This window comes from Dermacentor silvarum, chromosome 10 (genome assembly GCF_013339745.2).
Source record: "Dermacentor silvarum isolate Dsil-2018 chromosome 10, BIME_Dsil_1.4, whole genome shotgun sequence".
NCBI classification, from domain to species: Eukaryota; Metazoa; Arthropoda; class Arachnida; order Ixodida; family Ixodidae; genus Dermacentor; species Dermacentor silvarum.
Window position 1 is genome coordinate 36,109,163 of NC_051163.1, and position 144,179 is coordinate 36,253,341.

General features: G+C 45.3%; 2 protein-coding genes and 1 pseudogene across 2 annotated transcripts; 1 reads left to right on the forward strand and 2 right to left on the reverse strand.

Annotated features, from left to right (window-relative positions):
• The first annotated feature begins 33,906 nt into the window (after positions 1-33,906).
• On the forward strand, positions 33,907-96,769 carry LOC119431339 (calcium/calmodulin-dependent protein kinase type 1-like). The gene is made up of 10 exons (XM_037698825.2): positions 33,907-34,373; positions 55,612-55,746; positions 62,486-62,560; positions 65,682-65,820; positions 67,650-67,773; positions 71,249-71,324; positions 72,502-72,614; positions 76,978-77,056; positions 80,805-80,892; positions 83,047-96,769. Exons 1-10 carry the CDS (start codon positions 34,279-34,281, stop codon positions 83,206-83,208), a joined length of 1,086 nt encoding a protein of 361 aa, XP_037554753.1. The 5' UTR covers positions 33,907-34,278; the 3' UTR covers positions 83,209-96,769.
• A 14,798-nt stretch (positions 96,770-111,567) lies between these two features.
• LOC125940999 (uncharacterized) lies at positions 111,568-114,770 on the reverse strand. The gene is made up of 2 exons (XM_049657868.1): positions 114,412-114,770; positions 111,568-112,164 (listed from the first exon to the last, which is right to left on the reverse strand). Exons 1-2 carry the CDS (start codon positions 114,768-114,770, stop codon positions 111,744-111,746), a joined length of 780 nt encoding a protein of 259 aa, XP_049513825.1. The 3' UTR covers positions 111,568-111,743.
• A 17,490-nt stretch (positions 114,771-132,260) lies between these two features.
• Positions 132,261-138,254, reverse strand: LOC119431458 (DEAD-box helicase Dbp80-like; annotated as a pseudogene).
• Between the last annotated feature and the right edge of the window lie 5,925 nt (positions 138,255-144,179).

Here is a 144,179-nt window from a genome sequence, read left to right on the forward strand (position 1 = left end):
GTGCAGTGCTTCTAACTTACACACGTGTTCACCAAATTTTAGGTTACGATCAAAATTAACACCTAAATTTTTAGCTACATACTTTTCGTTCAACAGTGTGCACTCCAACGTGTATGAGAAAACGATATGGCTGTGTTTCTTTTAGAAAAATACATTGAAACGCTTTTTTTTTAATTTATAAGTACGCCGTTAGAACGGCACCACTTCACCACTGACCACTTCACCACTTCACCGCTTTGTAAAGCCTGGCGGTCTTTAATCTCTTTAAGAAGAGAGAACTTTTTTATATCGTCAGCATGCAGAAGTAGTTTGGCATTTGTATTGTAAGGATTGAGATCATTTATTAACACGTAAAAAAAAATACGCCCAAGAATTGAACCCTGGGGTACACCATGGCTCGCGATATACGAATGGTTCTGATAAACTTCCTTACACGAACAAAATTATTGCGCTCACGAAAATAGTTCTTAAGGAGCAACCAAATATAATCACTCACGCCATACAAGTTTAACTTATGTACTAAAATGTTATGAATTACTTGAAAAATCAAGAGAGAGAGAGAGAGAGCAAAGAGAGGAAGGGCAGGGATGTCAACCAGACGAGCGCCCCGTTTGCTAGTCAAACTGGTCGCTCAGTCAAAATAAACACAGGCCAACCGGTCTTCAACAAACGGTGCGACATCATTTAGAAAAGACACAAGGTTGATTTCTGTAGATTGCCCAGGCATGAAGTCATGTTATTGCAGTGAAATTTTCTGTTTGGAATGAAAGGACAAATGCCTGCTTAAAACAACTTAAAAAAAAAAACTTCGCGAATGGAGCAAGCACCGACACCGGTCTGCAGTTTTCTACTTCCCCACTCTCACGAGACTTATGCGTAGGAACGATAAGAAAAATCTTTCATATATTTGGATGCAATTTTACTCTAAAGTTCGAAATGTATGCAAGAGGCTCCATAAACAAACACGCACAGTCTTTTCCCTTTAAAAGCTGGGACGCCATCGAATGCTAAAAAAAGATTCAGACTTCAGTGACCGCATAGCAGCCATTACGTCCGATGATGTCACCGTATACTGACGAATAAGTTTTCCCGGAAAAGCTGTATCATCCCTCATGTCCGTCACGCCTGGTGTCGATAACGAATGTATTTCCTGTATTGATAGCTTTCACGTGACGTCACGCACCCACCTTATCACCGTTTTGGGGCACCAACATGGCGACTACGAGCACTTCAGTCCAATCCATCTTATTGAAAGCTTTCACGTGACGTTACGGACCCAGCTTATCATCGTGTCTGTGCACCAACATGGCGGCTACAATGACGTTAGTGCAAGCCATCTATTCTTCTCACGCTCTTGCACTATTTATAACATTTACTATGGCGTAACAAGAGGCCCAAATTGTCACATGGAGAAGTAAAATGTATGGCGACAGCATGAGGAGAGGCAGACCCCATTCAGCGGGACTGATGACGTCACCGATAAGCACATAGGCTGATTTATATTCCTTCGCAGGTTTCAAAAATTCTTCTGGCCGCCTTGACAGAATTAATTCCACATAATGCAACTACTTATCTTTATAGCCGACAGTAAAGATATTTGCACTGCGCTCTAAGTTCAATGAAATGCTGACACAATTCCTGGTCACGCGATTATTTGTAACAACGATGGAACTTCAGCATTTTTACGGAGCATGCGCTGTAATTCAAATGGAAACCAGAAAGCACGTTGCTGCGTTTTCCTCGCCGATCTTGGAATGTACAGATCAATGCCATTCTTTACCGCACAAATCAAAAGTTCCGTAGCGACATTTAAATCTGTCACATGGTAAAATTGAGATCAGTCATAACTTTCAAACTGTTTAAACATGCCGAAGTAGTCACCCATTGAAAACAAATAAAACATGGCGTCACACACCTCTGGTCAGGCGCAGACAGCGCTAAAACGGCCTGAAATGTCGGATGCCACACATTCTGTTTAACAAGGGAATCACTAATCGGAACAATACCGTCAGTGACAAAATTAACAGGAGCAAAGTCTAAAATGTCGTCAGCCGCATTAACAAAATTGCTTATTTGCACTAAGCAAGAACGAAGCAAATGAGGCTAGGGAATCTGCCTTTGAGTTAACGTGTTCCATTGCAGTCACAGGAAATATGTTACTACAATTAACATCGGGGACACTAAAATCACGAAGATATAGCAATCGGTGTTTCGCGGTAATTAGAACCGTTGCGAGTAAATCCGTCTGGTCAGCAAAAGTGTGAGAAGGTATGCTAGGAGCAAAGTAACAGCATCCAACCACATTATTCTATTTTTCGCTTGAATAGATTTCAACCAAGATGCTTCCAGTACACACTTCAAGGTATATCATCTGCGCCTTGTTTTGAGACTATCTTTCACAGCTGTTAGTACACCACCACCAAAAGCTACACCCAAAATGGAGTAGTTTCGATCTGTACGAAAAATGGCATAGTTTCCCGGAAAGTATTCCCTTGTACTGAAACATTCGTTAAGCCAAGTTTCCGCAAAACATATGACGTCCCAATCACTTGGGGCTGCATTTGAATGGAACTCATTTCATTTTGTTCGAAGGCCACGCTCATTTTGATAGTAAACACTGTAAATCATTTGTCTGAGGCCGGTGGTTCCTTAACTTCCTTTGCCTTCTGCGTGCCCAAATATGGAAGAAAGATCGACCCTCGGGGCCCATACATTGACATCATTCAATTCCTCAGAAACTTGCTTCCAAACCTGATAAATGAAAACAGCCGCAACTATTGTGTTTTGTCGGAAGATGTGTGCATCTCAGGGAGTCACACAAAAGCAAGATGACTCAGCGGTAGTTCTACGACTTAACGGAGACACAAAAAGCGCCTTACGCTTACGGGGGCCGTCGTCCGACGCTGTCAGTTTGCTGCTCGGACTTGGACCATTCGCAGGAAGGATGCGTCTGTCGTTGATAAGCAATGAAGCCTTCATCCTGAATGGCAGCAAGGTCATGCAAGGCATCACTTACCCCCAGCATTTGAAGGCGTCCTGGTCCACCGACGTTTGCAAGAACTGTTGCAGACGGCACCGAACGTGCGACCTTTGTACCACAGAACCTGTTCAAGCCAGCCAAGTTTAAGATAACTGTCGACTTGGCTTGCCGAGTGGCAGAAATCACGTCCGCATAGAAACCACCCGGACGTCGTCGATGAAGACGCCTCTGTCGTGTTTTTTTTTTTCCGCGCCAAAATAAAAGTTCGCAACAAGTTGGTGATGTGCTCGAGGTGCCTTTGAAGCACTCTGTCCTCACTTCACACACTTAGACGTAGGAGCCTGCACCATCACGAGAAGCTCGTTTAGAAGGGTTTGCCGTAGATGCGCAGTTCTTGCACGAACCACAACAAGCATATGTCGATGCCTGCCGCAGTATTTTCCACGAAGGGCGTAGCCGCCACTGAATCTTGTCCCCTTTCGCCGCAAGTGATTCTGACACTTGAAAAGTGCTGGTGCCGGAAGAAGCATTATATTCATAGTCGTCGTCTACAGTATTCGTGCACTTGCGATATCTTCATGCGCGAGGGCAGCATCAGCTTAAAAACCGCTGCCTGCGGACGATGGCCTCGGAGCAGCTCGGACGTATGCGTCTTACCCTGCGCGCGCGCCATCCTGCGCAGAATGAGGAAAGGTTTTCAGAAAAGCCATCCGGGCTGAAACAGCCTAAGAATGTTCTTGAATGTGCGTTTATCTAAAATGAACTAAATTCTGTCATTTCACGTGCCAAAACCATGATCTGGTTCTTAGGCACGCCGTAGTGGGGAACTCCGGATTAATTTTGAACATCTAGGATTTGATTGGTAGTAGAATCTAGGATTGGCTTTGAGCAGCAGCCACGTCTGGGATGGAACCCGCGGGCTTAGAGCCGGTATTTTGTAGCGATGCCTTTCCGATGCTAATGCCTTTTCGCGCTTGGTCAGTGGTCAGAGCGACGGTCCGCTCACGTTATCAAAGGTATCAGCCGGCCATGAGCGGTGGATGATAAGACTAGTATAGAATAAAGCATAACGCATCACTACAAAATACCGGCGCAGCAGCGCAACTCCATAGCCGCTGATCTGCCCCAGCGTGTTTGAATATGTGATGAAGTGATTTCGCATAGATTGGTAAAGATTGCTGCCCGTTCTGTTAAATTTCTTGTCAGTATGGTTTGAAAGATGAGTTATTCCAGACGAAGCCGTGATGACACATTTCGATCAGAAATATACTGGCGCGTGTACTTGTTTATCTTTCAACAGTGAACGCTTTTCATCGGCTTAGAATGAATGAATGAATAAACTTTTATTTACCTTTTTAAGAAAGGGGAGGGGCCGGGAGGGGGGGGAGAGGGAAACGTTATCGCTCGGCGCAGGACGCGCCTGCATGTATCGGAAATTTCTCGAACGTTATCGATGCTTCTATCTGTTGTCTATTGTCACCGACGCGTATGTAATCTGATTGTATGAGAGACGCGAATTGTGTAGTACTTACTGGAAGACACGCGGGAACCAGGGATTACTCTGGAACCTTCGACGACTCATGTATAAAAGCCGACGTGTCTCGCAGCTGACCAGTTTTTATCGACGACCGACGATTGTGCTCGCCGCTCTTGTTGTAAAGTGAGTTACTTTCTTTGCTGGGCAAAGGATCGCCCAATAAAGAATCAGTTTCGTCATTCACAGTTGTAGCAGTTTTCGTCACTGTCACTACTACGTGACAATACGACAGATATCTCAGCCATCACAAGGGACCATAACATAACATTTCAATGGATTCCAGGACGTTGCAACATCAGCGGGAATGACCACGCCGACAAGCCGCCCGATCTGCGAGTGGTGAATGTGTCGTTTCGAGAAAGCGGAAGCTTTCGCGAACAGACGCTGCGGCTGGGCTGCAATTGATGCCCCGTGAATGTACTTTGCCCCTGTGGGACTCGAACATCTTGACCACGTTTCGTTTGCGTTCGTTGTCTCCGGATATCCAGATGCATCTACCGCCTGGGTTACTACGACGTGAACAGACCACGCTGTACCGTCTCTGGCTAGGCATATCATTTACGAACTCTTATGCCTTCCTCATTGGAATGGCCAACAGCCCCACGTGCGACACATTCAGCAGCGATGAGACGCTCGCACACGTTATCGGTGTCTGCCCGCGCTTTAGTGCCGAGATACAAGTTCTGTGCAGAGCGCTGGACCAATTGGACAATCGTCCGCTGTCAGAACTAAAAGCTTTAGGCCAGTGCTCCCAAAGAACATCCGCGCTGAAGGCCTTACTCGCGTTACTAACGCTCCTGTGGTCTACGGGCCTTCACGATAGACCTTAAGAACGCCGCCTCCTACCGCTCTATAGGCTCCGTGCAGTCGAATTTCCGGCTGCTCTGGCGCCACCTGCCGCAGCGACGCGACAGTATTGGGAAGGTGGCTCCGCAGCTCGGCCGGCTCGATGCGTATTCTTTCCCGCGCGCTACACTTCGTCTTGGCCACGGTTGAAGCCGTTTTACTTTGTTCACCAGCCTCCCTTACTTTTTTGGATACGTCTTGCGACGGTGCAATGGCATGCGCTTCATCGGCAAGCGTCGAAATTGACGGAGGTGAAAAAAAAAAAAGGGCAAGTGGAACCGGCGATACTGCTGCGTAAAGGACTGTCAGAACCACGAAGGCCAGCCCGGGGTAAAGTTGTAGAGGTTTCCTGGCAAGTCTTACGAAATCGAACGGCGGAAGAAATGGATCGCAGCTGTGAGGAGAGTAAAGTAAGTCAGCTTCTTTCATATTTGTGACAAGGGTTTGTTTTGTACGTCGTGCTACACATGCGCGTTTCACAGCTCGTTGTGCGACGCCAGCGGCCATATCTCAGCTGCTGAACATTTAAAAGAAATTTGTCACGACTATGCTGATTTGACGACTGCTTGCTGTCGCCTTAGCATTCTTTATGATCAGCATTGCACTGGCATATGCGATGAGCAATATTTTGTGCCAAGGAAGCCTATTTTGTGCTAGTGAGCGCTAATTCATAGACGATCCTCGTTTCGGCCGCTGGCGCTTAAGAGGCGCGGTTTCACCAGGTGCGATTTTTCTTCTGATTTACATTTGCGATATAGCGCTGCAAAAGCCCCCAAAGCGCGTATGCAAGCAAAGGAACCCATACTGTAGGCTTCCCCATGCATTTTCTATGAAGGCCTAGAGAGAGAGAGAGATAATTTATTTGAAGGAAGGCAGAGGAGGTCGGCCTTAGCTAGCATGCTCTAGCCTGCTACTCTGCACAGGAGGAGGGGGGAACGGGGACATAAAGGCTGGATGAGGGGTGATGATGACATAGAAGAAGGATGTACAACGGTAAAGGCAAGTTCAGCATCCTCATGGCTATCAACAAAGTTCAAAAAGGTCATTCAAAAGTGTCATCTACCTTCTAGAGCATGGACGGAGTCACGAATACAATTGAAAGTTCTCAAAAACTCGCCGCGAAGAAGCTTGTGTATGGGCTTCTCCTGTGTGAGCAGCACAGGTGCCAAGCAAGGTAATTAAAAATATGTAAAGAGAATATGAAGGCCTATGTATCCGTATGGGTATGCATAAACCTGATCATATGGATATTCTCCCTGATCAATTTTTAAATGGTTCATTATCACTTATAAAGCTGCCAATGATTTCATTTACACTACTATAACGATTAAATATCTTCGCAAATTACGCATTTCTTGAGCAGATACAAGGCATTACACTTTTCGCGTGACGGACAGATTGTGCTGGGCTACTCGCCAAAGAATGCTTACGCATTAAAAAGACCGGATAAATAAGGGCTCGCTTGTCTCACTTGCCGTGCAAAGCAACTCGTAGTTGCGCGGATTACGTCGGCAAGTAAGTCCCGGTTTCGTGTTCAGCAGTGAGCCATATGACAGAACGCTTACAACTGCTTTAGAACAGCAAAAAGTTTTTGTTTGGCGGCATGCCAGACGACGACGAAGTACACAACGTTAGAGCACCGCAGTGTCACACAGTCAATGTCAATCAAGATAGCGCCCGATCCGGATCACATTTCTCAATTTCGATCAAGCATGGTCACTGCCACACGGTCCAAAAATCCGAATCTAGTTAGTTTAGCTCACTCGACATGACTGTGCTGACGACAGCCTACGAGTGTGCGTGTAGCTGCACGCGGTCCAGATCGAGCTGTATGACAATCTATAAAGTAACGAAAGACGACGAAGTGCCTGTTTGATAGAACGCTTCTATCTCTGTTCCTTGCATTTTGATCAAGTTTTCCACGTTTTTCGGGGACGCTGCTCCCTGCCTCGTGGCAACGGACGCGGAGCCTTCCACAGGCCCGCCCTGCCTGAGGTCTGCTATGGCAAGCTCCCCGGGGAATCAACGCGCCTGGTCCAGCACCAGCGAGGTCATCAGCGAGGCTCGCTGCCTTGTGGCTATGGACGCGGAGTCAACTGCGGTGACACCCGGCCAAAGGTCAACCATGGCGAGCTCGTCGAGGAAACGAGGTTCCTGGTCTACCACCAGTGAGGACACCGAACTGTACTCGGTCGCCGGCGACGACTCGTCGGATGACAGCTTTGAGTCTGTGATGAGCAGGAAAGCCAAAAGAAGGTTTCTCAAGGTGTCTTCACCAGCGAGGACCTTAACAATGAAGACAAAAATTGAACGCTGGCCGCACTCAGTCCTCTTCGTACCCGAGGACTCCTCCGTCAGCCTCCGAACGCTTAACAGGCAAGCTCTCTCCATGTTCCTCGAGGGGGTGGCGCCGAATGACATAAGGGAAGTTCGAATAAACACGCGAAAGAATATCCTCGCTGTGGACGCGACAAATTGTAGCGCGTTGGACAAGCTTCGGAAAATAACCGATTTGAGAGGCATCAAAGTCCGACCGCGTGTACCATTGGACGAATCCAGCATGGCGGGCGTCATTTACGACATTGATTTGGCCATAGCGAACTCGGATCTGCCAATCCTCATCAAACCAGTGACCGAAGGAGTTATCATCACACATGTGCTCCGCCTTGGCAACTCCCGCTGCGTGAAGTTGATATTCAAGGGCGATTCCATTCCTTCGCATGTCAAGGTTGGCCACTTCCGACATGCTGTTCGCCCATTCGTGCCCAAGCCACTTCAGTGCCATAACTGTATGAAGATCGGCCATGTCAAGGGCGTCTGTACAAAGAGTACGGTTTGTCCACGCTGCGCTGAGTCGCACACTGTGGACGCTTGCCGCGCAACACATTTAAAGTGCAATAACTGCGATGGATCCCATGATGCCTCATCCAAAGAGTGCCCGAAAATCCGGAGAGAAATTGCCGTGCTTAAACAAATGGTCCGAGACAGCTCATCCCATAGGGAAGCTGCTGAGACTGTACGACGCCGGCGTAATCGTCGACGCAAGCGTACAAGACGTGGTGTTAATCATACGCAAGACGCACCCAACCCACTACCTTCGAGTGCAAGTAAACATACCAGCACGAAGAGGATTGAGACTGACAAATCTAAAGCCGCGGAAGACTGGCCTGCGCTTCCGCGCACACAGCCTGCCAAGGAGCCTCCCCGCCTGATGTCTACTTCCACGCACACTTCGGTGGATGAAGTACCAAGGGTTGACCGACAGATCATACCGATGCTGCGGTCCCTAATGAATGTCATTAAAGAGCTACTGACAAGTATTGCAACCCCAGCCGCTCGAAGTGGCCTGCAAGTGCTGGACGCGCTGAGCCCAGTCCTAGCAGCCCTCGAGTAGAACCATGGATGACAATCACCAATCGTTCCGCCAAGAGGTCAGAGAGGCATCTATTATCCAGTGGAACGCCAGAGGACTTAGATGTCGGATGCCTGATTTTCGTCAGTTTGTACATTCTAACCGTTTCCCAATCATCGTAATCTGTGAACCGAAATTATCAAACCCAATCCGTCTATCCGGCTACGAATCAATCATGTCCTCAACTTGCAGCGAAAGCAGCAAGGTCGTTGTATTTATTCGTCGGGAGCTTACCTACGTCGTTCAGCAAGTGCCACCTCATGATGAGAATCAGTATGTTTGCCTGACTGTTAAGAATAAAAAGGTAGCCTTTACACTGGTGGGTACCTACTTATCCCCTTCAACCCGGTTTGATAGCAAGAGACTTGAAGACATCTTGACAGCAACCCCTGGTCCATGGATTATCACAGGAGACTTTAACGCCCACCATCCTATCTGGGGAAGCTCTAAAATTAACGCAACCGGCCGACGATTGGCTTCATTCGCATCTGACCATGGACTGTCCCTTCTTAATGATGGGAGCCCTACCTTCTTACGAGGCTCATCATACAGCAGTTGCTTAGACTTGGCTTTTGTGTCACGTCGCTTGGCTACTCGTGTAAAGTGGTTTTTAGACATTGAGACACATGGGAGTGATCATATCCCCAGTTACCTTAAGATCAAGGGTTTGGCCAGCTGCCATTCGCCAAACACAATCCGGCGAATTGACTGGTCTACATTCGAAACCAGCATGGAAGAAGCTTGTCGCAACGGTCTCCCTTCTGGCCTTCAGCAAGCTATCAAGGAGGCAACACAGAATGCGATGTGCACGCTGAAATGCAATCCAAGGTTCTCCGAATCCGACGTGGAGTTAGAGCGACTCCGTGCGATTCGTCGGCGGGCCGAGCGAAGATACCGACGCACTAAGTCCATCCATGATCTCAGAATAGCCAGACGCACGCAAAAGAAAATCCAGCGCCGAATGGCCAAACTGGAATCTCAACGGTGGGCAAAATTTTGTGAATCCCTAGACCCCCGAAAATCTCTTTCTCACATATGGAGAACCGTGCGAGGCCTACGTACGTCTCCCGAACAACGCGTGCCATTCAAAGCCTTGGCACTTTTCCAACGTCGAGAGGACATCGAGGTAGCGGAAGATTTCTGCAGAAAGATTGCAGGTCAATCAACCTACACAGGCCCCCTTGGTACGGATAGCATTGAGCCGCATACACGGGACTCACGCATGGACTTGCCTTTCACCACCGAGGAGCTTGATGCGGCTCTTGCTTTGTGTAATCGGCCGTCGTCTCCTGGACCAGATGGCATATCGTACCGCATCTTGTGCCACCTGGGTGAGCGAGCGCGAAATGCCTTGCTGGATATATTCAATGAATCCTGGCAGGATGGAAACGTTCCTCAAGAATGGAAGACAAGCCGCCTGGTGCCACTCCTCAAACCTGGCAAGTCACCACTCGAGCTCGCGTCATACCGCCCAATCGCGCTGGCAAGTTGCGTAGGGAAGGTGATGGAACGCATGATCCTTGCCAGATTAGAGTGGTACCTGGAACGCTACCAAGTTTATCCAAATGCTATGGCCGGCTTTCGACGTCTCCGCTCCTCCATCGATAACGTCATCGATCTGGTCACTTACGTCCAACATCAAAAGAGATGTAAACGATTATCGGTCGCTATGTTTCTGGACGTAAAAGGAGCTTATGACAATGTTGCTCATGATGCCATACTTGATGCTCTGGAATCGGTTGGCCTTGGTGGCCGCGTGTACCGGTGGACCCGCAACTACTTACACATGAGGTCATTCTTTGTGCAGACCGAGTACGGTCCGACGTCTCTACACTGCACATACCGTGGTGTTCCTCAAGGTGGCGTCTTGAGTCCCACACTATTCAACCTTGTTCTTGTCGGTCTCGTGGAACGCATACCAAATGCTGTCCATATATCAATGTATGCCGATGACATCTGCGTGTGGACGTCAGGTGTAACACGTCCTCAGGTGCGCGCGAGACTTCAAAAATCTGCGACATCAATATCGGCGTATCTCAGCGAACAAGGCCTCCAGATTTCACCTGAGAAATGTGCGCTGGTCGCGTTTACGCGGAGGTCAATGACGCCTTACGCCATATCCATCAATGGGCAAAACATCTGTTACACCAGGACGCATAGATTCTTAGGGGTGATCATTGATCGAGACCTCAACTGGAGTCCCCATGTGACCTACCTGAAGAAGCGCCTAATGGCCATTTCACACGTTTTCAAGTTTCTTGGAGGGAAAACGTGGGGAGCGTCAGTACACGCAATGTTACAACTATACAGGGCACTGTTTCTCGGATATCTGAGATACAGCTTACCTGTACTGAGCAATACCTGCAGAAGCAACATCCGCACAATCGAAAGTGCTCAGGCGCAGGCACTAAGGGTTTGTCTTGGATTGCCACGATGCACATCGACAACGGAAACAATTGCAATAGCTCAAGATTACCCAGTGACAACTCATATGACATTGGAAGTGCTCAGAGCACACATCAGGCACATTGCCCGCTCCCCTTTCCATCACCTCGCCACTCTGCCGAATGACCGACCCAATGCCTCCTTTTGCCAGGCGATATCGGCGTACCGTGACTGCCTCCCTCGAGATTATACGCCTGCCGAGAGACTGCTATCACCTCCTTGGTGTTTGGCTCGTCCGCAAGTTCGACTCTCGGTACCAGGGATTCGAACGAAAGCAGGACTCTCGTCCCCAGCTCTCAAGCAGCTATCTCTCCTCATGCTGCACGAGACATACAAGGACCATTTTCACATTTACACTGATGGCTCGACAACTCTTGACGGATCTACAGGGGCTGTAATCTTCCCCGCAAAAGCTGTGACCCTTCAGTTTCAAACTTCTCACCAGACAACGTCGACTGCGGCGGAGCTTGCTGCACTTCGCTGCGCACTTCACATAATTCACGAAGACTTACCACGAAGATGGAGCATATTTACAGATTCAAAGGCCGCCCTGCATTGTCTGCTATCCGCTCTACGTCGTGGACAGCAAGACCAACTTGTGCTGGAAATAAGGCACCTTTGTCACCAACTGGCAGAAAAAGGACATGACATCACTTTTCAGTGGCTCCCAGGCCACTGCGGCATCATGGGCAACGAACAGGCCGATGAAGTTGCGAGGAGGGCTCACGAAAATGCTGTGAAAGAACCCATCCCGCTATCAAGAGCCGATGCAGTAACAAAGCTTCGCATAATCGCGCGTGATTCCACACGAGCCATGTGGAACACACCTGGTTTCCAACATACTCGACTGCACCGCCTGGACCCATCCCTCCGACTACGCATTCCATCTGGACTTCCTCGAATCGAGACAACTGCTCTCTGCCGACTGTGGCTTGGAGTATCCTTTACGAATGCTTTTGCTTGTCGCATCGGAATGGCCGACAGTGCTGCCTGTGATACTTGCGGCAGCGAGGAAACACTCCAACATATCCTGTGTCATTGTCCCCGCTACAGCTCCCAGAGACAGTCGCTCGTAACGGAGTTGGCACGCCTCGACGACCGGCCGCTTTCTGAGCAGACGATTTTAGAATGCCGACTGATACGGTCTTCACAGCAGAAGGCGACGAGGGCGCTACTGAAGTTCCTCCGGTCAAGCGACCTGTTTGAACGACTGTGACGCTCCTGAGTTCCTTTGTGTGTGTGTGTATGTGTTTTTTTTTCTTTTCTTTATCTCCCTCTCTAGGTGTGTGCATTTTTCTTTATCTTTCTGTCTCCCCTTACCCCTTCCCCAGTGTAGGGTAGCAAACTGGATATTTACCTTCCGGTTAACCTCCCTGCCTTTCGCATCTCATTTATCTCTCTCTCTATAAAGTAACAGTGTGACATCAAATGATAGGCCGCGGCGTACAACGCGCCGGAGCGAAATGAGGCATCGATTAAAAATCGATCAGCTACAACTTTTTGAGGGTTCCAGTTTAGTGACTTCAATTTTATTGTAACAGTAGGCTTTACTCACGTGAAGGATGATTTCGTATAGTTGCTTTCCCTGCTGCGAACGGCACTTCGCATGAGCGTACGCTTCTTTCACAGAGGTAACATGCGAAGCAGCGCAGAGCTTGTCTCCACTGGTTAATGCGGCACCATGAAAGTACTCGTCTATTCCTTTAATAGGCCTGATCAAACCCCGCAAAAACTATTTGTGACATCACAGCGGGCCACACTTGCACTTTCACGTACACACACGCAGAAAAAAAAAAAAAGACGGCGGATACACGTGCGGCTTTCGGAGACGTGTATACGTAGTTTCGAAACTTCCCACCTTCCCAGTGTCGCGCCGCCCGCCACAGGCGGCGCTGAGCATCGCGGCACCGCTGCTGAGCAGCAGCGCCGCCTGGTCACTGTACGGAGCCTATAGTGTACGCGGTTTGTTTGTGCTCGTCTCTCTTTCTCTCTCCCCCCTCACCTTCCACTCTCTTTCTCTTTTTATCTCCCTACTCCTTCCCCCCGTACAGGGTAGCCAACCGGAACTACGTCTGGTTAACCTCCCTGCCTTTCTATGCATCCATTCTCTCTCTCTCTCTCGATACTTAGACAAGATTCTAGTTATTTGGTTCGCGACAAGATATTTTATTGCTGTACTGTAATTTTACCTAGCCAGATGGCTCTACGTCGAAACCTTGACTACATCAGAATACAGAGTTAATTGCGCAGCTCTATGGCTAATCGTGGGCATTCTTCTGCGACTCCAAGGCAGCCCTACCGTGTATTTTGTCAGCTATTCGCCGCGGGTCCTGCCAACAACTAGTGCGCGACATACGAGAAACGCGCTACCACCTGACCGCAAAAGAACACAACGTCGTGTTTCTACACAACATCGTGTTTAATTTCAGGGGCTGCCGGGTCATTGCGGTGTGTTCGAAAACGATTTCGCCGACGAAGCTGTTCGGAAAGGACACGAAGGAACAAATTTTTGTTTTTGTGCCCTGCCTTAATCGAGAACTGAAGCACCCCAAAGCACATAAGCACGCTATAGCGCATGATTTGACATCACAGAAGTGACCCACACCTAACATTACTCACCACCGGTTGCTTTCACTCGACCCTTCTGTGGACCTTTACCAGACCTTGGCCCCATGGGCTCGCTTAACACAGCTTGCAAAAGGCCACAAAAACACTGATGCGATTTCTGAATTCATGCAACCGGACTGAGCTGCGACCTATGGTACATCGGTCAGAGTTTTCTGTACCCCAGTGACATGAACACTGTTTTCTCTTTTTCTCTTGATATTTTGCTCCCCTTTCCCCTTCTTGCATGCAGGGTAGCCAACTGGGCTGAGTCCTGGTTAACCTCCATGCCTTTCATATATCCTTCTCCCTCTAAGTGCACGCCATAACAAATCCAGATTACTGGGCAGTGAAGCAGCATTGCATGTTAAAAATTTATTGAGTCGTCAACCCTCTTTTCCGAAGCTGCCGACATCGGCCCACAATGAGGGTTGCTTCCTTACTGTCAAAATACATTTTCCTTGAGCGTGTAAGGCCGAGGTAATTCGTTCTATCACTTCCTATATCGCGTCTGACGCGACATAGGAAGATGCGTCACCGATATTGGTTAGCACCCTAAGCTTTGAAAAGCAATGATCTCGTTTATAAACACGCCAAACAACGCTTCCTTTCAGCACGAGTCGCGAAAGAGTCCAAGTTACGCCTTTCATTACGTTTTATCGAAAAACGGGATAATGGAGTTGCGATCCTCCCGATACGCCAGCAATTTATCACGAGCGATTGATAATAAAACAAAGGCCCCGGTTATAAGAGCTAAGAAAAAGAAAAAGAGGTCCATTGTATTGTGGTACACTGAAAATAAAAAAAAGAGAACGCTTGTGCGGCTGGTTTAAAAAAAAAAAACAGTTAATCAAAATAATGAGATAACGAAAAGCAAAGCGACGCTGGCGGCGATATGGGCGCAGATAATTTATGGCAGCGAAATACCTGTCACCGAGGGGAGGGCGAGAACAGACGCGAGAAAGGACGAGAGCCAGACGACACAAAGGAAGACAGAAATGAAAGAAAAGAAAGAAAAAAAAGGGGGGGAAAGCGACGAATCGATTGTGGCCGCTGGGGGCTTATAGTACCTTAGCCGCTAAACAACGAGACAAAGAATGACAACTAGAGCAGAAAAAAAAAAAAAAAGCGGTACATCTGACTCACGCTGCAGTGCTTCTGGCCACTGCGAGTCGGAAACACAGTAGGCAGGCAAGTTTCCCCAGGGCGTGGGGAAAGAGAGAGAGAGAGAAATATACATAAAAAGGGCGGCTATAAAGAGAGACGGTGGGAGAGAGAGAGAGAGAGAGGAGGGTGATTAACTCTTGCGGTGTTTCGGTGCTTCCGCGAAACAAAGCGTGAACGAGAGAAGCAGTACGTCCGTGTCTAAAGCACGACCAGGGCTGGCGCGTTGATAACGGCATCTGGGCGGGTTCGGGGAGGGGGGGGGGGGGGGTACACATATATATATACTCCCGACCGCTGAACGAGGTACAGGTACTACGGTGCGCTAAATCGTCGGGGAGGCGGGCGCATTTCGTTTCTGACGCAACAGCCCCCATCGTCATCGCCACTATCGTCGCATTCGCGAACTTGCGGCGGTGCATTCCGCGGTTACGGCCTCGGCCTTTCCGCTGCAAAACTGCCGTATCTGTTAAAGTGACGCGACAGCTAACTAGTGGAAAGAAGGAACAAGTGAGAACAAAAGTGGAGTCTTGTGAAACGCACGCGAACTCACAGAACGATAGATGATCGTGGGCTTTCGTCGTGAACTGCTTTTATGCGCGTGTTCAGTCATTATTGCTTTGAGCTTGGCGCGTTCTCTCGAGCGACATGGACATTTTGCGTGACGCCTTAATAACAACAACAAGTCTCACGTGCAATTCGTTCTCACTCTCTTCTTCTTTTACTATTTCTACTTCCCTTTCCCTTACACCCAGTGTAGGGTAGCAAACCGGTTGCTCGTCTGGTTGACCTGCAGCCTTTTCTCTTCTTGCTTTCTCTCTCTCTCCTTCAGCGTCGGTGCCAGACTTTCGCGATCACAGAAGTGTCTAGAATTCGAAAAGTATATGGAACCATCAGTCGGGAGGCCGGGACATTATAGACTCAGCTACATGTGGCACAGTCATGATAGGGAACTTTAAAAATGTTGAAACTTTAACTGTGACTGAGGGACCGGCAAGTGAAGATCTCTCAAGGCGGAAATTCCAATGCGAAGACATGAACAAATGTACTAAACCATATTTCAGAATAGTCAGCGTTGCAGCATCCACGTCATCTACATGCTCATACGTAATACAGAAGCCTTTCGCTGTCCCCCTCTTCAATTCGATCCCCGAGCATCTGCTGCCGCTCGCTGATATATACTGTGCACGAATAAAAATGAGCTGCGGCTCTTTAAGAACATTAACTGCAGCTGCTTTGCATAACAAGGCCACTTGATGCAATAGCATTTAGGTTTCTCATTGTTTTCTGTGAACAGCGCTATTCCTTTGTCTGTTGGCCGATGGTGCGCGCTTTAGCCCGCGTTCCCTGTACACGCATTTAGTGTACTTAAAGACATCTACACTCAATGATTTACGCGATGCCCACCCCTTCAATTCATTTACGCACCACAGCACAAAAACAGCGCCTCTAGTCGCCAGTCTGCCAATATTGTCGTCCCATCACTCTGCTTGCGAAGTCTCACACACACAGATTGGCTAAGCCAGTTTAACGGATGCATACTGACGTTAAACTAGTTAAAACAGCTAGTTAAACAGGTTGATTTCTTAAGCGAGGGCATATTCTTTATACGTTGCTGAGGCATGTAGCCTAACTTTCATGGACCAAAACTTTCCTTGACCGTAGGGTCGCAGCTTCGCTGAGAGGTACATCGCGAGGAGAATATGGCAGTGATCACTCGAATAATTTCCAAGTTTAATCTTATTATCATCTTAATTGCTAATTTTAGTGCATATATCGCGAAGTGGAGAATCGTTATGCTCTGACACTAACTGCTCAACTTGCGAAAGTTGCTAAGCGGGTTATTCAATGCGCCTATGTTTAACGCCGCAATCCGCCCGGCCTACGCCTGCACGTCGAAAAGCAAGCAGAGCATTGCCCACGCTCTTCCTCGATTTAATCGATGCGGAGGGCTGGGCCGCAGGCGCTTCACCCGGCGTTATTTTCATCTAGCAGCGGCGCGGTGGGACATGCCGACGCACGCCACAGTTGTCACAGTGGGCCCAAGTATGTCACGCTTCCGTCCGTTAGTTGGACACGCCTGTTTGCGGAACACAGCAAGTAATGACGAAAGCAACTAACGAAACTAGGTAATGTTGCGACGGATATACCGAGGCGCAATAGAAACGGAAAGAGCTCAGATTAACGTGAATGCATGCGTTGTGCAACCGATGTGCTATAGAGACGTTGTCTCAGGAGCGCTGGGATGAGGATGTTGCTTCATTGGCGAATAAAGGTTTGCCTTATTTTTATATCGTGATGTGAAGCTATAATGAAAGCCTCCGGGTCGCCGTAATTTCGTGTGGGTGACCTCGTGTGCAGTAAACACATGGACAAAAAAACGCAGACAGGGCCACCATCTCTCACAAATCAGGTAGCGGAAATTTAATGCAAGCATAGGCTATCACATCAAGTGACCCTGTTATGCATATGGAGCTATATTTTGCCATGCCTCCATCCAAGTGTTCAACACCCCTTTTTTTTCAGAATGAAGCAAACAAAGAGCTGTTTTTATTACGCATAAGTATACTGACGCCACGTTGTGAGAGTTCAGCTTAACGTAAATGTAAGCGTTAAGCTATAGTTAAACCAATCAGGAAGTGTTGCCACCGGACCGATGCGATGAAGATGTTGGTTCATTAACGAATTAAAAGCTTCTCTTATCTTCCTATTGTGATGCAAAGCTGTAGTGAAAAGCTAGGGGTTGCTCAAATAATTTTGTGCAGATGACTTTTTGTGCACTAAAATTGTGGACAACAAACGCCGGTCAGAACCACCTCCCGTCAACAAACATACAGCTGAGTTTTTAAGCACTTAAATGCTTTCACGTCACGGAACTTTGCTATGCATACTATGCAGTAGTTTTGTTATGGCTCCATCTGTGAGTTCAATACCCGATTACCAGAATGAAGCAAATCAATCTTACAGCGCATATTCTAATGTGGTTGTATTAATGCGCACTGTGCGTATTAAGAGTGTCACTAGATGGAATAAAACTCAAAATTATTCTACATTTATTCTAGGTTCTAGCGTTCCTGGCATGCCACAAACGCAGGCAGGCTAAACAAGGTTGGCAGTGTGCCAAGAACGCTGTTGCTTGCTGACGCCGAACGCATTGGAGGCTAGCCGCTCGATATCAATCGGCCAGCTTCACTGTGTCTGAAAATGAGGAGATGAAAACGATACGCCATTCCAAACGACAGCGGTCATTTCGTCGCTCGTTTGAGTGTTATGCCCTGCGCATGCGCACTTTCAACGTTTTCACAACTCAGACACTCTTGCCCCGTGATAAGCGATCGAAAGTGTCACGGCGAATGTACGCAGCGTCCCTCCAGTTTCGTTAGGCTGTGTGTTCTGGCGCTGCTGTCTACTCTGCAAAGCTTTAGCGCAGGGTGCCTGTACCTTAGGGCCTTCAATGCATGGGAAGTTGGTAACTGCCAAGTGAATCACCAGGGGCGAACTGCGAGCACACGACACACACGCCGTATGGCAAAATATATTGCGCGACCACTTTGTACGGTTATCGCAAAAGAATCTACCGAGCCGGGTTTCTGCGTAAAAGGCGTAACAAATATATTCGTATTCTACGCAGACTGAAGTAGCAGCCAGTGTGAACAAGTGGCTGCGCATGCGCATGAATGTTATCACGTGATATTTCCATTTTTCTCGCGATATTTCTATTTCGATGCTAGCGTTACGCGCCCTGTGTGTTTAGTTGTTCTTTTTTTTCTTTTTTTAACGTTTCAGATCACTTGGTAAATTGACGTAATTTGGTCTGTTCAAGCTGTTTATGTGGAAATTCGGACATTAGCCTAGTGGAAAAATTGATATGATGGTGAAACTAAATTAAAAGATGAACTATAAACTTTGTTTATTATTCACTTGTTGAAACTGAAACCGCGACGTAGTGAAATCATATCTGCGTAACAGAAATCCGGAAACAATCCAAAGATGTTCTTCCCCAAATTGTGCCAACATGTGCATTAGCGTTGCAATTATTATCGTTATGAACTCTTAGTGTTTCTTTTAAGCTCTTAACAGGAACGCTAATAAATTTCGTACATTTCGAAAACGCAGATGTCCAAATTGGGGCTATAGTTCTAGGATTTATTTCCCATTGTGGCCATGCGATCGTTGTATCATTTCAGCTCCGTCCTCCCATCGTCAAACCATCGTCATTATGCCTACGTCATCACGTCATTATCTTCACGCCATTCTCGTCATACAAGCGTCATCACTCCTGCTTCGTCATCCTTTAATTGTTATCACCAACAAACACCAATTAAAAGCTTCACCTAAACCGATTGCCACAGGGCGTGAGGTTCTCAGATTTTTTTCAAACACGTATGCCTAACCTTTTTGTTTGATTCTGTATCGAGGGTTATAAACGGTTACTTGCTCCCTCTTAAAAAATTTGTTATGGCAAAGCTGTTAGGGGACACTCATCAGTTTTCCTATAGCGAAGGCCGGCAGAGGCCTGTGGTGGCGTGGTCGGTATTAAGCAAGTTTTGCTCAGTAGCTATCGAATGTCAGCCAGACAAGAGCCAACAACCCAGCCCGCGTAAGAGCCCCGAAGCGGTCCTTATGAACATGGCGTCGATGATAACTCGAAGCCGGGTGCCAGCGTTTTTATGAACTATCAAGCAACGTCGCGTTTTCCGGTCATTCTTTTTTATTATTGTTCGGATCATCTGTGCGCAGAAAAAAAAAGCCTCCTAGATTCCACTACTACTATTCCACTGGGTATAGAAATATTTCAATAGGGAAGGGCCCTAACGAGCACCAGGGACCACAGTTTTGAAACATCTGACGTCTCGACTGACTGACAAGCTCACCGGCGGTAACGGTCTTTTACATTTGCGTCTCTCTTTGGCTTATCTATAAGGCCTCTGTATACTCGGTACAATCTCTTTATTTGTCATTAGAGAATAAGTGTTTCAGTAGCGAGCGTCAGGCTCACCACTGAAACGTTCCGTTGGCAATCGACTAATACGTACGGCACGTTTTCCGTGCTGTTACAGAAAGAATGGCGCACCAATCATAGCCAACTCCTTAAAAAAAAGTACGGGACACACATTGGATTATTGAGATGTGTTGAGCAAGGTCCTCGAATGTTCTACTTTTACTTGCGCCTTTCGACACAGGTGGTGGGGAGGGGGCCTGGCAACGAGTAAAAAAGAAAACGCAAAGCTAGCTTCCCGATATCTTTCTCTCTCTTTCATATGTGAAAGAATTGGACAACAGCCCACATCTGGATCTTAAGTAGCTTAAATTACTACCGCCGACAATTATTCGCAAAACGCGTCGCAGCCGATCCAAGCGCCCTCTATAACCGCTGCGCATTCGTGCGTATCCCACGCCAAGCTTCCTCATTTTCCGCTCCTTCGATATATCCGTCTGGACGATGAAACGTTCCAGAGCCTCTTGGGCTTCGCTTAATCAACTTTCGCGTTTTCTTCCCGTTCCTTGACCTTTGCCGCCCCTTCCCCCCCGTCTTTCCGCGTTTAGCTCCGTAATTGACGCTATTATTACCCAGACGGCTGCAATGTGAGTCTGGTATTTGTGCCCGCTGTCTGGGGCCCCCCTTTTCCTTAGCGCGTTAATTTTACGAATATAGAACCGCCCACGGAAAGGTCGGTGTGAGCGCGTCAGTGGCCGCGTGCACCTTTTAAAAAAACTCGCTTGTGCGTCCCTGAGAATCGATACCCTGCGAATCGAGCTTGTGCAGCGCGTGGCTGACGAAAAATTACGATGAATTTTGAAAGGCCGCGTCGCTTCATGGTAAACACCACTAAGATTACCTTTTCTTTCTTTCTTTTTTTTTACCTCTAAAGGTGTTTCTCGTTTTATAAACGCCTGCAGTCCTGTTCGTCATCATTTCGTTCTTCTTTCCTCGCACTCCACTATTCGCGCGGCTGTAAATTGCGAACCACGGCGAACCTTCTTGAAAACGGCAGCGTTTGGCACACACAGGACGAAGATAGAACATGACTTATAACGATTTTAAAAAACAAATTATGGGGTGTTAAATGACAAACCCATGACCTGATTATAAGGCCGGCCGTAGAGGAGGACTCAAGATTAATTACCCGCCGCGGTGGCTTAGAGGCTGTAGTGCTGCGCTGTGCATTGGGGCCGCGTTAAAGATCCCCTGGTGGTCAAAATTAATCCGCCGTTATGGAGAGAAGGTTAGGCAAATGACACGGATGTGCTTTTAAAAGAGGAGCAAAGGCTGCTCAACATGGGTTCGTTGTAATAATTACACAAGCAATAAATCAGTATCAACTAAGAAAAAAAAGGATTATTACAATAGAACTGTTAGAAAATTTTAGAATTTAGCGAACTCCATGTTCCGTGTGCAATGTAAGGACAATGTTGATGTTGATGTAATCATTACATGTAGGTTTCCTGAAAGAAAGACGAACTGGCAAATCATTTAATAAAGGTTTCATTGGCACAGTTCAAAAATTGCGAGACAATGGTTCCCGTGTGAGGGGATGATGGGGCCTAAGCCGAACTCTTACGGGCACTGAGCTTACATGACTGAGCTTACCAATGTGTAGTTATTAGGTTTCCCTTATTACCAAACTCCTTCTTATTACCAGACCACCAGGACATGAAGAATTTGTATTCGGGACGGAGTATGTGTAACTTGTATAAGCTGGAATGTGCACTTATGTATACATATTGTTATGTGTGAAGGAACACAGACGAAAGAGACTATTTACGATGTATTTACAAGAGCAGCGCAGTCGGAGACCAAGATAGAAACCAACTCGAGTCCAGAGCTCAGATGCCCGTCTTCGTCTTCCTTGCCACCGCTCTCTTGCCCGGCCGGTCTCTTGAGACGTTAGGATGGAAATTTGGGCGTGTTCATTATGCATCTTTAGATGCATAAACGACTACACACTACGCGAAAACGACTACACACAGCTAGACCGATAAGCACAAAGTGCCTACACCAACGACACAAGCAGATCGACAGAACACAAGGCGCTTTGTGTGTGTCGGTCTGTTGGTGTGTCATAGTTTTCACACTTTTTTACCGAAAGATAAAGACCTCTTAAGCGTCGGTTGTATCGCAACAATATATAGGCATACTAGAAAAAGAAAAAAAAAGAGTCAGACCATCCTTTGAGTTCCAGTACTCAATCGATTTTTAAAGCTGGGAGAAAACAGCAGTATAAAACAATCGCCTGCTTGTCTGCTCAAAAAGCTATTGACCGACGAATGCCTACGCTTTGTGATAAATATAACTGGCTTTCAGAAACACAGCACGGTTTGAGCTTGAACGAGGAACAATGCCTTTGCTATAGAAAACTTCAGTAATAACGTAAATGACTCTCCAGATAAAAACATTGCGACAGAACCGATCTCACGATGCCTGTCTATGATAATGCGTTAGCATTGAATCAAAATAGTGGCTCGAAGTATTCCCACCGTTTAAACTAGTTAGTAAGAGGCGTATACTCTTTCTCGCTTCTCTAACAGCACTTGGCGCCACCTAGCGCTGCCGCCGCGAAGCCGGTGCGTGACCTCCGAGATGCATGGCGCGCCGGTGCGTGCGAACGCTGAGAGACGCGTCATGCAGCAACCGGGCTCCTCTCTCACGCTTTGTTCTGGACGCGCTGTGCCATCTAGTGGCGCTGCCGAGAAGTCCGCACGTGGCCTCTGAGACGTGAAGCGTGGCGCGCCGGTGCCTGCGAACGCTGATAATTGTTCCCCCGCTTGTCGCACACTCAGTGGCACATACTCAGGGACCTTAGTTGGGGAAACGTTAATTGAAAAAGCGGCGCGTTCCCAGTGCATTTGTGGCGCAGCCTGCAAATACGTCGGGTTGATGTCATTGAGGAACCCTTGCGACGTGGGCTCGATTCCACTCAGCATCAGAAAAATTGCAGCGGGCTTTTTTTTTCGTCATTGTAAGGCGGCACATTCCCAGTGGCACAGACATATAGTGACCCAAGGTAACATCAATGTGCTTCATTGGAGACCAGCACAGATCGATTGGCGCCTACCCAGTACTCCAAGTCGGCGTCAAAGTATTTAATTGAACAGCTGTACCTACCCATTCTCCCCTCTGCAGTGACCCATGTCCACGTGTAAGGGGTTCGTTGAAAAGCGGCACGTATGTTACACACTGCCACATAATCAGTGACCCAAGTTGATCCGATGGTTGGTTTCAAACCCCGTTACCTCAACCAATAACCTTCAGAAGGTCGTATTCTTAATGCAGCATCGTGTCCGCAATATATTTAGGTGGGTGGAAAAGCAGTATATATTTGTCAATTAATGGATGGATTGATGGATGTAAAACTTTAATGAACGTCCTGAGGTACGCGACTCAGCGCGCAGCGGGCCGCGCTGAGTATGTGACGCGCTGCATGACACGTCAAATAAGAAAAAAAGTTTTGCATAGTCCACACAGAAAGGTTTATTTACAAAATTAAATATTTTTTCATGGGAACCAGTGCTCGAAATATTTGTGCGACGGGATTAAATACTTCAAAAAAAGTGAGATATATCGGCCTATTAGTTGATGAAACATTTTCGTGGTTTGTAGTTTAAATCAAAACCAGCAATTTATTACGCATTGGTATAGAATCTCTCGCTCAGTTATAGTGCATCTAATTTCCCAGTGATTAAAAATAAATTAAAGCGGGAACCATCCTTGATTATTATCGATATGTCGTGATTCATTTCTGAACGTTACAGAGGGCGCAAATGTGCGCAGAGAGTGGTGACAATGGTATGGCGCCCGAGGGTGGGACGATGACTATACATCACAACCACGGGATGGCGATGCTATAGAGTGTCGACGGTGGTATATTGACGATGTTCTGAACACACCCCGAGTGTGCGTTTAATTGTGTTGCCAATCAATATAAAAGTACCGTGAATGAGCTCCCTTTTGTTGTGCGTAATCATATAAATCAAGACAAAAAAATCACCAACCCTTCCCCTGTCAAGAAAATGGGGGTAAGGGAAGCTTGTCGTGTGTGTATATGTGACCTTCGTGGTGATTTTCTTTCTTTTTCTCTCTCTCTCTTTCTCTCTCTGGTTTTTCTCTCTCTTTCTCCCTTTATCTATGTTTATTTCTCTCTCTCTTTCTTTCTTTCTCTCATTCTCGGTCTCTTTCTCTCTCTTTCTCTTTTTTGTCCCTGGTATGTGCCATTGAGTTTGGACCTTTTCTGCACTATCACCAGGATCGGCCCACTTTTCAGCGTGACACCACCACCACGACCACCACCGCCGACACTTGTGAACCTATAAAGCTTCGCTCAAAAACGCGTGCTGAAACAGTCTGTTCTCAGTGCAAATAGAACTCGTCATGTAATAGCGCGTGACAATCAACGGCTTGTGTGATATTTGTTTTAATTCGCTCTACCCAACGCTTAGATCATTGGGTTTGTGGCGCTAGGTACGTGACCACTTTTGGCAAATCCTCAAAAATGGGCATATACCACGGTGAGTTAAGGGATAGAGAGAAGCCTTAGACAGATTTAGCTTATGCGTCGTGCACACATCTCTCATCACACACCTCTCATCACCATTTTTTCCTCGACAGACAGCGGCAGCATGTGCGCTCTTTGAGACGCACGCGCTGTCCTGCGAGAACTTTGTGACGTCTTCAATTTTTAGATTTCGTGCTGGGTCACGCAATGTCGCCTCCGCGTATTATCATTGTGTGAAAATTTTGAGCGCAACGATATACCTCAATTGCTATCGCTTTCATTGATTCGCTGCTTTCGTTCAACAATAAGTATCATAAACTGTAGACCGACCCGCGTGGATATCAGGCAAGAGACCGATGACCCTTCTGATGACATGGCGGTGACGTAGGTAAAAAAGATTTGCATTAAAAAGTAAACCGGTGGGGCAATTGAAATTAGCAGGAATCGTCATTAGCTTATTCTTATACCCACTGCAGGACGAAGGTCTCTCCCTGTGATCTCCAAATTACGCCTGCCTTGCGCTAGCTGATTACAAGTTGTGCCTGGAAATTTTCAAATTACATCCCCCCCCCCCCCCCCACCTAACTTTCTGCCCTCCTCGACTGCACTTCCCTCTCCTTGGCACCCATTCTCTAACTTTGTTGGTCCACCAGGTTATCTGCCCTACGCATTACATGGCTTGCTCGCAGACAGACAGACAACGAACTTTATTTCATCCTGAGGAGCTACCGTCAGGACCTCCTAACGAGAGGCCGTTGTAACCGCTGGCCGCGCCCACGTAGAGGACAGTACGCCGTGACGCTCCGCCCTTTCCTGGGCCCTCTGGATAGCCTGAGCATGCTTTCGCAGTACCGTGCTTCTGATGGCCTCATCCGATTAGCCTTCACTGGAGAGAAAGTTGTTAGGCAACGCGGGACATCGCCAGAGCATGTGAGCCATAGAGCAAAAGGTTTCACTACAGTCGGGACAACCGGGTCCACGTCTGAGTATATCCTACTGAGGAAGCCCCGCGACGGGACAGATCCCTTCTGTAACATTATAAGAGTCGCTGACGGACCTCTGGTGAGCTTCGTGTGAGGAAGAGGATGAGCTCTCCTTCCAAGTTGGTAATGTTTAGTAATTTCATTAAATGTGAGAAGTGGATCGTTCTGCTGAGTCCCTTCGTGCACCTCCGGAGCCTCCAGACCGTCGCGGCGCGTGAGTTCTCGCGCATGGTCGTGGGCCAGCTCTTTGAGGTATGGGAAGCCCCCGAGAACATGTGTGCGGGGAACGACGTAATATAATGAGAACCGGGGCAAGCCATCTTCTCCAGAATAGAGGCCGCCTCTCGAGCGAGGTTACCCGATTCGAAAGCTCTGATTGCGTCTCTCGAGGCGGTGTAAATGTAGAAACCCTCTGTGTCACACAAGGCCAGCGGAACCGCGATTTGCTCTTTTATACCCGGGTTGGCCGCCCTTACCGAGGCGGAGGAGCGAAGTACCCCCCTGCCGTCTATAACTGACAACGCGAACATTCTCCTATTCCCGTACTGCGCCGCATCGACAAAGACTGCAGAGTCTATGTCATTTCTACCTCGCTTCAAGATGGCTCGTGCACGGGTTGTACGTCTACCCTCGTTATGCCCTGGATGTACATTTCGGGGGAAGGGCCCCACCGTGTAGGTCTCTCTCGTTTCCCCTGTCAGTGTTATCCGCCATTCCTCCATTATCATAGGAGCCATGACAATCTCGTTAAGGATTCGCCTACCAGCCTTGGTCGACGATAGCCTAACCACCTGTGCAGTGACCTGCGCCTCTATGTTATTGCGCATCCCGAGTTGATCTAACCTGTCGGAGCTAGCAAGCCCGACAATCGGCAAGCCTAGCACTCTCTTAATACTCTTGCACATGAGGGTATATTTAAATTGGCCTTTTACGCTTTTGCTCCAAACTAGAGCTGACGCCACATAGTTAATATGACTCATGAGAAACGCGTGGTAAATCCCAAGGAGGTTGTCCTGACCTAACCCCTTTTTTCGGTTGGACACCCTAGCGATTAACCTAAGCATATTTTCCGTCTTGGCTGTAACGTCGGTGATTGTTCTGGCATTACAGCCCCTCGCGTCTATGAGCAGGCCTAGGATCTTGACTGAGTCAACTCCAGGCATTTTCTGCCAATTATTCGCGTATAGTACCACGGGTAGTGTTATAAATGCGTAAGCATTTCTATGTCGACTCACCGGGGAAAACCGCCGCTGACGTGTGACGCTTTCACTGCATAAAGAAAATGTTGTACTAATGAAATAAATTAAAATGCAACGAATAAAATTTAAAAAATAAAATAAGAATATAGCGACAATGAATTTCGAACCTGACACCTTGATTCAAAGCCAAATCATTGCGCTACCCACCCGTTCCCACAACGCGGATAAAAACTACGTATCTATCGTACGTATATAATACCTGATTCACAGTGATTAAATCATCATCATCGTCCGTAGCAACGCGGCGGCGCAGATGGCGTGATTTCGCCACTCGTAACGGACATCCACATCCGTAGACCGAGAGGAGGCAGCGTCATCGACCACGTCCACATGCGAGGCCTCCCAAATATCGCACCGTTCAATTACGTCACGTACAGTACGCATCGGCCAGTGTTCATCTTTCTCGAAGAAGCAGCGGCATCCAGACTCAAGGTGATTGAAGATAAAGAAGAAACCCAAGAAGAAGTAAACAACAAGACAGCGAACATAAAAGACGTAATAAAATTTGGAGGACGCTTAAGCTTCACGTTTAAGAGTAGAACGCCACAGCATTCAAAGATCCCTCTCTGCTTATCAGGCTTTTTTCTCGTATATTCAAATTACAATCCGACGCTATCACTCCTGTAGGTCGTGGTTAAGTCGTACTTCACGATTTTTCTGACAAATTTTACTTTGAGAAATTCAATTTTTGTTCACTAACGCCTTGCGCCACGTGAAGGACCTGCCCGGTCGGAAAGGTCCGGGATGATGTGGTTCGGCATTATTATTTCCGCCAACAACGCCGGCGCTTACGCCGACGCCGGATTTTCTGCGACACGGGGCCCTTAACGCTGTCGCGTTAATAAACTTGTGTATTTTTGCCTAAAACAAGATGTGATACATTCACGCGTAAATCCTCTTGTGTATCTATAATGCGCGTGAGCATTGCTTCTACTCGCCTTATCTTTGTCGTCTTATGCTGGTTTAATTTAACATCGCGGCATTGCAACCGCGTTTCCCCGTTTCGCTATACGGCTTTCGCGGTGTTTCTCGCCATTTACCAAGCACACCAGCATACGACGACGAAAAGGAGGCGATTAGTAGCAAATACTTACGCATGTTTTAGATAATTCCCACAGGAGTTCCTGCGTTATTTTTTAGCTGTTGTTATCAACTATAAAATATCGGCTAACCCCGTTTCCTATCTGATCCGCACCGCTCTCTTCTAGTCTCTTAACGTTGCGCCTGTGGGCGTTTATTACGCACGTCTTCTTCATATGTATATTATCATCATCATCTTCGGGTGTGTGCCTTTGCTGGTTCGCTGCCGAGTACTCGGGCCGAATAAACGTCGTGCCAACAGAGACGTCATACGTGGTGGATGTTGCTCTTCGATCATCAGTTCTCTGCCCGCTCAGTCTACCTCCTGGAGCTTCTTTCAGGCCGCCGCTTGCGCCCACAATACGCAAGCATGTCTCGGGACGAACCAGCCTCCACTTCTACCGCTATCGTTCTGACACCACCAGCCGCCCCTTATATCCTAAGCAGCCACCAGCATGACCCCCATCTCTTCGCTGGCCTTCGTGGGGAAGATGTGGAGGACTGGCTGGACCACTAGGAGCGAGTAAGTTACGCTAATCATTCGGACCACCCCCTCAAGCTCCGCCACGTCTCCTCCTACCTGACGGGTGTGTAGAAGGCATGCTTATTCAACCACGAGATAGACTTTACCGACTGGGCTGCCTTCAAGCAGCAGCTTCGCCAAGTATTTGCTGTTCCGCCAAGTTCGTTGTACCATAGCAAAGAAAACTCTCGATACTCGCCAACAGCAGCCAGGCGAGTCTTACACATCGTATATCGAGGATGTTCTTGCGCTTTGCCGCCGTATGAGTTCATCTATGTCAGAGTCAGCCAAAGTACGCCACATTCTGAAAGGCATTGGATGGCCTTCAATGGCCTTGCCATCAAGAACCCCGCTACAATCGCTGACATCGTCACCACGTGTCAGCGCCTGGACGAACTTGATTCTGTTCGCCTTCAGCCAGACGTTGGCGAATATTCTTCTATGGCGGACCCACACCTGCGTATCATGTTAAGAGCTATGACACGCGAATAATTACAATCAATGGGCTTGTCGTCACCGTCGGTGTGCCCCAATCCGCCTTCTGGCGTGGCGTTGCGTTGCGTGACGTCATCAGGGATGAACTGACGTCCTTGACCTGCTCTGCGCGCGTGCAACCCTCCGTCTCTCGTCCCCTACCAACGTACGCGAAAGTTGCTGCCACGCCTCCAGGCAACGCCAACTCAACGGTGTCGCTAACAGCGTACGCGTCGGTTGATGCCGTGCCTCCAGTGAACATCCCGTCAATGCCGCCCGAGCTTTCATCGGCCCATCTTACTGCACTGACTTCCGGAGCACCTAGCACCCTGTACTACCCGCCTTGGCGTCAGTCACGTCCAACGTGCTATTACTGCGGCTATCGCGGCCATATTTCACGTTTCTGCCGCCAGCGCCAGCAGCAGGACGAGCGTCGGGGATACGACGTGTCTGAACGCAACGTATCCAGTGGCGCCTCTTCCCAAAGCCGGCGTTCCTCTTCACCTCCGCTCCGCTCTGCATCTCCGCCCGCATCGGTCCGAAAACACCCGTGCACTTAAATTTAGGTGCACGTTAAAGAACCCCAGGTGGTCCAAATTTCCGGAGTCCCCCACTACGGCGTGCCTCATAATCAGAACTGGTTTTGGCACGTAAAACACCATAATTAAATTAATTAATTATTGACTGAAGACCGAAGCACTTACCGTTCAGCCAGACGCCGCTCCACGTCACCACTACTGCCCGTCTCACTCAACTCTAACGTTCGTCCGGAAAACTGAACGATGCAGTTTCTGGAGGACAAACTGCATACGTCAACAGGACTGAAATTCCTCCAGCGCGCCCGTTCAATATGCTTTCGGTGTTTGTCCAAGAGGTGCCCGTCGATGCTTTGGTGGACGCAGGTGAGACAATTTCCGGTATTCATCCTGATTTATGTTCCCGCCTCAGGAAAGTCACGACGCTTTACGATGGACCAACGCTATAGTTGCAGCCCAAGAGGACACTGTTCGTCCTTCCGCTCTTTGTACTTCCCGTGTCCTGATCGATGGTATCCTGCACCATATACAATTAGCTGTGCTGTCCCCGTGCGCTCATCAACTTATTTTAGGGTGGGATTTTCTCTCTTCTGCTTCCGCGGCTATTTGTTGTGGGCAACGCGTCGTGAATCTTACGGACACCGACTACTTACTTGGGAAAGACACTTACACGCTGTTGCACCTGACTGCTGCGAAAGATACCGAACGGCCTCCCGGCCGACAGCGAATTGTTACCATTATGTTCAACTATATCAACCATGGTGACGTCTTGGTCTTGCCGTCTTCCCGTTGCCTTCATAAAGGCATCGCTTTTGCACCAGGTGCGGTTCGATTTCACAATGGATCGGTGCTTGTTACCGCCACGAATGCTACATCGGAGAAATTCTCCTTCCGCAAAGCACGACAGTGGCTTGCGCGGCCAACCCAGGGCCTGTATGCGTCGTGCCCCTTAAACCTATGTCTCCCAAAGGCACTTTACTTGTGATACTGCTTCTCCCTCCGCCCTTACTGCAGTCATCAACAGTGACTTGCCACCTTCACAGATGCAGCAGCTGCTTGGTTTGTTGAGCAAACACGCAAATTCTTTTGATGTCCATTCGTCGACTCTGGGCCACGCCACTGCTGCAGCGCATTGTATTCAGACAGACGAAGCCTCTATAGTGCGCCGGCGCCCGTACAGCGTGTCCCTAGCCGAAAGGAAAATCACAGAAGAAAATGCCGCGGACATACTACAACAGAGGGTCATCCGGCCGTCAGCTAGCCCTTGGTCATCTCCTGTTGTTTGGTCCGAAAAAAAAGAAAAAAAAAAAAAGACGGTTCCGTGCGCTTTTGCGTCGATTACTGGGCCCTCAATAAGATCACTCGAAAGGACGTACACCCTATGCCGCGCATTGACGACGCCCTTGATTTGCTACAAGGTGCAGAATACTTTTCAAGCCTCGATCTGCGTTCCCGCTATTGGCAAATTCCCATGCACGAAGACGACAAAGAAAAAAACAGCGTTTGCCACCCCTGATGAACTTAAGAATTCAACGCCATGCCTTTCGGGCTATGCACCTGTGACTTTTGAGCGCATGATTGACACCGTGCTGCGTGGCCTGAAATGGGAATGGTCTACTCAGGCCGAATAAACGTCGTTCCAACAGAGACGTCATACGCCTAACATTTTTTTTTTTGTTTCATTGCTCTTTGCGCAGTCCTTAATTTGTCCTCAAGCTTTGTTAACCTCCAAGTTTCTGCCCCATATGTTAGTACCAATGGAATGCAATGGTTGTACACTTTTCTTTTGAATGATAGCGGTAAGCTCTCGTTCATGATTTGGTAATGCCTGCCGTACGCGCTCCAAACCATTGTTATTCTTCTGCAGATTTCCTTCTCCTGATCAGGGTCCCCTGTAAGCAATTGACCTAGACCAACGTACTCCACTGTCTGGAGTGAATTCTCAGGATGGCACTGGTTTCCATATAAGCGCCGTGAAAGTTGCGGTAAAAAAATGCACTGTTGTTCCACTTATACTTTATAAAGAAAACACGGCTTTACGTAATGAAGCAAAAGCATAAGTGGAACACCAATGCAGTTTGTCGGACACTTTGAAAATTAATATCTCGAAAGTGGTGGAGTCCCGAGAATTCGTTCTAAGTGGATACGCCTTGCGAACTCACCGGCTACAATTCCTGTAGATTGAAATATATGCCGCAAAGCAATTAATTAAAAATTGTAATTAGCTCGGTTATGGTAATTAAGCATTTTGATTTCTCATAGAAGTAATGACCGCCTCATCGAGTAATTCAGATTAAACGTTAGCGTTATGATAACTGCCTCAGGCAGTTTCAAAAATAATTAGTGCAGCTAAAAAAGAGCACCCTGTATAGTATCCAGATGTGAGCATCACCGCATGCATTGAGTAACCACAGTCTTATGCGCGAAAGTGCTCGTACGTCACAACAACGTCCGGCGCACACATCGACCGAGTTTTCAATGTAGCTGCTGATACCCCCGCAACAAAACGAGTGAAGACGATTGACGAAAATTTTGAAAAGGAACTGTTAGTGAAGGTCAAACAAAAATTATGCACGTCCAACCCACATGTTGGAACCTTGAGAAGCGAAGCTTTCGTGAAGCGGTTATAAAGAAATACCATGCAACTGATTATATTCTGCACAGCGTTTTGCACCATAGCGATTACCTGCCTGCCAGTGAAGATGGCATGACGCTGAGAGCCCCACCGCGTGACGTGACCCATGTGACTGCGCGACAGGCCACCTTTGCCTTGACACTGTATCCAGGGTCGGCGCGCCGACTAGAGCGGGCCGAAGAGGCGGACATTACTTGCACAAGAAATTTGAAATGCCTAATCGACTAATTAAAAATGCACTAATTAAATTTTCCACTAATTAATACCTTATGGCGCATATTGCAATTTGCAAATTCTAGCCGTGGAGTTCGCAAGGCGATCCGGATCCACTTAGAAAGAATTCTCAGGATGGCATCAGTTTCGAGATAATAATTCTAGAACTTTGCGGAGAAATGCATTGGCATTCCAGTTACTTTCTTACCAAAACGTCGTTTTATGCATTGAAGCACAAAAGTAACTTGTTTATATATTGTGGAAATAGGAGGCAGGGTATATGAATGGAATAGGAGGCCGGTGATTTGAAGGCAAAGTTCAGAATGTGTGGGTTAATTGTTTTTTTCTTTCTTTTTTTTTTTGCAGTAAATTACTGATGCAATAGCGTTAAAGGTGTGTTGCACAAACGAGATAGAATTTAGCCCGCTGGATTATGAGAACTATATCAGCTACAGGGATCAAATTTTATGAAAATGGGAGGAACGTAACGGCTGATGTGCACGCGAAGATAGATATGTGTCGAAGCCTGTTGTCGCGATTTCGTGACGTAACAAACCTGAGCTCATAAATGGAAACGGGACGCTTACATTAGCGAGAGAAATCCCGATTTATGACGTCATGGGTGGCCATTCCGCTAAAACGCGTCAGCATGTGGTCTCAGAAAACAACGCTCTCCGCACGGTGCCTCCATTGAGGGTGAACACTCCAAGAAACTCAGGTGCACACATTGAAGTTACCATATCTGTAATGCCGACAGATTTACAGACTGTGTATAATCAAACAGCAATTCGCGAATGGAACCTGTGCATATGATGGCCACTCATCGGTATCTCTAACTAAAGCACATGCACCTTTTATTGAAATAGCGCATGATACTCGGCGGTTTCCTTAATTTGCGTTTATTTCTAATTTAGGCTCGTAACTAACAGCGCCACCTATGGCACAACAGGTAGCATATGTCACACACATATGTCGCAACAATTTTTGTATCGGTGACGGCTTCTATGATCTCTGCTTTCGTGCAGGTGTGAGCGCGACATTTATTAAACATCTAAAGCCTACGCAAACAAGATGCTGCGGGCTGATATATATGAGCGCAATGCAAAGCGGACTGGTGAAACAATCAAAATATATGCGAGCCAGAACACGCAATATATTTCCCTTTCCTAAGCTTTGTCTTGTTGGCTATTGCGTGGGTGAAGGAATTCTAACCCCCCTCACGTGAAGGTTCATGCATAAAATGCGCTACCGGGACCAAAGTAGTTATACACACAAAGTTTGTCGGCCTTTCATCGTGCCCTCCGTTGGCATTTCATTTCGGAACCCGTAGCGCAAATCCCGAAGGTAAAAGGCGAAGAGAATGCGGGAGCTCGAGCTCATTGCCGCGTACTGTATGCCGTACATGGTCCGCGCATGCGGTGACGCACTGTTTATTCAACCGTCGCCTGGGCGCAGCGGTGATGGTGCGCACTTTTCACAGTCCATTATATTCAAATTATTTCTCTTCTCTACGCCACGCCCGAGAGGAAAAGGGGAATGACACGTGCCACGACAAAAACCACGCCCATTCAGCCGGAAATACAGGACACACTGCGTCTCGACTAGAGCGGGCTTCGCTATTTCCTCGCGATAAGTCCGCCTTTTGTATGCGCGTCGACGGAGAGAGATCCGTCAGCGCTCGCGGCCTGCTGCAGCCGCCTTTGTTTCTTTCTTCTCTGGGGCGCCTTTGCCTGTTCGTCTTCGTGCACCGAACAAAAAGCGAGGCGGCTGACGAAGAAAGACCCCGAGGAGAGCAGAGCAGCAGGACTGCGACTTGCCGCTCAGCGCGCGGCGCGCTCCGTCGGCATAGCGGCGGGAGAAAACAAAAACAAAACGGAAAGTATCGAGCCGCAGCCGCTGCGCCTGGCGACGTCACCAACGCTTTACCGTGACGTCGCCGGGGGCGCTCCGCGCAACGTCACGGATAATGGCGCTCGCTCTTTTAGGAAAGTGTACTCATGGCGTCCGGTGTAGCGTGTTTAGCGGCGGCTTTTATTTAGGAGTACGGATTCGTTTTTCGGTGTAATTCGACGCGGCGTCCCCGTGCTATCGACATGCCGCTGTTCGGCAAAAAGGATTCTCAACGAAAGAAGGACAAAGACAGTGTCAGTGTCGAGGATAAATATGAGTTCAAGGATCTGCTCGGAACGTGAGTGTCTCGCTCTTCTCTCGGCTTTTTTCCCGTCGCTCCGGTCGGCGCTTGCCTCCTCTCGCTGTGTGCTTGCTTTCTCGGCGCGTTTTAATTTTTCCCTGCCTCGCGTGCAATGCACGCCAATGCCAGCGTGCCGGCCACCCCCCTGCATCCCGTGCGGCCGGCGGAAAGGAGACGGAATATATCGCGCACAGGAAACTTTCGCTTTCACCGGATCCCGCTCACACGCGCGCAGCCCTGATGCGTCTCCTCTGGCTGCTTGCCTGAGCCGCGTTTGCAGCGCGAGCCTCTCGAAAGCGGTGAAATCGAGTGACGGGGGCCGTCTTTCGCGAAAAAATACCGTGTCCTTGCGTCCTGCCACCGCGGGGCGGCTTTTGTACGAGTCGATTTCGTCCGTATGTGTGCTCTCCTATTGAATCCTTCCGAAACGCACCGCTGCGCGAGTCGGCGCGTCTATGCGGGTACGGCAGTCTCCGTGCTGGCCGTGTGGTTCCATCGTCCGTACGTGCGCGCGCTCACTGGATGCGCTCTGCTCTGCAGTGCAAAATCAATGTGGCCCGTGTTGCTACTCGTTTTGTGCCCGTCACATCCTCGGTGCCCCAGTCATCGCAGATGAATTTAGGCGGGCGTTGGTTCGGAAACACGCACGACGATTTTGCAACCCGGCGAAGTAGTGGCGTGCGTGGGACGGATGAGAAGCTGTAAAAAATACGTCGCACTGGCTGCACGGAATTGCCGCTTCAGCGGGTCTGAAAAAGAAAGGAGCAAACGCGCGGATCTGCTAATCGGGTTTGCCCCGAGAGACGGAAAGAGCGAGAGGGGGAAAAGAAGATGATAAAAGCAAAAACGGGAGGCGCATCCAGCGTTTTAATGCGTCTACGGGAAAGCACACGCGGGCCGGTTTATGTAACACTTCTCACCGCTATCCGTGATCCGTCCTTATCATATATGCTACTCGCATCCCGTCAGCGGCGCAGCGATCACATCCAGTTCTTGAGTGCGAAAGCACGCTCCAAAACTTACGCAAATCGAGAAAACGCTCACAGTGACGCGCATAGCTGAGCGTGGTTGCATGCGCGATAAATCTGCCGCGCTAATTGCACGTATCGTCACGATGACATCAAGAAGTCGTGACGTTTTGTTTTCAGGCTACTCGGTTTTTCCCGTCGGAACGGACTGTTCTCGTGGTTGTTTCCGTATCAGTTCCTAGGAAAAATAAAAAATAAAGAAAAAATATATATAGGCTCGATTCTTGTTGGGTTTTCTGGGCGTGGGCATTGTCAGCAAGCAATAAGTTGAGCGGAACCAGAATGTGGCCTTGATCTTATCGTCGTAGCTTTTGACATTTGGGCAAATCTTTATATCCGCGGCGGCGGCGTGCGCCAGCCACACCAACCTGTTTTGTTTCCTTTGGCAGGTACTGACATGAAACACTGAACGTGACCGAGTGTGTTGTCGCTTGCGTCGCTTTATTTGTGGATATGCGCTTCCCGTGTTGCGACCGACGCAATCAGAGCGCGGTGGCAGAAAATAGCAGGGGAGAGAACGTGAGGTCCTGACACCACCAGTCGGGGCGCGAGAAATCTTGGCAGCTCGCGTGTTGTGCCGGCACCCAAAACAACCCTCGCGCCGATGCTTTGTGACTGAGCTCACCGGCATTTTGGCCGTGGCCCAGATACATGCGACCGGAGGTGGTGATTATACCTGTGAGCCGAGCTGTGCTTCACCGTATACCTGTCACGGTGCTTGAGTCAATGTTCGGTCAAACTCGGTTCACATCATATGTGTTGCTGCATACTATTTTCAAGTGTACTTGACTTTGATGCTGCCTTACTCATGTACATTCTGTGTTTGTCATATCTGCAAAGTTTTATGTAGTTCAACTTCAATGAAAATTGAAATCGCGCATGGCAACAGGGGCATATAGGCACCATGCGAAAATGCAGAATTGCGAATGTGTGCTTAAGGGATGTGTTAATCGATGTGCTCACAGGAGCATTCAACCAAGATGTATTAGCATTTATGCCTGTCCTTTTCGGACTTATTAAAAAAATGACAGTCCTCAGCTCATTGCGGTCAAGGCTATGTTGGTCAAGGCTATGTTTTGGAATGCTAGCATGCAGTTTTATTGCGCTTGATGCTTCTTGTAATTGCCTATGTCAGTTTTACACTCCTGAGAAGTCTCTTGGCACCCTGCAGTTATCACAAACATTGTGATGTGGTTTATCATTAGAGAGCAGGTACGCTGAGAGCAGCAATTTCATGACAGTACTGTGTCAATGGCCGTTGTGCATCTATGAGCGTAGTTACACTTCAGTCTTGTTATGGTTTGCAGTGGCAATTACAATGGATTGTCTTTTCATTTGTACACAGAGTAAAGAAATTAAAGGGGTCCAAACAACAAGTGCGAGGCCCTTAAAATAAAATGCAACAAGGGGTGCTTAGCTTGATAATTCACGAAAACAATGAAAAGAACACTTCATTTTTCATTTGCAGTATCATATGTTTAAAGGGACCCTGAAGAGGAGCATTATGTTTAGCTAAATTAGTAAATCGTAATTCTGCGAGATCAGAACGGTGACCATTAGCGGGAGAGGAGGGTTGGTAAGTCAGAAGAGTTGCTAGAACAAAAGACTTCTGACTTGTCATGATGCCACTCATGTTTTTGCAACTTCTCGATGTGACATCTTGGAGGTTGACATTGTCTATACGATTCTGGATTATTTTGCATTGCTTAGCATTTAAGATGGATTATGTAGCACTCTGAAAGAACCAAGCGCTCTACCTAGGAAGGTTTGAGAGCTTTGCTTAGCATTTAAGATTAACTATGTAGCACTCTGAAAGAACCAAGCGCTCTACCTAGCAAGCTTTGAGAGCTTTGCTGCACCTAGTTGGCCCAAATGTGAGAAAATACTTTGAAATTTGTGACATCATACCAAATTACCGGCACTGAGGTACTGTTGATAAATTGAAGAATGAAAATTATGGCCTCAATTTTTCTCCAGTAATAACCAAAAATTTGGCTGCCAAATGATTGATGATAGGTTGTTTTGAAAGAATACTTTACCAGTGTATGCAGATTTAGTGTTGCTTCATAGCATTTCCTCTAAAGAAAATTTCACTAAGCTATAAAAGAGATCCGTTACATATGTGACACATTTGAGCACAATATTCAGAAAAACTTATTTACAGTATCAAAGGCAACTGGAATAAGGTTCACAATGTGCTAGCTAATTGTCAGATCATTGCTCACAGGATATTTCAATACTGTGCTTGTAACTGGCATAAAAAGTGAGACGTCTGCACAGTGCACTTGGTTTTGAGCCTCGTCAAAGATTCTTCAGTACATTTTTCCTTAATATGGGCCCAGAGCCACCAGTGGGAAGTTTTTGTGGGCGATAATAGCTTTAATTGGTGCAGTACCGTGCTGCACACGTAACGACACAATGAAGTGAACCTTGTGTTCTACTGCTTGTGCCTTATGGAACTTGTGTCCGCTGCTCGGAAAGTTTCAAAAGTAGTACTTCCTATTTACTTACATCCCAGAAACACTTACCAGTTCTACTTATTATAAATGATTTTGGGCTTGTTTTTTCACCGAGTGTCTTGCAAATTTCTCCATTCCCTTATGGCACTTTTTTATGCATTTTGGCTTGGCAGAATGGAAAATAGGACTGGTTGGTATTGACCAAACGTGATGTGCGAAAGACGTGACATAGATACATATCATGGGCTAGACAAACTGTGTTAATTGCTTTCATTTTGATTTGTATCATTCATGCTACATCATGTCATGTTCAGGCTTTTTGGAATTTGCATTTCTTTAAGCCATGGGATGTGTTAAAGGTAGATTCCCTCATCTCTATGTCCTTTCAAGTGGTGAAGTTTTCATGTGGCCTGGGAACAGGGGGGTAAGGAGGGGGTCAATGATTCAGGTGCGTAACATTTGTCAGACCTTAGAGAACAGCTTGAATACTATCACAATCATTGTTTAGCTCATGTTAGTGTTTGCAATCAATAAGTATGACATATTCTTGACAGCATTTCCTCATTTCTTCTTGAGAAATTCAGGTGTCTATCAAAAGATGTCAAGGCAGTGGTGCACTGACGGGGGGGGGGGAGGGGGATTCGGGGGTTCTAACCCCTCCCCCCCTGAGGCCGAGTTAACCCCCCTTTTTGTTTTACCCCTCTTTTTTCCTTGCGCCTTTGAGTACTGTAGCTAAGATGTGAGACGCGCAATCGTCTGCATACTCGCAAACTTGCACAAAAAGCACATTTTTTGACAAGTTCCCCTGAAGAAATTTAAATTAGTGCTGTTTAGATGGTATTGGCAAACTAAGGCAAACTGTCAAACTCCCCCCTGGCAGAAATCCTGGGTGCGCTACTGTGTCAAGTGATAATGCACAATGTTTTTTTTTCATCTCCAGAGAGTCGGGATTTTCAATATCATGTTGGGGTGAAATGGCTTATTATGCGCTACTTTTTAATGGGCCATTATACTTATTTGGGCTTGTTCTGAGGTGCCTATCTGCTTATTCACAGAAATGGATCTGATTACCCTCTCCCCAGAGCTAATACATGAACTTTGTGAAAGGATGTATTAAAGCTTTAGCCTGTACAGTATTCCAGTGTACACAGTGTCGTTGGCGTAATACTGGGTTACCAGACACTGGTAGCAGCATCTGGTTATGCTTTGTCTAACCACAATGCTTTATGTGCACAGCTTCATGTTCCATGAGTGTTTTGTCGAAAAAAGAAAAAATTAAAAAAGGCAACATGGTCACGATTACGCTGCTGCTGAAAATTTACACCAGCAGTGAAGTAGAATACACTTGGTTACTGCAATAGTAGCTCTGTTTGTCTGGTTGAATTCTGTGCCACCAGGTGGCGCCACCGAACAGGCCGCTCATGTGTACAGTTCTTTAGCCCAATAACCTCCAAATGCCATCGAGTATACTGGAATACCAGACGCACTGAAGCTCTCTTACCTATTCTCTGTATTTCTTTTCTTTTATATGCCCGTTGAACAGCTGATGCTGTGTCCTTCTATAGCTGTAAGGTACTAAGTGGGCATGCTACGTTTGAATTCTGCATTTAGATTTAATTTCAGCTGCAGTGGACACATCCCACATGTGGAATTAGACATAGCTCTAGAGAATTTTAGGAGTGATGCATTATGATGCTGAATGGGAAGAATGCCAGCACTGCAATATGGTGACTGATACACAGGAAGGCATTTCCTGCTGAAAGCCTTGTTTAATGCGATCACCTTTCTGAAAAAAAAAAAAAAACATTGGCAGTATAGTGTCACAGAATTCTTACTTTTGGCTTTCTTGACTCCCTTTTAGCAGTTGTGAGGGATCCTCAGGAAAAAAATTTTAAGGTTGTGTACAAGTGGAACAAGCTTTTACTAATCACACAGGGCAGAAGTGTTATTGACAGTAAGACCACCATTCTTACAAGGTTTTGCAGTGCAGTCCTTTGTGCCATTTCTTTGGGTGCCTTGATGTAAGAATTTGAATGGGTGGGTTTGCAGGTAGTGAATAAATGCCATTTCATGGATCGTGGTTTTTCCTGGGCGACTTTTGAAGGGACGCAAAGAGGAAAATTATTTAATCTCTACTAATAAATTCATCATCATCATCAGCCTATATTTATGTCCACTGCAGGACGAAGGCCTCTCCCTGCGATTTCCAATTACCCCTGTCTTGCGCTAGCGTATTCCAACTTGCGCCTATATTTCAATAGTAAATTACTGTTATACAATACCAAGAAAGCCGCTCATAACTTAAGAAAGCCATAGAATGACAAGCTAGAAAATACGCAGAAACGAAACACAGCTAGGGGGTGACACTGCCTTGAAGTTATTGCTCCAGCCCGTCATGAGGTCATGTTATGACATCTAGTAAAGCTTTTATCAGTAAGGATCTGCCGCTGTGTATTCTAAAAAAAGACAGTGGGAACTTTGCAAGTTTTCATAATTCTTACCAAGACACAATGGCACAGATACGAGCAAAAGTATCGAAATCCGTGGCATCACACAGCTGTACTGGCACTAGGATTTTCGCACAAAATTGAAAGGTTAGAACTTTGGCCTTCAGTTTGTCTTCCAATATTCAGCCCATCACTGTGAAATTAAATAGTGCGTTGAACGCATACTTTGTCGGTCCAAACTGATTGAGTGTTCCTCTTCAGTGTCCCATTTCAGGCAAGGCTATGGCATTCTCTACATCGCTGTACAAGTAGCAATTTCAGCACATGTAGCTAGCTGATCGTGGCATTTGCAACTGGATAAGCACAAAAGGAGACAACTAACAGGACACGAACTCAGGACGGCTGGATTGTCGGGGAGGCATATATTCAGTACACCTACAGAAGCTTAGGAAGCGAGCTGCAGTACGAAGTTAGTCAAGGAGGTCAGACAGACGCAGCATTGAGAACAAGCTGTATACCAAGAAAAGAGGAAAAGAAATGTTTGTTTTCGGATAAGGAAGTGACAGTGATAGATGGTGGAACTGTGGAAAACTACTTTGTGCTGCTCTTCCTTTGCCTCTTGTTTTGTTTCATTCCTCGAAAAGAGCTGTTGAAGCGCTGCGCCTTGCCATTGTTTCATCCTCCAATTCCACTTTCTTTCTCTGCCGTGGTCTTCTTCTACTCACTTTCTTTTTTTGTTCAAAAGTAATCTTTCAAGGAAGGGAAATATTGTCATCCACCCCAAAATAGCACCAGGCTTCAAAGGAAACACTTATCCAAGGTTTTCTTAGAGAAAGAAAGCCTTGTGCTACCTTCTGGATTTATGCTACTTTTGGGAAACTGACCACCGTGCAGATTTTGGCAGGACTCTTTTGCCATAATATGATTGTGTGGTCCATGGAAAATTCAGTCACTTAAAAGACTTCTTTCCACAAGCAGGGGCTTGATTGTGACCTCAGATTCATTAGCTTTAATGAGGCACTGGCACTGCTTTTGTTATGGCAAACAAGGACACAGTATTTGTGATGCTAGTTATCTCGCTGGAGCGTCTAGACTAATTTCAATGTCATGGTAGCCACGACTGTTCCCCCCTCCCCCCCACCCCCCATATTTTCAAGAGAAGGTCACATGACAGTGTGCGGTATGCCTGGCCAGCATCAAAGCACTGTAAACTTCAAAAGGGGCCCTTATACAATTGTTGCTTTGAAAAGGAAGAAAGAATTATTGCTGGTTCAGCTGCTCCAGATGAATTCATATGCTCAGAGAGCGCAAGCAATCAATGATGTTACATACATTGAGAAGCCAAAAAGCTTTTGGCAGATGGTGAAAAGTATGGCCAAAGGGCCCCTGAGCAGGAGGTAATGGCTCAAAGAGCTATGTTGAACTTAGTGTTAACCAGATGAGTTATTCTCTTCACATGCCAAATGTGCGATCTGAACAAGGACTACAAATTTCACTGCACTCTACAACTGCTGCATCCAGATTCTTGTAGTGGATTTGAATGTATTCTTTCATGGTCTTGAAAGCCTTTGTGTATCCCTGAATGTTTTTACAGTGAAGCTGTTAGGGGACTTCGACTGTTTTCCTGTGGTAGTGTGCTTGGTGTCAATTGTCAAAGAAGAGCTGGCAAAACAGTCAACATCATGACCCCGAATTTGCTTTAACACATAATCGTCAAGAGTTTTAGAAAATTTCAAAAATAGGTTACCTTGTGTATACCTCTCTCAAACAAACAAAACACCATTGTGTGTTTATGTTAGCCAGCAGTTCGTAATTTCTGTTTATCATATGGTGTTTAAGTGGCTCTACTTTGGTGGTCAGCTAAGAGGGGCTTAAATTGACATATATTTTTTTTACATTGCAAACGTGGACTGGCCCTGGAATGGAATATTTATATTTTGGAGAGGTGCATGCACATGTCAATTTGTACAGGTGCATGCGAAGTCTTCAATTAAACACACCCCTGCTGGGTTTTCTCTGCTTCTCTCACCACACCAGCACAAAGAATAATGGCGTCTGTCTTGTGTTGCTTGACGCACACAAGCCTGCTGCGCTCTGTGCAATTAGTGCTTCATGCAGGGCGCTAAGTAAAAATGTTTCATCAAAGGCATTCTTATTTACGCGGCCCATTATCTCTGCTCTGTGTTGTGCGTCAGTGCAGCTCGGAGGGCGCGCTAAGTGGCAATAGCAGCTGTCGAGTTTGAGCACACATCTTGCTTTACAAAGCATTACCTTTCCACTGCATTTGGCATGTCAGCTTGAAAGGTGCACGTCGTGTACCAAATGCTTCATCTCTGCCTGTAATGTTTTTTTTTTTTTTTTGCTGCCGCCAATGTTGGTACTAACATGTCACCAATCTTGGTACTAACAAAATGAGCCCTGAAACATCTTTTCTTGAAACCTGAGCACCATGTTGGAATGAGTGCAAGGTCTTTCGAGAAACATTTCTTCGAGGACGTCATTGAAAAGTACCTAATGTGAACGAGATATACAAAGAGAGCAGCATTTACTTTCCCCATTTTACTTGAACTCATTGGTTCTTCTCTGCTGGTGCAGCGTCGATAACAACGCCCTGCCTATACTGCTCCTTTCTTTCTCTTAAAGCCCAGCACCTCCACCAAATGTAATGATGTTTAATTAAAGGTGAGAAACAGCAGATAAACAGCAGCCTAGCAGCAGTGAACAGCCCGAGCTCTTTTGAAAATCACAGCACGGGTCGTCGTCGTCGTCTCCGAGCTGTTATCGGAAACACGAGGCGCGTCTGCTTCATTACAAAGCACATACCTTTCTTTGGCTCTTTTGCCCGTTTTCGGGGTTGGTGGTTGATGTTTGGAGATTGTACCATTACCTTGGGACTACTGCCTTCAAATTTCATGATGCGACCAGCCTTCGGCTTCACATACGAAGCTGTGTGCATACTTCGCATGGCATGCACACTTTCAACTAGATCACATTAAGAGTTGATATTTATTTATTTATTTATTTATTTATTTAATAATGATGTGTTACTCGCATGAGAAGTTGAGACTTTGTGTCGTAAACATGGATCCAATGGCTGTCCAAAGGGGAAAAAAGTAAAATGAAATGTAAAAAAAAAAACAAGAAACGACAACAAGTGGATATCATGAAAGAAACTTGTCATATTGGGCAGACTTCCTACCAGCATTAGTTTTGCATACTGTTGCCATGGAGAGTATTGACAGGATAGGCACTAGACACCCGCAAATGCCCATTGCTGCGGAAGACGTTGATTGCTTTGTATGCATAAGTGAAACTGGTCCTGCATCATTTTTGCATTGCTGCTGTAAGATGTTGGTTGCTCTGTATGCGTATGTGAAACTGGCTCTACAGGACTTTTGCATCATGTAGAAATAAAGGTATCGCAAAAAGCTATTGACTGATGTGCGCCTTGGAATTTTTGGAAAGTTCACTCGCAACAGCAACAGCTGTTGAGTTTGAGTGCAAATGCTATTCTGCACCTCAGGTTCGTTAGGCCTGAAATATTGATTTAAAGGTCACATTGCTATTGACAAAATTCTTCATAATTGCTGTTTGTGCTTTATGACTGTCAACAAATGTTAATGAATCATTTTACAAAGGTCAGGGCAGCTGGAAAACTTGTGCGAGACAGCTGGTACGTTTGCTGGAGAATAGAGCTCAGCTTCAGTAGCTGTCTTAGGAACAGCATGCTATTACAGTTTAGTCTCGATTACCAAACTGATAATTTATAATTTTACCTAATTCAAACATATCTCAGAACGTTTCTTTTACCCAGTACATATTTACAGCATGTCAAAGGTAATTGGTTATATCTTAGGTGGATATTTAACTTGAATAAATAACAGCTGGCGTATTTACACACAACAGCATGCACCAAAATAATTCAGCTTCAACAGCTAGAAGGAGAGTAAAAAAGTAAGATTTATGAAGTGCTGTATTATTGAGATGCAATTGGTGTAACAAATTTTCTGAAGTCATATGTATTGGGGAAGCAGAAATTAAGAGATCACTGCTTGTTAAACCACAATACTATAACAAAATTGGAATCAAGGCAATAGTTTGTTTGTCATATAGGACATTTATTACAAAAGCACATGCGCAAGTCAGTACTTTTGTTATTTCCACAAGCACAGGCTATGTGTAGCCATACCGATTCTGGGGTTTGAACGGCAAGTTGTACTAATCGTCTGTTGCCCGTTTAATATTCCTTATACCCCAAGGCTCAATCGTAGGTCTGCGTCTCTTTTTAAATTGCATGTAGAGCTTTTGCTTGGCCATAACTGAATTACAAATGCAAAGCTGGTTGTGCCATCTTATGTTCCTGAGCCTAACCAGAAAGGACACAGAGCTACTAAGCTACTAACTGATAGACTTTGCTAAGACTCAAAACAAACCATATAAGTTATCTGTAGATAAACTGCGCATGGGTACGACGACATATGTATATGACATTGTCACGCAAACGGTTGTGCAGTGCAATAGATAGCTAAAAAGGCGCATGCGCACCCAACACCGTCATGAATCGCGACCTTCTCCCATTAGATCACCAATATCGTTATCATTTACTAACATCCGAAGCTTAATATCAAAGCTTGATAAAGTTTCTTCCTTTCTCGAAGACGCCGATTCTGACGTCATCATTCTTACCAAAACCTGGCTGCACCCAGATATTTCTAATAACGAACTGCTTTCCCTCGCGAGTACTTACAATATGTACCGGCGTGACCGCTTTGATAGGCGAGGTGGTGGTGTCTTACTAGCAATTAAAAAAATATTTACATCTCACAGCATTGACTCTGACCCAAATCTCGAGATTGTTTGGACCGTCTGTCTAACCCGTTCCACGAAAGTGCTAATTGGTGCCTGTTACCGTCCTCCCGATTCCAACCAATCCTTTATCACCGATCTTTACAACAGTATTACGAATGCACTTAGAGCCTGCCCAGCAGATATGGTTTACCTTTTGGGGGATTTTAATTTTCCACACATCGACTGGGATATGCTGACCTCTAGCTGCCGAATTTCATTAGATTTCATTAATTTAATCCTAGACTTCAACTTCTCCCAGGTTGTCACTCAAGCTACTCGCGGATCTAATATCTGGGACTTAGTACTTACAAGCAATCCGGAAACAATTAAGCAAATAAGTTACCTGGATGGTTTTAGTGACCATAATCTCCTCCAGTTATCTATTAACATACCTTTACCTTATACGGGTACGATAAGCAAAGAAATTCGCAACTATAGCAAGGGTGACTATGCTACCATTAATGCTGACCTAGAATTCTTTTTCAATAATGCTTTTCTTCCTTCCTTGCACAGTCGAACGGTAGAGGAAAATTGGGTGCTCTTCCGAGATAAATTATGCTCATTAGTAAACCAGTACATTCCAGTGATCAAAATATCGAACGATAAATCGAACTCTTGGTTTAGCATTTCCCTCAGGCGACTTAGAAACAAAAAGAAACGCGTTTATAGGAGCGCTAGACAATTAGACACCCCATCAGCTTGGGAAAAATACAATCATTGCTTGAAAAACTACAGCTCCGCTTTAATCACTGCTAAAGATAAATATTTTTCACATGATCTTCCAGCCCTGCTTCATTCCAACCCCCCAAAATTTTGGCAAATGATCTCTCCGAGCTGCGATACCAATCACATTTCATTGCAAAATAGCGACCACATGCCCCTTCCTGACAATGAGTGTGCTTCATGCTTCAACACATACTTCTCCTCTATATTTTGTACAGAAGATCATTCCACTATACCTGAGGTTCCCGACCTGAACTATCAGTTCATGACGTCCATGGATATTTCTATCGACGGTATCACATCTCTTATAAACAATCTTAAGCTATATAATTCTTGTGGCGTCGACGATATTAACTCAAAATTACTAAAGAACACCGTCAATACTTCTAGCACAATACTCCATCACATCTTCAGACAGTCATTAGCTTTAGGGAAGCTCCCGTTAGATTGGAAGGCTGCTAAAGTAGTTCCCATATTCAAAAATGGTAACAAATACTCACCAGATAACTACCGGCCAATCTCACTGACATGTATTTGTTGTAAAATGCTCGAGCACATTATTGCCTCTCACATATACAACCATCTCGAATCGAACAACTTTTTCTTCACTAATCAACACGGGTTCAGGAAAGGCTTATCATGTGAGACCCAGCTTTTAGAATTCACAACTGACCTGCATTTTGACATGGACCGTAATATACAGATCGATAGCATATTTCTCGACTTTTCGAAGGCATTCGATCGTGTAGTGCACTGCCGCCTCATTTCAAAGTTAACTGCACTGCAATTAGACTCACAGACACTAACTTGGCTTCGGAACTTCCTCTCTAACTGCCAGCAGTTTACAATAGTTAACAATATTTCCTCACCTCTTTGCTATGTTACTTCCGGTGTTGCTCAAGGTAGCGTTCTTGGGCCACTACTATTCCTGATATACATTAATGATCTTCCTAATAATTTAGCATCACGCGTGCGATTGTTCGCAGATGATTGCATTGTCTACCACCCTATAACCAGCGCCCATGATCATCTCCTTCTTCAGAACGATCTTCAGCTTATTTTTGATTGGTGCAACACATGGTTAATGATCCTAAATTCATCTAAATGTAAAGTAATCTCTTTTACTCGCAAACACTCCATCTCTACGTTCTCTTATCACATAAATAACAACCCGATTTCCCCAGCCACTTCATACAAGTACTTGGGAATTAATTTCGTGCCAAACCTTTCCTGGAACCATCACATTACGACCATATGTGCTAATGCCTCAAGGTCACTGGGGTACTTACGTCGAACCTTGCGCAAATCACCCTCCAACATCCGTAAGCTAGCTTTCCAAACGTTTGTTCGCCCGCTGCTCGAATTCGCCTCTCCAATCTGGTCACCTTACCAAAAGAACCTAACCAGCTTATTAGAATCTCTCCAAAATAGGGCCGCAAGGTTTATCTCTCATAACTATACATACAATTCTAGTATTTCGCAAATAAAACTGGATATTTCACTTCCACCCGTCAGTGTCCGTCGTGACTTCGCTCTCTTATCTCTGTTACATAAGTACGTCCATGCGGATAGGAAATCTTCCTTGCGGCTCGTATTTGCATCATGCACATCACGCAGGCTACATAATCACCTCAGCTTCACTCGGATATACGGAAACACTCATGCATTCAATTGGTCGGCCCTTCCCCGTGCCATTCGATTATGGAATGCCCTTCCTGATTCCATAGTCTCCAAAAAAAATCCTGACAAATTTCGCCAGCTCCTCATTTCGCATTTCATTGCATAATCTCGACAAAAATGCGTGTCCCCTTCTTATGTTTCCTCATGATATGTCTTCTGTTAGCTTTTTTGTTTATGGGATCACTTTGCTCTTTTTCTTGTATTACTATGTTTCTTTTTTTTTTCTCTGATTAGAATGTCACCAGTCCAATATATATTTTTTTTAATGCAATACTCATGTAACCCTTCAGTTTATTTGTCCATTGTTATTTTTTGTTGTAGTTGCTTTTTTGTATTCTTATGTATACGACATTGAATTGACTATTATGTGAACTGTACCTTTTGTTATATTTGTGTAATCATCCAGTGTACGCAGGAAAAATTTCATTATTATGCCAATTAATTGTGCATGTATATTATGTATCAATTATGCATGCTGTTTTCCTTTTCTTTGTGATGCCCCCCTTACCCAATGCCTCTCACGAGGCCTGGAAGGACTTTTTAAATAATAATAATAATAATAATAATAATACTATTGTAGCGATCAACCATATAGCACTACTTAGCTGCTGTTGTACTGTTTTGGCATTGACATGATCATCAATGTGCAGCCATCTTAAAGGTTTTCTTCGTCAGAAACACCTCTGCAACACTAAAATGTGTCCAACGCATTGAGGTTGGACAAATCGTCACAAAATGTAGGTACTAGTGTTGATGCTGCTGTTCATATATCTGGTAGCCCCGTATTCCCTAAAGAGTAATATGTATCTGGACAAGCTAAAGCTCTAATGACTTACTGTGCAATATTCCTGCTCAAATTACTTTGTACGCCGATGATTGTGTTCTGTACCATGCCAACAGAGTAGCCAGACAATGCTGGCTTGCTCTCCATTAGCCAAGACGCATTGCTAGCCAATGTGTGCAGCATCATGCATTTTAGTCCCTGACTCCTTTCTGGTCCGAATTTTTAAAATGAAGTGAACATTTTATGTTAAGTGCATCCGAACAACAAAAGTCGGGCAAAGATAAAGAAAAAATTCCCGCTGGAGGTTTTGGCAATGAACCGAAGGTCTTTTTTTCTCCTGAGCTGCTGAAAACCCAATGTGTTCTAAGCAGCGTGTGGCTCTTCAGGCTTAATTTACTATCATAATGGTGTGAAATGTGACCACAGATTATTTAAATACAATTTTTGTGCAACCCAAGGCAGGTCCCTTGCATTAGGCCTCAAGCTCCAAAAATAGAGCGCAGAGGCTTAAAATTGCAGTGTGATGCGATGCACAGACATTTGTGAAATTTCAGGGAGAACAATATCTATCTCTGGCACAAAGTCGACAAATTATGTAATTAGCATTGATCTTCTTCTTCTTTCTGGGGTTTTACATGCCAAAACCAGTTCTGATTATGCGGCATGCCGTAGTGGAGGGCTTCGGATTAATTTTGACCACCTGGGGTTTTTTAACGTGCACTACAACACAAGCAAATGGGCGTTTTTGCATTTCGCCTCCATCGAAATGCGGCCACCGCGGCCGGGATTCGATCCTGCGATCTCGTGCTCAGCAGCGCAACGCCTTAGCTGACTAAGCCACCGCGGCGGGTAATTATCGTTGACGACACTCACATTTATGAAACCAGTGTTGCTTGTTTTTGCAAAACATTGATTTCTGCCGGAATCATTGGACCAGAAAGGGTTACCCCCTTACCATCATCTACATCTTCTGACCCTATCTTTCCCTATTTTACCTTTCCTCATTACAGAGTAATAAGGGAAAAATATGTCTAGGCTGACCTCTCCACCTTTCCATTATTAAGAGATAGCTATTTAACTGAAGGGAAACTTCAATCTCTGTATTAAAGATTATTGGTGGCGCATCCATCCTGTGGAGATCATTGGCGAGTTTAATGCGGTTACCAGTCTATCTTATGATGGGTGCTTAATTGGGGATGATATCCTTTATATGATTATTATGAGCAGCAGTGCATAACCAGTGACACATACCTTTGACTCAAGTTGGCTTCACAGAAGTTCGTTGAGGAGCGGCACATACGCAGTGTCACATAATTAAGGCCTCAAGTTGGTCCAACAGTTGGCTTTGAACCCGGTTTCCTTAGTACAGTAGCCCGATGCATTAGCCATTTGACCATGGACTACCCAGTGACCCAAGTTGGCATGAAAGAGGCCATGGGTGTGCATGCACACACACATGCACACGTATGCATACACGCACGCACACACACACTCGCACTGGGTGAAGCTTCATTGGTGATGCCATCTTGTGGCTTGGAGCTTAACCAGAGGACACCGAACTATTGTTGCAGTGATTAACCAGCTTTCACTTAGCTGCTGGCGTAAAGGGACAGCAGCGGTGCAATCATCAGCATGAAGTTCTTTTGAAAATTTTTGTTCGACGAAAACACCCATAAGCGCAAAAATGTGTCGAATGCGTTGTTGTTGGGCAATGTCACAAGATGTTGCTGCCATCGTTGTTGCTGCCATCCACGTCTGCAGTAACCTTTCATTCCTTGATGGGTCATAATTATATGGACAAGCTAAAGCACTCTAATAGCTCTGCAGACTGCGTGTATGAGACCCTTGCTTGAGGTGCTGTCATTTATAGGCTGTGATCAGTGGTATGCATGCTTCAATTACCTGAAGAGCCTTCATCAAGCGTTGTGCCACTGCGCACGACTTCTGTGACTCAAAATTTCGAAATTTGGTTTGCTTAATTGTTGTAAGTGTAAACAGAAAGTATGTTGCAAGTGAGGGAAATCGTAAAAGATTGTTAAAGCAGATTGTTAAAGCTATTAGCAGTGTATTGTAATTTTAATTATAACTAAGAATGGTATTGATATATCAAACGAATTTCTCTATTCGTTTTGAATTGGCTCTATGTACATTTGTTTAAGCATTGTAATTCCCGGTGAATGTCAGATTTATATTCTATTCGTCACTGAAAAAAGAAACAAAACTGCGAGATTTTCTCTCCAGCTTGCCTTTAAGGGTTTAGTTTTGACTCTAACTCTTGAGAAAAAAGAAAAATGAAAACAAAAAACAATGAGGATTAGTGAATCTTTAAGTAGGTTTCTGGTTGTGCTGTATTGCTTGACAAGCTTGATTAAAATAACAAACAAAAAATTACTTCATTTCTAAAGCATCACTTGTAGAATCTGAGTCAATGTCACAAGATTTTGACATGCAAATAGATTTCTTTTTTGCATACCGACATGAGAACTAGCAGTCGCATGTAGTAATGTTCTCATTCTATTATGTTCCTAATAAACTTCACATTACCCTAATATGACCATTTAGTGAAGCAGAGAATCTATCAAGGACTTCATGGAATATATTGCATCATCAGAACTAATGCTATTACTACATCAGAATGCTGGTATAACATTCTCCTCTTTGCCATTTTCTTCAGTAATTGTTACCCCAGGCCTGGTCCTGCCAATAAAGACGTGATGAAACAAACGATTCTTTCACTTGGTACATTTCCTTTCTGGTGGTCCTGTTTGGAATGTAATATTGCAGGGATTCAATATTACTTATTTTACACTGCTTGCAGTGGATAACGAAAAGCACATTAGCATTTAACTTGTGCTATGCCTATTCTACCTATTGTAGAATAGGTGATACTTTTCCTCTCAAGCTTCTCATTTTAACTTAATTCCACCTCACAACTTTGTGCCAATACTGTATAGCCATTGTATATAAAGTTATGGTTGCACTTACGCTTCAACTTTGGTACAGTATAGGTTCGGCATTACAAATCATCAATCCACAATCCTGATTTGAAATACAGTAGCCACATTATCGTTCACATCATGACTGTGCATTTTTTTTTTAATATTTGGATTCTGATCAATAGTTTTAGCGAAATATTAAGCTCCTATCTTTGTGTAGCTCGTAATGTTCACTTATATTTGTCACTTTCACTATATGTCCCATTTGAACTTGCCTTACTTGAAAGGAAATGCAAATTTCATGTCTTCAGGTAGAAGACAAAGTTTGTATTCATGTAATATTGCAAAAGTAATACGCTAGTTGCATGTTCCATGCTAGCGGCTACAGCACAGTAAAAAGGGCAGAGTTTATGCTTGGTTTACTGTTGTGGATAAACTCAATGCGAACAAGTTAGGGTTAATTGTAACACATTCTTTCATTTCCACTTTTGCAACTTCATGTAATGTTGGCATTATTTCGGCTTGTACACTTAGCCTGGGTCCTGTCCTATCTTTGATGACCGTAACATTGGTGTTTTACGAGTGTCTGCTCGAGTTATTATAAGAGATGTTCTGCTTTACAATTTCTCTGTGTTTCAATTGACCATGGTAGTACGTTCTTGCAGACTTTATTCACATGAAAGACATAACAATAAACAAGTGTGATGTCAAATTATTTTGAAACCTGGTGCATGCTGTTGCGTTGCCCCCTAGATATATGAAGCTGCAGAGCTGCGTGAGCTCTTAGGTTAAAGGGACAATGAAAACACTTTAAGTAAAGTTAAAGTGATAGCTGAGTGTTTCAAGGTTTTCATGCAGAGCACCCTTTTCACCAAGAGAAGAACTTTTGTAAATGAGGAAGCCAAAAATGTAGGACTGGATAGGTGCTACTATTGGGAGGGTACGGTAACAGGTACCGTGGCAGGACAAGTCTCATTTAGCACTCTTTACATGCGGTTATCCACTCATGATGAAGAAGGCTATTGCATTTCAACTCGAAATCAAGTGCAGCTTGGGCAGTTTTATAAGATTTTTCTATGCCAGGTGCCAACACGTCATGTGTTTTTTTTTTTTTTTACCATTTCAGTGGAATTGCGGCGCCCTTCTTTCTTTGTTCATGCTTTTGACTCAAAGAAGCCAGTAGTATGCAGCGGAGCATAATCTCCATGGTCATTGGTGCAGCTTCTTAAAGCAGCATGTTTGCCTTGGGTGACTTGAAGTTCAGAATTGTGCAGCTCTATTCAGTCATTATTTCACTGTATTCAAGTTATCTATTGACATATAAAAACAGTGCAAGCTTTCTAGGTCTGCTGTCTAACATCTAGGTCCATTGAATGCTTGCTTTTATGTCACTTCAAGTGGGCCTAACAATTGCAGCACTTAGGGCCACGATAGTCACGAATGAATGTTTGTCTTGGTGAATTTGAGTTGCACTCGCCTATCATGGTTCTAGTTGTATCAGATGATCATATATGTTGCAGGTGGAGACAGTGTGACTGTTGTAATTTTCAATTAGACAGTGTAACTGTCTTGGAGATAATGAGCACATGTGATCTCACCACTCTCTTGCCTCGAACGTGCAAGCCTAACTTGCTCATTTTGAAAGCAACACTTCCTTAAATGTGCCCGCTTTCTTCATCAGTTGTCATGAATTTATTTGTGCATTGGTTTGTAGCTGAAGGTGCTAATTCTTTTGCCGTAGAACGTATAAATTTGGTGCTTTTAGCATATTGCAACTGACTCGTCTGGTTGACTTACTCGGATTACATTTCACCAGTTTGTGTAAAATACAAGCTGCATGCAGATACATGGAATTTAAATGAAACTAGAGGTTCATATTTTAGTGAAAACCAGTATCCGTAAAACGTGTTCATTTTTTCTTCTTTAATTCCGGTCCGGAAATTGGAATGTGTGGAATTCTTAATAATCCTTGATTGACAGGGTGGTTGCATGGGCTGTGGTTTATTTAGTAGTACTAGCAAGGTTGTGAGATTGCTGAGCATTTGTCCTGTTCTGAGGAACAGTAGAGAAAAAAGTCAACTGTTGAACTCCATGTGAACGCCTTGCTTTTGAATTCATAAGCCATATGTAGCTGACGTGCAGCTCAATGCCATTAGGATGTTGCTTGAGTCGACTTGCTCCATCCGGGTGACAGTGTTGACATCACAGAGTGGTGCATGATGACTTGTTTACAGTGTTCGAGAATTGTTATGCAACAAGGGACTCGGCAAAGAAAATCTAGAAAATAAGCAGCTGGCTTGGCCTTGCCTTGCTACTGTACACAGGGGAAGGGTGAAGAAAAGAAGGGATGAATGATGATGATAAATGGAAAGCAGTGTATTTATAGAGCTACCCGACGCTGTGCTACTCAAGCTGTGTGTCTGGTGTCACTCTAGTACAGCTTCAATGAGGTCAATGACTGAAAGTGGAGTTTTTTTCTCAGTGGTAGACGATCAGTGCATGTAATAAGAGATACACAAAATACTACAAGTAGGCTTTTCCACACTATTAGGCTATCTTAGACAATATGGCCGACCTCGAGCTTATGGCAGCATCGAGCCGAGGGTAGGCTTGGAAGCAGCGAGGACATAGTACGGGTGAGATGGTGGCTAGGATAGTGGCAACAGCTTGTGCGCTTGTGCTATATAACCACTTCCATGGTGACGTCCATCATTGTGTGTGGCTCAAATGAGATGTGGGAGGAAGCGGACTTGCAAGATTTCACCTAGGTATTCCCTATTCAGGATGCCTGAATCTGCATTGCTCATGCGCATCTAAGGCACATGGAAACGTGCGTGCTAGCGTCACAGGCACTTGACAATATCAACAGTTTAGGGTGTCGTCGTGACCAGCAAGGTGTGCATAACACCTCGTGAATGACTGCACAAAGATTTATCGTCTGCTCGGAGCTTTTTGGTGTGTGGCAGAGCAGCAACCTTGTTGAGGATCACATTTAATCATGCTCTGGCCCAGTGCCATAAGTGAAGGAGAAGAAAGAGCGAGGTTTTATGGAAGCGAAAATTTTTTCCCAAGAGCACCATGGCCCAAGAGTAGCATGAAGAACTAGTAACTTCCTCCATCTTGCGGACTTGTGCGGAACTGAAGTAGGCTGTAGGCTTTCGCTGCCTCACCTGTAGCTCTGCTGTTACAGGACTCCTGTCTGAAGTTCTTGTGGGAAAATGCGCCTTCAACAGTGCCTTTGGTTTGCTGTGAAACAATGACATTTCTGATTAGAATTGTGTGAAGGCCAACTGCAGCAAAAATTTGGGCTGTGTGGAAGCCTAGTTTCACGTAGTATAAATATAGAACAGCTTCCATGCGAAATTTTATGTCTTACACACAAGAGGATGTTACGAAAAGCACGCAATCATAGACAAAATTTTAAAATAAAAAAATGCCACCGTTACCCTTTACAGCATAACTCGGAATGCGTGGCCCCTCTGCATGACCTGCCGAAATCAGGCACTGCTTGCTTGGGGTGCACTGAAAGCTCTCGGAGGTGTTGTGCTGGAGGCTTATGTCACATGCACTAAGCACCAGTTGTCTACGTCGTCTGCTCAGGTGCATTTAAAGGCCAAAAATAAGAAAATTAGACCATTCCTGGCCCTAAAACTTTATCAAGATTGCTTCAGTAATATACTACTCGTTTATTACCAATTTAGCCTAATTGAAATTGCATTGCAGTTGGCCTTTCAGAGATCTTCAAGCAAAGCTGCAGAAGCTCAGCCCAAGTTCTGTCTAAGCAGCTTACTTGAACAATGGTGTACTGGTATATTTGGCAGCACATCTGCATTTACTGTGTATAATCATATTTTGCTTCTTGTATCATTGCCTATCTGTTTTTGGTTGCTCTGACGAATTTACACTTGCATGTTGTCAAATGTTAAAGCTGTGCCACGCTGAGCTCACTGTGTGAAAAATTTATAGGATGGAAAGCTAGGTCGCCATAATGTAAAGCTATTCCACTCTGAGTTTATTTGAAATCTGTCATGAGCCCTCTGTGATTGGTGAAAAATTTTTGGGACACTCCTATTGTGCCAAATGCCAAGTGACGACAGGTGAAACGGGTACGGCCCGCAAATATTTTGCTAAACGTAGGGCTAATGGTGGATTTGGAATAAGCTCAGAGATAGTTTTACGTTATCACAAACCTAATGACAACACAGTGGGATATGTGTGAGAGTGTTTGTGTGTTTTTTTTGGTGCTGTTGCACTGGAAACGTTTCTTATACTGCATCAAATACTCCAAAACCTATGTCCTGCTCAATTCTGCCATCTTTGACTGTTTCAGTGGGGCATTCTCCCAGGTTGTGCTTGCGGAGAGTAAGGACACCCCAGGAGTCATGCATGCTATCAAGTGTATCGACAAAAAGGCCCTCAAGGGAAAAGAGGACTCCCTCGAAAATGAAATCAAGGTTCTCAGAAGGTCAGTGTTGAACCTTTTTCCCATGGAATGGTGCGGGGCATCAGTTGGGCATGTGTCTGAATATGATGGCAATTCACTATTGACTTTTTGCATGGACTGATGCAGCATCTAAAATCATCAGGGGCAGTCGCAGGCATTACACTCCTTGTCAAAAGTTTTAAAGCCACTGTGCATGTAGTATGTCTGATCTGTACAAATGCTTAATCATTCCTCATTGGAATGGGCTATAGAATCAGGAGTGAGGAAAGAAAAAAAAATTGCTCCTTTCTTCTGGGCCACAGCAATGTCAGAAACAGCTCTGAATGGCTGCCAGTACAGTTATTAGACATCACGGTGCTTGTGTTGAGACTGGAGAAGGCACCTGCATGTAATGGTTAAGGAACACATACGACCGTAAAATCCCGAGAGATAGCCCACCTAAAATCGAGAGAAAATCGAGTGAAAATATGAGGTGGGCTAACTTTCAGTGTGCAGTTGAAAAATGTATAGCAGCCAAAGAATGAACATGCGTTTATTCTCGTGTTCAGGGGTGGGTTATCTTTCGGGGGTGGGGCATCTCTCGGGATTGTACGCTATGTCCCATGACAGTGGCCCTTTGTTATCTAAATAAGAAAGATAAGAAATAGAAATAAATAAGAAAAGATAAGAAATAAATAAGAAAGATAAGAAAGAGTTGACCTGGAATGGTTTTATTGCTTTAGTTCTTCATTACTTTGCTCAAATACATACCAATTGAAATATTAAACGGTTTCTCTAATAACTAAGCGTGATACAGTACGTCAAAATTATTGTTGACCAGCTGGTGACAGGTAAACGTATACTCCCAAGCTAGTCTCTGGCACTTGCTTTGGCAAGGTTAATGTGTGTTCTTGAGATGTACCTTTATGAAGTTAAGAAATAAGACCTTGCCTAAAAAAAAGGGGGAAAAAAATTTGCATTAGCTAGAACATGACCCCCACATGTGCTAAGAAGATAACGACGAAGCCTTCAGGTTTTGTGACCAATACATCTGCTGCTGCTCACGCTCGACATTTTATTGAATTACACTGTTGAGTAGGTACATAAATTACATAAATAAAGGTAAATTGAAAGGCACAGACTAATATTTGGCTTTGTCTAGTTTTTGCAGATGCTTTTGTTAGGTCAACAATATTGTTGAGCTGCCAGTTAAAGGGTTAAGGAACCGGCCATAGTGCATCGCTTAATATGCCTTTGCCTCCCACACACTCAATGGATGCCTCGATCTGAAGTGATCTGAGTTTGGCCTACGCTGCATACACACAAATAGCTTGAATTTAAATGTGACTTCAGCTAGCTACCTAGCACATAATGGAAATTACGATGTGGTTGGGCTGTGTGACGTGTGCTAAAGAATTTTTTTTTTTATGGTGGAGTTAGGGAAGTCTTTAGGGCAAATTATGGCCATGTTTGTACAATCGGCAGTATTGGAGTCTCTCAGATAAAGAGTCTCCTAGGAGAGTTGGCACGCATGCACACGTACAACTATTGCTAGCCATGGCTTAAAGCAGAGTGGACCTCGATGGAAAAGGAGTGTCATAGGCATGAAAGAAAGTAACATTATTTGGAAAATTGTTCTTATTTTTTAAGTGTGACCTACTACTGCTAGGTTGTATGTGCTTGTGATACAGCTGCCGTTTACACACAGATGCATCACTTCCTGTCAAATGTGATGGTCAGCTCACATTTTTATGCCTGTTTACGAGGCTTCTTGTCCACTGAGCACAACATCTTTGCCTGGTATATGTTGGTGCTGGAAATAAATTGCACTTGAACTAGGTGTCCTGCTTGTGTCGCAGTACAGAACTGCGACACAAGCAGTGCAGCGGTAGGCCTGAGTACAAAGACCAGGGATCTGACATAGATGTGTGCAAGTAAATTGTTGTTGCAATTTATCAGACTAGCTCTGCCAGTAAGGTGGAAGGGCCCCCAAAAAAAGAGCATTTTACAGAGACGTGATGCATGACATCATTTTCATGTATCAAATATTCTTGGAGCTGTAGCTTAGGGAGACAGCGTTAGCATACTCTTACGAATGACTTTTGCTTGTATATCGTTATATCAAGATTTCTGTGTATTGCCACTCCTCAACACAGACGGACAGTTATACTAGACATCTGGCTATGGAAGTAGGCCCAGCAGTAGATGCTAACATTTTTCATTCTGTGAGCCATTTTCAGACTTCTAATGATATTCCATTGAGGTGTCGTTAACTTATTATTGAACTCATTCTTCAATGGAGCATTTCATGACTGCCTCTGTGATTGCCTGCGAAACAAAAAGAAAGCAGCTAGCAGCTGCATGGTTTTACAAAGAGCCTGCACTTTTAGTTGGGCTGTTCAGTGAAACACATTCAGTTCCTTGTTTCATATCTCTATCTTGCAGCAGCACTCACTGTGGTGTTGTGTAGATCACCATTGATATCAACTTTACGAAGACATTGAAATTATTGTTGTGTTCCGTTACTTTTAAGCTTTTGGTTGCCAATTAAGATACTGTGTTTTATTTTAAACCATTCAGAACACGCAGCTACTCCTCGTTGCATCAGTGGCGGAACTGGCTGATTCCTTGCAGTTTCTACAGATTTCTTGCAGCCATAGAAAACACGCAAAATAATATTACACATCAGAAATGAGTGAGCAGAGAGCAGCAAGTAGTTGAGCTGCACTTTATAGAGAAGCACATGTTATTGGGCCACGGGATAAGGTGATAAGGCATTAGAAGCAGATGTGCAGAATTCTTGGAAATACAACATCAGATGCTGAGAGCATTACAGCGCTACGCAGTAATTAATTGAAGTAAAATTACACTCGCCAAATCAAATGAAATATTGACTCTAACATTTCTGGGGTATATACAGGTCCTTTGTTACACAGCTGTAGCCAAAGCGATGACTAATTGCCACATTGTGAACATTGTATGGGCATCAAAATGTCACAATTCATATTTTATTTTAATTGGCAAGCGTTTCTTTATTTCAATTATGTTCTTTGCTTGCAAGGTGGGTTTTTGTCAGGCACTAGTATCCCAGTGAAACACTAGGTCACATGAAACATTGCCACGTCACATGGGACGGCAAGCAAAACTGGAAAGTGCCCCATCAGCAGTTTCAACGTTATATAGATTTCTTGTGTCTGGCTGGATTTCAACTGAAGCAAACCGGCCGTGTACAACATTACCCCATTAGTGCCCCTGTAGTTTCTAAATTATAGGAACACTTATATTTTAAAATAAATAAAGAAACAGCAGACTGTTTTACTTATAAATGCTATTTTGCTATGAAGGGCTTTGCCAGTTGACACATTATAGTGTCTTGCCTGTTTTGATGTCATTGATGTATTCAGAGCCAAACTTAATAAAGTAGTGGGCATAGCAGACAGTGCTACGTGCACAGCCTAATAATTTTATATCATTCCAAATACAGTCAACGACTGATTTTCCAGGCGCCAGATTTATCGGACATGCCCGGTAATTCGGACATCTTCGCGGCACCGCCACGTACCCCACAGAGTCTATGTATAAGAACATCTGAAATTTCAGACGCAAAAAACCTTCCCCGTCCAATTTTCCGGACTTCTTGCCATGACCGCAGGTCTGAAACGCTATTAATCGAAGCCACCACCACCGCCATTTTGGTTATCCCGCCGCCTCGAACCGGTGCTTTCGCACGCAGATCCGCTGGCAGCTGTAACCACCGCCGCGACAACGCTAGGTCTAACTACTGCGACGTTCGCTACCAAGCTTTCTGCTGTTCGGTGCCATGTTCTTCACTTAACCAATTCGCCGCTGTTAGCAATGGTGCCGCCTCCGTCTTCCTAATCCTCGCCAAGGTCTTCGAAGCTCGGAAAGCACGGCGCGTTGCACAATGCCGGTTTCCAAAAGTCAGCTTCACCTCAATAGAGAAATGTGACGCGGTGAAGCATTTGCAAAGTATTGCGGTGAAGCATACAATGAGTGGGAAGGGGCAATTGTCACGGCACACGGTATGTATTCCTTAATTATATACGCATGCACCCGCCGTCTCATCACAGTACGAGCATTGATACGCCTAATATGTGTACTGACAGGTCTTCAGAGCTAGTATTTAGGACGTGCCTGCGGTGATTTGTGCCCTTGGGGGCAGTAAAAGACATGCACTCATTTTTTCGGACTGCCCGATTTTTCGGATGTCTTCGCGGTCCCTAGGCAGTCTTAAAAATCGGACGTTGACTGTATGTGCTTCTGGAAGCTGATTTTCATGTGTAAGTTTAGAAAAGAATGCTGTAAACGATGAAAATATTATGTTACATACACTTTAGATTTTTGTAGTGTTACAAGAAAATAAATGCAGGTGTACTGTCAAATGTAGACTGGGCTTTTGTCTATGGTAGAAAGGCTTGTATTTCTCAAAGACATATGATGTTTGTTTTTTTACCTGATCTTCCATGAAATATATATTTTTTCTTTTTCTGGCTAAAAAAGAACTTAAGGTATGGTTGCAGGTATAAATAGAGAATAAGTATCACATTAACATTAGAATTATTCCTGTTGTTCCTTTTTATTTCCATCGACAAAGTTGATGCTATTCACATTCACTAAAATAGTGAGCCATCTTACACCAAATTTAGGTAAATCAGGAACAGTTTATATATCTTATGAAGCTTCTTGATAAAAAGAGGTAGCCCGGGATGCTATTGCGGCTAGAGGATTCCTGGAATGAGGGACCCTACCACCTAGCGTGATCCACAGCTCAAATGCTCGGGAATGCTGTCTCGAAAATTTAAGTTTATTTCATCATCATCATGCAGAATTTTGTTACAAATTGCAATGTCAGTGAGAGAAAAACAAAACAACAAAGACAATATATATTCCTCCGTAAGTGAGGTGAGGTAAATGATAAAGGTTGGGTTACCCTCAATTAGAATCAGTGGCGGGTTCATTTTATGATAGGCCCGTTAAGTCTGCCTGTTTACTTAGATATCGCCAAGCAAAACACGCAAGAGGATTGCAGTGCAAGAAATTGACTGTCATTGCAGGAGAGACCACCAGTAATATTGAGTGTTTCCATCTTTATTGAAATAAATGCTGAATGATTTAGTTTTAAGGGGAAGTTTTAGCTCGGGCCCAACTCTGATGCCATCTATTCAATACATATAAAACACAGAAACACTTTGCTGAGATAACCACTGAGCCCACTTTAATTATATTTGCTGCATTTGAGAGAGAAAGTTTAATTCTAGGGACTGTGGGAAGTTCGAGCCTGATATTTTTTAAAGGAATTAAAAAAAAACTGGTAACCTTGCAAGAAATAGAAGCACGAAGTCTACAAATTCGTAATTCTACACCAAGAACAGATACTGCCAATAATGTAAACTGCATCCATTAGAACATCCAAAGCAGACAAATCTGATAGATAATTTATATCTTACGTGAATTTGTTACTTTGTTTACAAGGGCTTTGCACAAGTTCTACTCACATATTAGTGGTTTATTTGAAAACCATTTATAGCATATCGGTTTTGTCCGCTTTAGATGTACTATTAGGTGCAATTTACAGAATTTAGATATCATTTTACATTGCTGAGGTAGAGAGTTGTAAACTTAATAGTCTCATTTTCTGAAAATTTGTGATATTTGTGAACTTTTATTAAAACGTTGACAACCTAAATCAAAAATTCGTAATCAGCAGTCACTAGATTTTAACTTTTTCTTTTAAATGCAAAAATCTCATCACTTCTGCCACGATGCCGTGCGCCATGTGAGGCAAAGACAGTGCTAGCCTTCTCGCTGGCTGTGAACAGTGGCGCACAACAATGCCTCAAACAAACACATCTCGCTGTGTGTTCTGCGTACTAGGTAGACAAACACAAGTGGTGCGTGCAGGGTAATGCGTAACATCAACTCGCCACTCTCATATTGCACTAAACGCTAAAGAACATGAGCATTTGCCCTAAGCATCACCGCTAATTATCAACAATCAACACAAATCGCACAGAAAGCTTCGCTTACAACGGTTCCCACAGAGCGTAGGATCTGCATAACTTTTTCTTACTTTCTTTCTTTTTAGTTTAAGCCAATTTGCCAAATTTATTACTCTCAGAACGTTCCCCGCTGTTTGCTGGTTAGAATGAGGAGGTATACCAAGCTCCACGGTAACTGTTTACACTTCGCTGTAACAGTGGATCCCAAATGTTCATCTGTTGGGAAGAGCACATTGTTCTGCTTTTTTGTTGGAGACCACTTTCGTCAAAATAGCACTGTCTTCATGTTTTCATTTGGCAAAGATGCGCTTTCCGTATTTGTAATTTCATGAACTTTGTCGCCATTTTAATAGTGAAAAGAAAGGGCATTTCAAATCAGATTGCATGTGCCAAGTGAATGCGATTGTACAAGGTCGAATCTACGTGAGCAGCAGCGATTGCTTTGTAATGTGCAGTGACGCATGCTTGAATAGGGAACAGCTTGACCAGCAGATGTAGAATCGATAATTGGTGTCCATGCATTTCTCTGTATACGTCAGTTAAACTTCCTTTCTGGGCAGAAGCCCGTCCAATAAAGGGTATGGTTATTTCTCTACTCTTGCGGTAGTGCTTTTGTTCTTTCTTCACAGTCCCTACACTCTGGCCTTATAATTCTTGCAGGTTGTATCATGTCTGTGAAAGAGAGTGATACAGTTTTCACATGCAGCTTTTGCTGCAGGAACTTGGGTTGTTATCTCAATTGTGTGCCTTTGTTCTTACAGGTTGAAGCATCCAAATATAGTCCAGCTTCTGGAAACATATGAGGACAAAAACAAAGTCTACCTCGTTATGGAACTGTAAGTGTTAATTATTTTTCACAGTCACTCAGGCATTGATGTCCTTCCGTGAGCACTGATGCACTGTATGATATGAAATAATCTGCTATATGATTGACTTGCTGTGACTTCCATTTGGTTCTTTCATTTAGTGAACAGTGTAAGCTTGTTGATAGATGTCTTATTCATATAATTTCATGACTTGTGACTTGAGCTGATGAACACTGAAATAGGGTGTTCGGATTATATGTCTTGGATCATGCAGTTTTTAATGCAATATGTTTTTCCTCGTGTTCTTTTTTTATGTTTTCTTTGCTAAAGCATATCTGTCAGCTCCTACTGTATACTAGTTAAAAAATGCCTTCCAGTTAACATACTTCTGTACTATTCATTTGTCTCTCTACATAATGGACCTTTGTTGCGGAAAATGCTCTTACCCGTGCCATTTCAATTCGTGGTTTGCCCCGCACTTTTTCAAAGTAGTTTTGATGTTTGTAAATTCTTACCTTGATTGTTGGAAACCTTCTGAGGATTCCTATGCAAGTTTAACTGTTTCGAGTAAATAGGCTGCTGCAATCATTTTGTTATAATTAACTGTCCTATGCATAGCAGAGAAGTTAGAAATAAAAATAAAAGTGCAGGCTTACTGGAGGGGAAATTCGGGCTAGTTGGTTATTCATTATCATCTAATAATAACCCTGTAAAATGAGGGACTAAAAAAATGTCACAGTTTCGCCCTAAGGGCGAAGCAATGAATGCGATAGCAACACAGCAATGTCATACGAAGTAAGGTGAGCGGCCTTGGTAGCAATATGAATTGTAGTAAACATGAGCTGATTAAGTAAGCAGGTGTGCTGCGGCGTAAGTATACCGACATGAAGAGAGACTCGATGACCACGAGAAGGCGCGTGTGAAACGGTGGTGTTGATGAGAAGCGCTTACCGTGGGCAGCACGTGCGAAGGGACACACCTGTAGTGCTGCACTGCCGATCTGGGCAGCATTGCATGCGTAGCGTGCGTTGGAAAATGTGGCCCGACTATTACTAACTGAATGAACAAGCGTGGTGTGAGCGCGCATAAACAAACATGAATAGATCACACTGAATGACTGCAGCCAACGACTGTCAAAACGCTGGCAGCGAGTGCATACGCCGCGCAGCGGGCGAAGGTACGTGCGGTCTATCGCTGCAACGGAAACTGAGCAGCGAATGCACGGCGCATAAAGGTCAGAGCCGTGTGGAGATAAGAGACTGCGGGCGAGCGAACGACGAGCGCGGTTGTTAGCAGAGTAGAAATGCGCCCCCCCCCCCCCCCGCGCTCCCTCCGGCGCTGGCTTCCCGCTTCCTTGCTTGCGTGTGGGTGATTGAGTGCGTTGGCTCTCCGTGGTAGCGCGCGTCCCCGCACGCTTCCGCTCGGGCATACGGCGCGCGGCGAAGATTTTATCTATAGGGAACCTCACGGCGACGGCGACGGCAGAAATCCGGTTGAAGTGTCCATATAATTGCTATCGCAATAAAAAATTAAATTATGGGGTTTTATGTCACTAAAATAGAAGGAGATACACCGCACTGACTTCCAAGCTTTTTTTTTGTATTTGTCAGAAGGCACACATCTATAGCCAACACAGCACACACAATGCAGTTTACACCCTGCATTAAAACTCCTTTTTTTTTTTTTGTCAAGAAGAACGATACAAATGTGCACACTTGTTGCTCGCCAAGTTTTTCAATCAAATCTCTTTTGATAATTCTTCTTGTGTAGTCTCTTTCTTGGCTTTTTTTTTTTACAACAGATAGACAGATTAATGGTGCTGTGTTAAAAAAAAGCTTAGGAACAGACTACAAGATAAATTATTGAAATTTATTTGATTAATATATTTGGCGAGCAATGTGGGAGCACCCCTTCTGTCTTTCTTCTTGACTAGGAAAAGGTGTTTCGGTGCATGGTGTTAACAGCATTGTTTGTGCTGCATCGACTTTAAATGTGCGCCCTTTGACAAATTAAAAGCCAATTGGAAGTCAGCACTGGTATTAGTTGCCCACGCTCACTTGTCAGCAAAGATTCTGACCAACTTGGTTGATACTGTGATGTTTGAGGGGCGTCATGATGTCAGTTTAAGTACACTGCTTCCACTGGTTTGGAAATGCTTTATCAGAGTTGATGATGTCAGCTGGCGAAACTCCCACAGCTGGAAATGGTGACTTGCCTTTTAGATACCAGATAAGTGGGTACCACTGGCATGTAGAGATCTGATGCTGCAAATCACTTCACCTTGATGAGGTGCAGTTTTGTGTTCCAGTCACACAGGCTCGATAACAATAGTAATGCTGGGCCTCAGCTACTGTGTACTGCAATTTCATAGAGTTATACAAAAACCTGACCATACTTATTTTGTTTCTCTAGTTAACTGCATCTATACCCAAGGTTTATTTTTCTCCGTTGCCTAGCATGACTGCGGCAGACAGTAACTGAGGTTAAACTTAACCATAGCTAATGGGCACGCATAACTTGGCTTGTGTGGTAGATTGAGGTTGAGCAGCAAAAATGAGTTACTATAAAGTGCAAGGCACAGACTTCTATTGCTTGGTGTACGTGTAACTTGGCTCTTAATTTACTTCAATTGGTGGCTGAATTCACTAGTTATATTATTATGTTGCAGTAGTGTAATCGTGCAAAGTAGAAACAACAGGATGACATCAGACAGGGATGAGTGCTAATGCCTTGTAGAATGGTTTTTTATCTGGCCTTCTTACTGTACTACCTTCTGGTAGCATGTATAAAGCACCACATTTTCAGAATAAACCTTAGTTGGAAGTTAGCGCGGATCCCTATTTCTTGCCGTCCTTTTGTTCCAGCATACTTCACGCTGTAAGTCCTTGCTTCTTCATTTGTTTTAAATACCTATTGTACAAGGAGAAACGTTCCTCAGACTCTGTGCTATACTGCAAGTTATTATAAAAAATTTTGTCCAGACTTGCTCAAGGAGAGACCTATTAGAACACTCAGCTGAATCCTTGTAATAATAATTTGTAATTCACTTATGATGCTTCCTTTTTGGGGGAAGTAGGGGAGGGAAATGTTTTGTACCATAACTGGACTGTGACATGTTTAAAAGGCACTAATTGTATAACTCTCTTTGCAGTGTTACAGGGGGTGAGCTATTTGACCGCATTGTAGAGAAGGGGAGCTACACAGAGAAGGACGCCAGTGACTTGATACGGCAGATTCTTGAAGCTGTAGACTACATGCATTCACAAGGGGTTGTCCATAGAGACCTGAAGGTACTTTCCTTTTGCACATTGTGTCTGTGCATATTTGGTGCTTTGTTTCTGGCAGCATTTACACAAACCTGAAAGAGTCGTCGGGTTCAATTGCTTCGCCAAGTTGGACACTGGGTGTTTGTCTTTTTATCAATGCTTGAGTGTTTGGCCGAGGCAAGTAGCCAATCCACTGAGTGGCACTATCGCCGTGCAGCCCATATGCAAATGCAGCGCTGCTTGTTGTATTGTAAGTTTAACTTAAGGACAGTCTTGTATGGAAACTGGGTTGTTCTTCAACAACAGACGGTGTTTGAACAGTTGAACAGTGACTGTAGCACTACACATGAACACGCAACAACTATTGTGTGTATGTGTTGTGCCGCAGTTTGATTTCGCATTTAGGAGCAAGAAGCACGAACCACTGAGCTCCTGACAGATGTAGACATGCGCACATCATCACTAGTGTCTAGATGAATTTGTAGCCCTTCGCATCATTCAGTGCATGCAGGAACTTGTACATAGTGAAGAAAATTGGCAGAAGAAGTGCTTCATCTCTCAGTGTGCTGAACAATATGATTTCGTTCACACTTGCTAACATTACTGTTCTATTGAATTTCTGGCCCGGTAACTTTGTTACTTTACTGGGGCATCCTGAAATGACATGGTATTATGTCACAGGACAAATTGTTGGTACGCCTCAGTGCCATTGCATTACAGAAATTGGCTAATATGAGCTTTGCATTCAACGTTCAACTTGCCTTTGCGAAAACATGCTTACCTAAATTTTCTGTTCCCGTTGCGTCACAGCGACTGTTCGATGTGCTGCAATGTGCTAAGTCACCCTCACGTATTGTTAGAAAACCGTCTGAGAAGCTTCAACGCAACTCTGAACCTTGCTCTCGCTTTTGATGCTTCTCCCTTCAGGCGAAGCTGCCCTTGTTTTTTTTTTTTCTTTTTTAATTTGCGCTGTGGCTTCGAAGCTTGGGGCAGTGCGTAATGATCTCCAAGGCTAATTCCTTTTATGCAACCAGTATGCCGGTTGCGGTTGTGACGTCCCATTAGAACTGATGCTAGACTCATGTAAGGTTCATGTATTTGAGGCACATTGGGTTTATTGCGAGTCAGATGTTGCTGCCGTATTCAGTGTGCTGAAGCTTATTTGTTTGCCTTGATCAAAATGATGCTTTCTCGTGCAAATGATGCAGTATTTTTATCTTGTTTCCATGAATCGTCTAATCAATCGTAGTAGTGCATTTTAGTTCTCAATAGCTTGTTTGTGACAGAGACTAGACTTCTACCACCGCACGGAAATGTGCAATGAAAGGAATGTAACAAGGATAGTGGCGCAACAACATGCTGGCTATTGACTGGCCTTCGTACACACATGCACGAGTATGTGCATGCAGAACTATGCTATAATTGCTACAGAACAGAGAACGAGTAAGATGCAAGCAAAAAGGGCGTTTAATCATACAGTCAAACCTCAATATAACGAAGTTGTACTTGCATCGAAAAATTTTGTTATATCGAGAATTTCGTTATATTGAGGTTTCGTTAAATCAATAGAACTAAGATGGGGAAATAAAAATAGTTTGTTACATCGTGAATTTCGTTAAATCGAGGTTCGTTATATCGAGGTTTGACTGTATCAGTTAAAGTCCTTCCCTTTGGTGAATGTGTAATGGAAGGCTTACTCACACATATCTTACCAGATTCTGAGATTTTGTGATACAGAGTCACTTAATCTTATGTGAGAGTGCTCTTACCTTTAAATGCCACCTTTGTGCAGTTTGAAGTTCGTGCTGATATGTGTGGTAGTGTTGATATGCACTGCCTTTGATCTTGTCCAGCCCGAAAACCTGCTGTACTATAGTCCGGATGAGGAGTCCAAGATAATGATCAGCGATTTCGGGCTTTCCAAGATGGAAGACTCTGGAATCATGGCGACGGCATGCGGAACCCCCGGATACGTCGGTGTGCCAACTCTCTTCGTATTCTTTTTGTTTGCTCATTTGTTTGTTTGTTTGTTTGCAGCTCATTTAATGCTGACAGCCATTATACAGACCTCTAACGGGTCTTTAGTTAATGCCTTCCTTTAATAGGGCAATCGGTTGACCAGTCGTCACAAAATGCCACTGAGCAGCAAAAAAAAAATCCCTGTCTTCGGGCAGTGTTAGAACTTGAGTTTTCAGTTGCGAGCTTTTTAAACACGCATTGTTTGCTTAGATAGTGTCTGGAAGGCACGACAGCATTGAAGCCACCAATAAATTGAGTGAAAAAACATTGGGGCAGGGAAAACAGCCATAAATTGAACTTCGACATTTCCTTTCGAAATTGTTTGTGCCAAAGTGCCTCCCTGCACAATTAAGTAGACATCATTAAAGACCATGGGCGTGAATTGCAAACTGCAGATGACATGTCACCAGAGCAATCTCCACAAAGTGTACGACGAAGCATGCACTTGTCTTTGACAGTGCTTTTAAGCTATGATTGCGTAGTTTCTCTGCAAATGGTACAAAGCTCAGCTCTTCTTCGTCTTCTTCTTTTTTTGTTTTTTATAATGCTGGTTTGTGCTGACAATGGAAACAGCATAAAGAAACCTATGCTTGTGTTGGATTGCAAGTGTGCATTTCCATGTCCTTGTCTTTACATTGTTTCTGTGATGACTGTAACTTTTTTTCTTTTTTCCTTTTGCCTTGCCACATTTACACATGGTGTAGGAAAAATGTACTTGTTCCCGCTTCAAATTCTTCTGAGCTTTGTATACCTTGTCCTTAGCAGTTTGATGATAGACCTATTTGCCGCTGAGAAGACACGCACAAACAGGTAGACACAATGGCGATGTACTGGAGGTATTTCCAGTTGATAAATTTAGGGTGCAAATCCATGAATAGACGAATACATGCATGCGGAGATTAATCAAAACTCTTGAGACAACCAGCAGCCAAACAATCTCGTTTCTGATCAACAGAAGGGATGGATCACTTATACATCGATAGATTTTCTTTCTGATATAGTATGATTTCGTTAGCTCGTGTGCTGTCTGATTCTTGCTTTTGCCGAGAAGCTGTCATCATCATCATAATCAGCCTATATTTATGTCCACTGCAGGACGAAGGCCTCTCCCTGCGATCTCCAATTAAACATGTCTTGTGCTAGCTGATTACAACTTGCGCGAGCAAATTTCCTAGCTTCATCATCCCACCTAGTTTTCTACCGTCCTCGACTGCGCTTCCCTTCTCTTGATATCCATTCTATAACTCTAATGGTCCACCGGTTATTCATCCTACGCATTACATGGCCTGCCCAGCTCCATTTTTTCCTCCTAATGTCAACTAGAATATCGGCTATTCCCGTTTGCTCTCTGCTCCACACCGCTCTCTTGCCGTCTCTTAACTTTAGGCCTAACATTCTTCGTTCCATTGCTCTTTGTGCGGTCCTTAACTTGTTCTTGAGCTTCTTTGTTAACCTGCAAGTTTCTGCCCCATATGTTAGCACTGGTAGAATGCAACGATTGTACACTTTTCTTTTCAACGACAGTGGTAAGCTCCCAGTCAGGATTTGGCAATGTCTGCCGTATGCACTCCAACCCAATTTTATTCTTCTGTAAATTTCTTTCTCATGATCATGACCTGTGAGTAATCGACCTAGATAAACGTACTCCTTTACAGACTCTAGAAGCTGACTGGTGATCCTGAATTTTTGTTCCCTTGCCAGGCTATTTAACATTGTTTGTCTTCTGCATATTAATCTTCAACCCCACTCTTACACTTTCTCGGTTAAGGTCCTCAATCATTTGCTGTAATTCATCCCCATTGTTGCTGAATAGGACAATGTCATTTGCAAACCGAAGGTTGCTGAAATATTCACCATTGATCCTGAATCCTAAGCCTTCCCAGTCTAAGAGCTTGAATACTTCTTCTAAGCATGTAGTGAATAGCATTGGAGAAATTGTGTCTCCTTGCCTGACCCCTTTCTTGATAGGTAACTTTCTACTTTTCTTGCGGAGAACCAAGGTTGCTGTGCAATCCTTGTAGATTTTTGCAAGATATTCACGTATTCGTCCTGTACTCCTTGATTATGCAATGCCTCTATAACTGCTGGTATCTCTGCTGAATCAAATGCTTTTTCATAATCTATGAAAGCCATATATTATGAAAAAGTATTAGATTCAGAAAGTCTTTATCTCGATGTAATTTGGTTCACACATGTAGGCCTTGCAGTGCTCGGACAAATGTACCGTGGTGTTTTTCTTTAAATTTAGGTCATGTTTCTAGGGTGGTTTATTTATACAGTGCCTGATCTGTTCGACGTAGGTCTTGCTACATGCAACAGGAATTCGATATACCACTCCTGTGGCACATTTTTTCATATTTGTGCCATGTTCTTTAAAGAAGTGAGAATCAGTCCGCACGCTACTTCATGGTAGCATACTATATAAGAAAGAAACAAATTTAGCTGCATAAATAACACAGTCGACTTCCATTAATTCGACCCTCATGGAACCTACAAAATTGATCGAATTATCTGGCAGGTCGAATTAAACAGGGTGCAGAAAAAACGCTGAAACACAAGGCTGATGATTCACTTTGCAGTATTTCTCCGATTCTAACACATCACCGATTGAAATGCTTGCCCACTTTCTATGTGCCCAGAGTAGAAAACTAACATAAAAATGGTATTAAAACTCCTAAACAATGTAGAAATCTAATGCGCAGCCGATTTTTTAGCAAGAAAAGTGTGCAAGGGTCTAATATGTGTTGCACTATGGTGGGCAGTTTTTTTAAAGGGAGCTTTGTCTCATTACATTTGTGTTTTGCACTAAAGCATAAGAACTCTGCAACGGCGTTTTGGTTTTGTATCCGATTGCACTGTGCAGGCAATTTCTGGCTCAATTTTCCTGGAAAAAAAAAGAGCGCGTGAGAATTGGGTAAATATTATAATGAAACTTTGTTAGCTGCAGTTATTGCTTGAAAATCTTCCTAGGGGCAGGCTGGAAATTGTTGTTTTTCATGGGAGATGATGTCTGTTCCTCCTAAGCTCCACCGGGACAGACGAGCCACTAAAGGGGTCGCTATTGGAGTCATCATAGGAGTCAGGCGCCTATGTGCTGACTGGTCAAGTTAAAATTATCTGGCAAAGGACAATTTTAGGATTGAAATGATGAAAGTTCGGACCCATGGAAATGCATGGGTGCTGGGCAAGACCTTCGTTAAAGATCAAATTGACCGAAAAATTGAAATAACCAGAGTTGAATGAACGAAAGTCTACTGTACATCAATTCTGTTATATCAATAGGAGATTAGATTGGTCAACTGCTGGTTGTGTCAAGAGTTGTGATTAGCCTGCGTATGCACGTGTTTGTCTACTTAATTGTTCAGATCGATACATTTTGCAAGGTTTTGAAAGCACGTATATAATTGCCTGCACTGCTTCTTGTTCTTTACAGCTCCAGAGGTTCTAGCTCAGAAACCTTACGGAAAAGCTGTCGATGTCTGGTCCATAGGAGTTATCGCCTATATTTTGTGAGTAACTACAGTGCATATTTTACTATTTTAATATGTACAGGAGACGCACTTCTCTCACAGTGGTGCCATACCACTGAATGTAGATAGCATGATACAAACTACCAACAACTGCTCATGCCATCACGTGCTCTCTGTAAATTTTTGGTTCTAAGTGTCAGTGTGACAGTTTCATACTTTAGAGATAAAATTTTGCTTGAATATTACAAAAGAAATTTAGCTAAACAATATGAAATCTCACTTTGTTGATATTCATTTTTTGTGCCTACAGCATGTGGAGATTTTGGGATGCATGCACACAAAACGTGTGTGTCCACACCTTTGTTAACTGTTAGCTTCATCCTTGCATTTTTCTGAGGTGTGATCCCAGTGTGCCAATTTTTTAGTGTCATTTAGAACTTTTGATAAAAACTTAGTACAGAGGGAATTTGCTATTTCATTTCCCATGAAATTGCCCATTTGCTCAGATGACATATAGTAGTATGCCAAAATTTCATTCACCGTAATTAATATTCTCTTACAAATACAGTGGGCTCTTGTTAAATGGAACCTCAAGGGACCAGGGAAATAACTTCTGTTTGTCAGGAGTTTTATTCACTGAGAGATTGAGCTCAAGGTACACAGCAAGATCTCTTTTCAGAGGGGCACATACTGTATTGTTAACAGCAGATACTAGGTGTGGCGTATCTGATTAGAAAGGTTCTTGTTGCTAAGTTTTTACGTATCTGAAGACGCTGACTAAAGCTAGCACTTACTGACGGGTCACTCAAGTTCGTATTCACGTACACTCAAACTTACTGTCGCTGGCTTTTTTTCATACTCCTGTTAACTGGCACTCACTCCTCTTCGCACTCATGTCTATTCAAGCTCACTGGCACTCATTCCTGTTCATACCCACGTCTAGTCGCACCGTTCATCACTAACATCCTATCTCACACTTGTGAAATCAGTGTGAAGTGAATGTGAGTCACTGTGCTCGAGAGTGACTATGCCGACTTATGCTTTGTATATGTGTTGACATCGAGGTAAGATGCAAAACACATTATTGCAGCTTGCTTTTAGCAAATATGCATTTATAATTGCGTAGTGCAAGTGCTTGTACCTTGGTTCTGTGGCAGTTGTATGTTGTTGGCCTTGTGGGCTCTCTGTTCTAATGTTCTCTTGCTTTGTAATGCAGGCTTTGTGGCTACCCGCCATTCTACGATGAAAGTGACGCCAACTTGTTTGCTCAGATATTGAAAGGAGAGTTTGAGTTTGATTCACCTTACTGGGATGAAATCTCGGACTCAGGTAAGCAAGCACTTTCACGTGCCTGTAAGAGGGCGTGCTTGTGGAATAGAAAAAAAGTGGTTAAAGGGAAGCAGAATGCTGATTGACCATGGTGGGTTTGACACATTAGACAAAAATAGCAATACGGGAAGGCAGAATTGAATGAAAACATAGATGTGAGTGCTGGCTAGCAGCTGATGAAGCTAGTTATGTAGTCACAGTAAACATGAAGGGAACAAACACCAATTGAAAACAAAACCTTCACATCCTGCTTTTTGCTTTTACTTTGCCTGTGCTCCCTATGTATTTATGCTGTAGCTCCGTGAAAAGGAAAGCCAGGGACAATGAAATTGTCGTCACAAGGTGTGGGGGTCTTCCCCAACCCATAGCGCGTATAATCGCAGCTACGTAGGGTTCGCGCGAATAAGGCAACAAGCGAGTCAACTCAACAACGTTTATTGCTGTGAGCAATAAAACACACTTGCAGAGGGAAGTACGCTCTATATAATAAGTATTAAAATAGGCTTGCCTCGTCGCGTGTGGTAGTCACGCAAACGAGGTCACTCACGGGTTGCAGCGGGTATATCCATATGGGCAGGTAGGTGTAGCGAGGTCAGAGAGGCCAGGGGGTCTCTCGGTCGCGCTTTTATACCTTTTCGCGAGGGGAATGTCCTCCTCGCCCGTCGGATACTTTCCCTCTTCCCGCGCGGGCACACGCGTCGCGAGAGGCAAGCGAGAACTGGGAGAGGGCAAAGTGCATCTCTCCCGTGTCCGCCCGGCTCTCGCTGCGCGTGCACGAGAAGATGTCCGCCCGGCTCACGCCGAGTGCGCTACATGCGCAAGCGACGGCGAGCGCCCGCGGGAGAAGGTGGCGGCGTGTGCTGCCCACAAATGAAATATTTTTGTATCCCTGGCAAACACTCATAGGATTCAAATGCATTTCATATTTTTCAACAATAAATCGTCACTAGACTGCGATGCCACATTAATGAAAGCTGATAGAACATTAGTCTGCATGTTATCTACCCGTGTAAGGCTAACAGGGCCCAAAACACACTTCAATGCCATTGCTGTGCACATCGCGTAAATTATCACCACAATATGCTTGTGTGGCCGCCACTGTTTTCATTTACAAAAACAGCAAAGCTCCAGAAGTGATTGTAGGTGTTGGAAACGCATCATGGCCACCATGCTTGCGGTTGATCGCCTATTTCAAATGGTATGGTCACATCATCATCAACCTGTACTTACATGTGATGACACTTTGCATACCGTACGTAGTTCATATTCTGCAACTCGGTGCGTGTGCTGAAGTTGTCGTCTCATGTGCAGCAGAAACAAAGCAATCAGCAGCTTGCTCCTTGCTTGGTGTCTCGTCTGGCCACAAAGTGGAAGGTTTTAATGCTTTGGGATAAGGTGGCCATTATCAATGGCTGCCATATTTCGTAAAATCTATCTACTATCAACCTAAGAACATTCGGTCATCATTTCCATCATTGCTGCCGTCTAACAAAGTATGTGACCAACGTGAGCCCACCAACATCTACAATGTGTACGAAACAGGCTTGTTCTATGAGAGGATGCTATTGAGGTCCCTGGACATTGTAGTGCCGAAATGCCATGGAGGAAAACACAGCAAGCAGTGTGTTATGATTCTGTTGTGCTCAAACATGGATGGCACAGACAAATGGCTATTGCTTGTCATTGAAGAGAGCAAGAAGCCGCCACGCTGCTTCAAGGGGAACTGCACGCTGCTGGTTCAGTACACTGTGAATGGGAAGTCGTAGATGCCCTGTGCTATATTTGCTAGCAGGCTTGAGGCCTTCGATGCTGACAGGTAGAAGGCAGGTAGAACATTGGGCCTCTTCTTGGACAACTGCAGCACTCCTAATGATGTTGAGGTGAAGCCAACAAATGTCCGCATGTTTCTTTTTTTCTGCTGAACTGCACTTCCATGCTGCAGCCCCTAGAGCGTGAAGTGTGAGTACAGAGAGAGGCTCATTTAGCGTCTGCTGGTGACAGTGCAGCTGAAGTGTCCCATCGACGTATATTTGTTTATGGTGCTTGAGGTGGTGGCTGCAGCATGGGCTGCCATGTCTCCAGCTGCGATTGAGAACGGCTTAAAGCAAGTGGGTTTCGGTGCTATCCAGCAGGTATCCCATGTTGCTTCGGTGGCACTGGACCTTGATTCACCTGAAGACACAGACAATCATGCCACGGATCTCCGCACAGTGCCACCATTGCTGACTGAGGCATGGGGCACACTTTGCATTGTCATGAACACAGTTCCGGATGGCATCGGCTCAACATCTTCAATTGTGCAGGTGAAGTTGCAGTGATGAGACTATCATTGGCAGCCTGCGCAAAACCGATGACACTCAGGACCAAGACGAGAAACATGGGGAGAAGACAAACCCGCTGCATGTGCTAGATGCCTTTGAGTTGATTTTGTTGTTCTTAGGTGGGCATAATGACAGCATGGCAGTGGACTGCTTGCTGTGTTGTGAAAGCATAACCTTGAAGTTAACGCAAGGCAAGACTGGCAAAGAAGACTTTTAAAATTTTGACAATAAAGTGCATTCTGCAAGCCATTTTCCTGCATACGCTGTCTCATTTTGCGACAACAAAGTTCTCTTCAAAGGGAATTTTTTCGCTTTCCTTGCCGGTTTCCTTATTGTGACATTCACCTGTTCAGGGTGCACCATAAATACTGTCGCAAGGTTTATGCTTAATATTTTGGCTGAACAAAAAATCTGCAAATTTTTTCTAAATCATTTATCCGTTGTGTCAGGAATGCAACACAAAATATCTTATTCAATATCTGCACTCTTGGCCACGATCACGGCCTTTTAACGTTCTGGGTACGCTTCAATCAAGAGTCGCAAGGTATCTAATGGGGAATGGTTAGCGCTCCAGCAATGCTTTCAGGGCCATCATACTGGTGTGCTGATGAGTGTGGGCCTCCTCTTCAAGAATCTAACACACAGAAGTCAATTGGCTTTGGTTAAGGGTAATTCGCTGGCCATTCTTCAGCTGGAATGAAGTCGGGCATGAGGGCACGACACCACTGCTGTGGTGTTGATTTGTTCTTGGATTTTTATGCTGGGGCGCCGTCCTGCAGCAAAATCCAAGACTACTCGCCAAAGTGGGACAGGGACAAGGGTAGCGAATGAGGATCCAGAAAAGCTTCAAGGTATGTGCGAGTGTCAATTTTTGTGCCTTTTGTCACAAAAACGAGCAATGCAACCCATGGTGGTTACCCCAGCTCAATTCATGACAGACGCCGCATCAGTTTTGCAGTATTGTCCAACTTGCTGCATCAGCAAGATCCCACGTCAGTGCAAGCACACGAGAGTTCCGAGTGTTGTGATGGGTCTCTACACTGAAAATTTTCTCGTCGCTAAAGACAGTTGGTGTTACCCATTCGTGGCCTGTGCTAACAGCAGCCGGCATTTTTCCCATTTTCCCTTCCTCTGCACCTCCGTCTGTTCACGTCTTCTCGAAGCCCTTTCGCTCAGCTCGTCACATTGTTTTCACCGACACATTCAGTTCCAAGGCCAGCCTTCTGATGCTTCTCCAAGGCTGGCATTGGATTCTCTTCCTCACAATTTTGTTAAGGTCACAAGTGACCACAGAGGCAGGACGACCACTGCGGGTTAGGTCCTTAAATGTGCCACATTTGGGAGTTCACTGGGCAATCTTCTGGATAATGTTTAGAATTTTGGTGACCTCGGAAGGAGAGTGTCTGGCCTTGCTCAGTCACAAGATTGCGGGTCGACGTGATTTAAGGCCAGCCATTTTCCGAAATGTAAGGAAACCAGCTTGAAACACAGTCGAACTACAGAAGGAAGATTGAATAAATGTTTGAAGAAGTGTTGTGGAGAAATGTTAAAAATCAAGAGGCACAATTACCAATCAAAATGTGTGACAGTAATTATGGTGCACCCTGTATTAATAATAAGGCAGTGAAGTTAATCATATGAAGGTTTTGTTTTCATCTTGTGTTTGCATTCCTTGTAGCTATTGCAGCAGTGCACTAAAGTTCCTCATTTGCTAGTCAGTGTTCACGTCTATTTCTTTAGTCCAGGGACCATATTCTTGTTGATCACTCTCGTGAATACTATCACTTTTGTGTGACATGGCATTTGGCATGATGCCTTACTAAGGGCGTCTAGCATTCTGCCCATTAGCTTAGTCAGTCTCCATCTACTGAAGGTATTATCCCTAACAGTGATCGACCAAGAATATCGTTTCTGTTTTTGCATTCTGTAATTCCTATCTAAGATAAGGCTTGCTTTTCAGCAGTTGCTTCCTTGCTTGCATGAGTTGCAATTTGTTCATTACCTGTTGTTGCAATAGATCTGTACTGATATCTGTTCTGCAGCGAAGGACTTCATCAGGCATCTAATCTGCGTGGATGTGGAGCGAAGATACACCTGCAGACAGGCACTTGCCCACCCTTGGTGAGTGATCATCTCTAAGACGACGTAAAGGTTTAGAAACATCACAGCACCTCCACAGGTAAAAAGAAAATGGCGTAAGAGAGGCAAATCAGTAAGTTCGCTATGAGGCCACTGGCAGATGCAGAGGCGGAGCCTTGGGGGCCTGGGCTTCCCTCCTGAGAGAGCCGGCACTTTGTTACTGGCAGTATTAAGCATCCAGCTTCAACAGTGAGGCCATTCTATACTTGGTTAAAAAATGTGTTTCGGAGCCTCTTTAAAGGGCCCCTCACCAGGTCTGGCCATTTTGAACTGACCAGCGCAGGGCATACAATACCCGCCGCAGTTGCTCAGTGGCTATGGTGTTGGGCTGCTGAGCACGAGGTCGCGGGATCGAATCCGGGTCATGGCGGCCGCATTTCGAGGGGGGCGAAATGCGAAAACACCCATGTACTTAGATTTAGGTGCACATTAAAGAACCCCAGGTGGTCCAAATTTCCGGAGTCTCCCACTACGGAGTGCCTCATAATGAGATCGTGGTTTTTGCAAGTAAAACCCCATAATTTAATTTTTAGTGCATACAATGCGCGCTAACGATCATGCCTGCAAAGTATTAGACCTCTACGCTCCGCGAAAAGAGCTGAAATTTCAAACCAAACGCCGTTTGTCCTTTTCCTCGCTGGCACCGCGCTTTCAGCCGAAGAGTTTATGTCGATAGTGCAGGTGCGCCTCCGTACTACATGGTAGTGCTGTAACGCCACTCATAGTGACACGTGACTTTGAGAATTATGCAAGGTAACATCAGTTATTTGTTTAATTTGTTGCTCCACTAGACAAATTAAAGTTTAGAGGAAAAACGAAACATACAAACCAAATGTCTGCATGTTTTTGTTTTACTTCGTACTATAGCAGGAGAGATGTACTGCCATTTCATCTGCTTGTTCCCACTTTGTGGAGTCGCGTCCGCATAGAGCGAAACAATGTCATTTTCTACCATGTTCCAGTGCATGATCATGCTTTGTGATCTGCTTATGTCTGCTTCAGTGTTCGTGTAGCACTGAATTATAATGCTTGTCAGGTGTTCTCGTGTACAGTGCACAATATTGCACGCTGCGCGAAGCAAAAATGCAGGGAAGGAATTTTGCTTGTGGAGGCTAGATGGGGGCAAGTAGAAAGAGTGTCTATGTTGGCGGTGACGCTAGCCTCCTAAAATCGTATGTTCGAGGCACTGAAATATTTCTATCTCGGCTATTAATGAACCAATTTGAAAAATTATTGCCGTACAACACTCCTTAGAGGTCACGTAACAACTTCCAGCATACAGTATAGACCACTTATAACGTAACCGCTTATAGTGCAGGACCGGATATAGTATGGTCTTTCCAGACTCCCGTTAATTTTCCCATAGCACTCCATGTATACGCATACTGCTTACAGTGCAGCCATGTGAGCTTACATTTGACAGCGTTCATGAGGTATCTACATGTGTTGATTTCAATAAATCTCATAAGTTCAGGATATCTAGGCAGCTTTTTTCCGTATGTGCGATCGAAACCTACAATTATTGGCAATTAACGTTGGAGGGTTGACGACCAATAAAGGATGAAGTAGGTTTGTAAAATTCACTCCTAACAGACGGCAATAAACGCAATGTGTTATGCAAAATCGGCGGCGCGATGCGCGAGATACCTGTGCGACGCAATGGCGGTATGACGATACCGCGAACTGAGAATAAGCCTGCAGTATAAGGGCGCTGAGCTGGGCGATTCAGCGCGGTTTTTTTTTGTTTTTTTCTCTTTTTTTGGGGGGGGGCGGCGCTACACCGTTGACAGCGCTATGCTGCGACCCCATATGCATATCTTGCAACCAGGCGCAAAGGGAACTGGCGACGCAATCACCCACGTGAAAGGAGCAAAGCGGGAAGGCAGCAGGGGAGGGGGGGGGGGGCGGCTTTTACTCTGCCAACAAATGCGTTCGCGGCTGTGCCTGCTATCGGTGTTGTCGCGTGCACCGTATCTTCAAAGCGATCTCCACACGGCTCTGATCTTTGTATGCGCCGTGCTTACGCCGCTCAGTTTCTGTTGAAGTGATAGACCGCACGAACCTTCGCTTGCTGCGGTGGCCGCGTTTCCCCACGCCCACGTTTTGACAGTGGTTGTCTGCGGTCATCGAGTGTATTCATGTTTGCTTGTGCGCATTGACATCACGCTTGTTAATTCAGTTAGTAAGCAAATGTGTCAAGTTTGTGCAGCCGATAAAACTATTATCCCTACTCCTTATAGCTCTCTACTAATTTGCTATCGCAATTGATGCTTCGCCTTTCGGGCGAAACTGAGACATTTTTTTAATCATCACTTTATCTGCTTCATGCGAAGATTGTGGGTACTTGGACATTAACCTTTCAACGTTCGTGAATTTAAACAGATGCAAAACTCCCAGTCCACACGCTTCGATTCTCGGATACGCGTGGCTGCTTGGTCTACATGTTTTGCATACGTGCAGGGCTTGAAAATTGTTGTTTTGGTTATAGTGCGGTACCGCTTATAGTGCAGATATTTCCGACTCCGGCGACTTACTTTATAAGCGGTCTACACTGTATAACTAAAATTTGCTATGTGGCCTGGTGAGGGCCTTTTAGTAGCACAGTTTGCTTGACGGATGATTGCATACCCACAATTAGCATAATACACTCTGTACTGTTGTGCGTTAAATATACAGTAAAACTCTGTTAACAACTACCAAAAACCAGGAAAAATTTTGAGATAAGTGGAGTTTTGAGATAAGTGAATGCACGAAAATATAAGCCCCTGGCTGCGCTATAAGGCCACAAGAGCCTTTTATTACTGGCACCAGTAGTCGCTAAATTTCTTGCAAAAGCTCAGTATACTAGGAGCGATATTTTTGATAGATGACTTTTGACTCGGCACCCGACACATCGGGCGTCTACGGACAGCAGCGGTCCTCGCACAGAGTCAAGCAAATGCTGTTGCACGTGGGCACCAATGCATCTAAAGCCTAGTCACGCGATATGTTGTGAAAGTCGCTCAATCGGTGAGAGTGATGCTCTGCCCGCATTAGTGTTTTAGCTGAGCGTTTACGGCTCGATCCACTCAGACCGGCAAATGCTAGCAATTTCGTGCAACCGTGTAGCGGGAACTTCAGTGCGCTTGCGCACAGAATGCATGTCAGCAGCGGCAAGATCGCTTCTCTGGCTGCGCTTACAAAGCCAATTGAGCGGAGCATGAGAGCACGTCTACTTGGCTTCTCGGTCTTTTTGCAGCCGCGCTAATAGTGCGTCGCTCATGTTTCGTCAAGACGTGCTTATCAGATGTGAAATCTGTGGCAGTCTCTCAGCGTGTGAAATCTGAGTGGAGCAGAACGTAAGTGCTGCTCAACTAAAACTCTGTTATCAATGAGATCGCAGCCGGCCATGAATTGCGGATGATAAGAGTGGCATAGAATTAAGCAGAATTTGCTACAAACTTGTGGTACTGTCACTTTTTGGCGATATCGCAGCGGCTCACAAAGTATGGAAACGTTAGGGTTGCGACCTTTTCCAGACATTTCCGCAGTCGAGATTTTGAGATATCTGGAGTGCGGCACAAGAGCATTTGAGATAGGTGAAAAATACATGGGAGTTCACATCGAGCGAGGAAAAAATTTCGACTTAACCAATATTTCGAGATATCAGAGCTCCAGCTAACGAGGGTTTACTGTACGTGGACAATGGTAGTGCAAGTTTTTAATTTGCACACTTTGTGACATTACCCAGGATATCTGGCAACACGGCCAGTGACAAGAACATCCATGGCTCCGTCAGTGAGCAGCTGAAGAAGAACTTCGCCAAGACCAAATGGAGGGTGAGAGGAAATTTCCTAGAATGTCTGCATTTCATCGATTTGTGAAATTTATGGTATCCATGACTGGTTTAGACATAATTTCTAGACTGCCTTGTGTTTGAATTTTATATTGCTTAAAATAAGGCTTGTGCGAATATAAATTTCTTGGTTCGAAGCGAAGTCGAAGTGAATAGTAATTAGTGGCGAATAATTTCTAAGCAAATAGTTTTGATAGTTGTGGGATTTGCATAAAACCTTGGCATGTTGACAAATCTACGAAAAGTTGTTTCTTTGCTTGCAAAAATGGAAACAGGTTCATCTCTGGAGTCGATTTATTTTCAAAGTGACGTTGCTCATATTTTCATGAAAAAATGCAAGTTCTGCATTTCTTACAACTCCAGCTGCACAGAAAACTTTTTTATAGGCCAAATGAAACAGGCTGTTGTATTTCAGTCTACTCTAAATTTTGTGATGGTGGAGGCTGTGGGAGCGTTTTGAGTTCGCCTGTCATATGTTGTCGCAATGATGTCAAATGGAACCTTGACTGCACGACGCCAGTACTTTATGCTGTATTGTGCAAATTCAGCTTGATGCTTTCTTTCTACACGCGACCCTAGCGTGTTCTATTCTGCAATTGTACAGACGAAGAAATTTTTAAAATTTAACAGTAATATTGGAGTATGGGTTATATGTGAGTTTTGACTTCATGTGTGGCATCATGGCAACACGAATTTTGCCCTGAGGTGTGGTTTCACGACAACACAGCCCATCCTGCCATGAAACCATCTTTTAGGGAAAAATTATTCGCCATCAGCATTGCCGAAGAGGCGGGAACACAGCTGCTGGCTAAAGTTAAGACGTAGTCGATTTGTGCATCAGATAGTTTTTACAAATATTGGGGCGTTGTATGCAGTTATTTCAGCGGTTTATACACGTGGACTTTTTTTCTTTCTTTCCAGGGTGTTGTAATTGGGGGTGCGGCTTATATGTGGAAAAATACATAAATTAATTCGTTTCGAATACTTCGAAAACTATACTGAAATTCGAGCCAAAGCGAATATTGAGTAGCATAATATTCGAACAAATATTCGAAAATATTGATTATTTGCACAAGCCTACTCAAAATTTAGGGGGCTAATGTGAGGCTTTTTGATTTGGCTGCTGGGACAAATTGGTCAAAACTACGATGTGGTTGGAGAGTTAACGGTGTGTGGATATTTGAGACATTGAATAGTTTGTGCTGTTGATTTGGCTGCTGAGACCAATTGGTCAAAACTACGATGTGGTTGGGGAGATAACGGTGTATGGATATTTGAGACATTGAATAGTTTGTGCTGTGATGCCTTTAGGCATCACAGCACAAACTGATTGTGCTGACAGCACAACCTGATTGATGCTTAAAGGCTCAATGGCACAAGCTGTCTTTTGCACACAATTATGTACTCTGCACACCACAAAGACTCACGTCTAGCATTAAGAATGCTGAAGTGAGTGCTGCACCAGCAGCCACACCTACCAATTTTCAATGCCCAGCTCACTGAGTATTTAAAGTAAACAAACCACCGTAATGTAAAATTATTTTCTAAAGCAACTTCACTTGTAACACTAGGCCTGAATTCCATTCGAAAACTGCGGTTGGTTACAGCGCATGTATTTATTTAGAGTGAGCCAAGATCATTTCTTTTTTAGGAAATATAATTTTAGATTTGTTTTTCCAAGCTAAAAAGGCTGCAATGTATTTTTTTTTTCTCCCCCCTTACATACAAATACATTACATACAAAGCATTGCAGTGCAACATAATTATTAAAATGCTTGTGGCTGGCAAGTTTCATGTTAGTTCTTCCACCGCAGCTCTTATTGTTGTTTCCGAGGCAGTCTTCATTTGAAGCTTGCCGCAGGCACTTAGATGGTTTGATAATGGTTTATCATAAATCATAAAGTGATCTATGCGACTGACACAGTGACCCATAATGCTACCGTGGTAACAGTACACAGAACCACAAGAATAAAAGTGAGAAAAAAAACAGAAAATAATTGAAAAGTGGCTTCCGGTTTCATGTCGCAAGTTCCAACAAGTGTATGCGTGTCATTTTGTGCCTCTCTTTTAATAACCCTTTGGCAGAAGTAAGTGGCAGCACCTTGTTAGCTGATTTGCATTTTATTGCACCTTGCAGCAAGCTTACAACGCAACAGCGGTAATCCGGCAGATGCGGAAGCTCGCCATGAGCAGCACGGGGTCGTCCCAAGACGGCGGTGCCCCCGCGGATGCGTCCACGAGCGGACGGCCCCTGGCAGCGGCATCGTCCACAGCCGCGGTGCCCGCTAACTCCGAATGAGTCTCCTCCTCTCCACCGGCCACACTCTCTCTCTCTCTCATTCCAGACTGCTGTCACCGTCTCACGTTCACTCTCGTCGGCCCTTTTCCACTTCATGGTTCCACATTGTGTTATTTGCCACATTTGACTGTTTTCTTCGCATCTCATGTGTGTGCGCGTACAAGAAGTTGAGTGAATGCTGCTCTCGGTTCATACTTGTCACGCATGTATTCTTGTCACGCGGATTGTTCTTGCATTACATCGGCCTTTGCGGAACCTGACCAGTGGTGTGGAGTGTAGCCTAAAGGGGCCCTGCAATTCACTGAAGCAGCTGTTTCTTTGCATCCTCAACCCTTATACCGCTCTAGTTACTTAAAAAGAGCATCGAATTGGACTTGGTGCAGCAGGTGCTGTGCCTTGCAATACTTGTGGCGTTGACTTGGCTGTTGTTGGAACTTTTTTGACAGCGTAGCTACAAATGTGCTGCGATCTCCATTGAAGAGTAGACTCGGCAGTGGTGGCTGTCACCTCGGCTGTGCACCTGCACAAGTGACGTGTTGACAAAAGATAGCGACGAAGTGAAATGCAGGGGAAGGGCAAACGCAATGCTTTGCAGGGCCCCTTTAAGTACAGGGTGGTTCAGTATAAAAGAAACTACTAATTGATATTTAATCAACCATTACTGCACCGGTGTCTGCTCAGACCTTGTTTGCTGATACTTGCTAAATATTTCTCCTGGTGAACAATCTGTCCTGAAGAAGTATCATTTTTTAATTCTAGGGTAAAAACCGAGCGAAGAAGGCAGTCATGAACACAAACTAATGTGTGTCGCCTTTCATAATGATTCCTCGTTGTGCAGTCGCTGTCAAAAGGTTACAGACCATGAGATCTGAGAAAACACTGAATTTCCAAGTGGTTTGTGACCATAGCCAGCAAAACCATTCAACACCATGTTGGCGTACTAGTGCAGGCCAGGGAACTCCGAATATCGCGCAGCGGAAATATTCAGCTTTCTTTAGGTTCCGCAGTCCGTAAGCTTTTGACGTCGACTGTAAATAATATATGTGCACTTCACCATGGATCCCTACTGTTATTCACCTTTTCGAAGCATATTATAGTATTTTGTTTTTTGACGGCCGCCCTGAATGGTGAGATTTGCTATGACTGACTGCTGTGGTTTCAGATGACAACTCGCTTGTTGCTTAAAGGGGAATACTAGGTCAAACTAGATTGTTAGCATACATTTTCGTAATTGCAGGTAAGTAAGTCTCGCTATGATGGGAGGCCTGCTAAGTGAGAAATTACAGCAAAAGAAATCGTTCACATTTGTATGCTAATCTGACAACTGATGCCTCAAAGTCAGTGACGCGGTGTTCGGAGACACTGGAGGTCTGTTTGCTGGCCCGCAGCCTCGCTCGAATGTATCAGCAGTTGCTGCGGTGTTCAAGCACAGTTGTGGCTGGCTGTTCTTAATGATAGATTCCATGCTGACTGCACTGCAATACCAGAGCGACAGCTTTCACCGCTGCAGCCATACGAACTCCTACCTGACCTCCAATGTGGAGCTAGTGCTACGGATTAGAAATTATGGATAAAAAAATTACGGATTCCCGGTTAAAAGCACTGTGCACATAAGGTGTGGCCCTGAATGTCGTAAAATATACAATTTCTTGACAGTTGACTAGTCTGAATTACCATCATGAATAATGGTGGTGCAGGTGTGGTTTTGTATGCACATGACATTTATTTTCCCTCTATTTGGAAGTTTGTGATACTCCCCGGCAGAGAGATTTCTCTTTTGTTGGACCACTCTTCTAGAAGCAAATTGTGTCATTGTTTTTACATACAAAGAATGCAGCAAAAGAAAATAAGTGGCTAAATACTATAGCTTAGGCATGAATGATATGTATGTTGCTTGTGAATCCCTTTTTTTTTAATACTCTCGAACACGCAATTATCAGATTTCTTTGTCATCTATCTTTCACCTGTGTGCATTCACATCACCATCACAATGTTATCCGCATCTAGCCTGTGTCAATTTTTAGGGGCTGCTTGAAAGGGGCCCTGAAATGCCTTGTCAGCAGATGTAAAATATGCAGTAGTGTTAGTTGGGGTGCATCGTCCAAGGTGCATTACATGGAATGAAAAGTTGTTCAAGATGGAAAATGATGTGAGCGTATTTATTAGGGAGTCGACCGTTGCTCCTTCTATTGCCAAATGAGCCCTTCCTTACGTCTTTGTTGTCATGCCTTGCTGCTGTTTTGTTTTTAGACTGTGTATGACTCTCTCCTTGACTCAGGTGCATTCTCTGAGTCAGCATGGTTTTAACGTTTTCATGGCAACCAGTCAGTCATGGTAATTAAAGAACCTGACCAGAGCAGCGCTGTTAGGCATGTGCTGAATTGAAGAAAAAGCAAAAGCCATTACAGTTGAAAGTTGATGTAATGAACCCAAATATAACAAATTATTGGATTAGTAAAGTAAATCCGACATTTTCTTGCCAATGTTAGGTTAGCATGTAATGAATACATATTTATAATGAATATTGCATATAATGAAGGTATTTTGGTGTTGGGTGAGGATTTTTTTATAAGGGAGCCTTGACTGTACCACAGCTTGTCACCTTCAGGCGCAGTTGAAAGTCCTTCAGAATTGTCCCACCACTTTGGTCAGGCTTTTTCAATGTAACAGAGCACGCACATGCATAGAGTTTCCTACAGAAGTTCCTAGAGGGAGCTCTGGCCCTGTGATGTTTCAGCTACCATGGGAAAGCCGGCTAGTTTATGGATTTGTCTAATCTTTTTTCTTGTGTCTTCAGACATTCTTGTGGTGTTATTTATTACGCTTTTCGAAATTTCCGAGGAACCACGTTTTTCTAAATGTGTGAACACAATAAGTTTCTGCGCATGTGCACGACCATAGCGTGTTGTCTCTTATGTAAAACAATATCTGGCTGGAAACGACGAGCTTGCAAAGTCGCAAGCCGCTTGAAGCTAAGGGGATGAAGTTTAGGCAAATTTGTGCACTGCCATGCTGGCTAAAGCACCATACTTGTAGCTCTGTTAGACACTAGTGCCCGGGTTTCTCTTAGTCATTTTTGTTGCAAACTCGCTGTGGGCATGACTAGAACACCCTAAGGGACGCGAAGGCACTTGGAAATTCTGTGAACATTGGTCTGCCACAGCTTAACGCTGTAGTGCTTGTAAAATGGTCATTGAAATAACTGCAGAAGCAGCATATGAAGGTCCGATGCTTTGAAATGAAATTTATCTGTGCCAGTGAGTGTTGGAGCCTTCTTGTTCGTTTTTTTTTTTGTTTTTTTGTAAGCTTCCCTTTTATTGTTTTTATGCCATCCAGACTCTTTTCGGCTCCCGCTATCTGCGGTGATTATTGTCATTTCGCCACTTGTGTCATGTTGTGCAACCACGATGACCTGTGTTGTCACGGCCACAGATGGATGCTGTGTTGTTCATAGTTGTTGGGAAAAAAGAAGTGATATCGACACTTATTCTGCCCCTTTTTTATTCACAATTTATACTGTCTGCAGTATAAGATCATGTGACACTTGATTAAGCTTAATGGTTAAGCTCTTCGTTATAGTATCTAGTTTCAACTGTAAGAGCAAGCTGTCGTAGATGGCTTTCCAGTGGGCTGGAGTCCCTCTTTAGAAAGATTGATAGGGGCCCTGATTTTGTTGTTTGGTAGCACCGCTCATAGGCTTTGGGCAAAAGCTAAGCAAAGAAAATGAAGAACAATCAAATGGCTTACGGATGCCTATCAGCGTGTGTAGTTCCAAGTTTTCTGAGCCTTCGGCTGTGGCTCTTCCAATTGCCATCTCGTTTCCATCTAAAACTCTTAATAGCATGACATTTCATATTCAAAGCAAACAAAATAAGCTCACCACGGAATATAGTCGCAGTTGCATCATCACATTAGTTGCTGTAAATTGGTACAGCACTTACCCTTTAAGGGAAACATTGTCATTCACCTGACAGTACCACGTAGCTACAAAGGAAATCAATCCGAAAGGATTTTCTTTAAAACCCACATTGAATTTCCATTGTAGCCACGTGCTGCTGTTGGGTAAATGACAGTTTCTTTCCTTTCATGAAATCTCCACCAACATGCAGATTTCTGCAGAACTGAGTTGGTGTATTCACTTTCTCTGCTCTTCGAGTTGTCGGTAGATTTGGCCTCGCTCTACTATCTGCTAGCTTCCCGGTTAGCTCAAATGGTAGAGCAACTGCCCAGGAAAGGCATTGGTCCTTGATTCGATTCCGGGATCAGGATGAATTTTTCTTCTACTGCAAAGTCTTTTTTCTGAGAAATCCCTATGGGTTTCCTTTATAGCTTCATGCTACTGTTGGGCAGGTGACAAATCTTTCCATCCATGAAACTTTCTCGTCCTCGTGGAATTCCGCAGAACTAATTTGCCATGTTCGGTACTTTATCTGTAATCCATGACTGTCCATTATGTGCGATAGGGTTTCCAACACCCCTTCTCCCCCGATTCCCCCACCTCAACAAAGGCAGGTTGATGCACAACTTGCGTTTCTCCAATGGAGAAACATGCCTTTTCTTCCTCATCGAGTTTATTTTTAAATTATGCATCAGCCATCCACTTCTCTTTGGTGCAGTTACAGCCTCTCTTGTTGGTGCGAGAATGTTCCCTTGCCGAAGTGAGTGATTGCCAACATCTTCATCATAGCCTCGTCATATTGACACCTGTCTCAACTTTTTTTTTTTCCTCTTCTGAGTGGAGAGGTGGCCGTCGTTTCTCTCGGACAAATAGGGAGTCTAGCTTGGCAACAATGTGATATGTGCCAAACAGGAAGCGCGTGCGGTGTGGAACACGTGTTCTCACAGCCGTGTTCCTTGGACGGACAGACGAACGGAGTCGACAGAGGGCTTGGATGCCAGCCTTTGCAGGTTTCTAAGAAAACGTTGAGAAGGAAGAAGAGGAGCTTTTCGTCCCACGCTCGCGGTTTTCTTACGCACATTTGCGCGCCATTCTGCATTTCTTCTTTTTCCTTTTTCCATTGTATATTCTGATTACGCTTCACTTGCATCTCTAGCACACTCTGCAAAGCATGTTCCGATGATTTCACCTTTGTGTGTGTCACTGATGATGTCCCGTTGCTTCTTCACGTGTTTCTTGCACGCGTGTAAAGAACACTCTCCAAAAACTGGTGTGGGCTTCAGGAGGAGGGTTCACTTGTTTTCCCTCGCATGTGTTTCAGCAATGTTTTACTGAAGTGGGTGGGACTCTGCGAGCTTGGCTCATTAGAGCCCTCATCAGAAATTTGGTGTTGGAGTGTCTGATAGCTAAACACGAAAAAAAAAAAAAAACATGGAAAGGTCAGCTTTGGAATTGCCTTTTTTTCTTTCTTTTGCTTGAAGTGTGCTTTCATTTCCCGAGCCGCTTCGTTGCGGCTAAGCTTTCTTAGCTGCTTCTCGTTCAAAAAGTATTCTTGTCTAGGCATCCTGGACGGCTCTTTTGTTCTGGTGGCAGGCTTTTTTCTGTCTTAAGTGTTGCCACCCATTGGGTATCGGGTAGCCCACAAGCCCTTCGTTGTTCCACGATGCCGCAGGTATTTGTAGCGGCGGAGCAAGACAAGAAACTGTCGATCACAAAACCTCGGGGAGCGCTCGCGTACGCCCTGGCAAAACGCAAGCGGCATGCCGACCTTTTTATGCAGCCCATTCTTGTCGTCAAAACACCTGACACCACGCAGAGATGTGTGAATGACCCTAGCGAACACTTTGAGGGTGCCAACACTGCCGATGCAGAAAAAAGAAAGAGACAGGTTGCATCCTTTGACATTAAATTCCCTGTAAGCTGTTTGCTGTCTGGATACAATATCTGGCTTCCAAGTCAAGCAGACTTCAAGTTGTGCTATAAACTCCGAACAATGCAGCAACTCTATACATGGCCCCTACATGGCCTTTGTTGGATGTGTCAGCACTGATTTTACATTCTACGTTGAACTTACAGATGTTTTCAACAAAGTGAGTCAGGCATAACTGCTGCTCGAACAAGCTCAGTATTTCAGTAACTAGCAATACAGAAGTTCTTCTAAACAGTACTACATAGCGTTAGGGGTGTCGAGGAGGATGTCCTAAAATAAAATCATTTGAGTGGAGGGGGGAGTGGGGTTCTGAGAAGTAAATGGACAAATTGAATGCATGAATAATTGGGTAGACAAGTGATGCTTGTCATGTATTGAGAAAGGAGTTTCATAGTTATGACTCAGTTGAATTGTGCAGCGTAAGAACTGTCCTGTGATCATTTCAACTCTGAGAAAAAGTAATGGAGGGTAGGCTAACAAGGAACACATAAAAAAAAAACACATTGAGAAATCTTTTGGCATGAGTTGAGATATTAAGTACACCAGAGAGAAGATTATCATCAAAAATCTAAAGAAAAAAAGCTGAAAGTTTGTAAAAGAAATTGCATATGTTTTGTACAAAAAAATTTCTCATTTCCAGTTTTGAAAATGGTGAATGAGGTGTTTTTAATGGTCATAGGTACCTTATTCCAAAGCCCTATTGGTGAGGACAACAAACAGTTGTTGAAAATGTGAAAAATTCTTGCCAGTAATGAATGGAATTGGCCCTCAGACCCTTGTTTTTCCTATTTCTTTTTTCGCATTTGAAGGGTGTTATTTTGATATGCAATTAATAGGAATTTTCTTTATGCTCATAAAGGCAACCAGAAGCTCGTAGAAGATTCATAGCTTGCGAGCATTCCGAAAGCTTACTTTAATAAAAGCGAATAAACGGTGACCAAAGTAACGACCAATTGCTTAGTTACCTTACGTAACTAATTGCTTAGTTATTTTTTGTAACTAAACAGGTTTCCCGTCCTGCAGGCAGATAAAAGCTTTCCACCAGCTGCAAGGTGCTTGATCATTGCGGTATAGTATTATAATAACAGATAACGCCTTACAAGTAATAAGCATAGTTATGGTGGGTTGGGAAATTATAGCCTGTGTCGGCACCGTCAAAGTGTTGGCTCACTTCCCTCGAAGTATAATGTATTCTACCAAGCGTACAAACTACTGCCACTATGCACTATTTCAGTAAGTTTAGGTGCATTTCATCTGAATTGAACACAAAACAGGATTATCCTGAATGTAGATCTCCTTGCTTCCTACCGATTATTTGTACGCCTGTGTGCTACAAAGTATGTTTCAGTTCTTACCGTAAATTCACTGCATTACCTGGGTCAATTCAAATTGGTGAGAAATGGTTAGCATCGTGTTTCCTTCATTCTTACGTGTATTTGTGTGTTCGTGAGTGCTTGCTTTCAGAATAATAATAAATAAATAAATAAATAAAAAGTGGCATGTACTGCTTTGCAGAGAATTGTACAGCAAATACCCAGCAGGTGAGGCGTACGACAACTCCTTCCCTTCTTTCCCACATTGTACCATACGTCTGTGCGATGATGTAAATAACTTTCTTTCTGTTTCTCCTTATTTTGTACATGTTCAATACTACGCTTTGATAGGCGCTTTGAAGTTACATTTGATAGGACCCATTAGCTTGTTGCATAAAACCTCGCATCTGTTAATTTTTTTCTCTCTCAACCATTTTTTTTTTTTTTGCAGCACTGCATAATAATTAACTAGATGGCAGAGACAGCTGTTGCGTGTTTTTTAATTTTGTGCGCTACTGTACGCACAATATTAATAGCTGGCCCTTGCTTAGCATTGCCCCTTGGCTAAAGAAATCCCATAGCAAAGCAATAAGTGTGCACCGTGTAATTGACATAGGCTTTGCGTGTTACATATGCTTTTGATGTTGTAGCTGAACCCCCCAAAATGAGAAAAAGTATGATGTGTATGATGCAGATTATGATGCAGCGTACAATGGATACATGCTGTACATAAAATGGTATTAACGCTTGTCCTGCTCAAACATGATGACACGCCCAGTTTTTGCTTGGACATTATTTCTTGCTGAAGCTCTCATTCTCTATTTTTTTTCACAGAAATTTTCTCAAGGCGCAATGTTCTACCATTTTCTCTCGTAGACCTTGATTTTATATGCTAGCATGCCAGTTGCTTGAATATGAAAAGGGAGCACTTGATCCATACTTAAGTAATGATTAGTGTCTCGCACGAGTTTTTACTCCTCAACTGCTGAGGAGCTAGCTATCTTGTTTGAAGACCCTTGCCCTACGCGTTTCTTTCTTGGTTTCAACAAGGACCTATGATCAAGTGCTCCCCATTTCATATTCGTCTCTGCTGCACACCGAGAAAATATTTCCAATGTGCTCCTCATCGAACCCGTGCTTTGCTGGTAACATTTCATTTGCAAAATTAGCTGAATGCCTCGTTCAGTTTTGCAATGTGTATGTAAGCTGTGCAAATATCACATTTAAATTTGGTCACAAAGCATATCCTACATTGAGGATCTAACTTGCCTTAAGGTGTTCATATTTTTATTTAAGGTTGCATTTTCTTGTTGCGAGGGTGACGCACTGCACCCGCGAGGCACATGTGTTTTGATTCACTAGTCATGGGTTTACAGTGTGTACGACGCTCTGTAGGACAAGTAGCACTGTCCTTATGGAATCCCCTTAGTTCTTTTTTTTTTCTTTTTTTGTTTGCTGGACAAGAAAAGTGTACGTGAGAGGTGTGCAACTTGGTGTCGAGAAACTTGAACAACCTTTTAGCCACCCTTCCTTGAGCCCTCTCTCCCATAAGCCTCATTACTGTTATCATTCCGGTGTAGTTCTCACACGTCCCTTAAGAAAACTGGGGCTCATATGGGAGCATGACTTGTTGTTTGCCAACGTGTTTCACGCACGATTTAATGTGCCGGGGGAGTGTCGGCCACATGTATCTACAGTCTTGTTCATTGTTGAAGGGAACATCATCCAGTGGGCCAACCACCTCTCTAGGCTTATGTAGCTCCAGGTTGGCAGATGCACTGACATGCTTCACGCGTGTTTAAGAAGCAATGGGTGTCATCTGCTGTAAGTCGTCTGGTGCATATGAGGGATCATTTGCACTTACCACAGAGGGGCATTCGCATGTGCCCTTCAGCAGTGAACCTCACTGCATGGTTTCTTTGAAGTACTGCCATACTATAAAGGGGCCCTATGACTGGTTAACTAAATTGCTAATTACCTCGCATATGCAAATGCACTGCCTCATGAAGACTCCCTTTCTCAACAAAGGGAGTCTTGACAGAGGTGCTTTGCAGGAATAACATCACTGGAAACCTAAGCCTAACCTGCCCACTGTGATTGCCCAGTGAATATGGTTTTGCCGAACTTGCTGAGCTTAGGGTCGAGGGCTCGATCTCGGCCACGGTGGCTGCATTTCGATAGGAGCGGAATGCAAAAACGCTTGTGGATTGTGCATTGGGTGCACATTAAAAAACCCCAGGTGGCCAAAATTTACCCGGAGCCTCCCACTTCGACATGCCTCATAATCTGATTGTGGTTTAGGCAATTAAAACGCCAGAGTTAAATTAATTTAAAATAAATTTGCCCTCTTCAGTACCCAAAAGCATTTCCTTGAAGGTGTTTCGTTGCTTTCTGTAGTTCTGCGAGTGTGCTGTTTGCATTCAAGGCTCTCCACCAACAAGTGCTGTCTTGTGCATTCATTGCTTCTTGTCATTCGTGGTATGGTGGAAGGTGTTTTTGGTGCAGGAAGCACTCCGCTCAGTAGTTCAAACAAAACAGCTTCGCAGGGAGATGAAGACTTGTGATCGAGCGGTCGAACAGGTGATTTATCAGATAGCCAGAGACGACGTTTCGCCAAGGCGACTTGACTTTGTTGGGGCAACAACTGCTTCGTACCATGAGGAATTGTTGCACTGATGTAGGGGGCAAGTTCCTTTGTTGAAACATCGGATTCAGCTACCTGAGACATCCCCTGTTCGACCACTGATGATCAACTTCACTCAATCAGAGGTCGTTAGACTGCACTTTCTCTCCTGTTCTTTTTTATTCTACATATCAGATTTTTGGCATGCATGCAGCCTATTATGCGTGTCTGGTTTGACTTCTCCACTGCTCCCATTTTTTATTCCTGTTGAACAGGTATTTGTTTCCCGCACTTCATTGCACACTGTGGCATCAATCATTCAAAACATCTAGAAAACATGGTCCCTAGTGGTTATTATAGTGCCCCATGATGCCCCTGTGCAGTTCTGACTAGCGTGCCAGCCTATCCTGTTTCATAAGGGGATGGCTTTGCTACGATAAAGCACTTCAACAGTAGAATCACATTAATATGTCTTTCGAGGAGCTGCACAGAATGGCTGTAACAGATGTTAAAATCTAATTACTGAGAAAGCCAGCAGCCGAAGGACTGGGACTCGGCAGCAGGGACCAGGAAAGCTAATGCAGCAACCAGGAAAATGCAGCAATGTGGAAAACGGTTCCACCATATGAGTACACATTAACCCCTCTCTGATCACATGTCACAGCTCATAACCTTGTCAGCATGGTGGGGGCAACTTGAAAAACTACATAGGATATGCATACAAGACATGTTCACTGGGTGATGGAGACCAAGTGATTAACTGTAGTGGAACAAAGTAACCCTCAGGCTGAAGCTATTGTTTCTAAAAAGACACTTGCCTTTGTCAGGTCATAAAGAAAAGGGGTGTTATGGGGCGCCCTCTGGCTAAGTGTAGTGTAAACATGCATCGGTACTCGTGTGCAGCATGTTAACAATAACTGATGCCATTCATAGTCTAGCAACAATATCATGCGTGGTTGCCTCAGATTGTGCCATGCTCGCTACCAGGTACGTAAAAGCCAGAATGGGAATTGTTCAGTAAGGGGAATTGTCTTCATCAGGGACTGATGCAAATAGGTTCCCTTGTTGAAATGCTGGCTACAGCTTGAGGATTTCCCTGTTTGGCTGCTGTTGATAGCTGTGTGAAACATTGTCTGTTGTGGCCACGTGGCCTTGTGGCCACGTACTTCTGCTTCATGCAGTGATCTTATGTCTGGTGCAGTTTATTATGTTGAAAAGACCGTTGCAGGGCCCCTTTAATTATGGCACGAAGTGGCGTGCCTCAACGGTGCACCGTTATAGCAGATGTTTCTATTCAGAGATGTACCTTTGTAATGCAGTGTTAAGAGCAGGCACTTTGCCATTTGTTTCTACACGGTGCTGATAACACTTGATGTGGGCATGCACTGTGTCCCGAATATGTTGCATAGTCAGAAAAAAACAACTGCAGTATGTTTTGGGGGATGAAAGAAAGTCTTTTTTTTTATCTTATGTAATGAGTTGCTCTCCAGTGTTTTCTTTTAAAATATTGACGAGCTGGTATATAAAATATTCTTGTGTTCACGTGATGGCTGGGGCTCATCTGAGTGCCTCATTAATCTCCACATTTTTCAGCACATCACACTAAGTGTAGCCATTACTCTCAGTTCACTCTTGCTGCTCTGTATTTTAAGCTCTTGCAGCACTTTATGAGTAATAATGAGTGGATTGAAATATCGTGTATCAGTCCTTGCTGTTGTTGTGTGCTGATGCGCAGAAATGTCACAACTCGCCCGTGTGCACTAAAGATTGTACATAACTTTGTGCTGTGAGAGCGCATGCCAGACTGCTAAATCTTGTCAAGATGTCCTTGTTGGTCATTCATGGCATACTTTTACACTGCAGAAGACAAAACATATGAGAAGAAAAGACAACACGACTGCTGATATTGAGAAAAACAAAAACTAATTGAAAGTGTTCTGAAACCTCCGTTAGCATTTCAAGTCCACACCTTGTTTAGTCTTTAATTGAAAATTTGTTCAATACATGTGCTTGTGTTTCTAGGTGTCTTTCTGGTTCATGTTTTCTGCACTGTAAAAGTGCATTATAATCCACGGATTAATAAGAATGCCTGGATGCCGACCACATCGAATGCTTTCTATAATGTTCTGCCCAAGTTCTTAGTTTTTGACTCCAGAAAATGTTTTTGAAAGGTATGCTTCTACTGTATGAATTGTGCCAGCCAGTGTGAGCTTTCTGCAAGGCAGGGTATCCGCAGAGTTTTACCACAGTGCTAAACTTGCCAGCATATCAAAACGCAATGTCACTATGCGTGTTAGTATTTCATACCTCAGATCTTCTTGTTGATCCATGCGGGCTTAAAACAAAGTAAAAAAAAAATTAATAAGCACAGCCTATAAACCAATGCATAAAAAGCTTTCTGGGCGGGGTAGAGCAGAGGAGCCTATTTTAGGATTTGAAGATGAAGTCTCACATGCCAATGGTTGAAAGCTCACCTACATTGATCATTCAGGAAAATGTGATGTACTTAATGCTAAACAATGTTTTTGAACAATTAGATCATAAATGAGGTTCCAGGATTCCCGTGCAGCATTGCATAAAATAGGTCAAGATAGGGGACAAGCTTTAGTACAGAAATTGTGGGAGGAATGGCAATGAAAAGACATAATTTGCAATTTCTAGCTTTTTATCCTTCTGTTAGTAAAACATGTATTCTGGTTTGATGTCATTTCAACCTAACACAATATGATCACATGGTGTCTACCAAATGCTCTGTGACCATGTTTGTTTGGTTATGCCAGAGTAAAGGTAGGGACTTTGTATATACAAAGTTTCTTTAAAGCATTTCCTCTCTTCTCACATAATTTTTTGCTCTAATGTGATTTATATTTTTTGCTATTTTATTATTCTAAAAGTTCCTCACTAAATATTTTGTTGTCTTGCAGAATATTTCCTTTTTTTTTAGCTTAAGAGTCACCTACTTAGTTTCATTGGCAAGTCGATTGGTATCCTTTAGACTTGCATCACAGATATAAATCGGTGGAGTACATTGTGTTCTACTTGTCAAATTAATGTGCGAGAGCGAGGGCATGCTATTGATGGACATTGGAAACAACTGCACCCGTCGTAAAAGATTCCCCCCTTGGTGCTAATGTAAACACTTCTTTGCGTTCTGACACTGTCAAGCTGTTAAGATTGTATTGTGTGTCGAGGTGTACCAGGAAGCGTTGGTTGGAATTGGGAGCATGCAATGTTCCAGGTTCGAGGGTGCTAACGACTGGATGGTATTACGACATTGTCACTGAGAATCCACAATGCTTTGTGTCATTTGCCAAGTTTCTGTCTCGTCAGACGTAATTTTAAACAAAAGATATGTGTAGTAGCACAAGAAAAAAGAAAAAAACAAATTCTCTACTCTCCCCCGCCGGCCACATTCTGAACTGTACGTCTGCGTCCCAAAGTGAAATCCTGGTATTAGTGACATGTGCACAGGCTTGTCACATACTACCAATAGTATATATAAATATATACAAATATGTGTATCTATATATATATAAATATATTGTGTATACTCCCAAGCCTACATGCAAACAGGACATGTAGCTGTGTGAGCCCTGTCTGCAACGGTTTCCGGTTGACCTTCAAGTAGTGAACAATGAATGACTAGTCATTGCCTGTTCCAAACTGTAGCTATAACATCTCTGTTTCTTAACACAGATATATGCTGTCCTCTCTTTCCTCCCCCCCTCCCCTTTCCCTTCTTTCTTTACTCTGCTGTAGCCTCTTTAAGCGAATAAATTTAAATTTTGCCATTTTTACATGCTGTCATTGGAACGATGAATGGACAATTTGCAGTGTTTTTTGGGGGGCTACCACTCATGTGAGAGAGAGGTGCTGTCTTTAATCAAAGCTGGAGGTGCTTGCCTGGATGACAGCCTGGCATGCTACTGAGGTGAGGCAGAACACTAGACACTACAGACAAGAGACTTGGGACTCCATCCTGCATAAGTGTCATCCCTCGTTTGTGTTTATTGTTCTTGTGTACCTAACAGTTGCAGCGTGGAGGAATCAGTAACTTACCTTTTGGATAAGTCCTTATACAAGTAGGTTACTGTAGTGCACTTATTTGGTACTCTATAGAAATTGATTATCGAATTTTTTTTTTGCTAATAAATAGAGAATTTAATGCTTGGTGCTTCCGAATGATTCGTTTTAAATACTAACGTTCTTCAAGAACTGGCATTTCTCATTTTTATTTTCTGAGATAATACCATGTAGTCCGTTATTGCAAAAATAATTATGCTTCTGTGCTGTACTAAAACTTGCTGCATAATTTGTAGCCTTTGCCATTCTGTGTGAAAGCGAAACTAAAGTTTTTGTTCCACGTTTTTATAAGCGCTATTTCCTACTTCAGTGGTACGTCAATTTACTGTTAATTTTTTCTTCACATTGTATTTCTGATATACATAACGCACAATGTTCTGATATAAATGATCTAAATTCTCACGGGCACTGCAACAAAATAGCCTGATGCGTCCCTTAGCATTTATTGTGCCGAGTAACGACGCTCGAGGACCAGTGCCTTGCTTTTTTCATTATGCATTTCGATCAGCTTCGCAATAAAGTAAATTCACTTTTCCGTTACTAGCAGCCTGGTGGTGCAGCTTTAGATGCAGAAGTGGCCGGACCAATGGTAAGCGTGCCACAGAGGCAAGGCAAGTGAAGGCACGATCATGTGGACATAGAAATCTCGGCTGTAGTATCTCAATTCTAGGCAGTATGACGAAATAGAAGACAGGAAAGAATTTCGCAACGAATGTCAACACTAATGCGATTAACATTAAAGCCATTGTATTGCCACCGCCAAAAACGCGTCGTGAATGATGCGTGTACGCAAACGGGCTCCACGCGCCTCTCCCTGAACACGCTGCGCCACCTAGAGGCGCTGCCGCGAAGTCCGCGTGTGGCGCCTGTGTGAATTTTTTCAAATATGGCCTGAATATATATGGAGCTGGCTTGATTCCACCCAGCACTAGAAAAAATTTGAAGAATTTTTTTTTTTGTCGTCTTTGAATAGCAGAACATACGCAAGTTGGCATCGAATAGATTCGTAGAAGAGCGGCACACACCCAGTGTCGCGCAGCTCCTAACCCGGCCAAGTTGGTCTGGACGTTGGGTTTCGAACTCGGTCCCCTCGGCACAGCAGCACGGTGCTCTGTCCATTAGGTCTTGGAATACTGTTGACCAAAATAGAGGGGAACGGTTAGGTAGATAGATAGACAGATTATATAGATAGATAGACAGACATACATAGACACAGACAACGTGCCAGAATGTGCATGAAGTATCCTAACAATGCTAATCACATAAAAAGCTCAAGAAGGCACTGCAACAAGTTTGAATCATTTTATCCCTTCCACATTCTGCTTTTTTGTGTGTATTGAAAAACCTCAATCTTCTTTGTTCTTCTGAAAATCTAAATTTGTTCCTTCTGCTGCACCATCATAAACAAGTTTCACTCAATTAAGATTTTCTCTTGAAATTTGCAGGCTCATTTAAATTGTTGGATATCACGGCATGCAATGACCTCGGATCATTGAAGTCCACTATGTATTTTCCTGAAACTATCTCAAGACATAGTCTTGTAAAAAGCCAAATTTTTTGTGCATGTTTGGTCTTTCAAGGGTAATTGCTTTCACACTTGCAAGATATAGGCATTATGGGATATAGGAATGTGTAAAGTAGGACATGTTAACGCAGAAGGCAAATTTAACACTTTTTGAGAGATATTCATTTAAAAATTACAAAATATGTTTTCGCAGCGTTAAGCATGTACATTGAAATGTACATGCTAATGTATGGTTAACATTAAAATTGTCTTTCAGGCAAGGAACACTCGCCATAAAAATTTTATTTCTTAAAGTGCAAGCAGCATTAATGCGTAAGCATTCTTAGACGAGTATCTCAGCAAAATCTGTCACGCAAAAAGTGCAATGCCTTGTATCTGCACACAAATGTGTAATTTATGAAGTTAAGGCATTTAATAGTTATAATAGTGTAAATTTAGATTATTGGTAGCTTTATAAGTGATAAGGAATAATTGAAACCAAAAAAAATTATCAGAAAGAATACCCATAGGGGTACATAGGGCTCCATGGAAAATGCATGGGGAAGCCTATAGTAGGGGTGGGCCAACTTTAAAATTGGGAAACCCCAGAAAGAAGAAGGGGCCAACTTGAAATTTGGGTGTTGGCCCACTTAAAATTTAGGGTGGGTCAACGTGAAATTTAGGCCTGGTCCAGCTTGATTTAGGGGTGGGTGGGCTGAAATTTTCGGGTGGTCCAACTGATATTCAGGGGCGGGCCAACTTAAAGGTGGTATGCTTATCCATAGTTGACAAATCCAGGGGAGTTCCTGCATACTTTTTGTCTGTAGGGTAACATCAGAGCTTAATATAGGGTGCCCCAGTTGTCAGCCAAGCTGTTCAAAGAAAATAAAAATTAAAAGCACGGTGCTAGATAAAACTTCAAGACCTGTGGTTTTTGGTCGTAAGACCTCTGCCGACCGAACAGCGTAGGTTTTATAACTGTATCTTGCCCCAGGTTGTTTTTTAAATCGTTTTCGTTTTGTTGAACATCTTGGCTAACGTTAGCTGGGACACACGGTATATGTGGGTGTACTACGCTTATAATAGCTAATCCGTGATGCAGTAACCCATAAAACGGTGATGACCAATCTCTACTTTTGCTGCTCACCAACTCGGTAGAATATATTCGCAATTCTTTAGCTTGGAATCGCCCCCCGTGGTAGCTTCAGGGCTATGGTGTTGGGCTGCTAAGCACGAGCTCGCGGGATCAAATCCCGGCCACAGCGGCCGCATTTCCATGGGGAATAAATGCAAAACCACCTGTGTTCTGAGATTTAGGTGCATGTTAAAGAAACCCAGGTGGTCAAAATTAATCCGGAATCACCCACTACGGCGTGCCTCATAATCAGGTCGAAGTTTTGGCACACAAAACCCCATAATGTTTTTTTTTTTCTCTCACTTGGAAACAGCGCCCTGTAAAGACGATTCAAAGCGAAATCAGAGATGCTATTCTTAGCGCACGTCGAAATGTTGTTTGAAGAAGATCGAGTTTTGCAGATGTCAATAATGAAGCGCTATTTGGACAGTTGGCTCATGGCAAAGAGACATGCCCAAAGGGCTAAGGGAATAAATTCACGGTAGTGCTACAGATACATTCGCGTTTGCAACGGCAAATCTCGGAAGCGTTATTTATTTTCTTGGTGAGTTTGCGGCTTGATGCTTTCACGCATACCTGCCAAATTCTGATTTTATCGTGATTATGAAGTGCCTAATTTATAGAGTTTGTTTATGATTGTCGCAGTAGCACCAATTATATCATTTTTGATTTGAGTTTAAGAGCAGAAACTGATTTAAAAAAAAAAAGCAGTGCAGTCGCTGAGCGATTTGTCATGAATCGCCTTTTATTGCCATTGTAACTTTTATATATGGACACTTAGGCAAATTTTCGCAGTCCAGGTGTGATAAGAATGACCGGCGCTCACGCCGTACGCTGCTGGTGCGAGGGAAAGTGTGCGCATGTGAGCCGAGGGCTGTGGCTTGACGCGCGCTATTTTCCCTTTTCTCGCGCGCCCAATGTTAGATGTCAACCTGATCAAGCGCGCGCTAGGGTACGTGAGAGCGCACCTCCTCTAGCCCGTCCGTGGCTGCGCATGGCTGTTCGTGCGGTTGAGCACATACGCGGTCCGCGTGCCGTATGTTGTGTAGGCCATATCTGCGGCGGGTGCTAATGCAAGGGATGCAAAAGTGAGCCGAGACGGCCGGTAGCTTCATGCTCGCTTCCCGCGCGCCTAGTGTTGAATGTCGCGTAATAGGTGTAATCGAAGTCTCGGAGGCGTGGTGAAGCAAGCGGCAAGGCGAAGCGTTCGCTCCCCGCTGCCGGCGCTCTTCACGCCAACGTTGCGACAGCAAGCGAGTGTTTGCGGTCGAGTGAGATCTGTTGATATTTGGGTGTGCGCACGTGACACCACGCTTGGCAATTTGATTATAAGTTTAATTTATACAGCCGACCAAGCCATGGACATTCGTGTAATTCTCTGATAACTTGCTACCGCTATTAATGCTTCTCCTGTCGGGCGAAACTGCGTCTTCGGACCATAATTACATGCCCGAACCACCCATTCTGCAGCGGCACCAACATAGAACCAATGTACGAGTATAAACGCAACCGAGATATAACCGCAATCGCGCACGTGAGATTGAGCCGCCATTCTCGGCTCACCGTCTCACGCTTTCACTTTCACATACAGCATACGGCGCGCGGGGACGACGCTATCGCGATACGAACCCGGTACGTCCATGTCGCACACAGAACCCGTAGCAACTGCCAGGGGAGGTCAACCCAGCGCGCCTCCGCCTACTTTCCTCCTCCGTGACTCTTCGCTTCCTTTCCCGCTTCGCTCAACGCCACCTAGACTTTCCTCTAGGTGGCGTTGCTTTGCCGCGGGCTCTAGCGCACTCAGAGCGCTCCTCCGTACTTTCCCCGGCGCGCGATTCTCTTCTCCACCTCCAAGCGCCTTCCTCCTCCGGCGCTCGATTCGCTCGCGGCTTCAAACACAATTTGGCCGATCTCACAGGCTGGGCATGTATGCTTGCGCGTAAAAATCCGAGGACACCTAAGTACTTTTAATGAGTTGGAAATACGAAAGCATTAATGTACAATTGAACGCTGCTGAGCTGCCCTTCGAGTCAACTCTTCGCTGGCAGGCGAGCGCATTGTGAAGCTTGCGCAGCGCCTCCTGGATAGCACAAGACCGGCGCAATTCGATCAGTGACGTCATGCTACATTGCCCGACTGCCATAGAATATGATGGGGACGCTCCCGAGTAAGCCACGGTTATTCGACGTCACCGCTTTCGTCACGCGGGGCTTGGAAATGGTAATTTCGACCCAAGTAGCTGATGTCATAAAGCAGAGTGCACAGGCCTGCTATGGGAGGAGCTGGTTTCGCCCAGTGGGTAAGACACTCGGCTTCTGAGCGTAGGGTCGTAGGTTCAAAACTCACTACCGCCAACGTTTTTCCTTTCAAATGTATGAATAAAAACATTTATTGAAAATTATATGCTGCATTAGTTAATGCTGGAGAGGGTCGGGCGGGTCCATATTCCAGTACTTCCTTTGGACAGGGCTGCCACCCGCGCCCGCTCCACGAGGCTCGGTTGGTTCTCGAGAGCCGGGCTGGACAAAGCCTCCTCCCACCCCTCCCACGTCGTCTGCGTAATTTGCGCTATGCTGCTGTTAGCTTGGCAGGACCAAGCCATGTGGTACTGGTCAGCCCGGCCGCCACAGAATTTACATGTAGCGTTAAAATGTTCGGGATCTATTTTGGCCAGCGCGGCCGGGCTGCCGTACGGCATAGTTTGGAGCCTTCGCATTTATTCTTTCTTTGATACATTAATTCCTTTATAGCAATTACCGAGGCGAAGTTACAACGCAGGCGAGATCTTGCGCGGGCAAGAGAGAGATATTGTGGTTGTGAAGAGGAAAAGGAACGCGCGGATAACAGACGCTTCCGAGGGCGAGAGTGACGTGGTTGGCCAGCGAAGCTGTGGTGTCACCTGATCCGATTGACCAATGTGACGTGGCCTTGAAATGTGTCCAGCCGAGCCAGAGCACGACGGAGTTGGTTATACTGACGTTTCCGTTCTCGTCGCCGCTCATCGTGTTCACGATGCTCTTCTGGAGTCGTGACTATGCGTGGCCTTTCCATAGCGCTATCACAACACAAATGTAAAGGTGTAGTGACGTCACTCCCTGCTTCGTATGCTACAGTTGCTGCTTCCCGGTAAATGCAGCTTATGCAACCGTAATCTTTACTGGGAAGCGCTTGCGGCGAATGCTATGCGCGAAGGCGAGCTTCTTGCTGGTTCTTCTTCACAGCGAAGCTGTTTATGGCTAGTGTTCCGTGGACTTTTCATGTGCCTAAGCAAAAACTTAGGTCTCGCGCGAACGCGCTCGTGCCACTACTCGCGCGTTCGTCTTCGTCGTCTTCTACAGCTGGCTCGTCGGCGTCCCTCGGATATGCATTTTGAGTAGTATAGTTATCAATAGGCACCATTTCCAATATCAGTAGACTCCCAGGTAAATAATAAAGATTTCTCATAGATTTGCCGCTGTGCGACCCGCGTCGGCCATGTCTGCGTTGGCACCGCCCTCTCTTTGTCGACTTTCCATGCGCTTGAGTATCTAGTTTCCTTCAGCTCTCCTGTGGTGCCGGTATATAAACAAACCAGAAAGACAAGTTGCCGTTCTCCATTTGGAATTTCACTTCTCTTGTGCCGTCGTAATGGGGAGGCCGCGTATAGTACGGACTCCCGAGGAGCAATGCACCTATGAAGAGCTACGCCGAGAACAGATGCTAGAGTGCAATCGGCGCCGGCGGGCCGAAAACACCAATTCTCCATCGATCAAGACATATAATGACCACTGATCAAGACAATAAATGTGTTCGTACCTTTGTTAAAAATTCTGTGTCATGTTTTTTTTTGGTGTGCTAAGCAGCTTCGCTGGTCATCCACCTTCACAGAAGGAATGGATCATGATTTTTTTCACAGCGTAAGCTGTTTTTGGCTCATTTCAATAGCCGTTTCGGTTGGCGATGTCCGCTGCCGCCGCCGGTGTTCGTCGCAGCTATAGCCGTTATTGAGAAAAAAAAAGTCGCGGGCCTGCGCAGCACACGCAGCACAGTCGCAACGTAAGCTGGTGGAGTGGCTAAAGAGTAGCACCAATTTCGGCACCACGCACACCAGGGTCTTCCCGACAGTCTTTTCGCCTCGTTTTGACGAGAACGATCTGAACTGTCCGCCCGGCGTCGACGGCGAGCTGCGGCTTGTAATGCTCTCTGCACAGCAGTCTGCTGAGCCCGATGATGCGTGGTTGTAGCCGCGCACGTAGCTCTACGATTCGCTTCAGCAGCGGTTCGTACCTTGCGAGAAGACGCCATAACGTGTACCGAAGAGGTATCCAGAAAAATTCAAGGACACTTTGTAAATTCCAAAGTGTGTTCGGCGAAAGCCTGTGCCTATTCGACTGACTACCGCCGCATGCGCATTTGCTCATTCTTCTGGCGTTTGGTATCGGGGGAATCCATATTTTTGAGGCGCCTCTCCGGACCGCTTGCCGTGGAATCATCACCGGGCCGCTTGGGAGCCATCCGACTAACTCGACTGCTGCAACGAGACGTCCGACGAAGGAGCGTTGCCGCGCGCGCCGCTGTGCCATCATGTGATTGCTGAGAGAGTTTAAGGGGGAGAGGCCACAGCTGTGGCGGTGCAACTGTTGCTATGCGCCGCTGTGCCATCACGTGATTGCTGAGAGAGTGTCAGGGGGAGAGGCCACAGCTGGCACCGTTCCAGGGCACGGACGGTCGGACGCCGCGAGTCTGAGCCATTAAATGCTTTCGCCTTAATACGTGGCGCACATCTCACATCGGAATCGCGTAGATTGCGCGCCTCGTCTGAATCGCATCTCGTCTTCTGCGCCTGCGCACGCTGCGTTTGCAGGCACCTTAACTAGATAGCGCCACCATACTGGCGGAGGCTGGGGATCGCGTTTTTTTTATTGCACGCCTCGTCTGAATGGCATCTCGTCGTCTGCGCCTGCGCACGCTACGTTTGCAGGCGCCTTAACCCGATGGCGCCACTATACTGGCGGAGGCTCGGATCGTCTGCGCTTATAGAGCATTTTTTCTGGTGCCCGATAGCAAGCGCTTGTGTGGCTCAGTGGTAGAGTATCTGGCTCCCCCGTAGCGGGCGCGGGTTTGATCCTGGCGTGAACCGGGTACTTTTTCGCATTTCCAGCAATAGCGGTTACGGTCGCCGGACGCCGTCGGCGGAGGCGGCAGCGGCGGCGGACACCATCGCGAACCGAAACGGCTATTGGAATGAGCCCATAACAGCTTACGCTGTTACGAAGTGTGGGCAGCTTGCACTGGACAGCTTGCAACGCGGAGGATCGTTGCCGAAGCTAGGCGAAGCGAGGCGCAGCTGTGCCAAGTGGTTGCTAGGCGACGCGCAGTGACGTCATCGCCAGGCGCAGTTCTTGGTCTATGCTACGCGGCGCAACGAAGAGCTTAAACAGCTCCGCTGTTAGAAGCTACGGCCAGTTCCACTCTGTGAAAACTGTTGGAACAGCGGAGCTGTTCTTTGCGTTTTCACGGAGTGGAACCCTGGCCGTAGCTTTATTTTAAGTTTGCGTTTTACCTCACTCGTTATCAAGAATGACGTCACGTTACCAGCGTGACGCCAAGCAGCACGACGGCACAGGGTCGACCAAGAACAGCTCCGCTGTTAAAAATACCCAGTTCCCGCCGGGATCGAACACGGGCTTGCTGCCACGCCGCGCTTGCTAGCCACGCCAGCGCTTGCTAGCTGTCAGCGGAAACATGCCCTATAAACGCTTCCTAGCGCGCGAGGAGGCACGCGAGGGGACATGCGCGCCGTGTAGCGTTGATATGTGCACATTTTGCATTGTAATTGCATACTATTACAACACCAATGGGGACGAATTACAACACATAATTGAGGACCTCAACCCAGAAAGTGTAAGAGTGGGGTTGAAGATTAATATGCAGAAGACAACGATAATGTTCAATAGCTTGGCAAGGGAACAAGAATTCAGGATCACCAGTCAGCCTCTAGAGTCTTTCAAGGAGTAAAGGAGTACGTTTATCTAGGTCATTTACTCACAGGGGGCCCTGATCATGAGAAGGAAATTTACAGAATAATATTGGGTTGGAGTGCATACGGCAGGCTTTACCAAATCCTGACTGGGAGCTTACCACTGTTGTTGAAAAGAAAAGTGTACAATCATTACATGCTACCGGTGTTTTGCATACAGGGCAGAAACTTGGAGGTAAACAAAGAAGCTCGAGTTAAGGACCGCACAAAGAGCGATGGAACGGAAAATGTTAGGCCTAACGTTAACAGACGAGAGCGATGTGGATCGGAGAGCAAACGGGGATAGGCGATATTCTAGTTGACATTAGGAGAAAAAAATGGAGCTGGGCAGGCCGTGTATTGCGTAGGATGGATAACCGGTAGACCATTAGCCAAGCAATTTCTTGGCGCTCTTTGGTCATACTTGACCCTTGCGCCAGTAAACACTATACATCATCATCAGAGTTACGACTGGATACCAAGAGAAGGGAAGCGCAGTCGAGGACGGCAGAAAACTAGGTGGGGTCCATTGATGAAGTTAGGAAATTTGCAGGAGCACGTTGGAATCAGCTAGCGCAAGACAGGGATAATTGGAGATCCCAGGTAGAGGCCTTCGTCCTGCAGTGGATATAAATATAGGCTGATGATGATGATGACTATTACACAAGTTGGCACGCCATTTAGCAGTTGCACAGGTAGCGGTACAAGGTAGTAGAGAAGGTTTGGAGAACAAAAAGAAGATTAAGGTGATGTATACAAAAATGCTAGTATGAAAAAAAAAAACATGTACACCTGAATAAATCAAGCTGGCTATAGGTGACAGTGTCACTGCCCTGTTTCAAAGGGGATGCCGAAAAATCATCACCCTCATTAGCATCGTATCGTGCCACTTGTCTTACGATGTGAGATGTACGCCACGTAGCGTCTATGCGTGCACACTTTGTATTACAGTTGCATATTATATTACACCAGGTGGCACGCCATGTAGCAGTTGCATTGGTAGTGACATTGCCTCCTCTAGAAAGGCGATGGTATAGTGATATCACCTAGCCTGCTTGATTTAATTAGGTATGCTATACATGTTTTTTTTTTTAATAGAAGCTTTCTATGTCTCACTGATTCGTCCGTGAGCACCGAAAAAGCATTGCACCAAAGCCAACTTACAGATTGGAATTATCTGCGCATCTGCGTACACAATAGAACAACGGCTGCGCATCTCCGCACACAATGGAGCAACGGCGCACGACATACGTATCGTAGAACATTACAGTTTACATTCGCAGTTTTACCGATAAGAACAAGGGGAACTACAACCCTGCGCTACCCAGACGAACTGTGCATCTGCCGTTGTCGATACACGGGATCGGCCTTACGGGCACGATCGCGCTTACGTTCGCGTACGGCAGCCTCTGATGCCGTGCGCTGCACCTGCGGCCTACCCATGGTGACGGCCGGGAATGCATTGCGTGACGCGTTTAATGCAATGCAGATATAAACAGTTCGTCCAGTATATAGCGTGGCGTTGCAGTTCCCATTGTTCTTATTGATCCAACTGCGAATGTAAACTGTAGTGCGTGTATCGGCAACGACAGAGCCTCCGACCGTCTACTACAGCGATCACAAGGCAATACTGTGCAAGTGTAGAGTCGTCCGTGAAAGCGTGAGTGTGTGTAATCAACGGCTACATGATCTAAAATAAAGGCTATGCAACTTGACGAAATCTGTCTTCACTCAACTTCAACATTAAAAAAAAAAAAAAGCAATCGAATCACATATGCATCGCATCGAGTCGCTCAGCATTTCCTGGGTTCGTTGCGTGGTCGTTGGCTTTAGGCTTTGATTCAGTTTGCATGGGAGAAAGTTTCGCGTTCAACCATCTTTCTTTAAGAAAGAGGCTTTGATTTTTTATCTAGCATTTTTGCATAGACCTACTTAATATTTTTGTTGCTTTCAAAATCTACCTTGTATAGCTACCTATGACTAACAGCTGTCGTGCCGTTGTTAACAGCGGAGCTGTTCTAAGACGACCCTTCGCCGTCCGTCTGTCCGGCGGTGTCACGCAGGTCACGTGATCAGGAGAGGATGAGCGACGCGCCGGGGATGGTCTAGTTAAAGGGAGTCGATAACAGACGCGCTGTAGGACATTATAGGAAACTATAAAGTAGGACGAAAGTGCCCACTGTTCTATTTTGGATCAGCCGGCCTGTATAAATATGCTGATCATACCGTTTTAACCCGCCGTGGTTGCTTAGTGGCTATGGTGTTGGGCTGCTAAGCACGGCGTCGTGGGATCGAATCCTGGCCACGGCGACCACATTTCGATGGAGGCGAAATGCGAGAACACCCGTGTACTTAGATTTAGGTCTAAGCACGTTAAAGAACCCCTGGTGGTGCAAATTATTCCAGAGTCCCCCAATACTGCGTGCCTCATAATCAGATCGTGGTTCTGGCAGGTTTTTACCGTTTTTACCCCATAATGTTTTTTACCGTTTTATGCGATCCTCTGCAACTATCGACTACGTTTGCTTTCTCTTGGCGCTTATACTGTTATCACAACAGTTTCTTAGTTTTTTGGAATACGCGCTGCCACTATGAGAGCTGCGACATTCCACTTCTATAAATTTCATATACAATGCATACAAGCTGTCCCAGATAGCGCGTACTAAATTATTGAAAGAAGCGAAACACTCTGCGCTGATGAAAGGAACTACATTTATCGGCAGCCGCAGGCCAAAAAAGCCTGCAGTATTTTTGGTACTTTCTCAAATAAGGTAATTGTTGTGATTGCTAATCCATGTTACATTTGACTAAGAAATTGCGTTCTTATTCCAGTCAAGACCATTCTGAACTACTAGACAGAGCTTTTGCGAAAGTGTTAACTGGAGCGCGAATGTATATCTTATCACATTTTAGTGATAATGCCTCGAATGTATGGTAGTCTTAGAATATTTCCGCTGAAGCTGAAGAAGTGGCCATCGCGCTAGCCACACGAGACCCAACATGCCATACCATCGTCTCTGACTCCCGCTCCGCTGTTATCAACTACAACAATGGCCGTATCTCACACCAAGCCTTGCACATCTTGCAACTAGCACCCCGCTCAAAGAGAATGGGACTAGCACCATGGTTCCTCCTCACACGCTCACCTGCTCTCCGACCGATTCCATCGGGTCGAGGTTACATTCGACTGGTTCCCTCCCTGCTCATGTATAGGTACCGTCCACCCGCACCTCCCCAAAAGTGCCGCACAAACGGATCAACGAGGGACAAGAACTCGTTGTGATGGCACCTGCGCCTTAAGTTGCCAACCGACAAGGCGAGTCCCCAACCTCAACGATATTTGCCCTCCCTCGTCGCGTTGCTACTTCCAAAACGCATTATTAGCTAGCGCGAGGGCTCAAAAACGTTAGGGCGCGACGAAGTTTTCGGATTTCCTCTCGCGGGAGACGGGGAGGCTGCCCCCACCGGTAGGGATCGCCTGGGGCTTTACATAACTATGTGAACTACTGGCGTGCGTAGCTGCGGCCGCTTTTTGTCGCGTCACGAGCGCGGATGATCTCCTGTCGCGAACGCAACAACGCAGTGTTTCGACACGCTACAATGATGTTGTGAAATCCTTCTACTTAGTGCGTAGAACTTTCCCCGGCCCACACAACACGCTATCCCGAGTGCAGGCTACAACTTTCCGCCTGCTACAAACCAATACCTACCCCCTCGTTACACCGTTACAACAAGATCTACCCAGACCCCAACCATATCTGCAAGACACAGCCAGCCACACTTCCACACATTGCTTTGGGACTGTAACCAACAATAACCCGACACTAACCCCAGGACCGTCTCGTCGAGATGGCACGCTGCCCTGCGTAGCTCCAACCTCGACGACCAACTCTGGGCGATCCAGCAAGCCTGCGAGGCGGCGAAGAGGCAACACCTCGACGTCCCAGCGTGGGAGGCCTAGGCCCAGCCACCACCTCCTTGCTGGTTTTAATAAAGTTTATTCAGTCAGTCAGTATACGCGACTTCATTACAATTCCAGTGCGTACCTACTTGTAAAATTCTTAAATACAGCTATTTGAACATAGAAATTTGCAGTGTCAGTAATGCATGTTCGTCTCTTCAGCTAATTCATTGAACGGTCCAAATGGTGCTAAATGTTCCGTGCAATATAAAGAACGTGCCCAAACTGAAAAAAAAAATGTTTACCTGTGCAGGTCCATAAGCTTGTGAGCTGCGTATAAACGCCGTTAAGGACCCCGTGTCGCTGAAAAACCGATGTCGGCATCGGGGCGTTGTCCGTTAGAGAAAAATTATTCCGAACCACGCATCTCGAACCACGCATTCCCTCCGCGTGGCGTATAGGCGTTATTGAACTAACTGAATTTCTCACAGTAAAATGCGTCAGAAAATTCGTAAAGTACGACTCTCTTTCGACTCGCTGGGTAAGAGGGTGCCTCGGCGCCCGCGCGCTCTCTCTCTCTCTGGTGTATACCGTCGCCTCGTCTATGCTTCTAGACGTCTAGACTCCGTTGGTCGCGTCGGCTGTTTGAGGCGTATGCGCTCTCCCCCTCTGTTGAAGCTGCCGCGGGCCCGGCGTGTTTCTTTCGCTGGCTTGCGTGACACGCGGCGCGCGCTTTGATTACGCGCTCTTTTGTGACTGACATGGTCGGGAAAGTCTGAGGAGGTTCGCCGAGAAAGCGACAGCGATACCTGCTCGATCTACTGTAAATTTCGTCGTAATACGAGTGCCATTCTCCTGCCGAGATAACCCTAGTTTTATTGCAGATTAGGTGCATGACTATAGTCAGGCAGACAAAACGATATTAATGCGAAGCATTTCTTGGGGAACATTTGCTACTTTGACAGTACCTATCTATCTATCTATCTATCTATCTATCTATCTATCTATCTATCTATCTATCTATCTATCTATCTATCTATCTATCTATCTATCTAGCCGCCTACGTCTTTGTGTTCTCATGACAGTTTAGTTTACTTGGTATGTACCAAAATTGGCATACTATGACAAGAGCATATGAAGAATATAAATGTGACATGAAATAGGTCATGAAATAGCCGCCTACGTATTGGTACTCTCGTGGTCGTTTCATTAACTTAGTAGGTACCAAAATTGGCATAATATGACAGGATCAAGTGTATGACGAACATAAGTGACAGGTCATGACATAAATGTCATGACATGCGTGTCATGTAGGTCATGACAGTGACGCAGCGAAAATGATTAACACCCATAAACCACTGGAATGTTTTCGGACGTGGGCACTAAGGTTATGAAGCCCTCAAGGATGGTGGGAGAAGTCTGGTCATGAGTATGACTCAACAAAAATGACACTGACTCTGCGAAAGAAAGATTAACACTCAAAAACCACTGTAATGGGTTCGGACGTGGACACTAAGAGAATGAAACACTAAAGGATGATGGTAGAAGCCATAATCATGAGCATGACTCTGCAAAAATGAGAATGACTCAGCGAAAAAAAGATTAACACTCAAAAACCACTGGAATGAGTTTGGATGTGGTACTAAGTGAAGGAAAAGGCCTAAAGGTTGATGGTGGAAGTCATAGTCTTGAGTATGACTAAGGCTTTCGCCTTAAGGTCTCTTAGGTGTAGCTAAAGGGACTCCTGAAGACTCATGACAGGAACGTCATGACATGCGTGTCATGTAGGTCATGAAAGAGCCGCCTACGTCTTGGTGCTCTCATGGTCGTTTGGTTAACTTGGTAGGTTCCCCGCACACTGCTTCGCATAACATCGATTCCCACAGGACGTAGGATCTGCCGGCTTTTCTCTCTTTTACTTTATTAGCATTTCCGAAAATATGGAAACACTTGCCGTTCTTTCAATGAGTTAGCACTTTGAGCTGAACTCAAAGGCTCCCCGCCGCAGGCTCCCCTCTAGGAATCGGTACCCAATGCAGTGGACGCGTTCTGCGGGTTCTCTTCGCTGTCGGCTGCCTTCGAGGCCACGAGCCGAGACTTCGCATGGATCGCGTCATTGCGCGCGCTCGACGGGGGCATCTAGCCAAGCCTTAGCCGCTGTGCCGGCCTCGGCACTGGTGGCCACGTTCGTCCCTTTCACCCGCGATGTGCACAGCCGTTGACGGCGACTGTTCTACGCGAGACACGACGCCTGCAGCGGATGTCGCCGACTCGGCACTGGCGCTCGCCTTCGTCCGCTCGTTGATCGAAGCCGGCGACACCGCATCGGTCGGCTCGCGCGACCGCTCCCTCGGCTTGCGCTTGGTTGCATTAAACCACCGCCGTGTGAGTTCATTGGCCTCGGTCCCGGTAGTCTCGGCTACGGCGACGCTTGTTGCGTTGCGCCCGGCGGTGGCGGTCTCGTTCGGGGCTTGAAGGTAGTCGCTCTGAATGTTGAGCGACATGAGGATCATGCCGAGTACGACGACCGCCAGGGCGATGACGCCGACGGGGAAGAACCAGACGTTGCCCCTGGAAAAGGATCGAGTCGCAAACTTGCGTTGTCGTTACCGGTGAATTTGTAGAAGAGATGAATTATAAGTGGTCCAAGCTGAATCATGTGAATTTTTGTGGTAACCTATATTAGGGTCTGGATGATGCTTCGTCGGTGTGTGTACTCTGTGTCTGCTACATGGGCATTCAGTACCCTAGGTCGGCGAACTGGCTCACTCAGTACTCATTGAGACTAACTTAAACTCGAACCGAGCTGCGAGTTCGAGGGAGCTTGAGGGTGTCCTAGGGGTATGAGCCCAAGTCCGAGTGAGCTCGGCCGAGTATAATTTTGGCAAGTCTGATTAAGTCCTAAAAATATTTTGTGTATCAGTTTCCGGAAAAACAATATTTTGTGTGTGAGTTCCGTTTATTTTTCGGACGTATAGTAATGAATGCAGTGTTTATATAAGAGTGCAAATAAATCTTAGCGGCAAGCTGGGTGCAAAGTAGCCTCGGCGCAAAAATAAATGGCGTAGTTTTCGCGGCGAACGCAGAACTTTACATTGCCGTACAATAGCAAACCTTTCGAGTGCCGAACCTTGCCGACTGTAACAATTAATGGGCGAGTGACGAATACTCTGTGCTTTGTTTCACCGTAACTTGGAAAGCCGCGAAGGCTGTGGGACGTCCGTATTCCACGCTGAACAAGTACATTGGCTTCTGAACGTAGTTCGCAAAACGTAGTTATTTTTCGTTTTTTTTTTCTTTATGCGTGTCTCATCAAAATTAAATTATGGGGTTTTACGTGCCAAAACCAGTTCTGATTATGAGGCACGCCGTAGTGGGGGACTCCGGAAATTTGGACCACCTGGGGTTCTTTAACAAGCACCTAAATCTAAGTACACGGGTGTTTTCGCATTTCACCCCCATCGAAATGCGGCCGCCGTGGCCGGGATGCGATCCCGCGACCTCGTGCTCAGCAGCCCAACACCATAGCCACTGAGCAACCACGGCGGGTCTCATCGTTCAAAACAATTTTTGTCGTTCTCATCGTTCATCATCCAGCATTTTATCACTTCGATCCGCTTGAAACATGTTTCTTTGCCTGACAAATGTAGCGCCACCTGGCATTTCAATTTAGAAACGAAATACTTTGGCCGATGGACAAGGGAGAGGGGTGTCCAAATGCACAGGCAAACGCGCTACATACGTTGTTTGGACATGTATATCGGAAATTGTCTGCACTAATACGTTTTTTCTTTTTTTTTTACCAGACAACATCTACAAGGAAGTTATTTACTTGGAGGTGGTGTACTGGCCAAAGGGCCAGCGTGACTGACAGATTACACGAAATGCGGTGGTGATAGCGGTTCTAGCGTAATCCATACAATGATGTTTAGTAGATTACACTAGAGCGCGCTGCACTCTGTTGTAAAAACACGTTGACACAATTGCGATTCTAACCCCAAGGCCTTCCATCTTGGCTATGTCCCACCGAGAGTGCGGAGAATTGCTCTTACAGTTTAAGCGTATCGCCCATTAACTTGTACTCAAACGTCACGCTACACGTGGCGTCAATACATAAAAAACATGTCGCAGTTTCGCCCGAAAGGCGAAGCATGAATTGGGATAGCAAATTAGTAGAGAGCTATTCGGAGTAGGTATAGTAGATTTATCGGCTGCATAAACTTGGACACATTCGCTTACTAACTGAATTAACAAGCATGGTGTCAGCGCGCACAAGCAAACATGAATAGATCACACTCAATGACCGCAGACAACGACTGTCAACACGCTGGCAGCAAGCGCAGCCGCCGCAGCGAGCGAAGGTTGGTGCGGTCTATCGCTTCAACGGAAACTGAGCGGCGAAAGCACAGCGCGTACAAAGGTCAGAGCCGCGTGGAGATCGCTTTTAAGAGACAGTGCGGGCGACCGCCACAGCCGGGCAAAGAACAAGCACATTGTTGGCAGAGTAGAAGCCCCGCCTCCCTCCCTCCCATACCCCCACTGCCTTTCGCACGACGGAAGTCGCGTTTGCTTTCCGCCGTGCAATTCGCTCCCCGAGATAGCGCGCGTCCCCCGCGCGCTTCACTCGCGCATACTGCGCGCGGCGACGATATTATCGCCCTTGGTCTTTATACGGAACATCACGGCGACGGCGACAGCAGAAATCAAGTTGAAGTGTCCATATAATTGCTATCGCAATAAAAGAAAAAAAAATGTAACGCGTACTTCATACACCCGTGCTTTCGTTTAAGCCTCGACGCCCTTTAGAAGCGCGCTCACCATTCCCACACGTAGGTGGTCGACGGCCGCCGCGGCAGCGACAAATCGAGGTCGGCGGGCAAGACCAGCGGCTCCAAAGGCGGCCGGTCTAGAGGCTTGAAGGACGTCGCGCTGCCCTCTGTCTGGCTGGACGTCGGAACGGTCGTGCTCTCCGAGGTGCTTTCCTTCTCGGAACCCTTGCCCTGCAGCTGGCCCGGCGACGGCGCCTTGCTGGACTTCGCTGAGGCTGCCTTCTTTCCCGAAGGAGATCCCTTGCTTCCTTTCTTCCCCTTGCTGCCGGTCTTGTCTTTCTTACCCTTGGCGCCGGGCTTGTCCTTCTTCGCCTTCCCGCCGGACTTGGGCTTCTTCGCCTTGCCCATGACTGACTCCGGGTCGAAACAGCGACCGGTAGAGCACGTGGCAGCTGCTGATCTTCTTCTACTGCTGGCACGCTGCACGTGCTCACGGGCTGCGTGCTCGCCGGCGTTCTGAATATCATAAAACTTATTTCAGGCTGTCGGAAGAAAAAAAAACGTAGCACCATAAATCTGGATTTTTATAAACGTTATATAAAAACACAGCTAGGAGTTTATCGGTAAGCTGAGATAAAATGAAAGCAGATATAAGAATATAATACTTTGATCGCAAGCGAAATCAGTATTGCTAAAACGTGGGCGCGTGTATAAGTCACGGAGAAGATATTTAGTTGCATATTGCATAATAATTTATGTAATTGAAAAATGAAACTGCTCTGCTTTATTCAAGAAAGGCTAGTAAATATGTGCTTTTTTTCGGCGATGTAAATTCATCTTTATAAATTAACAGCCGTGCTAATTTTCCCTGCTTCATCCCAGCGTGCCTGCTCGCTATTCGTCTGATGAGACGACACGATCGATTTCAACTGGCTTCTAATTCCTAGCAAGCATAAGACACCGAAATAATATATTTCGCGTCCTTGCTGTTCACACTTCTTATTTGTTCCTTTCTTTTTCATTTCAATTATGGCGCTTTAAGTTATACACAATTAATGCGATTCGCCTGTGCCACCTAATTCTAGGCCAATGTCCCCCTCAGTCGACATGTGCCATAGTTCGATGTCGCAATCATTATCATTAAATGGCTAAACGCAGATACTACACGCTTGAAAACTCGAGTGTACAGTTTGTTCCGTTGTGACGCGGTAGTAATGAATTTAGATTTTAATGGCCATGTCGCCGTTCCGATTATAATGCGCGAAGAACAGCTAGGCTCATTGGTTTCTTCACGGAACATAAACTGCGGTAATCAAATGCGCAATCGTAATATTTCTGAATGTTAACAAATATGGCTAGGATTCATTCAGAATTTTATTGCTTGCAGAAAATGAAAAGAAACAAAGTGTTTTCCATAGGAATTAATGTTCATCTCGTAGCAGAAGTGCCGGGTATAATGGTATCCAACATGTATGAAACAAATTGAAAACGTTTCACATTTCCTTTCATAAGGAGGATGTCTACTTGTTTCGTTATGCGCGGTTTCCCGACCATGATGGCACAGCTACAATGCGCGTAACATCAGTCCGTTCGGTGATGCTCTTTGCTCCGGTAAGTAGTTTTCACCGCAATGGTTGGTCAAATGGTGAATAACAGTTGCAGGTGCTTCCAGAAGCTAAATATTCGGCACTTCGTTTCTCTCATAGAAACCGATACAATTGGTTCAATATTAGGAGAACGAGAACTTGATCAAACTGACACGAAAATAGTGATAATATTAGACTCCTATTAAAAGTCAAAGTATGGGTTTGTATCTCTACCCGTAATAATATCAAAGATAACGCGGAAAGTATCAGAATGCAGGCTTTCGTGAAAAGGTACAACTAACAAAAATATCCCTTGACTAGTTCTGTATTGCTGAGAATTCAAAAACACCCGAATATTGATCTCTACCAGTGGCACGCGCGGACTCCATGGTAAGTGACAGTAGCGTATTTGCGAATACGAAAACCGCCAGTGCGGAATCGAGAACTTAGTCAACCTTGCCCTAGCGGAGCGCTGCATTTAGCATCAAACTTCCTTAATTTTACTAGCTCCAAGATCAAATATATTGTGACAAATACTGTGACGGTGCGTGACCGTCACTAATATTCAATGCAAGTAGGCCTTGTCAAGTCCACGACTGTAGCAGCCGATAGCTTCTGAGGCTGGCGCATAGCCTGAGTATCCCATTATTGCAGGAGATCTGTGTATTTCATTTTCAGATTTAATTTTGTTAGCCTAAAGACCCCTATTAGGGGTTTTATAAAATGGTTGCGGTTCAGAATACAAAACCATATAAGTAAAACATTACATCGCAATGCAACGATATAGGTAAATCAGAATAGAAATAAAAAGCATGGATATCATAAAAAATTTGCAGAATTATTGGTTCATTTGTATTACTAATTTTTGATAACAAAGCACAGAAGCAACCAACGAAAATGGTCGATAAGAACAAAAATAAACGAACGTGATGACCTGATAGCCGCGTATTGCCGTTACAGTCAGTGGCTGCTCTGAAAAAGGATCATGCCGAAAAAAAAAATTGCCGTATGAAAACGTGGAAACGCAACTTCAGAAGGTATGACCAATGCGACTGAAATATGCGTGGAGTGGCTGATATTGGCGCACGATTAATAAGGCGCACTATTAATAAATGAAAGGTAGAACTTATGGATCAGCGACAGGCTAACTAATCTATAGTTATGAAGATGCGTATTTGTGTTGGGCTTCTCGCTTGTCTTGCGTGCGTGTTTTGTACGTTTGCGTTTACGTACCATGTTCGTAGAGATTGTATATTGCGGTCTCTTTCTTGTTTCTTGCTGTCTCCATGTGTGCTCTTTTTTTGTTTGCAAAGTAAAGACATTCCGTAATCGTAACTACCAAGCTCATTTAACGGAGTTTCCGTTATACGGAGGTATTCGCTTTTCATTTGTTAAAATAGCGTCCAGCAACGCTTTGCGTTCTATTTTCTCTTCAGAATGAAAAACATTCCGCCAGCGCATAGCTCTAGTTGCCCGGGGCCGCCTAGATTCGCACTATCTCAGACAGCTGCTTGCACTATCTTCAGGACTGGCCCGTAGTGGCAGACCAGAAGCCACGAATTTGAGGGAACACGCAACGAAAACTCCAGTTTAACCTTTTACTGCAAGCCTTTTTATTGTCCTGGGAAAAAAATAGACAAGCCTTCGTTTAGACCATATATGCCTAAGCAAACCACCAGTTTTCTAAAGAAATGCTTGTTTACGATTTTATGAGCCAAAGTTATCGCGTATTATATATATATATATATATATATATATATATATATATATATATATATATATATATGTATTATATATATATCTTACACTATGCAGTTACAAGTATACTTTGTGACCATGAAAAAAATTCATTTATATTTCAGAAAAATTCATAATACCGGAACGATAAATAAAACTTTGAACATTACTTTAAACAATAGAGCTTTTCCCCCAGCTCCAGTTAATACAAATCTGTAAAATGTAATGACGTCGTTATAGTTATACTAAGTCAAAGCTCCAATATCTAAATCGGGTCATTTATAGACCTCGGGTTTATGTCAATTTTCGCATTGCACAATTTTCATTGTTTGACACTAGCTTCCTTGCTTGCGTGTTCCTCACTTGTGAAAACAAGCCCCAAAGAAAACAATCTTCATCTTCCTCCGAGAGGTATTTGGGGATGCTATTATTAGTTGAAACATGGAAGGCCACATTCTCTATCCATCGTAAACACTACTAGCATATTATCCTAATTTATCATATTTATAACACTGCCCATTTGTCACCACTAATGGTGCTAATAAAAACAGAGCTTGTACAAAGGTTTTGATTTGTCACCAAATTTCTTCTTTCGTGGTGAAAGAAATTTCTCCTCTCCTCCACAAGACAATCCATAACTGCATGCTTTATCGCTTATGATACAGCAATTATTGCTTGCCTCATAGAATCAACCTAATCGCTTTCTTAACTGTCATCACAGTGGGATTATAAACAGTAAACAAACACCCTAATATTTTTGGTCATTGAATATAAGTCGATAGATTCGGAAAAATATCTCTTCATTTACGAATTTGTTGCACGTTGTGTCAAGCTGCCGCCGTGCAACGATTTACCGCCGACTGTCAGCGTGAGATAGGTTCTGCTGAATTTTATGTTGGATGTTTGGAAATTGCGTTCGGATAACTAGGCATTCCTTTGAATTATGCTACTATTTTACCTCCATCAAACATCCTCTATTGGAGTTTGCGCCACCAGAACGTTTGCATTGCCATTTCAGACTTTCTCCGCTACAAACAGAATACAAGGTTAATTCCAATAAATAACGAGTGAATCTATCTCAAAGTTGCTTATGATATCCGAAATTGTCTTAGTATCACCAGATAGGCTGCTTTTCTTTGTGAGCGATATGGTTTCCTCGATAATATCACTCTCTGTGTAGTTAGTCTGCTGTATTCATGCTTCCGTAATTTCAAATTTTCTGTCTTACGTTTTCTTTTGTTCTTCTTCGTCGCTCGGTTCTAATCAGCGGCTTCTTGGCCAGTGCCGCCGTAGTGGGCAAACTCCATGTTTTGAAGAGCAGACGGGAATGCACTGGCGGCAGCAGCGTCCACCCCGTGTGCATCATGGCCAAGGCGAAGAAATCCAAGTCCGGTGGTAAGGCCAAAAAGGACAAGTCTGCAGGAAAAGCAAAGAAGGACAAGTCTGGAGGAAAAGGAAGTGAAGACAAACTTGAAAGCAAAGGGAAGGACGACACGTCCGGAAGCAAGGAAAAGAAAGACAAGTCCGGAGGCAAGAAGAAGAAAGACAAGTCCGGAAGCAAGGAAAAGAAAGACAAGTCTGGAGGCAAGGCGAAGAAAGACAAGTCCGGAAGCAAGGAAAAGAAAGACAAGTCTGGAGGCAAGGCGAAGAAAGGAAGCAAGGGATCCTCTTCCGGAAAGAAGTCGGCATCGGCGAGTTCAACCAAGGAGAAATTTTCGAGTCAGCAGAAGGCCAAGGACTCTGGTGGGGCGAGCACACCGGACAGTACGACCAGTTCCACCGCTGGCCAGGCAGCGGTAAGCGCGACGTCCTCGGAGGGGTTATTCAAACCCTTGAAGCGGCAGCCTTTCTCGCCTTTGGTCTTACCTGGCGACCGGGAACTCACGTTGGTGCAGCGACCAAATACCGTATACGTCTGGGACTGGTGAGTGCGTTGATGAATGGCGGCGATGCTAATGAGAAACCATGTAAGTTAGTTAAGGTTTTTGATAGCGCAAAAACCTGAGACACAGGGTAAAGGCTTCAAGGACGCACGCTAGACTTTCAACTATTAAATTTACACGTGAAAGGGAATATCCCATACGTACATGCACGTATGTATGTACGTACGCACGTATGGTCATAAAAGTCTACCCAATGCAGTAATAGGCTGGATTAGTCGGTTTTTGTTGAAATGCATGTTTACTAGCGCAAGAAGATTAGACACAGATTAGAGACGTAAATGACAAACGCTAGACTTTCAAGTGGAGCGAACGTCTCTCTCTCTCGCTCGCTCTCATTTTCTTCTTTCTCTCATGTCAAGGCAACATGTGCATGGTACGGAGAGGAGGCGAAGCACACGCCGCCCCGCGAGGGGGTTTGCTAGGGGACCCAGGTGACTCATCGCTCAGCAATGTTTTTTGTTAACGCCTTACGGACTGACGGTCCGCTTGAACAGCTCCGCTGTTAAAAGGAAGCGACAACACCCAGTGCTGACTGGGAGCGTAATATTATTGGCGTAGCATAATACTAAGGCTTGTTCTCACAGTCAGCGCCGCCGCTGCCGTCAAGTCTCAGCGCCAGCGACGCAAGGCCCATGCTTTCCTATCGCCGCGGTCACGTGATGTGCTGCAGGTGCTAATTAAGCGAGCATGAATAAGAGGGCGAGCCGAGAAATACTGGTGGCACTCGTGGCTTGCTGGGTGCTGTCGGCCCGCGCAGCCACTGTTGGAGGTCACGTGATATCCCGAGTTTTGTAGGCGTGGAAAAGTTGAAAGGTTGAAGGGGGGAGCGGTAGCACGTAACGTTCGTTTAGAAAAGCGCGCGCGTGCTGCCCTCTGCCGGTGCTCGGCATGCATCACGCCGGTGTTGTGACCACCCGAGTGTTTGCGATCATCTAGTTAACTGAGTTCATATGTTGTCTTTGCGTGCATGAAGCAACTCATGTTTACTTGGTCAGTGAAAGCTTTGTGCGATTTATAATGCCGCCCATAATACCATGATCCTTACTTCACCGATAAACTACGTGCTTCAATACTTTGCTATGGCTGTCAATCCTGTGGCCTACAGAATACACACTTGTAGAATAGCGTTTGCAACCAAACGTAAACGAAACACGTACGTAAATAAATAGCGTTATCCTCGCTGCGCATGCTCAGTACGTTATTTGGTTTCGGTAGTTTACGTGCGCCATGATAACGTACTTTGTTTGGCGAGTTTAACGTTCGTAATATACAGTAGACAGTTTTAGTTTAGCGTTTCTCGACTTACGTACGCTAAACGCAAACACTTTACGGGACGTTAGTGTGTGCGTCGCTTAAGGACTTTTAGTTTAACGTCCCGAGAACGTTAAAAACGTTAATTTACGCACGCTAAGAAATAGCGTTGTCGAATATGGTGGCACTTATGGCTCCCGCTTCAGCATTGGATTCTCGTGATGGCTACGCTCTCACTCTCGTTGATCGCCAGTAACTATTGAAATAAGCTTTCATTTCCTCTACACTCACTTGAAACGTCAGTTATGAGCGCATAGCACGTCCAATTTCTGACATCATTTGGTGACTCCGGCGACCGTAAGCCTAACAAGACGCGTCCGCATAGCAAAAACAGAATCGTTCAACATTGCCGTAGTTACTTAGTGGCTATGGTGTTGGGCTACCAAGTGTTTTGGAATCATGTATGTGTGCTGTTATGCAAGCGCGACGCCACATGAGAGAGGCGGCGCCAACAGCGTCTGTCGTGCTCCCTCAAGGGCTGCAGAAGATAGCGCCAACCCTTTCCCTTTCCCTCAAGAACTACTTATCATCATCATCTGCATGGTTGATCACGTGATGCGCGGAGCCTATATAAGAGGCGTTCGCTGAATAAAAGGGGCTCTCCTCGATCACCCGAAGGACAGCGTCCTGACTGCGTTCTTGGGACACATGGGTCCCATCGCGACATGGTGTCAGAAGCTGGTCAAGAATATATCCTGTGAAGGACGCAGCTACGAGCCACGATGTCAAAGAAGCCATCAATGCTCCGGTATGGGCTCCAGCAACCGCCACCGCTGGACTTTGACAGCACGTCAGAGTGGCCGGCTTGGATCGAGCACTTCGACGATTACCGGTTTGCAACGGGACTCGATGAACACTCCGGGGAAGCCCAGGTTCGCACGCTACTCTACACAATGGGACGGCAAGCTCTTGAGGTCTTCAGTACGTTCGGGCTGTAAGAGGAAGAGGCTAAAGAAAGAATTCGACGGACACTGTGAAAGAACGCAACATTGTGTATGAGCGCGCCTGCTTCCACAGACTCGCTCAAAAGCCAGGAGGGTCTGTAGACCAGTTTGTCACTGTGCTACACGTCTTGGCGGACCGTTGTGACTTCGGCAGCCTGAAGGAATGGATGATCCGAGACAGACTTGTTGGCGGAATCCGCGACGCAAAGCTCTCAAAAGCTCTACAAATGGATTCGCAGCTCACGCTAGCAACAGCGCTGGCAAATGCTCGCCTAAAGGAGAGTGTCCAACAGCAGCAGTGTACTCTACGGGGAGACGACGGCCAGTCATCAGAACTTCGAGACCAAGGCCCCGACGTGGACGCCGTGGCTCAACAGAGACGCCGGCAGCACGGCGAGGTGCGTCCGCAGGTTAAAACACCACCAGCATGGTCAACGCGGGAGGAACGCTGCCGCTTCTGCAGCGGCGAGGCCCACCCCAGGACTGCGTGCCCGGCTAGAGCTGCCAAGTGTCACCACTGCGGCAACAAAGGACACTTTGCTAAAGCCTGTCCGCAGAAAGGGACTACTTCCGCCGAACGAAAGGTAGACGTTTCCGCCGTTATTCAGGAGCCTTCGCTACAAAGAATTCTTTCTGCTGACGCCTCGTCTTTTGGTCTGGTAGCAGTTTTGTTTCAAAAACAAAAAGATGGAGAGCGCAGACCAGTTGCGTTCGCGTCTCGTTCGCTAACTAAAACAGCAACGCTACTCCCAGATTGAAAAGAAAGCGCTTGCGCTAACATGGGCAGCGGTAAGGTTTGATAAGTATGTACGTGGTTTGGACTTAGTTTTCGAAACGGACCATAAACCTTTAGTATCATTGTTGGGTCACATGGCAATTGATGCTATGCCACCAAGAATTCAACCTTTTCGGTTATGGCTGATGCCATACTGTTTTTCTGTTGAATGTGTTCCCGGAAAATCGCTCGTCACTGCAGACACTCTCTCACGTTCTCCGTTATCTCACACAAATCTCTGAAGCTACCTGACGGTCGCTGAAGTTATAGCCTACTCGAAAGCTTGTTTATTGGGCGCAGAAACAGGAGATGATTTTCTGACAAGGGTGAGAGAGGGTCAAGTGAGTGACGGAGTGTGTAGACGCCTGCGAAAACGGTGCATTGCACGGTGGCCGAAGAAACAAAATTTTCCTGGCTATCTTGCACCTCACTGGCAGAATCGAGCATGCATTACGGTGGTAAATGGGCTGTTGCTAAATAGAATGAGGTTAATCATTCCCCAAGCTCTTCGAAAAGAAGCTCTATGTAAGCTGTATGACGGTCATCAAGGTATCTCACGATGCCGTAGTATAGCTAAAGGTTCCATTTGGTGGCCAGGACTTAGCACTGAAATAGCGTCTTTCGTGAAAGAGTGTGGTGTTTGCGCGATGCATGCCCCTGAGAGGATGGAACTAATGATGGCATCGCCAAGACCCTCTTATCCGTGGGAAAGAGTCGGTGCAGATCTGTGTCAAATTAACGGACAACCGTATCTTGTCATAGATTATCTTTCAGGCTACCCAGAAGTAGCAATTCTTACGTGTACACAGACTGACACTGTGATACAGAGACTAAAAAGCATTTTTCGCTAGACATGGTATTCCTGAATGTATGGTGACCGACAATGGTACCATGTTTGTGAGTACAGAGTTCTAGCAATTTGCCAAATCATATGGTTTCCGTCATGTTACCTCGAGCACGAGGTACCCCCAGGGAAACGGAGAAGTAGAGCGTATGGTACAGACGGTTAAGCATCTTATTTTAAATTCGAATGACCCTTACTTGGCCTTACTAGCTTATAGAACAACGCCTGGTGTTTTAGGAGTCAGCCCAGCGGAGATACTAATAGAAGGCTCATGATTCGAGTCCCAATGTTGCCTCAGCACCGCACTCCGGGACAGTGCTGCCCGAAAAAGGCGGTGGATAATGATCGGATCCTCAAGAAGAGGCAGAGCCGCTACTTAGTAGGGATGTGCAAATATTCGGTAATTTCGAATAACGAATTGAACAGTGTCCTATTCAATTCGTTATTCGAATCGAACAGTCACTATTCGTAATTGAGAATATCTTTCAAATACATTTCGAATACTTCAAAACGTCAACTGCGGCAAAATAAACATAACATTGCAGCTAAAGTACGGCAAATTTTCACCTGCGAGGGCGTTGTGTAGACATAAAACATGAGAACTTGCGTACTGGAACAGGCTACGTCACTTAAGTAGCCATATTTTACACGCTGTACAGTGATCGTTCGCACTCTCTGAAGAATCATGTCCATGCGATGGAACTACTTGGTTGCTCCTATAATGCTTCAGTAGTGCTTTTAATAAACACCGCTTCATAACTTGCTATGTAATGACAGAAACCTGCTAACTTTAAGAATACCGGGATGTGAACATCGTCTTAGATTAATTGCGATAACGGCTATTCATTATTCGAAAGCTATTCGTAAAGTATTTGATATTCAATTTGATTTTGGCACTTTTCGGCTCTATTAGATTTGGTCTCAAAAATCACTATTCGCACATCCCTAGTTTAAAGTGTTACTTATTATTGTCAGAGTGGTGTTATGAAAGACCCTGCGAAAGCCACATTTTCGCTGACAATGAGTGAAAGCCGAGTGGTGACGATGACGGGCACATAGTAACCAATTCCGAATTTCGTCAATTACTTTCAACCGAATTCGTCCGTCGCGCAATGTTTAGTCTTGCCGGCTGCATACAGATGGTGATGCTTTGGCGCGGGCCATCACACATCTGTTTAGAACTGACTGTTTGAGACCGTTGTATATGCCTTGAGTAAAGTACGTCTCTCGACTGTGCATTGCAATTCACCTGCTTAAGAAAGTGACAGCACATAAATATTGATAAGCGACGGGCTGTGTATCTCTCGTGCGTCTCTTCAATTCGTGCTGGTTTATATCCCTATAACGACAAAACCTTTATACGCAATGCCTCACAACTTCAAGTGTACCAGAGAGCTGGAAGAACGCCAACATTATACTTATCCATAAGAAGGGAGACGTTAAAGAATTGAAGAATTACAGACCCATTATCTTGCTGTCAGTATTATATAAAATATTTACCAAGATAAGTTCCAATAGAATCAGGGCAACACTTGACTTCAGCCAACCAAGAGAACAGGCTGGCTTCAGGAAGGGATATTCTACGATGGATCATATCCATGTCATCAATCAGATAATCGAGAAATCTGCGGAGTACAATCAACCTCTCTAAATGGCTTTCATAGATTATGAAAAAGCATTTGATTCATTAGAGATACAAGCAGTCATAGAGGCATTGCGTAATCAAGGAGTACAGGAGGCATACGTGAATATCTTGGCAAATATCTACAAGGATTCCACAGCTACCTTGGTTCTCCACAAGAAAAGGAGAAAGATCCCTATAAAGAAAGGGGTCAGGCAAGGAGACACAATCTCTCCAATGCTATTCACTGCATGCTTAGGAGAAGTATTCAAGCTCTTAGACTGGGAAGGCTTAGGAGTGAGGATCGACGGCGAATATCTCAGCAACCTTCGGTTTGCAGATGACATTGTCCTATTCAGCAGCAATGGAGACGAATTACAACGAATGATTGAGGACCTTAATCGAGAAAGCGTAATAATTGGGTTGAAGGGGAATATGCAGAAGACAAAGATAATGCTCAATAGCCTGGCAAGAGAACAATAATTCATGATCGCCAGTCAGCCTCTAGAGTTGGTAAAAGAGTACGTTTATCTAGGCCAATTACTCACAGGGGACCCTGATCATGAGAAAGAAGTTTACAGAGAATAAAATTGGGTTGGAGTGCACACGGCAGGCATTGCCAAATACTGACTGGGAGCTTACCACTGTCGTTGAAAATAAAAGTGTACAATCATTGCATTCTACCGGTGCTAACTTATGGGGCAGAAACTTGGAAGGTAACAAAGAAGCTCCAGAACAAGTTAAGGACCGCACAAAGAGCGATGGAACGAAAAATCGTAGGAGTAACGTTAAGAGACAGGAAGAGAGCGGTGTGGATCAGAGAACAAACGGGGATAGACGATATTCTAGTTGACATTAAGCGTAAGAAATGGAGCTGGGCAGGCCATGTAATGCGTAGGATGGATAACCGGTGGACCATTAGGGTTACAGAATGGATACCAAGAGAAGGGAAGCGCAGTCGATGACGGCAGAAAACCAGGTGGGATGATGAAGTTAGGAAATTCGCAGGCGCAAGTTGGAATACGCTAGCGCAAGACAGGGGTAATTGGAGATCGCAGGGAGAGGCCTTCGTCCTGCAGTGGACATAAATATAGGCTGATGATGATGATGATGATGATCAACGACAAAACTCGCGGCTCGTCAAGGCCAGAGTCGTGTCCCGCGCCTGCCTTGACATTGAGACACGAAATGTTTTGTATATCCACTGTCTTTACGTAGACAGTTTAGTGGCCCTTCAAGACAGTTTTCGAAGACATTGCACCTAGAGAAAATGTGCAAGGTGCTTGTAGCGAGTAGTACGCTGTGATGCAAGTATGGCGTGATTACGAAATTTCATAAACATGAGCAACAATATTTTTTGACATAGGACATTTTTCGAGCATACCTTTGTTTTCATGTGTTCCCTTTTCCCGCTTTCCTCTATGCGTCTTTTTCTGCGTAGCGTTTTTATGAGAGGAAAAGAAAATGTGGTGCCATCCAGAAAACTGCAAGCAGGCACAAAGAAAACTCGTGTGGGTTACCACTAAGAATGAAAACATTTGCTTTGAAGTAAGTGCACTTGTTTTTCATCGCACAATGAAAGGTTCTTTGTTCCGATTACGTAGGCAGCAATTAAGTACAATTGTCGACCTTTCTTGAAACTGATCACTTTAGTCTTAAGCAAACTGACGTGAAGCATTCTTAGACTGCATGCTCTGTCTGATGTGGAGGTGAATGAAATTATTCGATTTAGCTAACGCTTTATATACCGTATCCCGCACTGTCACTTTAGTAAAGTAAACGAGCTGTGTTCTTACTAGGAATGTACTATTAGTATGGAGGCTTTGCGCACAGCCGATTAACTTCAAATCGCCTGTGACTGTACGCTGCTGCCTTCTGTCTGCAGGAGCAACATGTGGTTCTTCCCCATGAGCGTGTTAGCCATGGCGCTCGTCGTCCTCGGCATGGTCGTCATGTCACTGCATCTGCAGGAGACCGAGGAACTGCAGGCCGAGGACTTGGATCCCACCGGTGTCGGGAACAGGACCACCGTCGGGGTAATTCCGACGACGCGGTCGTGGACCGAGGACTTCCATTCCATGCGACCGAAGACCGTTCCGAAGCGCAGGAGGAGGGCGCGCGAGCAAAAACGAAGTGGCGCAATGCCATCTTTCCCGGAACACCTGTCTGCGTCGAATACCTGGACGGAGACTAGTGCGTCCACCGTCTTCATTGCGTCCAACGAAGAAGCAGTTTCAACGGCTGTGATTAATGCGGAGGGGGAGTCCAACGAAGAGTCCTCAAAGGCAGATAGTTCCGACGTTGACGCGACACAGGATTGGCTACATGCTCCTAGGAAGGACTCGCAAGAAACGAGCCTTTCGTATTCGCCGCTCATCGAGGTGATGCCATCGAAAGGCGTTGAGACCGACGAGTAGGCGCAGAACGCGACAGCCACAAAGCTCTACGAATCGTGATGTGACTGCCCAGTGCGATGGGGTTTGGAAACACGATTTGCTGAAAGCGCGGAGGTGATCGCGCTCATCTCGTAGTTTTAAATAGGCGAGTACTGTTATTACGTTTTCCGGAGCTACCGGACTTCTCACAGATTCTTCCGCGTTAACGAGCATTGGCATTTCTGCGTAGTGAACCTATTGCAGCCGTAATAAGGAACTTATTATGTTCTTTGCAGTGTACTACCAACGGTTAATCGACTCTTAATTTTCAGCCTGGTATCAGAGCTGATGCCACACCTGATGGTATCAGCTGTGATACCATCAGGGAACCATACGTGTTTTTGATACAAATAAAAAAAAACACGCACACAGCAAAAGTAAGCAAATCTACGTAATAACCTGACAAACGATTCGCTATTGAGGAAGGCAACATACGTATCACACACGTGATTGTGGCTCGATCCACATCGTATGGCGACTAAGCCGCCAATTTTTTACAGCCATGACTAGAAGATACCGAAGTCTATGTATACATAAGAAGGACCTTAAAGGCGAAAACTCGATGCAGGCGAGAACACGGAATTTTGCTCGAAGGCCGTATAGTCTCAAATCGCTGTTCACATCAGAGAGTCAGCGCATATTTGATTATTTGGAAGGCGGCGCGTAAGCCCCTATCGATTGGAGACAACAGTTATTGATTCTCGGTGGCATCTGCGTAGTACACGACTAGCAAGCTAGTGAACAAAAATTGCTGTCGCAAACCGCATGTCATTCTCGAACTAATATACGGTGTCTGTCGAGATTTTCGTTGTGCGATATCTTTACCGCAACTGCAGTGTTTAGCCAACCACAGATACGCTGATAGCACGTGTAAGTGAAGTGTGCCGTTTTCTTCAATGATGAAATGTCGGCGGCAGCGTCGGTGTGGCAGCGCAGCATTGAAAATGCGCTTTTGACGCGGGTCTTTTCGAAGTAATTTCGCAATTTGGAGCGAACGCTGTTTGTTGGCATCGGAACGATATTCAGCTGGAAACAGGCTGCCAGGAGCAAGAACCTCGCATTGCGCTGTACAAGTTACATAGGAATTGACTTGAAGACACTTTATTTGTCGAGTTTGTGATTGGCTCAGCTCTGCTCTGGTCCCTGTTCTGGAAAGGGACAGACGTGTAGACGGTGTAAAAGAATAGTCTTGTTGGAATTCCCGCTCCAGTTTGACGGTGACGATAAATTGCAGTATTCGAGTAGCATTGACTCCTTTCCGCATTCTCGTGCAGCTTTCTTATACCATGCGTTTATAATAGTTTGGCATCTTGGGCCTAATTTTAATTCGTTTGTTTCATTGCAGATGTTCATGGTGTTATTATCTGTTGCTCGTCTATAGTACGAAATACCAAGAAGGATGAACGAGTGTTTCTTTCTTGTTCAATCTGTCGGCACCGTCAAGTTATTCGTAATACAAGTTCTATTTAGGCATTTGCTCGTACACTGTTAAATTTTCTCTTTACGGTCAATTCTCATCGTGGTTGAATGCCCTAATTTCAAGAAGCACTAACCAGAAAAATATTTTCAGTTGTATTGGCCAATTACATCTCTACAATATTAAAAGTCACTCTTACAGGGACAATAGGCGTGGTAAGCGGGAAAAGACGCAAGAACGATGGCCCGACGCTCGCCGTCACACCGTAGATTCTGATGACATGGGATCACGCACAATTAACTTTTTTGTCAGCAAAGATGACATAAGTGGCACGCTGAAGGAGTCGAAGACTGAACTTAGCAAGTTTAGTGAATTTTTCCAGCCCCACAGTGGTATAAATTTTCGAAGCACTTTCAATACTGAAGCTCGTATATTGATCCAAAACTGAAGAACTAGAATCTAGCTTTCAGTTTCTCTTCAAATTTCTGACTGCGAAACCATCAAAATAGAATTTGGAACGTCTACCTTGTAACTCCAGTCTGAACAAATTTAGTTTTTTCGATTAGTGTATGTCCAAAGTTCGAATATATACCAGGCCAACTTCAATTTTACCCAGGATTCCCGTCACCCCATCTCTTGGGGAAGAAAAGGTGCTCTTAAAAACTTGGCTTTGAGGACAGGGATTCCCGATTCGAACTCATTAACTTCCTCTGAGTGCAGTTTTTGTGCATAGAAGAGTGATAGGTGCTACGGGGGACTCAAACTAGAGAGTGCACTGTGATGGTATGGTTTCAATATAGAGCTTTGCGTAAGAATAATTACACACGCATTACGTGATTACTAAACGAAAGAAGAAACATTTCAAACTACTAGGTTCAACACTGCCACGTTGCGCAACGCTAAGCATTACCCTTTGTAAGCGCATTAGTTTGCATTCCTTAAGTGCGCACTCGTTACTTGGCGCGTGCGCCTCTCGTTACCTTAATGCCTTCGAGCGTGAGGCCTTTCGCTGTTTGCTGACTCACGTGATAACGAAAAAAATGTATATAGTTTTCGTAAATGTTTTATGCTGCCGCCACTAGTATCCGCAAAGCAAGCTCTTTCTTTTAAAGTCACTACGGGTTCTTTCATAGGCGCCTTCAGTGTAATGCCAAGTGATAACAATATAGACGCTGCGTTTTAACAAACTGTGCCTTGAGGCTGTTTCATTTGTCGCCCTTGTTTGAGCGTGTATACAAGCTCGAATGCAGAGCCATCCTGTAAAAAGTGCAATGGACAGTTCCTTTGATCAACATAGTCAAGCCGCTTTGGTGGTCGTCAGCTAAGTTTTGCTGATGCAGGGTTCTGCGCATTTCAGCATTGAAGCGACTGGGTTGACATGGAGAAACAAGAATACCGCTGTTCAATGTTTGCTGCTGATGTGCTCTCACGTCTTCTTCGTGAATAATTTTGCAAGATAGCAGTCGCCACGTCTTCAAGGTTTTGTTCCTAGCTTGCGACATTGGTTCGGTCTCAGCAGTAATGAGCTTATCCACTCCCCAATAGCTTTCTCTTTGCTGGTGATAAGAAAAAAAAGTGAACGAAAATTTGTTTCCTTTGAACTTTGAAACAAAGAGTGCTTTTGGTAGGGTCCGCAGACGCATGCCTAATGTAAGTTTTCTATGTAATGAAGTGTCAGGCTTGATGTCGGAAGTGCTTCGTAACTATAATGCCGGAGTGACTCCGGCATTATAGAAATTTAATCCAGGAAGTCTGATTGACTTCGACAAACAGTGCGAAGCGTAGAGCGAAATGAAGCATACAATGCGCACTAACTAAAAAAGCGTGCAGAGAAAGAACGTAACGACATAATTTTGAACTAATGCTTATCGCAAAACTTTTTTACACCATTAAGGGTGTATTTTTCGTCCCATGACTAACACCCGTATCGTTGAGGCTGCACGAAGTTTGTTGTACACAACAGCATGCTCAACTGCAGCTGCGTTGACAGAAGCCGCAGCTAAAATCCATAAATTCTGAGTGCCTGAGTGGCCTAGAAATATCTCACACCAGATTTTTAACAGTTGTGTGAACAGCGCGAAAAATAACCTGGAAGGGACGACGATAGAGACATGTGTGTAAAGAGCGCTTACTTCCAACTGTTTTACTGACAATGCTAGGCATATGTACACATACGAAGCGTCAGTAGGAAAGGAAAAGAAATGAAATATGAAAAGAAACAGTCAGCGTGAATGGCACAAGGGGATATCAACATGGACGCAATCACCAACCATCTAAAAACCGTAGTTATTCCTTGGTCAGTGTTAGTGATATGCTTGCACACCTCTCTCCCGCACGAGCAATCTTAACCGAGTCAATTATCTCTCTGACGCACTGATCTTTGTGTCGTGTTACAGTGACAGTGACAAGAACTTTTAGTGGTCCTGAGAAACTGGCCAGGGGGAGCCGAAGGCTCCCCCTGGTCGGAGGCGAAATCCCGTTGCGATGTCGTGGGCCCTCTGGACTGCCTGGAGTTGGATGTGGTGGTGGTCGCTTCTTAGGAACTCCTCCCACTATTCCTTTGTGGCAAGTATAGAGTTTTCTATGGCTGGGCACAGCCAGAGCATGTGATTGAAAGAGATACAATGCAGCATTTTTTGAACTTAGGCATGCCTGACTTGGTACGACGACGCGTAGTCTTATCACCACGTGTATGGTAGTGTAAGCCAGGCAGGCCCTGATTGCCGTCACTTTCTTGCTGTGCTCTCTTAGTCTGGTGTTTATGCATCTGCCAGTCTGTCCAATGTATTCGCGCCCGCAAGCCGGTGTTGGTGTTGAATTTTGCATGATTTTTTATCAACACCAGGATCGTTTTGTCTCTTGTGACGAGAGTGTCGAATATCGCGTGCCGTTGGCTTGCGGGCGCAAATACATTGGACATATAAAACCAGACTAAAAGACTAACGTATAAAAAGCAGACTAAAAGAGCACAACAAGAATGTAAGTGACGGTAATCAGGGCCAGCTTGGCTTACACTGCCGCAGATGTGGTGATAAGACTACGCGTCGTCGTACCAACTCATACGACACAAAGATCACTGCGCCAGAGAGATAATCGACTTGGTGAAGATTGCTCGTGCGGGAGAGAGGTGTGTAAGCATGTCATCACTAACACTGACCAAGAAAGAACTACGGTTTTCAGATGGTTGGCGATTGTCTCTATTGTCGTCCCTTCCTTGTTTTTTTTTCGCGCTATTACAGAAGTTGCAATGAACAAACTAGCCCAGCAAGCCACAATTGTGCAATAATGTTTATTCAAAAACCGGTCGTCTATCGTTACGTTTACTTAGCGCATAAATGTCATATGTAATACTATAACTAGATAATGGTCTGCCCAATAGCCAGCACACCGTAGATGTTGGAGATAGCGGAGAACGCTCTTCCTTGCTCGAGCACACCACATAGTACTCCTTGATGTTCTCCACGCTTTCCTCTGCCTTGCGCAACCGGATCACCTCGGTCATCTCTGCAAACTCCATCACATGCTTGTATGTGGCTGAGAACAGCATATTCTGGCAGTGGGGAGAAGGCAGCCTGCAAGGACATATGCCACATTACAATGTGACCGCTGAACTACCAAATGGACACTAATCAACAAAAAAATGCTACTTAAGCAATCATTCAAGTTTCATATTAGGCTATCTAGCAGCTGTGACACTTTGTAGTGGGGTATAGACGTGACATGGTATAGACGTATAGACATGAAAGACGTGTCTATACTGAATAATTATGAGAACAGATTGAAAAAAAAACACCGCATATCCACGGGGTGAATGATGATGAGTGGGCGAAGCTCCGGAGGGAATCATCGGTAAACCGTGAATCTTCCGTGTAATTCGCCCAGTCTCGCCGCACTAAATCGAACGATTGACTTCCACCAATGACACGCGCCATATGTGACGTCATTCCTATTTTATAACAGCGCCCTTCATTATAATTGCACCATCTCCCGCTTAAGGGGACGCTAGCACAAACGCATTAGAAACGTGCAGTACTCTCTAGTAAGGGGGAGAGGCCACAGCGTCTTACGCAGCCGTTTACACATGGCGGAACGTGCACCGCGTTTGCCGACGCCATCACATGACTGCTGAGAGAGTATAACCCCCGTACTCATAAACGCTCCTCGACTTGAACTTGACTTGCCACCGCCTTCAACGCGTTTCGAACGCGCTGCCCAAGGCGGTGGCAAGTCAAGTTCAAGTCGAGGAGCGTTTATGAATACGGGGGTAAGGCGGAGAGGCCACAGCGTCTTACACCAGCTTCTTACACGGGCCGTAACGCGCTAGCACAAACGCGTTAGAAACGCGCTAGAAACGCGGCCTTTCGTTAATGTTGGGTATTTATTGTCATCGGTGGTGCGTGTGTCCATGTGCGCTTCGTGGCGTAGTGGCTAGCGCCGCGCGTTTGGAAGCGAGGGGTCTCTGGTTCGATTCCGCGCAACGGACACAACTTTCGGAATATTTTTTTCATAAAAGTAGACGTGGCTACCTACTACGACAACGACTACTACTACTACTACATACAACAGAGGAGGGACAGACCCACACCCTAAGGAGCTTCGCCCCCTTGCAACAAATGAGCATTCTGATAATGAACACGCAGAATATAGCAGAAACAAATGTACGAGGTAAGCAAAACAGATGCATTTCTAAACCTAAATAGGCACTGCATTTGCTGCGTTTAGTTGTGTTAGATTTTTCTGCTTCTCTTGTTCTTCAGTCTTTAAAAACAACTCTACCATTGTAAGTTATACAGTAAAATATTGGCCATATACATACATCCTTCTATTCAGTTGTATGACATCAAATTTTAGCTTATCCAATCACCTGTGATAGCAATTCAACAAATGATTGCTGCTTTAGTATTGCATAGTGCTGTAACTCTACACAGCTGGTCATGCCAGCTAAGCTGTAGCATACCCTCTGAAAACATAACACACCACTAAGCAAATATGCACAGCCATTATGAGCCAGTGCACAAGAATATAAACATTGAGGGTACTCACTTGTGGATGCGTATGGACTGGTCAATGATGTCCGTGCATGGCAATCATGATGTCTGCCTCATCCAGCACAAAGACTTTGATGCGTGACAGGTCAAAGAAGTTGAGCTTCAAGGCCCACTCAACGATCTTTCCTGGTGTGCCTAGGACTGCGTGGTCTTGGATCTTTTCTCCTCGTGACACTGAAAAGCACAGAAACATCACCTTCACAAATTGTGGACGATGGCAGCCAGTACATGTGTCTTTCATAGAATGCACCAATGTCCCAGCACAATCAGTTTCACCATATATTCCAACATGAAAGGGGAACTGATGCAAAATTGTTGTCTCGCCTTTTGTTGCTTTGCTAATAATCGGCAGATCGGTAAGCACGGTATGACTGCTCAATATGTCGAACATGCAAGAAATCACGAATTATAAGGTTTTAATGTGGCAAATTGAAAAAGCGCACCATGTTTTTCATTGTCGGGTTTCTTTACAAGTCATTTGTATACGTCATGAAAATGGGGGGGGGGGGGGGGGTCACTGATGCACGGGTCAATGCAGCAGTCGAAGTCACACTGTGATCGCCTGGTCGAAAGTTTTAGACGATGAGGTAATAGGGGAGAGAAGGTGAAAAGTACAAAGGGTGTTGCACACTTTAACACATAGTGGGTACAAGCCAGCGAGTTCAGAGAAAAACTCCCCACCACAGCTAGTATGTATATACCAAGTGGCCCTTAACTGTAGCATTATGTTGAGATGTACATCGCATATAGCAATGCATAGTGCTAGCAGTAGTCTTCCAGTCCTAAATCATACCCTCAATGACATTTCATGTCAAATGGTACAGAGTGATACCAACAAAAACTAATCCATGCAACTAGTAACGCTTTTTAAAAATCTGCTATTAGAATTAAGGAAGGTCAAAAGTAATTAGCCTTAGACTGAAACCAACATTAGCATGCCTCCAGTTGCTCATGTTTTTATGTTTCAGCAGAACTTCACCAGTAACACACACAGTAAACCTTGTAGCTACGTTCGCCTCTGCATCATGCGTGAAATTTCCAAAAGATCAATTTCGAGGACTTACTTCTGTGTAACATAGCAACCAGAACAACGAATCGCTGGAATGTTGGGTGTTAATATTCTCTGGCTTAGCCAATCAGCGAAAGCTATATGCCAAAAGTGATCGATCCTGAATACAGCCTCAGTGCACACCATGAGGCCAATCAAAACATGTAGATAAATATGCTGTCTCCTCACAATTTTTTGCCGACCACACCCATAAAACATAAATCATATATTGGCCGCTGCAACGATTGAAATTAATATCAGTGCTGCTCTGGTTACTAAGAGCAGGACTATAAGTCATTAATTCCTACCATCTTCACTTACAGTTAATAAAATGACATTCAGCCTTGGCTGTGTATCAAGTACCCGTGCAGCTGCTTGAATTATTGGAGCTTTACTCTGACACTGCTTTTAATACTGCAGTTTCTAAAGGAAGAAAGCACTGTTTGGTCAACCAGAAGTCCGTACATGCAACACAGTACAGATAGCTTGCAGCAATGTTGTGACAGCTGCCTTATTAGAACACTGCTAGCACATCAGTAACATGCTATACTTGTCCAAATACATTTATCGCCAAGCTTGTTTGTGCCTGTGCTCAAAAGCCCAAACATTGCGTAATTACATTACAGGCACACTAACTGTAGCAAATATGGCAGATAACCTACTAATGAATAGCTTGCTTACACACTGTTTTCACTTGTTCCTTTACAAACAATGCTCTTATAATGTCCACCCGCCCCCCTCGCTCTTCACGCAGAAAATTTTCTACATATTGTATATCGCTCTGTACTTAAGGCTCGTCCCTCTTATCAGAACTGCTAGAACACTGGAAGCTGCAAATGTCGTTACTGTCAGCAACGCTCTGCCCAGCGACACATTAGGCTGCTCTTTCAAGTTGTCACATGGTTAGCCACTTGGCGCACGAGTTTTAAAAACTTTTGGCAAAGCTGTTTAAGCTAGCCGAAATAGAATACAAACGTTCTTGCCCAGGCGGGATTCGAACCCGCGTACCCCCGCGGTTACAAAGCGAGCGTCGTAACCACTAGGCAACACAACCACGCCAGTAGAGCATGCATTTGTTGTTGTTGCCTCAAAACATGGCTCGTACCCACAGGGGGGATTGGCCACATTAGATTTGAAATGTGCGTCTAACAAAACAAAATGGGAGAAAGGCACATTTAATACAAAGCAATATTCAACTCAGTGCCATGAGAAAATTTGCATGCATTTATGCGAAAATTCGTCCGAGCTGGCGGGCGCGTTCGTACGCTCGTGCTCTGCGAGGTGACGAGGTTTTGTGCGGTATGAGAGCGAGAGAGAGACGCATTCAAGGAGCCGGTCTCAAGGAACGCGATGTCGGCATGGGAACGTGGTGCAGGCATTGGAACGCGGTTTCGGCATTGGAATGCGGTTGCGGCATTGGAACGCGATGTCGGTGTTGCAAGCTGCGCTATGCAAGGCGCAGTGACGGCCGTAAGTCCGAGACGCCGCGAGAAAAGAAATTATGATCATCATGAGTGATAAGATTGAAAAGTTCGCGCGCACTTACTGAAAATGCTGAGCTACGATCGCCCATCTTCGCTGTTTCAAGCGTTGCGTGGCAAAGTCATTTGGGGAGGCACTTTGCAGGTTGTAATTTCTTAGCAATGTTGCCCTTCAGTCATTTTCTATTTCTGCTCCTCCGCCTCAGGCTATCATTGCCTGACATTTTGAGAACGGCTGTCAATGTCTGTTTTAAGCTAATTCACTTTGACGTGGGAGCTGAAAGATGGCAGGGACTTCAGATAACTACACGCAAAGATAAGCCACATTCAGTTTAAAGCTCAACAGAATGTTTTTTGCTATGTGCCCAGCCTTAATAAGGCACAGTCAACGACTGAACAAATTTATCGCAGGGCGCATAATTTGGGGGGTTGATAAGGTTTGCAATACAGCAGGCACCATGCAACACAGCAGGGCAGACAATGCATGCACACGTAGACGGATAAAGAGAGGAGGAACCTCACATGTGTCTCCACGCACGGCATAGCAGAAGGTGATGGTGAAGAATGTTGCCATCCTCTTAACCACCTCGCCAGTATGAACGGCCAGCTCGTACGTGGGTGACAGGATCAGCACCTGCGCGTACCGCTGCTTCTCGTCCACTCGGCTTAAGCTGGCCAGAACAAAGGCGGCAGTCTCTTCCGTGCCGCTCTGTGACTGGGCAATCATGTTCAGCGGAGGGTCAGCCAACAGCAGAGGTAGTGCCGTCTCCTTGATCGTGGACGGTTCGTTAAAGCCACAAGCGTACACGCCTTTCAGCAGTTCAGGGCGCAGACTCAAGTCTTCAAACGTCGTGACCGAGTGCAGTGGCGACTTGGGGTCTTTGCGCTGGACCTCCACGTCGTGTGATGTGGGCACAAGACGCGTCCGGGGTATTCTCCGCACCTGCGGGCACCGCTGCTTCTCGTCCACTCGGCTTAAGCTGGCCAGAACAAAGGCGGCAGTCTTTCCCGTGCCGCTCTGTGACTGGGCAATCATGTTCAGCGGAGGGTCAGCCAACAGCAGAGGTAGTGCAGTCTCCTTGATCTTGGACGGTTCGTTAAAGCCACAAGCGTACACGCCTTTCAGCAGTTCAGGGTGCAGACTCAAGTCTTCAAACGTCTTGAACGAGTACAGTGGCGACTTGGGGTCTTTGCGCTGGTCCTCTACGTCGTGTGACTTACGCACAAGACGCGTCCGGAGTAATCTCTGCAGCAGTGATATCCCCGCCAGGGTGACCACTGAAACGAGGAGTGTGTAGTGTAACCACGTTGTCGTCTCGCTCACTGAAACAACACTCTTTGTAATACTTACCGGGCTCATGATGTCCTGAAGGCGCTCGCTCGCTACCAGCGTCGCTGGATGTTTCGCGGTAGCCGCTTGGACCAGCGTCTCCAGACCCATCGATGTTAACCCCGGACACCTGCAAAACGAGTATTTGTGAATACTGCTGTTTCTCGCAGCGTTCTCCGTACCTTGTCAGTGAGCCTTGAGAGTAGTTTCTCTTGCTCGTCTGCGTCGTGAGCCCAACTTGACATATTATTCTGCCAGGTAAACACTTCTTCGAACACGGGGCGAAGTCCTGGTGGTACCGGTGCAGAAGCCGACGGCAGGTCTTCAACTCCCGGTCCGGTGGCCGATCTTCTGATGGCGTCGCTTTCCATCGCTTCCTGGAACTCTCTTCTCTTGTGCCAGCGCGCCTCGCTTTTTAGCCGCTCTAGCCGATTCGTCTTTCGCTGATTGGCCGCTCAAAGCTGCGTGTTTGCTTCTGATTGGATGCCTTTTCTTTTTGTTTTCTCTTCTTGCGCCGCGTGTTCACGTGCGGGACGCTCTTCGACGTTGTCGTTTTCCACTCAGCACGGAATTCGCCTCCGCAAGCGCATTCCTTGTCGTCTGCTGCTTGTCTGTCTCCATCCACCGCACCGTGCCGCGCACTACACACATCACAACGTTGCACTATAATCGACGAGTAAAAACGTATAAAATTACCCTCTTATAATTTTATTTTTGTGGTTACCGCCTTATTTAGGTAACAGGAAAAGTTTGATGTACGAACTATTTGCAGCCTTGCGGAGGAACAGTGGCTGGCGGTTATGAGGGCCGAGATTTGGCGGGTCAGTCTGTGAGCACCTGGCAACCCTGGTCATCCTTATCACTAATTCTGTAGCGGTGTTAGCGGTGTTTCTGGACGCGTTCCGCGACACCAGCCACCGAGGTTGCGTGGGCGACGTCAAGACGACAAGAGGAGCCTACATTACGAGCAGACAACAATGATGTCGTCTGCTGCTGCTCTTCAATCTTGCCGGCTGAGCCACCCGCCGCGGTGGCTCAGTCAGCTAAGGCGTTGCGCTGCTGAGCATGAGATCGCGGGATCGAATCCCGGCCGCGGCGGCCGCATTTCGATAGAGGCGAAATGCAAAAACGCCCGTGTGATTGCGTTGTAGGGCACGTTAAAGAACCCCAGGTGCTCAAAATTAATCCGGAGCCCGCTACTACGGCGTGCCTCATAATCAGAACTGGTTTTGGCACGTATAAAACCCCAGAAAGAAGAAGAAGAAAAATCTTCCCGGCAAAGCTAAAGCAGGCACAGCAGCAAACCGGCGTCCATGTTTGCAGTTTCTTTCTGATGGCCCATGAGTGAAGAAAATGTATCAAATCGACGGCGTGGAGAGCAGTTCTGGGGCCGCTTGCACCAACATATGAGAACGAAAATAACGAATTTAACATCGCGATAATAAATGTTCCCTAGTGAAAGACTTCTGAGCATTTGTGCTAGGGAATGTCTGGGCACGGCCGTGGTCTGGGGAACCGCCAGTTCCAAATAGTATTGGCTCTGCTAAGCAACTCTTCTGCCCGCAATATAAAACGCCACTCGAGCGTCCGCGCGCATGTCCCACGTTCTGGCGCTTATCTTAGCAAAAAATAAATTAGGGGCTGTGTTAGCGGAGCGATGGGCCGGAGTAGGAAACAAGTAATATATAATAAAGAGCGGTGTAAATGGCCGAATGCCTGGGGAAAAAAAATTGCTGCGTATCTGCGTGCTTCACTGCAAATGTCGTCGAAAGACGATAGTCTTCTGCCGGCCGTACTACATGAGTGCTTCTCTGATCCGCGGCCACCCATGATGCTGTTCTCGTACCATTTCCCTCCTGGCATGATAAATGCAATGGAGGTTTGTTTGAACAGATTTCATTTTACCGCATTATTTCATCAAGCGGCCATTTATGTTTTGCCCTGCCTCAGACAGCGCTTCCTTTATGTTGAATCGGCCGCATCTGGCTGGCATTGATAAAATTTAGGAGGCGCTGCGTGAGACATGGACGCCATCTGGCAATACATCGGGAAACATGACCTTGTGCAGAGGGTTTCCTTCCTCCATGGCAGAGGGCGATCGTCGGCGCGCAGTCAGGGAACGTCGTTCGTCGGCGCGCATAGCAAGGCATTTTCAGCGCAGCTTAAGAAACTAGGGTCTTTAGAGTTACGTATCTAAGTATTTTCTATTAAAGGAACACACCTCCTAATACTTACCTAGTGATGTTGCGCCTCAGATATGCGTAATATTTACTTTGTGATCGATAACGTTCACAAGTATGAACAGCCGTACCAGTAGTGTGGGCGGTAAGCAAGTGGTCCAACTTTGGCCGGGTGGCTGAATCGGGTGACAGACAGACAGACAAACAGACAGACAGACCAAATTTTCAGCGTTTAAGTTCCCCAAGAAAGACTATCGTCTTTAAAAATTGTCGCAGTTTCACCCGAAAGGCGAAGCATCAATTGCGATACCAAATTAGTAGAGCGCTATACGGAGTAAGGATAGTAGTTTTATCAGCTGTATAAACTTGGACATGCAGCAGCACCAGCAACGCGGAGAACTGTTGTCGACGCCGTCGGCGTTTTACCCGCGCTCGCACTGAACGCGCGCGGCGTTCTTATATAAATACGCATTTGGTGCCGCAGCTAAACGGCGCCTCCCATCTCTCTCTCCCTCCCGTCCCCCCACAGCCTTTTGCATGAAAGAAAAAGTCGCGTTTGCTCTCGATATATGGAAAGGAGGAAAGAGACGCTTAATTCTGCAGCCCTTCAGGGAGCACGGCGCAGAATGCGCGTTTGCTCTTCGACGTGCGTTCGCTCCCTGTGAAAGCGCGCGTCCGGAGCGCCCTTTCACTCGCACATACAGCGTCCGGAGCGCGTCATACGGAACCTCACGGCGACGGCGACGGCGACGCCGACGGCAGAAATCTGCTTTGGAGTGTCCATATAATTGCTATCGCAATAAAAAAAACACCGACCAAGCACTCCGTACAGATGGTTAACCAGCGAAGCTGAAACGTGTGACCCCGGTGTTTAGCAGCGAGTTAATCCCGACGCTGCACTGAAGCGTTTTTCAATAATGGTTACATGTTTGTGTTTCTAGTGGAACGCAAGCGCCCCTATTCTAGTACACTGTACACATGTGACAACGGCGAGCCGAGGAGACGGCGTTGCTGGCAAAGCAGCGTCAACGTGGCAACGGCGGGAACGCGTTCGCTAACCACGTAACTATAACGGCGCTGCCAATGGCGCGCGCGCTTGGGTGCGACGTAGAGAACGACGTAACTGACGGTGCAGCCAATGGATACGTTTAGCGAAACAGTGGAGAGAGGGTTTTTCGTTTCGCCTAGCCATATACAGATTTAGCTGTAATATGCGCCAACCTTTTCCCTTTCCCAACGAACCACTTACTACTAGCTGTAATATGGCTGCACTCTAAGGCCTACCATCTCGGCCTGATACGTGCCTCCACAGCCGGCCGGTTTGCCTCGCCCAGCTATGGTGACGACTTCACCCTAAAGCCCCTATATATATACTTCACCCTATCCCCTTTCTCTCCCACTTTCCCCTCCCTGTTGGCGCTGAGCCGTGCTCCCTCAAGGGCTGCAGAAGATAGCGTCAACCTTTCCCTTTCCACACGAACCACTTACTACTAACATGGAATGACACAGGTAAGAACGCCTGTGTCAAGGCGTAGCAGCTGCAGCTTTCAGCGTTTCAGTTTGCCGCCTCGCCTTAGCGGCGAAGCCAACTGATGCAACGCGAGCCAACGCTGGTAGAAGTATTGAAACTGGACTGATATTTCGCTCTGCGTCTATGTCAAAGATGAACTTGGTACTTTGAGCGGAGGACACTCGTGTGGATGTGGGGGTTTTTAAAACGCAGTTTAGTTATATTAGCGATATGCATGCAATACTGCGGCAGCAAGAACTGCATAACTTTCCATTGAAATGTAGAAATGCGATTTATACGAGACAATGCAGCAAGTGTACTTAACCACGAATGCCAGGCAAGCACAGTTTATGGCAGATTGAGCGGACGTTGCGCTTCATCAGCCACAGAGAACGAACGCTTACTGCGTTCATGTTAAGTCAACTGTTTCTGAGGGCAGCATTGCGGGCAAGTTCGTGCGCTTGGTGTGTGTATTTTTTCTCTGCCGTCCATGTCCTTTTGTTGCGCAATAACATCTTAGTAATCAACTGTTTCGTTTCACCATTGCGCTCACGCACGAAACACTTTACTCATCCGTCATAAATAAGAAGCGACATTCAGGATTTAATTGCTGGCATGCATGCGGGCACAGCCTTCCAACGACACTGGCCCAATGACGGTGTGATCCCGTTACATCATTCAAACAACGCCTGACTTATACCGTGTGAATCTTTTCGTACGCCTCTTCAGGGCGCTGGTTACGCTACGCACAATTCTTAAAGCTGTGTACTCATGAACGTCGACAGCATCGCCTGCTGTGATCAAGAAATTCCCAGTTGCAAAAAAAAAAATTGTCACAGTTTCGCCCTAAGGGCGAAGGAATGAATGCGATAGCAAGACAGGAATTTCATACGAAGTAAGGTGAGTGGCTTTGGTAGCAATATGAATTGTAGTAAACATGAGCTTAGTAAGTAAGTAGGTGTGCTGCGGCGTAGGCAGACCGACATGAAGAGAAACGCGATGACTACGACAAGGCGCGTGTGAAACGCCTGCGCACAACGCTCACATCGGCAGCGGAACGAAGAACGCAGGCCGCGCTCCGCTACGAAGCCGTTTGAGCGGAGCGTTAGGGTGCGTCTACTGCTTGCTTTGTCGTTTTACAGCCACGCTGACAGCGCGTGGCCGGCGTCTCTGGAAGACGCGCGTGTTAACAGTTTCACCCGAAAGGCGAAGCATCAATTGCTATGTCAAATTAGTAGAGAGCTATACGAAGTAAGGATAGTAGTTTTATCAGATGTATAAACTTGGATATGCAGCAGCACCAGCAACGCTACCCTTCCTCCCGTCCCCCACGGCTTTTCGCGCTACGGAAGAAGTCGCTCCATATATATAGTGATTGTAAAGGAGAAAAGAGACGCTCAATTCTGCAGCGCCTCAGGGAGCACGGCGCAGAACGCGTGTTTGCTCGTCGCCGTGCGTTCGCTCCCCGTGAAAGCGCGCGTCCCTCGCGCCCTTTCACTCGCAATTACAGCATACGGCGTGCGGCGACGATTTCATCGCCGTTGACGTCATACTGAACCTCACGGCGACGGCGACGCCGACGGCAGAAATTCGCTTGGGAGTGTCCATATAATTGCTATCGCAATAAAAAAAAAAGTTGTCGCAGTTTCACCTGAAAGGCGAAACATCAATTGCGATAGCAAATTTGTAGAGAGCTATACGGAGTAATGATATTAGCTTTATCAGCTGTATAAACTTGGACATGCAGCAGCACCGGCAACGCGCAGAACTGTTGTCGACGCCGTCGGCGTTTTGCCCGCGTTCGCTCAAAATGCGTGCGGCGTTGGTGACTGTTGCCGGAGCCTCTGATATAAATAGGCACTTGGTGCCGCAGCTAAACGTCGCCTCCCTTCCCTCCCCCTCCTCCCCCCTCCCCCACGGCCTCTCGCGCGTCGGAAGAAGGCGCGTTTGCTCTACATATATGGTGATTGTAAAGGAGGAAAGAGACGCCTACTTCTGCAGCCCTTAAGGAAGCACGGCGCAGAACGCGCGTTTGTTCTCCGCCGTGCGTTCACTCCCCGTGAAAGAGCGCGTCCCTCGCGCCCTTTTACTCGCGCATACAGCGTTCGGCGGCGCGCGGCGTTTGGCGCTGAGCCGTGCTCCCTCAAGGGCTGCAGAAGATAGCGCCAACCTTTCCCTTTCCCTCAAGAACCACTTATCATCATCGCGCGGCGACGATTTCATCTCCATTGACGTCATACGGAACCTCACGGCGACGGCGACGGCGACGGCAACGGCGACGCCGACGGCAGAAATCTGCTTTTGAGTGTCCATATAATTGCTATCGCAATAAAACTGCAGGACCACGACGACTTGGAGTGGTGGCACAGCGTTGCTCCGACGCGCCCGGGGCTCCAAGTCCTCACGCAGCTCTCCTGTGATACGCATGATACGATCGCGTCCGAAGGTATAACCTGCGCAGCTGGTCCTCACTCAGAACGTCCAAGGGGTTTGTTCGATCGCGAAACACACGCTGACGCAAAAGCATCAATGCGGTGTACAATTCGTACAGCCAAGCTTCGCGTACTCCAGCTTGGCCAGCCATGTTGAAGTGACTGGTTTGGTTCT

Bases quoted from the DNA above. Each gene is read 5' to 3' on its own strand.
- LOC119431339 (XM_037698825.2), top strand. From the start codon at position 34,279: ATGCCGCTGTTCGGCAAAAAGGATTCTCAACGAAAGAAGGACAAAGAC. The intron at 55,747-62,485 runs GTCAGTGTTGAA...TTGTTCTTACAG, and splicing joins GAAATCAAGGTTCTCAGAAG to GTTGAAGCATCCAAATATAG. The intron at 71,325-72,501 runs GTGAGTAACTAC...TTTGTAATGCAG, and splicing joins GGAGTTATCGCCTATATTTT to GCTTTGTGGCTACCCGCCAT.
- LOC125940999 (XM_049657868.1), bottom strand. From the start codon at position 114,770: ATGGGCAAGGCGAAGAAGCCCAAGTCCGGCGGGAAGGCGAAGAAGGAC. The intron at 112,165-114,411 runs GTGAGCGCGCTT...ATCCTTTTCCAG, and splicing joins ACCACCTACGTGTGGGAATG to GGGCAACGTCTGGTTCTTCC.